The 144,179-nt window shown below is 40.9% G+C and overlaps 2 protein-coding genes across 4 annotated transcripts; one reads left to right on the top strand and one right to left on the bottom strand.

The window, feature by feature from the left end:
* The first annotated feature begins 28,635 nt into the window (after window positions 1–28,635).
* Window positions 28,636–125,571, top strand: slc12a2 (solute carrier family 12 member 2). 3 transcript variants are annotated; one of them, XM_030724039.1, is made up of 28 exons: window positions 28,636–29,596; window positions 65,063–65,182; window positions 69,166–69,241; window positions 70,768–70,863; window positions 73,859–73,998; window positions 74,817–74,927; window positions 77,576–77,684; window positions 77,905–78,029; window positions 78,292–78,376; window positions 78,476–78,633; window positions 78,737–78,844; window positions 80,227–80,350; window positions 80,932–81,033; window positions 83,686–83,841; window positions 84,945–85,044; window positions 87,498–87,609; window positions 92,310–92,450; window positions 93,653–93,759; window positions 99,388–99,467; window positions 104,267–104,410; window positions 106,680–106,727; window positions 107,893–108,015; window positions 112,159–112,270; window positions 114,024–114,110; window positions 117,000–117,135; window positions 117,355–117,422; window positions 121,524–121,659; window positions 121,719–125,571. In XM_030724039.1, the coding sequence occupies exons 1-27, from the start codon at window positions 29,045–29,047 to the stop codon at window positions 121,657–121,659; spliced, it is 3,456 nt and encodes a 1,151-aa protein (XP_030579899.1). In that variant the 5' UTR covers window positions 28,636–29,044; the 3' UTR covers window positions 121,719–125,571. The 3 variants fall into 3 exon arrangements, 2 of the variants coding, with proteins under 2 accessions (XP_030579899.1, XP_030579900.1); XM_030724040.1 differs by lacking the exon at window positions 106,680–106,727 and having other exon boundaries at window positions 121,524–125,571; XR_004019450.1 differs by lacking the exons at window positions 114,024–114,110; window positions 117,000–117,135; window positions 117,355–117,422; window positions 121,524–121,659; window positions 121,719–125,571 and having other exon boundaries at window positions 106,680–106,726; window positions 107,891–108,015.
* Window positions 125,572–127,653: 2,082 nt separating this feature from the next.
* Window positions 127,654–139,588, bottom strand: minar2 (membrane integral NOTCH2 associated receptor 2). The gene is made up of 3 exons (XM_030723891.1): window positions 139,442–139,588; window positions 128,534–128,779; window positions 127,654–127,851 (listed from the first exon to the last, which is right to left on the bottom strand). The coding sequence occupies exons 1-3, from the start codon at window positions 139,586–139,588 to the stop codon at window positions 127,654–127,656; spliced, it is 591 nt and encodes a 196-aa protein (XP_030579751.1).
* Window positions 139,589–144,179: the final 4,591 nt, after the last annotated feature.

Here is a 144,179-nt window from a genome sequence, read left to right as displayed (position 1 = left end):
TGCAAGGAGGAACAGGAGGAGCACTGCCAGAACCCTGCAAAATGACCTCCAAACGGTGCAGACATGTGCATGTGTCTGCATAAACAATTAGAAACTGACTCCATGAGGATGGTATGAGGGCCCGACGTCCACAAATGGGGGTTGTGCTCACAGCCCAACACCATGCAGGACGCTTGGCATTTGCCAGAGAACACCAGGATTGGCAAATTCACCACTGACGCCCTGTGTTCTTCACAGATGAAAGCAGGTTCACACTGAGCACACGTGACAGACGTGACAGAGTCTGGAGACACCTTGGAGAGTGATCTGCTGCCTGCAACATCCTTCAGCATGACCGGTTTGGCAGTGGATCAGTAATGGTGTGGGGTGGCATTTCTTTGGAGGGCCGCACAGCCCTCCATGTGCTCGCCAGAGGTAGCATGACTGCCATTAGGTACCGAGATGAGATCCTCAGACCCCTTGTGAGACCATATGCTGGTGTGGTTGGCCCTGGGTTCCTCCTAATGCAGGACAATGCTAGACCTCATGTGGCTGGAGTGTGTCAGCAGTTCCTGCAAGATGAAGGCATTGAAGCTATGGACTGGCCCGCCCGTTCCCCAGACCGGAATCTGATTGAGCACATCTGGGACATCATGTCTCGCTCCATCCACCAACGTCATGTTGCACCACAGACTGTCCAGGAGTTGGCGGATGCTTTAGTCCAGGTCTGGGAGGAGATCCCTCAGGAGACCATCCGCCACCTCATCAGGAGCATGCCCAGGCATTGTAGGGAGGTCATACAGGCACGTGGAGGCCACACACAATACTGAGCCTCATTTTGACTTGTTTTAAGGACATTACATCAAAGTTGGATCAGCCTGTAGTGTCTTTTTCCACTTTAATTTTGTGTGTGACTCCAAATCCAGGCCTCCATTGGTTAATACATTTGATTTTCATTGATGATTTTTGTGTGATTTTGTTGTCAGCACATTCAACTTTGTAAAGAACAAAGTATTCAGTGAGAATATTTCATTCATTCAGATCTAGGATGTGTTAATTGAGTGTTCCCTTTATTTTTTTGAGCAGTGTATATTGGTATATCTGTTAATTACAGGGTGTACCCTGCATCTCCCCCTATGACAGCTGGGATAGGCTTCATCCCTCCCACGACCCTGAAAAGGATCGTGGAAGAGAATGGATGGATGGATTTTTATTAGTGAAAAAATATAATGATTTAACCGATAGGAAAGATTATATTTGATACCAAGAGCTACAGAATTTTTCAACACCAGGATTTGTTTTTACAGAACCACAAGGGAAATGGAAGAAAAAAAAAAACAGGGAAAAAAGAGAGAGATGTACACACACACGGTTTAAGCTTTTATTTTATCAATATATATGATATCGATGAATAGGTGTGTGTCCTCCATCACTGTGGTTGTTTATGAACTGAGTGGCTAAAAGCAAAAGGGGGCAGGGCAGCGCTGTGTGTGTTTGTGTCAAGTGAAGCAGTGATGGTGTGAGAGCGAGTCAGTCAGGTTCATTCCTTCAAGCCTGTACAGTTTTGGTGTGGTTACGGCCGCAGAATTATAAATTAAACGCAACTTTTGACAGCAATCTTTCGGTGATCCTTTAGACATCCTGACAGACGCTGCCGTATCAAGATTAATGCTGAAGCGCACGGCCTGAAACTAAAAAGTTTTGCGAGATCTCGCAAAAGTACCCCCCTATGTTTTTTTCTCCCATGTCCCTTGTGGGGTTCCATGATTTTTAATACCTCCTATTACATTACATCACCAAAGAACCAGGTGAAATTAAATGTCATTAAAAAAGATCAACATTTTCTTTGTACACTTTTGGTACACAAAACAGTACGCTTTGTATGCTGTGGAAAATGTTAAATAATTGTGAATCATCCTTTAACTGTGTTAGTTATTAAATTTCACACTTGAATGTCACTTGAATACACTTGAATAGTTATTGCTGTGGTTTCTGGGAATGTGAGTTACCCAGCTCCCACAGACCAGCTATGTGTTAATAGTCTAACACTGTTTTGAGAGGTCACACTGACTCTTAAGGCATGGGTGTTTCTCCCTCTCCACCCTGAAACAGAAAACTACTCTTAGTACTGCACTTCACTGTGCCCAAACCTTTGACTGGAACTGTATTTCAGCTATAGGCCTCAGTTACTGGTCATTGAAGTCTCTCCTGTGATTATGCTCTTACCTTGAATGGCAAGGGTTTTTTTTGGGGGGTGGGGGCAGTGGAGGGAGGAGAGGGATCTAAAGGATGAGCAAGAAACTGAAAACAGCTGCTGGAGGCTCTTACAAAGTACAAAAACATAATCCAAGATAGGACTGGAGTTTAGTATACTGAACCTTGTAAACAAGAGGAAATCACACATATATTCATATACCTTTACCAGGATCAAATTCAAGCACTTACAAGGTCCATTTTCAAGATTTTCCAGCACATTAACACTGGGATACATTTTTATACAAACACATACTTACTCAAAATTATTTCACATTTTTTAATCACATTCAAAAGATGATATAAGTCTCTTGACCGAAAACAACTACTGATAGTTAATTCAGAAAACTTTATTCTCCAGATTGTGAGCAAATCCAGTTTCTGCAGCTAATGATGGTTTGGGTGATGATCTGGCATACATAAGTGGAGGACGGCCTACACTCGACGCCAGATTGTTACTTACTTCCTGTAAAATAGGTTTTATCTTGGGCTGGTTGGAGGGGTTGGATCACTGTGGTGAGTCCGGTTAGAACTCCAGAAAAGAGTAGAGTCGCACTCCCGTGGGTTCAGTAACGTGAATTTACTGCTTATTCTTTACGGTACAGGAACTGGATGTGTGTGGTTCTAAAACAGATAACAAATAATGTGACAACAGTGTCTAAATAATGCCAAAATAACTGAAATACTATCACAATGACACTCTTCATGACTGCAACATTAATGTTTCTCAATACACTAGGTTTACAAAGGTACAACACACGGAACTCACGTAGATAGCACTTACTAAATGTGCATGCGAACAGAGCATGATATCAATTAAGGGTGAAACATGTATATTTTGATAAATAAACTAGGTCATTTACTGTTAACATCACTTACTTGTATTTTCACGCACACAACTCAAACTGGGGTGGCTAGCAAACTCTAAACAACAAATAATTCCACCAACTTCAGACTGTAAACTCTGGTTCAGCTCCTCTCCCCTCTCTGCCATTCCTTGTCTGCATGCTGCACACTGGTGGTCTAAGCTCCGCCCCCCCCTTAAAGGGCCAGCATGACAGTTCCTTTTAGGCAGCCTTTTCCACAGCCGCCCCCGTATTCGCCTGTGAATACGAACAACCAAGAAAAGGCTGAGTAAAGGGGAGGGCGATCAATCAGCCTTTGGCAAGGTGGGTAGGCTGACAAGTCGTGCCACGGGTCGCACGTAGGTTCTTCCCTTTACAGTCACTTCAGCTGATCTGATCCGGGTATCTGATCCAGAAAAAACTTGGGAGACTTTCCCCACAGGCCAAAGGGCCCGCGGGAGCTGGTTGTCCACTATCATGACAACATCTCCTATTTGTAGATTGGCTGATTCTGTCTGCCACTTCTGGCGGGCTTGGAGTCCTGGCAGGTAATGCCTCAGGAAAGTTCGCCAGAAATGGTCAGCTAGAATTTGGCTGTGTCTCCATCTTCGCCGCCCAAGAATATCTGGGCCATCATAGATGACTTGCGGCAACGAGGCATCCCGCCGCCCCATGAGGAGATAGTTGGGGGTAACAGGGTCAGGATCTGCTACCTCAGATGAAGTGTAGCCCAGGGGTTTTGAATTGAGTATCCCCTCAATTTCAATCAGAACTGTGCGAAACACCTCCTCAGTGATGGTTTGGGCTCCAATGATGACTTGAAGAGCAGTCTTTAGCGAGCGGATTTCCCGCTCCCAGCAACCTCCGAAGTGTGGGGATCCAGGAGGATTGAAGGCAAACTTGATTTGTTGGCAAGCTAGTTGCTCTTTGAGGTTAGGGTGAAGTTGTTGAAATGCCTCCTGCAGCTCACGTTCTCCTCCTCGGAAGTTTGTCCCCTGGTCACAGAGAATCTCTTTGGGTTTGCCACGCCTGGCTATAAAGCGTCTCAGAGCCATTAAAAATGCGTCTGTGTCCATACTGGGGATCAAGTCAAGGTGGACTGCCCTGGTGGTTAAGCATTTAAACAATATCCCCCACCTTTTCTCGTTACTGCGTCGGATTCTGATGGTATATGGCCCAAAGCAATCCACACCTGTGGAATAGAATGCCGGCTTGAACAGGCGCAGTCTGGCTGGAGGGAGGTCTGCCATCCTGGGTGGATTGGGGTGACCTTTCCACCTCTTGCACTCAACACAGGATCTTTGATGGCGGCGTACTGCTTCACGGCCACGTAACACCCAGTATCTTCTCCTGATCTCAGCAAACACCCTTTCTGGCCCGGGATGCTGGAGCTTCCCATCATGATCCTGTATAATGAGTTGGGTCAGTGCGTGTCGGGGGTCCAGAACAATGGGGTGGACTTCATCTACAGCCAGGTCGGGATTGCGGCGTAAACGGCCTCCTACTCTGATGAGCCCTGTTCTCTCATCAAACTCCGGTGCAAGTAGAAGAAGGCGACTGGATTTGGCAATGGGTTTGCCTGCCTTTAACTGGGTGATTTCCTCTGGGAATGACTCTCTTTGGGCGTGTTGTAGAGCTTCTAGCTCAGCAGCAGCGTAGGAATCAGCAGTAAGAGGGTGGTTGTGGTCAGCAGCCCTGTGAAGCTGATGTGCAGTGGCCTCTAAGAAGCTGTCCCAAGTCTGGTATTGGTGTGGATCCGGAACACTAGAGCTGGACACAGTTAGACAAACAACCTGTCGTTTCAGCTCACCATCAGGATCACTCTGGAGTGGGGGTGGTAGATCAGGCCAGTCACTTGGAGCCAGTTTCAGGAATTCAGGTCCATCCGTCCATCTACTGCCTTTGGTGATGTCTTGGATAGTGAGGCCGCGAGTGATGTCATCTGCTGGGTTATCTCGTGAGGGCACATATCTCCATGTAGCAGCTTCCGTTAGCTCTTGTATTTCCGCCACACGAGTGCCCACGAAGACCTTGTATCTACAGGAATCTGAACCTAACCAGGTTAGGACTGTGGCTGAGTCAGACCATAAGATACAGCTGCGTATGGAAAGGGTCAACTCGGTGCTGATGACCTTGTAGAGCTGAGCACCTGTTAGAGCAGCACACAACTCTAACCGAGGAACAGATTGTTGCTTCTTTGGGGCAACACGAGACCGGGCTGCAAGGAAGGCGACTTCAACTTCTCCCTCTGGACTCTCTGTCCTCAGATAGGCCACTGATCCATATGCCTGTTCGGAGGCATCACAGAATACATGGATATCTCTCTTACAGTTGGGTTGGTCCAGGCTGGGACTGGTGTAGCACCTAGGCAGTGTTATCTTGTGCAGCTGCGCCAACTCTGCTTCCCATGCATGCCACTTCTGCAGCAGCTCTTCAGGGAGCTGCGGGTCATCCCAATCCCTCTTTTTCTCCCACAGGTGGCGCACAATAACCTTGGCTCGGGTGGTATAAGGCACTATGTAGCCAAGAGGGTCATACTGGCTGGCTAAAACTCTGTAGATGTTCCTCATGGTTGCCACTGAGCAATCAATGTGTCTGTGTTTGTAGGTGAGGGTGTCAGACTTACAATTCCAGTGTAGTCCGAGGGCTGGCTCTTGGATGTCGGACTGACCTTGACTGAGCCACAACTCGCAGCTGGATGACCTGAGGTCTGGAGGGAGATGGTGGATGACATCTGGGTTGTTACTTGCCCACTGCCTGAGCTCAAATCCTCCATCAGCCAGAAGGTGGCGCAGTTTGTCAACAAGTGCCCTGGCGGCTGCTGGACATGTGAGACTCTGTAAGCAGTTGTCCACATAGAAGGACTTGTTAATGGCAACATGCACATCTTCTCCTGGTTTGCTGTGGTCCATGATGTGCTTCTGCAACGCGAACGTTGCACAACAAGGGCTGCAGGTAGTTCCAAAGGGAAGTACCTGCCACTCGTAGACATCAGGGGGTTTGTCTCGTCTCATGTCCCGCCATACAAACCGCAACAGGGGGCAGTCTGCAGGTAGGAGCCTCACTTGGTGGAACATGCCACGGATGTCACTGCTGAAGGCTACGGCATGCTCCCTGAAGCGCAGCAGCACCGCCAGCAAGGCAGGGCCGAGGGTGGGACCTGGTAGAAGGAGTTGGTTCAGGTTGTAGCCTTGGTATTGGAATGAGCAGTTGTACACTATTCGGTTCTTCCCATTATGTTGAACCATATGGTGGGGTATGTACCAAGCTTCGGTGCTGGTCTTCCATTGGTGCTCCACCAGTTTCACTACATAGCCAGCTTCTACAAGCTTCTCAATCTCCTTCTGATAGGCAACCGCTTGTTCGGGTGATTTGGCTAGGCGCTTCTCTGTGCCTCTCAGGAGAGGCAACACTGCTTCTGGAGTGGTTTTCAAGAGAGGCATGTTCTTGATTCGAAGAAGGGGTGTGGCATAACGCTCAATGCCTCTGACATTGACTCTCATGGTCTGTTCTTGCAGGAGCCTGATGGCGTCTTGGTCTTGCCGTGACCTAGTGGCCAACTTCTCGCTGCGGTAAGGGAGAACATCCATCTGCCATAACTTCTCCACACATGAGAACAGCTCTGTGGGTGATGGTGCAGATGTGAAGAGACAGTGACTTACATTAGTGATGGACTCAATAGCCTGAGCTGGTCCCTGTAGCGTCCATCCAAGAAGCGTTTTCACAGCTGCTGGCCCACCAGGTGGTCCTAGTCTGACTGGCTCTATGGGTGTGATGAGGTGCGTATAGTCGGCACCAATCAGTAACATGGGACGGACTCTGTTTAGAAGAGGGAGGGGCAATCCTGCGAGATGTTTATACTTCTGCTGGAGTGAGACAACTGGATGGGAATGCTCTGCTAAACTCAGTTGCTCGGCTGTAAAGGCATTCTGGATGGTGTACATCTTGTCAGGATTGGCTGTTGGAGAAATCGTGAAAGACACGGCCGCCCCATGGAGCTGCTCCACTTCTTGTCTGACAGTACGGAGAGCTAATACCTCTTTACATCCTGTAAGGCCCAACTGTTTGGCAGCTGACTGGAGCAGTATTGTTCGTTCCGAACCATCGTCTAGGACAGCATACATCTCGAGTGACTTGTCACCATTCCTCAGGCGTACTTTACTGATCTTCAGGAGCACCTTGCAGTTGTAGACTGGACGATTGACGTACATGACTTTGTTGGCAGTGTTAATGAGGCAACTTTCTGTTGAAGGTGGAGCTGATGCTTGTTCCTCCTCTACCCTTTCATTCACCTCGTGCAGCACTAACAGATGTCTTCTGCCACAGATCTTGCAGGGAGCTTTAAGTGTACACTTTGCAGCTTGGTGATTACGTCCACAACGCCAACACTTATTATTGGCTTTAATCCATGTCACCTTCTGTTCCTTGCTCAGGTTCTTAAAGTTGGAACAGTTGTTCAGAAAGTGCTTGTCATTATCACAATAGGGACAGTAGGCCATTACCTTCTCTGCTCTCTTAGATGTGTTGGGAGGATGCTCAGATGCAGATGGTGATGCTGCACTGCTGGATCCTAAAACCTTCTCCGTGCCCAGGAGGATAGTAGCAGTCTTACTTGGGGGCTTAGGAGTGTGCTTGGTATCAGACTTCTTGTTAAATGTCTCCTCTCTCTTGGGGGGCTTCATGCTGTCTTCCTGAACTTCTAGCTCGTATTCTAGCCAATCCGCAAAGTCTATGAGAGTGGGGATGGCCACTCTCAGGGGGTGGATGAACCTCTTAAAGCTGGTTTTGAGGTCATAGGGGAGTTTACTTAAGAGCCTTGAGACATGAGAGCCGCAGACTAACTCTACATGGCCTCTTTGTCCCAGTTGGTCTAACATGCCTACCAATGACCGCACATTGAGGGCAAACAGACGAAAGCTCTTGGTGTCACCGCTGCGTAGATTTGGACCGTCCATTAACTCTGTGATCCGTTGCACGGCAAGCTTGTGGGGCTGCCCAAACATCTTGGTGAGAGCTGTCATTGTATCTGTATAAGGTTGCCTTGAGTTGCAATAGGAGTCTGCTACAAGTGAAGCTTCTTCGCATTTGAGATGATCTGTGAGGATCTGATACTTGTATCTTTCAGTGGCATCTGCCGGTAATAGATTCTCTAAGGCAATCTTCATGCGGGCAAACTCTCTGGGGTCTGGCGCTGTAAAGGAGGGGATGGTGGGCTTTGGTCCCCGGTATGTGGTCTCTCTCTGTGGCTCATTAAAGCAGGGTGCTTGGAGAAATGAAGAATCTCTGCTTGCATGAGGAAGTGCAGTCTGCTGTGGTGTGGTTGCATAATACGGGTTATAGTGCAGATCTCTGGACGGTTGGGAAACTCTGAATTGAGAGGAATCTTGTGGCAGGCTTCCTTGGGAGCGGAGCGTTGGATATTGTTGCTGCTGGTACATTGGCGTATCAGTTGGGAGTTGGTAGTGTCCATAACCGCCACTGTAACCGCCACTGTATACACTTTGAGGTGGAAGAGGTGGAAATAGAGGCTGGTAGGCTGCTGGTGGTGACTGTAAAGCAACCATCAGGCTCTGGAACTGTTTACGGAGCTCAGCGTTTTCTTGGCGCATCTCTTCGAGAGCAGCCCTAACCCCTGGAACTTGGTCGGTCTGCTGCTCCCCGCTGGCTTGCTCCATAGATTGGCTAAGCTCCTGTTCTTGCTCCTCACCATCCCTCAAGTTCATCGGGTCAAAGCTCTGGCTAATCGGTGGTGATGGAGATCTGGTGGGTGGACGCGCTGATGCCCTATGCTCCCCTAAAACTCCCCCTGTAGCTGTAGCTGCTGTCCGGAATTTACTCTGAGCTCCCGGTCCACTTAGGTCGTAATCTGACAGGTAGGAAGGCACTGACATTCGCCGTCTGGGTGGAGTGTCCATTGCTGTTGACTCTGGGTTTTGCATCCTTAAACAGCAATCCACTCATCCGGCTCGAAGGACCACTGTAAAATAGGTTTTATCTTGGGCTGGTTGGAGGGGTTGGATCACTGTGGTGAGTCCGGTTAGAACTCCAGAAAAGAGTAGAGTCGCACTCCCGTGGGTTCAGTAACGTGAATTTACTGCTTATTCTTTACGGTACAGGAACTGGATGTGTGTGGTTCTAAAACAGATAACAAATAATGTGACAACAGTGTCTAAATAATGCCAAAATAACTGAAATACTATCACAATGACACTCTTCATGACTGCAACATTAATGTTTCTCAATACACTAGGTTTACAAAGGTACAACACACGGAACTCACGTAGATAGCACTTACTAAATGTGCATGCGAACAGAGCATGATATCAATTAAGGGTGAAACATGTATATTTTGATAAATAAACTAGGTCATTTACTGTTAACATCACTTACTTGTATTTTCACGCACACAACTCAAACTGGGGTGGCTAGCAAACTCTAAACAACAAATAATTCCACCAACTTCAGACTGTAAACTCTGGTTCAGCTCCTCTCCCCTCTCTGCCATTCCTTGTCTGCATGCTGCACACTGGTGGTCTAAGCTCCGCCCCCCCCTTAAAGGGCCAGCATGACAGTTCCTTTTAGGCAGCCTTTTCCACACTTCCCAAAACTGGAACCATGGAGTGCAATGCCTGAGAGTGGGGATAAAAGAAGGATAAAAGGAGAGTTCAAGAAACTGGCCCAGGTGTCTAGCAGCTAATGAGGAGGACAGCCTCTACAACACCGGATTGGTTAAAACACATGACTCGAACCGGAGACCCAGAGTGAGAGAGGCAGCGGGGTCTGTGACAGCTTTTAAAGTAGCAGTTTCATTACTGCCACCTTGTAGGCCTGTGTTACATAGCCAACTAATAAAGAGAGATTGATCATATTTAAGATTAAAGCATCAATAATTGGATAGACTTCTTTGAACAGTCTAGTAGGAATGGGATCCAATAATTACATTGATAGTTTGGAGGAAGTAACTATTGAAGTTAACTCCGAAAGATCAACTGGAGCGAGAGACTCTAAACGAGCAGTGCTGAAAGCAGCCAAACATGAAGATAAATCTTTGTGATGGTTATGAATAATTTTTTCTCTAATGTCTAAAATTTTATTTGTGAAGAAATCACTAGTTAAAGTGAAAGGAATACTGGTGTCATGATGGCCGGCAGAAAACGGACCCAGACGCAGAGGCAACAGTGAACAGTACAGAGTCTTTAATAGAAAATAATACTGACAGGGACAAGAGGGGTTAGTGAGGGCTTTCTGGCAAGTACGGAGAATTGGGCTCTCAACCTTAACGGTCAGGTCGGGGATGAGGCTGGCGAGTGAGTCAGGGAGAGGTGGTCCGAGGGGCAGGCAGGCAGGGGAAGACAGGAGGAGCTGGACCGGGTGAAGGGGTTCCGGTGTGGTGGTGAAAACGCCGATCACAGGTAGGAATCCAGAGCCGGGAAGCGAGGGCTGGTTCACTCGGGAGGATCACTAAACGGGAAGAAGGCAAGGCTGGTAAGTACAAGAATACAACTGTAACTAGTTTTATCTTGTGTAGCCGGATTACTACCACGAAGAGTAGAACAACAATCTGGCGATGAGTCAGCGTCTCAGCCCCTCCTATATACTCCTAACCTTGATGAGTAACCGGGAACAGCTGCCTTCCCCAATGAACCACCTGGAAGACAGAAAACACTCCCAACAACATGGCCCGCCCCGACTCATGACAGCACCCCCCCCTCAACGGACGCCACTCGGCGGCCGCCCGGGCCCCCCAGGACGACGCCGGTAGAAGTCAGCGAGGAGAGATGGATCCAGAATGAACGAGCGGGGAATCCAGGACCGCTCCTCCGGGCCATAACCGGCCCAGTCCACCAAATACTGGAAGCCCCGCCCCCGGCGACGCACATCCAGCACCCGCCGGACCGTGAAGACCGGGTCCCCATCCACAAACCGGGCGGGAGGCGGGGGATCGGCAGGAGGGCACAGAGGACTAGAGGACACCGGCCGCACTTGGGACACGTGGAATGTCGGGTGCACCCGCAAGGAGGGGGGCAGCTGGAGGCGAACTGCAGACCGGTTGATGACCCTGTCCACCTTAAAGGGGCCGAGAAATCGGGGTGCCAGTTTCCGAGTAGCGGCCTTTAAAGGAATGTCCCGCGAAGACAGCCAAACCTTCTGACCCACTTGATACCTGGGCGCCGGGGCGCGCCGGCGGTCCGCAATGCGGCGGTTTTGGTCAGCCGTACGGAGGAGGGCCGTTCTAGCCTTCCGCCACACCCGATGACAGCGGCGGAGGTGGAGTTGGACAGAAGGCACACTGAGCTCGCTCTCCTGTGAGGGGAACAGAGGGGGTTGGTAGCCTAATGATGCCTCAAATGGAGAAAATCCCGTGGCAGAGGAGGTGTGGGTGTTGTGTGCGTATTCAATCCAGGGAAGATGAGTGCTCCAGGATGTAGGCTCAGAGGCAGTGACGCAACGAAGCGCTGCCTCCAGCTCCTGATTAACGCGCTCAGTTTGGCCATTTGTCTGTGGGTGATGGCCGGAGGAAAGGCTGGCTGAAGCTCCTAGTGCCTTACAAAATGCCTTCCACACTTGGGAAGAGAACTGTGGCCCTCGGTCTGACACAATATCTACTGGTATGCCGTGTAGACGAAAAACATGGTTGACAACTAACTGCGCTGTCTCCAGTGCTGTAGGTAGTTTAGGCAAGGGAATAAAATGGGCCGCTTTTGAGAACCGGTCAATGACAGTGAGAATCACTGTGTTGCCTGCTGAGGGTGGAAGCCCGGTGACAAAGTCTAGTGCAATATGGGACCAGGGCCGGCCCGGAACGGGGAGAGGATGAAGGTAACCAGACGAGGGTTGAGTTCTCGACTTACTGCTGGCACAGATGGAGCAAGACAACACATATGCCCGAGCATCTCTTTCAAGAGAGGGCCACCAAAACAGTCTCCTAAGCTGAGAGATGGTACGACTTACACCAGGATGGCAAGAAAACCGGGCGGTGTGGACCCAGTGTATTACCTTAGCACGGGCAGACTGTGGCACATAGAGCCGGCCCGGAGGCCCAGTTCCTGGATCCGGTTCCCCTACTTGTGCCTGGTGGATAAGGTTCTCGATCTCCCAGGTGAGTGTCCCGACCACACATGAGGGGGGTAGAATGGGCTCGGGCACCGAAGGGCTGGAGTCTGTGGAAAATTGACGGGAGAGAGCGTCAGGTTTAGCATTGCGAGAACCAGGACGGTATGAGAGCAAGAAATTGAACCTCCCTAAAAACAACTGCCACCGGGCCTGTCTAGCATTCAGTCTTTTTGCAGTTCGGAGGTAAGTTAGATTTTGGTGATCCGTCCAAATTATAAAAGGGTGCACAGCTCCTTCCAATAGGTGTCTCCACTGTTCCAGTGCCAACTTAATAGCCAGTAACTCACGGTTGCCAACGTCGTAGTTTCTCTCAGCTGGAGTTAAGCGTTTGGAGAAAAAGGCACAAGGGTGCAGCTTACCCCCAGGGTCTGCACGTTGAGAGAGGACAGCACCCACTCCTGATTCAGATGCGTCCACCTCAACGATGAACTGTTTGTCGGGGTCAGGGTGAACAAGCACTGGTGCAGAGCAAAATCTCTCCTTCAAACACTGAAAGGCCCGGTCAGCCTCATGAGTCCACACAAAGGGCCTGGAAACAGAGGTGAGAGAAGTTAGAGGCAGCGCAGTCTGGCTGTAATTGCGGATGAACCGTCGATAGAAGTTAGCAAAGCCCAGAAAGCGTTGCAACTCCTTTCTAGAGGTGGGTGTAGGCCACTCTACTACAGCTTTGACCTTGGTTGGATCTGTCTTTATTTGTCCCTCCTCAATGATGTAGCCCAGAAAAGCTATGCTGTTAGTGTCAAACTCACATTTCTCTGCCTTGACGAATAGTTTGTTTTCAAGGAGGCGCTGAAGCACCTGCCGCACATGCCCGCGGTGTTCCTCGAGGTTCCTGGAGAAAATCAGGATGTCATCCAAATAAACAAAAACAAACTTGTTCAAGAAATCCCGCAGCACATCATTAACCAACGCCTGGAACACTGCTGGTGCATTTGTCAGTCCAAAAGGCATTACTAAATATTCGAAGTGTCCTAGTGGAGTGTTAAATGCGGTCTTCCATTCATCCCCCTCCCTAATTCGGACTAAATGGTATGCATTACGCAGGTCCAACTTAGTAAACACTGTAGCATGATGAAGAGGGTCAAAGGCCGAGTTCAATAGTGGGAGAGGATACTTGTTCTTTATGGTGATGAGATTCAGGCCCCTATAATCTATGCAAGGTCTTAGTGTCTTATCCTTCTTGTCCACAAAGAAAAACCCCGCCCCAAGAGGGGACGAGGAGGGACGGATGATACCAGCACTTAGGGAGTCTTTAATGTAACTTTCCATGGCCTGCCGCTCAGGCCCGGAGAGCTGATAAAGCCGACTGGAAGGAAGAGGTGCTCCAGGGAGAAGGTCAATAGCACAGTCGTAAGGACGGTGAGGGGGGAGCGACAGTGCACGGGCCTTGCTAAACACAGGGGCGAGATCGTGATAAACCGGGGGCACTGAGGCTAAATCTGGTACAGTGGTCTCCTGAGTAGGTTGAATGGGAGAGTCGGGGGAAATGGCTGACCCTAAACAACGAGAGGAACAAAAGGGGCTCCAACTCAAGACTCTTCGCTGTTGCCAATCAATATGGGGATTGTGGGAAGCGAACCAGGGGTAACCTAAGATTAGAGGGTTTTGGGGGGAGTCAAAAACAAAAAACTGGATAGATTCTCTGTGGTTGCCAGAAAGCGTGAGAGGAATGGGGACAGTTTGGCGAGCAATGGAGGAGAGCTTAAGACCGTTTAAAGCAATGACCGATACAGGCTGATCGAGGAGAACTGTGGGGATATCTAGCTGCTTAACTACTTGAGAGTCCAACAGATTTTGCTCAGCACCGGTGTCTAACAACGCTAACAAAGGCAGATCCGTATGGTTGAAACTAAGGGTGGCCTTAAGCTGCATGCGGGGGAACGTCGTCATGGACTGCACACCACCCGCCAATATCCCCGTGACTATTGGCGGGCCCTGTCTTTTGGCCGCACAGGACAGGTTGCCACAAAATGACCCGGTGAACCACAATAAATACAGAGCCGCGCTGACAGCCTGCGTTGCCGTTCCTCTGGGGTTAATTTAGCCCGGCCTAGCTGCATGGGTTCCCCAGCCGGTTCCTCCGGGAGGAGTGGCATCCCCTCCACCACGGAACAGGAGGCGGTAACGCGGGGCGAATCCGACAGGGAAACCCGGGAGCGTGGTGATCGTGTCTTGTAGCCGCGTTCCCGCGCGCGTTCCCGCAAGCGGTTGTCTATTCTTATCGCAAGTGCGATTAGCTCCTCTAATGTGGCGGGCTCATCGCGAGTAGCCAATTCATCCTTAATGGGACTAGCCAAGGCTTGGTAAAACGCTCCCTTTAGGGGTCTTGTGTCCCACCCGGACTCAGCGGCCAAAACGCGGAAGTCAATGGAAAACTCCGCCACAGACTTATCTCCCTGGCGGAGTGCAAAAAGCCGACGAGCAATCTCATCCTCCCGAAGAGGATGATCAAAAACTGCCTTAAAGGCACTGATGAAGTTATCAAATGAAATAGATTCAACAGGATTAGCAGAGAGATACGCACGCGCCCAGGTTAAAGCGCGATCACGCAACAAACTCACAAGATGCAAAATCTTACCGTAGTCATTGGCAAACCGCCCCGGAGCGCCTTTAAACAGAAGAGAACATTGCAAAAGGAAATCCTGACAGCGACCTAACTCCCCCCGGAAAGGCTCTGGGTTGGGATAGGAGAAGTCGCGAACCGCCTCAGCCGCCACTGCTACCGAAGACGCGGGAGATGGGGGTGGAGCAACCGGTGGCGCAGCCCCGGCTGCTAAAGGGGTTTCAGATGTGAGTGAAAGCCGTGCCAGGATGTTTTGTAGAGACATATCTAATTGCTGTAGGTGACGAGAAACTTGCCCGGTCTGTTGTACCAAAACTGATAGAGCCTGATCACCTAGGATCGCACCCTGGCGCGTGATCGCTGTGTGGAGGACTGTTACGTCTGCTGGGTCCACGGTTTGGCCAGATTGTTCTGTCATGATGGCCGGCAGAAAACGGACCCAGACGCAGAGGCAACAGTGAACAGTACAGAGTCTTTAATAGAAAATAATACTGACAGGGACAAGAGGGGTTAGTGAGGGCTTTCTGGCAAGTACGGAGAATTGGGCTCTCAACCTTAACGGTCAGGTCGGGGATGAGGCTGGCGAGTGAGTCAGGGCGAGGTGGTCTGAGGGGCAGGCAGGCAGGGGAAGACAGGAGGAGCTGGACCGGGTGAAGGGGTTCCGGTGTGGTGGTGAAAACGCCGATCACAGGTAGGAATCCAGAGCCGGGAAGCGAGGGCTGGTTCACTCGGGAGGATCACTAAACGGGAAGAAGGCAAGGCTGGTAAGTACAAGAATACAACTGTAACTAGTTTTATCTTGTGTAGCCGGATTACTACCACGAAGAGTAGAACAACAATCTGGCGATGAGTCAGCGTCTCAGCCCCTCCTATATACTCCTAACCTTGATGAGTAACCGGGAACAGCTGCCTTCCCCAATGAACCACCTGGAAGACAGAAAACACTCCCAACAACATGGCCCGCCCCGACTCATGACAACTGGGCTCTACAGAGCTCTGACTCTGTGTCAGCCTGGCTACAGTGCTGAAAAAAAAAACCTGGGGTTGTTCTTATTTTCTTCAATTAATGATGAATAGTATGATGTCCTAGCTTTACTGAGGGCTTTTTTATAGAGCAACAAACTCTTTTTCCAGGCTAAATGAGCATCTTCTAAATTAGTGCAACACTATTTACTCTTCAGCTTACAGGTTATCTGCTTTAAGCTGTGCGTTTGTGAATTATACCACGGAGTCAGGCACTTCTGATTTGAGGCTTTCCTTTTCAGAGGAGCCACAGTATCCAAAGTCGTACGCAGTGAGGATGTAAAACTATTGACGAGATAATCGACCTCACTGGGAGCAGAGTTTAGGTAGCTACTGTGTTGGCACATGGAAAATTCATTAAATCAGAACAATTTTAATCATGCTACAAGAGATTGGCATTTAGTGATTATCTTTAACATTTCTACAAATACTTTTTGGTAACCACATCTTAGACCATGCTAAACAAATAACAGAAAGTACATACTGCACTCTTGTAAAAGGGTGTACACTACATAATGTACAGTGTACACACTACACATTATGTATTTATATAATCTATAACAATAAGCCAAATATAATGTATACTTACAAGTTATTCACATCATTTTATACTTGTGTGTACAGGAATATTAATGCCACCCTAATACACCCATACTACATAATCTGCTGCTATCAATGCATTATGTATAATATTATAATCATAAGGCAACCACATACAAAACATAATGCAACCATGTTATTTACATTTGACCAATATTGCTAAGAATCAGCTATGGCTTTAATATTGTTTAATGAGTCATAGTCTGTACTATTTATGATAAGTCATCCTGAACCAACATGATAGACAATGCTCAGCCAATCAGAAACTGGCATCACAGGATAATCAATAAGGCTCCAGCCTAGAACTGATATTACTATAAATAGTCTCCATATACCTAGATATGGGGAATCAACGCTTTCTCCATTTCAGTCTATAATAGTCAAGTAGGTACAGAGGTGGGAAGTAACAAAGTATATTTTGTTACTGTACTTAAGTAGATTTTTCAGGTATCTGTACTTCACAATCATACTGGCGTATCCTCCATCCATGGGGATTATCACATACAAAGAGATTAAAGAGGCAAAACCATATAATTTATGTATTATTTATAGCGCTATAATCAGGGGTTAATTCAGTTCAATTTCATTTATACAGCGCCAAATCACAACAAACAGTTGCCTCAAGGCACTTTGTGGATAAAGACCCTACAATAATACAGAGAAAACCCAACAGTCAAAACGACCCCCTATGAGCAGCACTTGGTGACAGTGGGAAGGAAAAACTCCCTTTTAACAGGAAGAAACCTCCAGCAGAATCAGGCTCAGGGAGGGGCAGTCATCTGCCGCTACTGGTTGGACTGAGGGGAGAGAAAAAAAGACATGCTGTGGAAGAGAGTCAGAGATTAATAACAATTAATAATTAAATGCAGAGTGGAGTATAAACAAAGTAAATAAGGTGAATGAAAAGAAATTGTGCATTATGGGAATCCCCCAGCAGCCTAGGCCCATAGCAGCATAACTAAGGGGTGGTTAAGGGTCACCTGATCCAGCCCTAACTATAAGCTTGATCAAAAAGGAAAGTTTTAAGCCTAATCTTAAAAATAGAGAGGGTGTCTGTCTCCCGAATCCAAGCTGGAAGCTGGTTCCACAGAAGAGGAGCCTGAAAGCCTAAGGCTCTGCCTCCCATTCTACTTTTAAGTACAGTAATCCCTCGCTACTTCACTGTTTCATGGGTTTTCAATCAATATTAGTGTAAAATATTTATTGCGGTATTTTCGCTGTTTCGCGGATTTTTGCGGTACTCGTTATTCACATGTGTAGTACGTGTTGTACAGTAATGTATATATTTGGTGTATAAGTGTGTGGGGAGGGTTTATAAAAATTGAAAATAGTGTATAACTACTAAAATAATGTATAAGTATTCAAATAAATATAGTGTCCCTACTTTGCGGATTTTCACTTATCGCGGGTGGTCCTGGAACGTAACACCCACGATAAGTGAGGGATTACTGTGGAGAAGGATTTTAAATTCTATTCTAGATTTAACAGGGAGCCAATGAAGTGAAGCCAATATGGGAGAAATCTGCTCTCTCTTTCTAGTCCCTGTCAGTACTCTAGCTGCAGCATTTTGAATCAGCTGAATGCTTTTCAGGGAGCTTTTAGGACAGCCTGATAATAATGAATTACAATAGTCCAGCCTAGAAGTAATAAATGCATGAATTAGCTTTTCAGCATCACTCTGAGAAAGGATGTCTCTAATTTTAGAAATATTGCGCAAATGCAAAAAAGCGGTCCTACATATTTGTTTAACATGTGCATTGAAGGACATATCCTGGTCAAAAATGACTCCAAGATTTCTCACCGTGTTACTGGAGGACAAGGTAATGCCATCCAGAGTAAGTATCTGGTTAGACACCATGTTTCTAAGATTTGTGGGGCCGAATACAAGAATTTCAGTTTTATCTGAATTTAGAAGCAGGAAATTAGAGGTCATCCAGGCCTTAATGTCTTTAAGACATTCCTGCAGTTTAATTAATTGATGTGCGTCATCTGGCTTCATTGATAGGTAAAGCTGAGTATCATCTGCATAACAATGAAAATTGATGCAATGCTTTCTAATAATACTGCCGAAGGGAAGCATGTATAATGTAAATAGAATTGGTCCTAGCACAGAACCCTGTGGAACTCCATAATTAACCTCAGTGTGTGAAGAAGACTCCCCATTTATATGAACAAATTGGAGTCTATTAGATAAATATGATTCAAACCACTGCAGTGCAGTACCTTTAATACCTATAGTATGCTCTAATCTCTGCAATAAAATGTTATGGTCAACAGTATCAGAAGCTGCACTGAGGTCCAACAGGACAAGAACAGAGATGAGTCCACTGTCAGAGGCTGTAAGAAGATCATTTGTAACCTTCACTAATGCTGTTTCTGTACTGAGACGAATTCTGAAACCTGACTGAAACTCTTCAAATAAACTGTTCCTCTGCAGATGATCAGTTAGCTGTTTTACAACTACTCTTTCAAGAAGACAGTGGGCCAGACTAAGTGCCAATGTGAGGCATGAGAAAGAGGCTGCATATCATTAGCATATATCTTAGACTTAGCAACCTGAAATGCTCCATGTTGTTTTACTCTCCACTTCAGTCTATAGACTGCTATTTTACTGAGTCATTTCTTAGTTGTTCCCTGTACTCCCTCAATCGGTCTATCCCACTTTTTTGTTTGTTTGTTTGTTTGTTGGCATTTTTATGTTTTCTCTTGCCCTATGAAAATACATGATAAAATAGACACAAGAATTATTTGTATGTTTGAAAAATGAAGGTATTATTATGTATAATTGGCATCCACTTTTGTCACTACCAAAACAGTCAGGTCACAGACATACCTTTGCCATATATTATGGTAGTGGCTGTTTTGGTAGTGACAATTTTAGCTAATTCTTAACATAACTCAGCAACAAACCAAACACTGATGGTACCAAAAACTGCACCACACCAGCATGTGACATAATACTCTGCTGGGAATTTCTAATAATGTTACTCATCCATCAAACTGCGTAGCTGAAGTGAACACTCTTCAAGTATTAAATGACCAGTTTCTTATTGTGATTGTATCCCCTAAAATAATTTTTTTGAACACAGGGCTGTGGTTTCAAAGAAAAAATAACTAGAGACACAAAAACTCTTCAAAGACAATCTAAAAACAAGACAAATTAGAGACACACAATGGTCATAAAAATGCTAAGGGACTATGTAGAAACACAAACTGCCTATAAAGAGAGCTACAGTGATGTCAAATAAATAAAGTGTAACTACAAAGACAGTTGGATTCCATGGTGTCGGACAGTGAGCACAGGGCCCACTAGAGGACGTCAGGCCCTCAGGCCATCCTGATGAAGTCTGTTTATGATTGTTTGATCAGAGACATTCGCACCAGTAGCCTGCTGGAGATCATTTTGTAGGGCTCTGGTAGTACTCAACGATGCAGTGAACCTTCTGGCGCATACTGATGGAGGATCTTGGAGGAGTTCGACTACTGTTGAAGCCTCTGTAGAGTATCGCCTCATACTACCAGTAGTGACATTGACTCTAGCCAAATACAAAACTAGTTAAACAAAACAGTCAGAGAATATAAAGGAAAAAAAATGTCAGTGGCCTCCACCTGCAAAACTGTTCCTGTTTTGGGGGTTGTCTCAGTGTTGCCCCTCTAGTGCACATGTTAATTTCATTAATACCAAACAATCCTCTCTGCAATTTATTGACCAGGTCAATATCCCAGATTTTTTACTGAACTGATGCTATCCTCTGATTAAAAAGTGTTCCTTAAATTTGTTTGAGCAGTATATGATGATTACTATGAAATATTAGCTGCACACATCAAATACTGGACAGCATTTGATTGGTTAGCACTGAGCCTAACAATGGTTAGCACTGTTGCCTTACAGCAAGAAGTTCCTGGCTTTGAATCCATTCACTGGCCAGGGCCTTTCTGTGTGGAGTTTGCATATCCTCCCTGTGTCTGTGTGGGTTTTCTCTGGGTACCCTGGCTTCCTCCCACAGTCTAGAGACACGCAGCCAGTGGAGTTAGTTTAATTGGTAATTATAAATTGCATGTACATGTGAATGGTTGTCTGTCTCTCTGTGTTAACCCTGTGACAGTCTGGCAACCTGTTCAGGGTGTACCCGTGTGATAGCTGGAATAGGCTCCAGCCCCCCCTGAAACTCTGGCTGGGGTAAGCGGAAGGAAAAAAATGTTTAAAGTCCTATACTACTGATTTCATGTCCCTTTGTGGGTTTTGTTTTGTTTTGGGGGTGCACATGAAATCTGAGAGACAATATTTCAACATGAATGTCTCAAAAACTATTAAAGGTAAATGTCTAATTTTCACTGGTCTTTCTTACCATTGGAATGAATCAGTATGTGTAGTTTAGGGCAGATTCATCAAAGAATGGCTGAATATTGGGTAGTTAAAACATGAAAAAACAAGCTGTCCTGTAAAGTCCAATATTTGAGCACATGCTAATAAAATAAATAAATAAACCACACTGGAAAAGACAACTACTGACATTTTATGAGCGGTTTGCAATAATTTTAAATACAGCATGGAGAGAGAACACTCTTCAACAAGAAATTCTTAGTAACAAAAATTAAAATTTTCATTCAACTTTCATGCTGGATTGAGCAAATACAACAAGCTGTACCACAAAACAAAAATATCAGTATAGTCTACTCTAAACATAACTTAGAAAAGAATTTTGTTATGTGTGCATATTAATCGTTTTCGAGGCCTGGGTCATTCCATCTCAAATCATGAAATTTTTAGGAATCTTTGGTAAATGGACTAGTTCTTATATAGCGCATTTCTGCTGTGTATGAGCACTCAAAGCACTTATACAACACGCTTACATTTACCCATTCACACAAGCACTTCCATGAGTATCTAAGCTAAGTGCTTTTATTATCTAACATTCACATACATTCATACTCCAACGCGTGCATTGGAGAGCAACTTGGGGTTCAGTATCTTGCCCAAGGATACTTTGGCATGCAGCCAGGAATTGAACCACTGACCTTCTGATCAGTAGGTGACCTGCTCTACCTCCTGAGCTACAGCCACCTTCTTTCTGTTAAACCAGACCCAATTTGCATTAAAAAAAATGCTATGGTTCAATATATAATGATTACTGTGAAATTTTAACTTTATATATCAAACAACTTTCAAGATATGCTTTTTTAATGAAAAAAGGACAGTCAACCCACTTTCAGGCCACATAACTATTCTTGTTATAACTGAGAATACAATTTTATACAGTATATGCATGTTTTTCATTTTCAGGACCTAATCTACCTACCTTTTTGAGGCCTACAGCCCTGGAGGAATCTGATAATTCAGGTTACGTTTAAAACATACTAAAAGATATTAAAAATGTAACAATGTAGCTTATGCAACCATATACTGTACAGTGGCTTGCATACTGCTCAGGTTTTCATCTATTGTAAAAACTGTAACAAGCAACACTCTTCATCAGACTTGGTATAAATTTAGCATTCATTTCAATATTATCAGGTTCCATTAACATGGCAACTTCTTTGCTGTTTAGCACAGAACTGATTTTGCTAATTGTAATTGTAGTGTAAGTATACTGATTATGAGTAAAACAGGAAAACAAAACAAGCTATTATTTCACGGTCCCTGTAGCAATTTCTTCTAAATGCTGCCATTAACCTGAGCCCCATAGGAGTGGCTAGCAATTCCTTAGACCACTGCTCCAGGAAAAAAAATTAGGAGAAACAGTAAACAACAGACTCTCAGAGAGCTCACGCCCCCTCATTAGTCATGTTTACATGTGCATAATTATTTTCACACACTACAAGAAATTTGCTATAAAGCCGTGTGTGTGTTTGCCTGTTTGAGCGTCAAGTCAAGGTTTTGTGTAAGGTCAAGCATTACTTGACATTACAATGTTTGTTCAGCACAAGATCTTGTGTGGTTGCTGACCAGCTATATGTCATACAGGCAAAGTGATATTGAATGGAATTTCGCAACAGTTCAAACAGTTCACTTCGTGTTGTAATTTTGTATTCACTTCTGTGTTTACATCGTTTTTGGAACATAGCAGTATAAGTGTACTTCTTGCTATACTTTAATTGTGTCTTTTCACCAATGGTGTACCAGGTAAATGGGCTACAAATATTTCTTGGTTTGGCATTTGGGAGTGAAGGGAAATGCAACACTGGAGGAACTTACTTTGAAGGAATCCAAATGTGATGCAGATATTCAGCTTGATAACGTGAAATATTTAAAAGAGGAACAGAGAATGATGATGGGGTGTGTTCACTCTACACAAGGGACAATGTGTGAGGAAAGCTTGGGTCTACTCACTTTTTTGCAAATGTTCTGATAAGTCATGCTGTGCTTCTTCACCAACAAAGTCCATTGTCCAATTTTCTACTTTCTACTTTCACAAGCAAACAGCTAATCAGTTTTTTCCTTAAAAATGTACTCCACTGATATATTCTGTACAAAATACATTATAAATGAATAAATAGCTTAATAGCATAATATATTTTTACTCCAATCAGCAGTTATGAAGCTACTGAAATGTGGAGAGAAATGAACAGCTAGTTTTAGGACTGATGCAGTCCAAAAGGTAGCAGGATGATGGTAGAAAAGGCCTTAATTGGCATGCTATTTATACTCAATAAAATGCTGATAAAATGCCCTAAAATATTTTTTTAAATAAGTTTAAATTATTACATTTGTTAAAAAATGAAAGGAATACCTTGAAAACACATCAGATCTCAATGAGAAAAATATAAATCACACTGGATATCTATATTGAACTGGAGTGGGTAATGTGTTAGGAACAAAAGGATACCACATCTGCGGTGGCCCTGAAGTGCAAACCACATCAAATCACTAGTCACAGCTACAAATTTAAAAACACGACAATGCTGTCGTGTTTTTAAATTAATCCAAAACACTATGACATCTTACAAAAACACAACATTAACTAAGCACAATTACAAATTACAAAAACACAACAACATTAACAAACCAGAAGAGGTAGGTCCCAGTGGAAAACCTGAGAAATTGCTGATTGGACGACGCCACTTTTGGCTTTTGAACTGGAAGTTAGGGCTTTAGCGCGTTTGTTGAAAACACGAATATTACTGGTGACAGCTCAACCAGCTCTTTTCCGCAGCTAGGTCAATACATAGCCCTGTGACTGTCTAACTGCCTATCCAAACACTGAAAGAGCGAATGCCCAAAATTCCGGTTCAAAAGCCAAAAGTGGCATTGTCCAATCAGCGATTTCCCAAGTTTTCCCACTGGGACCTACCTTTTCTGGTTTGTTAATGTCGTTGTGTTTTGTGATTCGTAATTGTGCTCAGTTAAACAATACACAAGTAGATAATGGATAATAGACATTGATTTGTAAATAAATGGACATAACTTCAGCTTAGATAATATTATACTACAGTATATTTCTTACTAACTTAGGCAGCTCATTTTCCTTCTCTTGGCAATACTTTCTTTAAAGATGTAACACATTTTGGGGTTAACTTGAAAGAAAGTCTCCATGGTGCAGGTAATATTTGCAGATCTCACAAACCTATATTTTATTCACAATCATTCATCATTCATTCCATAACCACCATTGCAGTCGCAGGGAGACATGAAAGATGCTAACATAGCTGTCTATGTCATGGCAGATGCTGTCATTACTGTCTTTATCCACTTTGGTCTGTCCTTGACTTTACGCAGTAGGCTGTTCATACCCTGACCAGTCCAGGCCTTGACATCATCTGTCCAGCATTTTTGTGGGTGACCTCGTCGTCTTCCTCCTTTGACTGTTCCCTGGAGGATTGTTTTGGACAAGAAGTCCTGTCTATCAACATGCCCAAACCACTGAAGCTTCCGTCTTTTCACCATTGAGAGAAGATGTTCTTGAAGTCCTGCCAAGGTGGTGACTTTTCCTCTGACATACTTGTTGGTCTTATGTTCCATCCATGAGATGCCAAGAAGCCTGCGGTAGCGCTTCATTTCAAACGCTTGTGTATGCTTCTCTGTCTCGGCTGTCAGAGTCCAGCCTTCACACTCATACAGGAAGATGTATAGAACTAGAGACTTATAGAGCCTGAGTTTGGTCTTGAAGCTTAGCTCTTTAGCTTGCCATATCTTGCTGAGGCCTGACATGGCTGATGTGGCAATTGCGATCCTGTTTTTTATCTCTTCAGTGCATCTACCATCTTTGGTTATAGTTGAACCAAGGTACATGAATCCCTCGACCTCTTCTAGCTATTCACAATAGAACATAGAAAACATATCAAATCTTCAAACTGAGACATTTTACTATTTCATGAAAAATATTAACTCCTGTTGAATCTGATGGCAGCAACATGTCTCAAAAAAGTTGGGACGTGGGAGAACACTTCCTTCTCCACCCCCTTTTCCACCCTTCTCCCATCACTCGTAAACAAGTGATGAGTTGCTCTTTGGGCAGCAACTCATCCCTGAGCCAAAGTGGGTGCTCCACCCTTTACCAGCTGAGGACCATGGCCTCCAACTTAAAGGCGCAAATTCTGATGCCAGCGGCTTCCCCACACTCAGCTGTGAATTGTTCCACTGTGAGCTGGAGGCCACCACCTGATGAAGCCAACAGGACTGCATCATCTGGATAAAACAGAGATGAGATTCTGAGGCCACCAAGGCAAAAGCCTTCCGCCACTTGGCTACACCTAGAAATTCTGTCCAAAAAAATTATGAACAGAATCGGTGACAAAGGGCAGCCCTGACGAAGTCCAAAACCCACAGGAAATGAGTCTGACTTATTGCCGGCAAAAAGGACCAAGTCCAATAAAAAAAGCACCATTCAGGTTCAGATCAGGCAAGTTGTTCCTCCCAATCCCACCCCTCCAGGTCTCACAGAAGTTCACCAATCTGAAAAAACTGCATCCACAAATTGTGGAACAATTTTCCTCAACATAAAATTGTAAAGACTTTGAATATATGTAGTCCAGTGCATAATAGCATCAAAAGATTTTGGGAATTTGGAGGAATCTCTGTGTGTAAGAGACAAGCAAATAATATCACATTTAATCCTCCTTTTTGAAACAGGGTATGACCAAGAATTACAAAATATATTTGATTTTTTATTAAGTATGAAAATGAGAAACTAAGACGATGAACAGAAGGAAAGTGTTTGAGGTCAAGAATGAAATCCTTTTTTCTGTAGATTTCTATAGGATTTTAAGTCATTTTGCAACCACAGCTATCACCAATTATGAAACTATTTTTATGGCCTTTAGATAGAATATAGGTTTAAGGCACTTCCACATTGGCTTCATTTTCCCAACCAAGAAGCTATGCCCATGTTTTATACAATCTTTTGTGTAGGCAGGCAGTTATATGTTGATGAAAACATTTATTTAGCTTTTGTTAGTCCTAATGAGAGACCGTCAACGAGCACACCAACATACCTGTATACAGTCTGAAATGTTTTCATGTTTTACAAAATTACCCAGTTTATATCCAAGACCATTAAGCTGCTCATATCTTACATCTCTTACTTTTATGTTTGATAACATCAAAGAAATACTAATAGAGCTGTTATGTCATCTCATCGAACATATCATAAGATAAGATAAGATAAGATAAGATAAGATAAGATAAAACTTTAATGATCCCATGACGGGGAAATTTGCGCATTACAGCAGCTCAGTACAGAAAACTAAAAATAGAATAGAATAAAATAAAATAGAAAAGCACTATACACATATACATAAGCACTATATACAGAAAATATATAGTCAATACACACATGTACATATACACACATATACACACACATCAAAACACTATATACAGATATCAAAATATTATATACATTTGTAGCCGGTAAGGTACACAGCATACACGGTATGCATTATATGGGTGAGTGTAATAAATAAAATGTATCTGGACTGTAAGGATAAAGTGATGGCAGAGGAGGTAAAGTGTCCAAGTGACTCAAGACATTATGAAGTGTTGTACAGTCTAACTACTGTTGAACCTAATGAACCTAATTTAATCTAATCACATTAAAATACTGCTATTAGTCCTATGCAGTGAAGGTTTTAGAGTTACACTTTCCTAAACATAAAAATGTTTGGACATGTATTAAAACTTTCAGAAAAATACAGCTCAAAACAATTAGATGAACACTTTTAAAACACTTAAGCCCTAAATGGTGAAAAAAAATCATGCTGGATATTGATGGGAATAAACAATTCTAAACCTAAAGAGGGATGAATTCAAAAACACCACAAAAATCAAAGTGAAAAAATTATGGGGCAAGTTATTCCATGTTGCCAAAATTTCATTGCAGTAACTCAAAATGTTACTCAGTAGTTTGTGTGACCCCCATGTGCTTGTATGCACTCCTGATAATGTCATGCTCATAATGAGACAACGGATGGTTTATTTGAAGGTGATTATTTGAATGGTTTTATAGAATTCATCACAGTACAGAAACAGCATTAGTAAAGGTTACAAATGATCTTTGTATGGCTTTCGACAGTGGACTCATCTCTGTGCTTGTCCTACTAAACCTCACTGCAATGATCAATACTGTTGACCATAATACTTTATTACAGGGATTAGAGCATGCTGTAGGTATTAAAGGTACTGTGGTTTGAATCATATCTGTCTAATAGACTCCAGTTTTTTGATATAAATGGGGAGTCTTCTTCACACACTAATAATGGAGTTCCACAGGGTTCAGTACAAGGAGCAATTCTATTTACATTATACACGCTTCCCTTAAGCGGTATTATTAGAAGGAATAGCATACATTTTACTCTGGATGACATTACCATGACATCCAGTAACACTGTGAGAAATCTTGGAGTCATTTTTAACCAGGATATGTCCTTCAATGCATATATTAAGCAAATATGTAGAACTGTTTTATGTTAGCAAAGCTGACATCCATCATGGACAACCCCCATCACCCTCTTCATGAGACCGTGGGTGAGCTGAGCAGCTCCTTTAGTCAGAGACTGAAACATCCTCGCTGCAGGAAGGAGCGCTTTCGCAGGTCATTCATCCCAACAGTAGTTAGACTGTATAACACATCATAATGTCTTGAGTCACTTGGACACTTTACCTCCACTGACATCACTTTATCCATATAGTCAGATACATTTTATTTATTACACTCACCCATATAATGCATACCGTGTATGCTGTGTACCTTACCGGCTACAAATGTATATAATATTTTGATATCTGTATATAGTGTTTTGACGTGTGTGTATATGTGTGTATATGTAAATGTGGGTATTGACACTGATATATATATTTATGTATATAGTGCTTATGTATATGTGTATAGATTTTTGCTATTTTATTTTATTCTATTCTATTTTAGTTTTTAGTTTAGTTACTTGTTCTTACTCATCCTTTTCATTTTTTCTCTGTATTTGGCTGCTGTAATGCACAAATTTCCCCGTCGTGGGATCATTAAAGTTTTATCTTATCTTATCTTATCTTTTCTTGCATTTGTGTAATATTTCTAAAATTCGAAACATCCTGAATCAAAGTGATGCTGAAAAACTAGTTCATACATTTATTACTATATACTATTACTATTTATAATATTGTAATTCATTATTATCAGGTTATCCTAAAAACTCCCTGAAAAGTCTTCAGCTAATCCAAAATGCTGTAACAAGAGTACTGACAAGCAAAATGCATTTAACCAAGAATGAATAGATTGTGGCATGTTTAGAAAAAGGGACTGAAATGTGACAAGCTTTCCATGGACTACAATAGTTTTATCAAATGTGGTATATTAACAGTTCTTTACACCCTACCTCTACAGACTGATCGACTGATACAGTCGGATCAGTTATTTGTTGAAAAAAATATTTGGGCCACTTTGGGTACAATACATTACTACAACAAAAACGTTATCCCATCTGCGTACTACAACACTACTGTGAGACTGTAGTGTTGTAGTATTAGACCCAGCAGTGAGACAGGAAACAACAGACAAAAGCTTTCAAGCAGACGGACAAGCAGCAGTACACACATTAGTGCAGTTTTGCCCTACCCTTCCCTAACTCGCCCATCCCCATCCCTCTCTCCCTTCCCCTCAAGTCTTCGTTCCAGACGTGTCAAATAACGTCACGCCTACTCTTTTGGTATTGCCATGTTATCTCGCGATTTCCTTCCCTCTTAAAAAAAGGAACGCGATCAGCGACATCTCGCGATGTTCTAGTCAGTTGTTACCTACCCTTTACTGAGCTTGTCTGCAGTGTATATAACAGCGAGGGATTCTCTGGGAGTCTAGGAGGAGCCACGGCAAGGTCGATGTGAGCATCTTTTTCAGGACAACAGAAGGACCACGGGTGGTCAGGAGTTAGTTTTGTGGCCCCAAGCGAGCAACAGTAAACCGCCAAATTTTGGATTTACTACTGCGGAAGGAGAAATAGGAAAGTGGCAGAAAGTTTCCATTTTGTAGTCTCTTGTTCCGACCGAGCTAACAAGCTATCTTCCACTACTCCCGCTCTCCTCGCCAGTGTCCTGCGCCTTTTCTGTCCAGTCAGAGCAGCGAGTTCATCTTTTCTGTAAATAGGAAGATCGGACTTTCACGCGCTATCTATTTAGTTGTGCGGCCCAAGGTATTTTGTCCACAGTTTCCACGTTCATCGGTCTTTTTTTTTTTTTTCCATGTCAGCACCACCCTCCGCGCTTTCCGCTCCGGCGCAGAACTCCGCGGCGGAAAATGATTTTCTAGCCCCAGATGCGGGCCAGAGGCCGCCCGGTCCAACGCCCAGTCAGAGCCGGTTCCAGGTTGACCTTGTGGCTGAGGCTGCGGGCGCCGCCGATGATAAAACTTCGAGCTCCGACGCCACCGCCGCTGCTTCAGAGGCTCCGAGTACCGATCCAGCTGTCGGCGGAGAGGAAGCCAAAGGCCGATTTCGGGTGGTGAACTTTGCGGATCCGACCGGAGCCGGCAGCATGGCCTCTCCGGAGGCAGCGCCGACTGAGGGAATGCAAAACGGAGACACGGTGATGAGTGAGACCAGCTTGCATTCATCCACGGGGGGTCAACATCACTATCACTATGACACCCACACCAACACTTACTACCTGAGAACTTTTGGTCACAATACCATCGATGCAGTGCCCAACATCGATTTCTACCGGCAGACAGCAGCGCCGCTGGGCGAAAAACTCATTAGACCCACCCTGTCGGAGCTGCATGATGAGCTGGACAAGGTAAGACAACCCACATGACCGCTAGAATACGGGTTGTGACAGGCAGGCTACACTCTTGATATGGAAACCAGATTTCGACTTTAATATATCTTACAGTAATAGGAATTGATCTCACGACTTTCAAAGGGTTTCACTTCACGTGCTTACGGTCTCAGTTTGTCCTCGTTGGACCAGCACGTGCCATTCTATACTCCAATACTGGCAGACTGAAACCGCTGCTTTCCCTCATATACTCCAGCTAGGACACAGCCATCCTGTCAGACCAAGGTTTTTTTTTTTTTTTTGACAGAAGCTCTGGACGTTATGCTTGGGTTAAAATGACTGAAACCTGATTACAGGTTTACAGCTCATGTCTGTATGGTGCTTTGTCTCACTGTTTACATTATTGGCAGATAATCTGACCAAACAAGAACATGACAGGTGGTTCCCTGTAAATGGAGGTCTTACTGAAAGCCATTTGTGGTACTTTATTATATTATTAATATTAGTAGTAGTAGTAGTAGTAGTAGTAGTAGTAGTAGTAGTATATATTCTTTTTTTTTAGTAAAAAATTATTCTTGACGTGTGTGTGTGTGTGTGTGTGTGTGTGTGTGTGTGTGTGTTTCTTCCTTTCCTCATATGCTCCATTTGTTTGAACTCTTTAACCGGCCTTGAGTAGTCTTTCATTGTCAAGGTTATATTCTGATAAACTTCAAAGTGACTGTTGGCCGCAGTACCCTGACAAACTAAGAGTCTCAGTAACCATAAATTAATTGATCCAGCACTGATCTAAGACACTATGGCAAAGAAGCCCAGTTATGCCCCATTTCTAACAGTTTCTCAGTATTCTCAATTGATTTTTCATAAATGTCCTTTTCAGTTTCTACCATATTGCTCATCTTGTATTGAGTTCATAACTCAACAGGAAATTTGTGTTAGGTTTTCCACACAGATTTTGCATTTATGGGCTGTTCAAGTATGTTAGGGAGTTATTTTAACTAATTTTCTGTTCCCACTTTTACTTTGAAAGTTCAGTCACTGCTAATCAGCTGACTTGGCCAAGTCATATGTTTTTCTCACCGGCTGGGTCGCTGACCAGGTTTGCCATTGTGGCTATTCATGATTTAATTTAGCTGCTTTCCCAGAGAGAATCTCCCCCTGTGGTTGAACAGCCTTGAACTCCACTATCTGGAAGATCCACTGTGGGCCTGAGGACCTTTAGTAGATGGAGAACTGGTTCATGTGCCTGTTTAGCAAAGCTGAACAAGGCTGCAGATCAGAACGAGGATTACTGTGAGCACCTGTAGTCAAAGTCTTTCTGACTAGTGTACACTCATCAAAGACTCATTAGCTTAAACAGTTGATGGAAACAGTTACTTGTCACAAAGTTTTTGGTAAAATATCTGCAGAGGACAACTTACAGGGCGAATTCTCTTAATTGTCTGGATATGGTTAAATTGCTCATTTTTTGTCTGAACTTATAAATAACCCTGTTAATTGTAGGATTATTTTATAAATCTGTGTATAAAAAAAATTCTCAAATATTGCATGTTTATTGAACCCAACTCCTAACTGAATAACAGTGCTCTTTTTTTCATTTCATTTTTGTTCTTTATTTCCCATTTTGTGCCTGGTAAAGCAAAGAAAATTTTCATTATTTAAAAAAAGAGAAAGAGAAAAACATTGTTTGAGGCTTTCAGAACAAACCAATATCATCATATATGCCAAATGGTTGATATACTGTTGCATCCCTGCTCAAATTCGACACAAAAAATAAGAAGTAAAACAAATGAATGCTGTCACAGTGGAGAGCAGTTATTATTACTTTAAGTTTTTGTTATTACTTGGTGTCAAATTATTTGCTCTAATACTGAATTTACACTAGAATAGATTGTCCAGCATATCATTCAAAGTAAGCAGGACGCATTTGTCCATGATCACTGTCTCCAGTCAGCTGTAGGGTATAAGGAACACAACATGAAAAGTAACATCCCTTCTCTGTTTCTTAATCTGCAGAGCAACAGACAATCTGTTTTTGTATCCAAACATCAAGTAGTTTGTGATGAAAAGCTGGTCCTGTTTTTTTTTCTTTTTCAAGGTTATGTGGCTGGAAGAGAGCTTCTATTGTTCCCTGGTCAGACTATATTGGGTCTTTATGGCAAATATTTAGTAGGAAAGCATTAGGGGGCAAGTCTGTTTCAACACCACAAAATTACAACTGCTAGCAGATATGCATGATCAACTGATAGACAACAAGGATTTAATTAGCTGCTGTGGTTGGCTGACATTCATACAAGCTGGACTGCATGCCTCAGTAGATTGGAAATAACCTTTGAACATTGAAATTCATGGGGTTTCTTTTGGTTTGAAGGTCATGTTCATCCTGGTACTTGTACTTTATCATGTCTCTCAGTGAAGTGTTTTCCAGTGTTTGTTTGACACGCCCAGATCAAAATGTGGAATGGAAATTCCACCAATTGATTGTTGCTTCTGGTTGTTTTTCATGGCAATCAATGAATCCTCTTATAAAGCTGTTGAAGAGTCTAAGTGAAAGCTAAACACTTCAAGTTTTTATGTAATTGAATAGGAGAGTAAATGTACATTGGGAGTCTTTAGTGGGATGGTACATTACCAGCAGACAGATAGGTTATTCTTGCTGGCATGTTATGTTAGGCTCCAAAACAGACTGAACCATCTTCAACAGTGCTGTGCTATGGGTCCATATTGATGAGTCGGGAGGGAAACTGTGACAGGGAAGATTTATTTAGTCCAGAGCAGCAGAGCATAAACACACTGTGCTTAAATATTGATGCCACAGTCAGTGTATTTGTAGTTTGGCACTAGCCCGGAATATTGTGCATGAAAGACTGTGTATTCTATACGTTAACCCCCCCCCCCCCCCCCCCCCCCCCCCCCCCCAAAAAAAGAACAAACAAAAAAAACACAAACAAACAAACCAACAAACAAAAACTAACTAAATTCATTCATGTCGCGTCTGCGCTTTAACTCTCTGTACCCCATAGTGGATGCCTTACATTTCCCCATAATGGTCGTGGCCCGCTGGTGTGTTTCCACTACAGTTTGTGCATAAAACGTTTTTTGAATACACTATTTTAGTAATATTGACTAATATTGTCAGTCAGTTTTTAGATTGCGTCACAGCACAGAGATGGCTCTTTTAAGAGTTTTTAACGATCTGCTTTTAACTGTTGACTCTGGTAGCCCCTCAATTTTAGTACTTCTAGATCTGTCAGCTGCGTTTGACACTGAACCACGAGATCCTTCTATCTTGCCTAGAACATGAAATTGGCATTAAAGGCACGGTTCTGACTTGGTTCAGATCATATCTTACTAACAGAAGTTTCTCTGTCCATCTAGGAGACTGTTTTTCTACCGCAGCAAAGCTTTCTTGTGGAGTGCCTCAAGGGTCCATTCTGGGCCCAATTCTTTTCTCATTGTATATGTTGCCTCTAGGGTCGATTTTTAGGAAACACAATATTTCTTTTCACTGTTTTGCTGATGACATCCAGGTGTATATGCCCATCAAACTGAACAGCAGAGATCCATGGGAACCCCTGCTGAGCTGTCTAAGTGACATTAAGTCCTGGATGAGAAACAGCTTCCTAAATCTTAATGAAAACAAAACCGAGGTCATATGCTATGGTAAATTTGACCCCTCAAGCAACTCCTCTGGCACTCCGAGTCATTTGGCTTCTCACTGTCGTGATGCTGTGAAAAATCTGGGTGTCATTTTAGATAGCAGTTTTAAAATGGAGAAGCAAGTAAGTGCTGTTACCAAAATCAGTTTTTACCAACTCAGAGTCATTGCCAAGGTAAAACCTTATCTCCTGCAGCAGGACCTGGAAAAAGGTATTCATGCTTTTATTACTTCCCGCCTGGACTGCTGTAATTCCCTGTATTTTGGCATAGATCAATCATCTGTGCGCCGCCTGCAGGTAGTCCAGAATGCGGCAGCTTGTCTTTTAACTGGTGTAAAAAAGCATGAACACATTACCCCGGTCCTGTCATCCCTTCACTGGCTCCCTGTCCGTTTAAGAATTGATTTTAAGATTTTATTGCTTCCTTTTAAAGCCTTAAACAGACTGGCACCTTTGTATCTGTCTGAGCTGCTTCACAGTCACACCCCTGTAAGAGCTTTGAGGTCATCTAACCTGGTTTTAGGCCTCTGTAAGAGGCCTAAAACCAGACTAAAACAGAGAGGTGATCGAGCTTTTGCAGCAGCAGCACCAAAGCTATGGAATGATCTACCTCTCCATATCCGCACAGCTCAGACGATACACACATTTAAATCTTTATCGAAAACACATTTCTTTTCCTTGGCATTTGGCTGCAGTGCTACCTCCTTTTAGACGATTGCTTTATGGTATTTTTATGGTATTTTTTAAAAATGTTTTTAGTTGTTTTGTTATTTATTGTCTTTTAATGTTTTTATTTATTTATTTTTATTTATTTATGTATTATTTTTTTATTTAGTATAGTCCTTGGGGTTAGAGATCTTGTACAGCACTTTGGTCAACGTTGTTGTTTTAAATGTGCTTTATAAATAAACTTTGACTTGACTTGACTTGACTAGGGCTGCGCACAATTAGTCAACTAGCCAACTAATTGTTGCTGTTGGCACTAATCTGCACCAGATGTACATAGACGGTAAATTATCATTTTCATTGATGTCTAATGCTGGTAAATTGATGCGTCCCAAATGTTATGCAGCCATTTGTCACTAGATGGAACTGCAGTCCAGGAAGCCCCCCCCCCCCCCCCCCCCCCCCCCAAAAAAAAAAAGTTTATCTCTGAGTGTTGTGAGTAAGCAAGTTTGAAAAGAGACGATGGCCTGTTTGGCAGTTTTTTGATCTAGAAAAAGAAAGTAGGGTTGTATGGAGGCTCCGTCAGAATAAACTGGCATAAAACCACTCAACATCAGCAATGCGGAGCCATATTTAGTACAGCCTTGTAGATGTTAATTTACATGGAAAGAAGGCTTTTGATGTTAACATTAACCGCACTCGGCAAACCAGTGTGACATAGTTTATAATGTGCTACAATCCTGCTTGGTTTGAAAAAATAACAGAGCTCATCATGGCTGTGACTGCAGAAGACATGCTTCCACTCAGTTTTGTTGAAGGCAGAGAGTTTCAAAAGATAATGAAATACATTGGGCCCGAAAACACGGTTCCAAGGTGCAAAATGATCACATCAAGACTGGAGCATAACCATAAAAAATTGATGGAGGACTTTAAACTAAATATGGAGAAAGTAGAACATGTGGCTATAACAAAAGACTGTTGGACGTCTATAATAGCTGAGTCATACATGACAATAACTTTCATTTTATCATAGAAGGAAACCTTGTTAGCTAGGTGCTCCAGACATGTAGCCTAGAAATGGCGTACTGTCACTTTGAGTCGAATGTTTCTTGTGATTTGGGGCTATACAAATAAAATTGAATTGAATTGAACCTGGCAGCATACCTGCGAGGTGCTGTTAGCAAGTGGGGACTGGAAAACAATGTCATCGCCTATGTCCATGCCAGTGCAGGAAACATGATAGTGGTGAACAACAAGCTATTGGAGTGGGAATTGGTCTCTTGTTTCACGCATACTCTGCAATTGACGATAAATGATGGATTGAAGGCGAACGCCATGCTGTGGCACCAAAGAAAAAAAAGGAGCACCAAGATCTGTCTGCACATAAACTCATCCAGTCCACGTTCCAGCGCATCCATGAACAGCGATAGACCATGAGTTACCATGAGTTTACTGACAGGGTAATAGCAATATCCTACTAAGAATAATGAAAAACATTTTTAAGATGGGGAAAAAAATAGGTCAGATGCGTATTATTGAAAGTTTTTTTTTTTTTTTTTTTTAAATCCACATAAGGTATTTTTAACTAATTAGCACTTTCCGTATATGCCATTATTTCTACTAGGCATCTCAACTCAGAAGGAGATACCGTCAAGAACACAGTGCCAAGCATGCTGAACTGTCCTGAAAAAGGGTTGTTGTTTCCCCAAAACTCTACTTCACCCATATGAAAATGTGGGATTGTAATTCGAACCACATACAACACTCTGAGTACAAGTTTGTAAACACTAGAGAGGTAGATGTGGTAAAAATGGCTGCTCTTTTCAGGGGATATTGCGAGAGTGGTTTGCACAATGGAACCCTTGTTTAAGTCTTCCAGGTTTTTTTTTCTCCCTTTTAAAGCAAATCCCTCCTGTTTTCCTAGTACCTCACAGCCCCCCATGTGTTGACTGCACAGACTGTACGCATAAACAGGAAGTGAAGGACACCCTGGGTTTCTGGTGTGTCATTTGACAAGCAAAGGAGTCCTTTTGTCTCAGAATCAGTCATAGATGATGGCCTTACAGCTGTAGTAACATACATACACACACTCAAACTCTTCCTCTCCCCCTCTCTCTGTGTCTCTTTCTCACACAACGTTTTGGCACCGTGTGTGTGTCTGTGTGTGAGTGTGCTTTTTGTCTGAACCTGGCTTCCTCCTCCTTCCTTCTTGTGTGCGTCACACAGATCCTGATGTTGGAAATAGCACAGCAACCCCACACTCTTCTGAGACTATTAGAAGTACGGTAATTAAGCAGAGAGTAAAACAATAGTGGTATTAGCAGCAGCTGTACAGTTGAATTATTTTAGCAGGAATGTTATATATGTGATAGTATGCAAGTGTTGTTACTTTAGTTCAGATACAGTACAACAGTCCTTCATGAACAAGCATCGTTTAACCATAGCAGCCTGCTGCCAGCTCCACAATACAGGATACTTCTAGTTTATCATTACTGTCCAACTTTTACCCATCACTCTACTGCTTATTATACGCTCTCAATAATAAATTACCAGTATTATAATTTTATCAGCTTGAAAGAAACCGTTTTTCTGTTCAGCTGCAATGGTCGTACTGGTGGTATTCACTAAACTAGTGTCTATTGGCCTGAGGTCAATGGAACGATACTCTAGGACAGTGGTCCCCAACCTTTTTTGAGCCGCGGACCAGTTTAGTGTTAGAAAATATTTCCACGGACTGGCTTTTAAGGTGTAGCGAATAAATACGTCAAAATAAATGATACGACCATAATCAAGTGTGATATTTTCTACGTATAATAATAAAAAACGTGAATCCACTTTGTATTCGTATACAACTCTATCAGCAGCGTTCTCGTAACATCCCGCCTCAACATGAATAACAGGCTCTCTGCCCACAGCGCTCCCTGGTCAGCTGTTAGAGCCATGGTAACATTTAAACATGCATTCAAAATAAGATACACTGCAAAAACAAATGCAGTAGAAATCGCCTCAGTTGGATTCAAATGGCCCAGTTTGGGGTCTAATATCGAATTTCGCTGCAATGGCTTCTGCTTCATCCCTGGATTTGCTTCTGCAAATTTTATAATCTGAAATTTTGCTCGTAAGTGCAAGTTTGTAGCTTATGCTTGCCATGATTGTCCCCGGTGAAATGAACTGATATAAACACTAAAATGATCTCCAGGCGTTGTTAGTGTGTGTAGTTGTGCATGAATGAGCCGATGCATGGAAGTGGGCGGACAGGAGCTGAGGAGGGTTTTAGCGCTTAACTCATCCAGCTTATGCGATCACATTTAACTGGAAATTTATTACAATGGGACCAGATTTTTCATCCGAGGTAGGTGAATATCCGACGGATTTAGGTGATGATTTTATTGGAATTAATGTCAGGAAAAATCAGGACCTGCAGATGCCATCCAACTAGAGCGAAAACCCAATTTGTGCGACTTCGACTTAGGCGATTTTTACTGTATAAACTGCATGAAAAATACAACTCACCATAACGCTAGTGTGAGCCCTGAGCTTGTTTCTCTGATACTCATTTTTGCTGGCTTGTTGTTTGGCTGGGTTCGGCCGATTTCACATGGAGCGTGGCTGCAGAGCTGCGGTGTCAGGCGCTGGAGAGAGTCAGTTTGATGGCTGGGTCTACCTCACTGCTATCCCCAGTGTTGATAAATAAAAATGGTAAATGGACTAGTTCTTACATAGCACTTTTCTACTCTTGTTGAGCACTCAAAAATTTAAAAAAGCATTATGTAGGTCAACCAACCGATTTCGTTAGACAGGCGTGAAGCTTATGGGTTTAATTTTAGTGGTGACGTCTTATGTGAGCAGAAACGTCTTGGCACATCAAGAGGAAGTCATGGAGGGAAGTAATGGAGAGAATCCGCCCAATTTTTTTAAAAATAAAATATAGTTCAGCCGCAGATAATAAGTAAAACGGAAATAATGTAAGTTATTTATTCTTTATGTGCGGCCCGGTACCAAATGTCCCACGGCCCGGTACCGGTCCGCGGCCCGGGGGTTGGGGACCTCTGCTCTAGGACACAGGTTACCTTTAAAATTGAACCAGTGCTGAAAAACTAGTTGAACTAATGTAAAGACTGTTTTTGCCTATATTTTTTAGCCTTTTTAGCCTGGCTATAGCTTGATGTCATGCTTGTAGAGAAGGTGGCTGATGTCTGCTCCATAGCCAGTCTTAGTCTTAGCCAGTCCTCTGAACGTGCCGGCGTTTTAAACGCTTAGCCTTGCAGTGATGCTGCCGTGGAAGGAAAGCTCTGCTTTGCACAGTTTGCATTCAACTTAATTTTTGCCTTCTGTGAAATGCTCCTACACCTTTGACAGTCTGTCTCCATTTTCTTTTATTTTCTCCACCATCTCTCTGTTCCACCATTGTTATGTTGTTCATGCTATGTTCTTCTTCATTAGTATTGTTGTTGTTGGCAGACAACTGAGGCAATACTGGTCCCATATATTCCTGCAGTTTATTGCAGTTACAAAATCACATGATAAGCGGAAGAAATGGATGGATGGGTTTTAAAATATGACGCATCAATGTTAAAATTCACGTCGATTAATTTTTGTAGTCGACATCAGGGCTGGGTGATATGGACCAAAAGTAATCTCTTGATATTTTTTTTTAGCTGAATGGAGATATGATATATATTTTGATATTTTTTTTCTTCCCAAAAGGTATAAACAAAACGGCACTTCTGAGTCAAAGCTACATGTCCCAAATGTCATACAGGCACTTTTATTAACATTCAGCTGTAGATGTACATGAGAAATTGCTCAAAAATAAACTTTTGGCATATTCAAATAATGCTTCTCAAATAAATTGATGCTTTTTGCCTCAATAAAAAAATGCTCACAGCTGTGCTGTTAAGAAAAAATACAGAGCAAAATAGCAAAAAGGCTGACTAATTCTTTAAAAAGCGAGTCTGGTGAAGTCTACTTTACTGGAAGGTGCTTCCTCCTATATGTACTCCTGTACATCTAGTATTCTGTGCAAATAACAAAACATGTAAACAGACTGACTGAATAAAATTCCATCCTTCAGTCAACAGGGTTGACGTATCACAGCAATGGGCCCACCCGCTCAATGTGGCGTCTGCAAGCACACAAAAAAGACCCACTTCCGCTATTAAGGTCACGTGACTTACAGTACAAACCACCTTCTTCTATTTAGTTTTGGTATGCCCAGAGTCCTGGGGGTCCTGGGGGTCCTGGCGATGCCAGAGCATATGAATGGATGCAGTACGGTTGTATGTATACAAAACATGGCGACAGCGGAGGATTTCAGGTTTCCAAAAGTCACTGGCATCACCGGGAAAAGTCGCTACATTTGTCGCAAGTCGCTTTTAGACACCAGCGGGGTCTGAAAACTAAATCTAGAGACAAAGTTAGCAACACTGCCATGCTTTTGCTTCCTGCATGATTTACAGGAGAAGCTGTGAGGGAGAGAGGCGAGGCAGTGTGAAGTTGTGCAGAGACAAACTGAGAGAAGAGAAAGGTGAACTGGTGGATCTACAAGTATGATTGTAACGTGACTATATCGATATAAACGATATTGTCTCATCTTATATTGCGTATGAAAAGATATCGATATTTCTTAAACTCAATATATCACCCAGCCCTAGTCTAAATCATCGATTACATCAATGAATCATTTCAGCCCTACCCTATGCAAAATAGCACTGAGGACAGAGCATCTACTTGGTAAATCCTATGCATGATGGTGACTTGTGCAATTGATTTGAAGCTGGCATCTAGTGTTGTTCACCGCATCCCTATTCTCTATCACCGTCTATTCACCATCACTGAATTAACAAGCTGACATGGCATTTAGCGTTCAGCATTAATGAGTTACTCATTAGCAAGCTAATGCTAATTGGCCCCCCCAAACACCAGGCTGAATTTTTGTTCTGGCTAGAACCCTTTAGATGTAGCAATACCAAGTGATGGCAACATCAAGAAGAAGGAACAGGAGAAACTTGATAAATACAAAGGGCTGAGAGAAGAGATGGAGGATATGGATATGGTAACATGAAGGTAACAGTAGTCCCCCTGGTAATTGGAACACTTGGGGCAGTGAGTAAAAGATTTTCACACAAGAAACCAACCAATGAACTGAAAATATGACCATTTAGCTGGATCCTCATGTTAAGTGCTTTCTTTAGGTCCTTCCACAACCTTTTTTTTTTTTTTGGGTTAAGGTCAGAACTTTGACGTTAAGTCTGAAGAAGGGCAGCTGTGCCTGAAATTTTACTTTTTCTAGGCTTTTTGTATTAAAATTTCATCCAGAGAGTGGTGAGCCATTTTCACTTTATTTTTGCCAGAACTTTGACTTGGCCATTCAAAAACATTTCTCCTTTTTTAAGCATTCGATAGTAGATTTTGACTTACAGGCTTTGAACATTGTCAAGGTGACTGATATCATAGTCCATCAGCACAACTCGCATTGCATCTCCAGTTACGTCTACTATAAAGCCTCGTCTCTAGCAGGAAATGATTGCTGTCTCCTGTTTTCTTCAATAAGCTTCTAACAAGAGAGTGAAGGTTCACAGCCTTTAATAATTCACCTTGAACTGAGGACACTTAAACAAAGAAAGCTTTTGTTTCTGTAATTGAGTTAACAAAGCTACAGAGCGGACATGTGCATGTTGTTCTGAAGGAAACTATTTGATGAAAAGGTCAAAGATGTTTAGAAGTTATCTTGATTTGCCTATAGCCTCTTCATTTTCTTACTGTTTCACAGGGATGTAGAAAATTAATGTCCCCTGATCGTGGTTGGCATCATAGAAAATTGGTAAAGATCCCTTATATTAGGGCTGCTTGATTATGGGGGGAAAAAAATCATAATCACGATTATTTTGGCACTATTGAAATCACGATTATTTAACTTGAATTTGTAAACACTGCATTTATTGTACTTAAAGATTAGTGAATATATTGAAATCTAATTCACTTATACAATCTCTCAAAAATAAATACTAAATTGAAAATAAAATACAGAATATATAAATAAAATATAAAAGTATATCAGTTACAACATAAATACATTATAAATTAAACGCAAATAATAAATATATAGGAAGGTAATATCAGTTATCATGATTAATAATACTAAGATGAAATAGGACCTAGTTATTTATTTGACATGACATTTATACAACAGGGTTTCCACGGGGTAGTAAAAGGTAGTAAATTAAATGAGCTCCAATTAAGGCTATTAAAAGGTAGTAAAAGGTAACAAACAGAATTTGACTTGGTAGTAAATTTTTCATCACCCCTTCAATATATTTTGACTTTTCCATTGATGCAGACTTTTTGTTTTAAGTTGATTTAACTATAAAATCTGTATAAAAATATAACTACTCAGCAGGACCTGAGCTGATGTTGATAGACTCGATTGGTTCCGCCATCCGATCTGCCGTGCGCATGCGCGGTGTTGCAACCGCGGTGTTGCAACCGCCTAATATGTTGACTAGGGGTGGGTAAAATAATTGAAGAATCGATGCATCGCAATAATTTCACGCAAAATTCATAATCGATTAGGGGGCTCCTCAGAATCGATTCACCTCCTGACACGTTGGGGGCGCTGCGAGTTTGGTTACTGTGCTGAGCACCTGAGCGCATAACAACAGTCATGGCGAGCAGCTGTAGAAAGCTAACTCCGTCAACTTTTAAGTCAGATGTTTGGGCTCATTTTGCTTTCCCGTCTAAATGTGGAACTCAAGAAGTCGACAAAAGCAAGGTGGTATGTAAGCTGTGCCAGAGAGAATTAAAGTACTGCAGTAACACGACAAACCTGCGCAACCACTTAACCAGATACCACGCAGATGCACTACAAAAACCCGAAGCACAACCTGTTGACTCCAAACAGACACAAATCGACAAATCATTCATCTCTAAACTTCCGCCAAGCTCTGCCCGCGCACAAAAAATCAGTCTGTAGCCGTGTTTATTTGCAAGGACCTACGACCGTACAGTGTTGTTGAAAACAAGGGTTTTAACGCTTTGTTGTCATGCCAAGCTAAAAGGTACCTTTGCATCCCAGGCAGTAGTGTACCTGCTGAAAGGATCTTTTCCGCAGCAGGTGACAGTCACAGCCCAGAGAAGTGCATTGAAGCCTGAGCATGTGGATCAGCTGCTTTTTCTGAACAAGAATCTCCACGTGCCCACTTAGTCTGTAACCAGAAATGAAGAACTGTACTGTTACAGTACAATTCTTCATTTCTGGCTACAGTACTATAGTTCAGTTCAAGATATGTTCAAAAATTAGAGGTTAATCACTACATGTTCAAAAGCTAAGAATGTTTACAAGCACTAAACAGCAATAATCGAAATCAAATCGAATCGTGAGGTTCCTAACAATACCCAGCCCTAATGTTGACACTAGTGAGTCATTTTGCGCCTCGTCATGGGAAAATGTAAGTTTTCACAACTTTGGTTCGATGACCCAGCATTCAAAGATTGGCTTAACCCTCTGGAGTCCACAGCCGCACTGGCGCGTCAAAATGACATCACCAATTTAAGATTACGTAGCATCGGGACGCTGCTGCCATGAATCTAAAGTGCAAACTTCAAACTATGTACCAGTTTTTAAATTACGTTGATAGGCCAAGTAAAACCAGAGTTATGGCCACTAATTTATGCCACGCTTTTTCCTGTATATTGTCCTCACCTTCGATGCGCGTTTTGTGCAGAAATAAACAGGAAGTGCTTGCTAATAAAAACAAAACAAAATAATTCCCGACAACCCCTTCCCTATTGGTGGAAAAATGTTGTAAAAATAATTCGTTAAACATGTATTGTTTTTTTATAGTAAAAAAAAATCTAACTTTTTTCTACTCGGATTTTATGTTTTTATGTGGTTATAAGTCCAATGTGTTAATACGGCATTTCAAAATGAAAAAATAACTATACAGTCACACACGAGGTGGTTAGAAAAAAAATGATACCAAACAATGCAAGGTAAACAGTTTCTAAGGTCAACTATAAAGCTAAAAACAAAAGTAGTCAAAAATGCCCGGACTCCAGAGGGTTAAGCCGGTCATGGGGAATGATCAAGAGGCGTTTTGTAAAGTGTGCAGAAAAAATATAAATTTGACCTGGAATGGTGTGATGGCAATCAAATCACACCGAGCATCCACCATTCACCAGGAGCGGATTCGCGTGAAAAAGGAGCAGATATTTATTTCGTTTTTTGGTGCTACACAAACCACTGCAACTGCAACCTCAAGGTCAGCTACGATACACGTATTGCCATCATACCTCAGCAGCAAACCAGTATTCCAATATTGTATTGGAAAATAAATCATCGGCTTGTGAAACTTGAATTTCATTGCATTTTGTTTATATTCTTAGAAAAACAAATTTCCTAAGTCTTCTTGAAATGCATTTGGAATATTAATGTGTATGAGGTCTTAGTCAAGACAAAGTCATGGTTACACCTTCAAATAAGTGTGATAAAGTTTTGTTTTCAGTGAGAGATGGGCTATCATCTTACATGGCTTATTGCTGTGAATCCACCGCTAACCCAAAAAAGGCTGCTGCTCGATTTTTGTGCTGGTAGTGAAAAAATTGTAGAGATAGTAAAAGGTAGTAAATTTGAACGCTAGGATTCCTGTATTAACCCTGTACTATAACAGCAAAGGAACTAAATAATAATATTGTTCAAACATATCTGACTTCAGAGACCCTTAGTGGCTAAGAGTGACTGTGGTTTGGTAGGTAAGAAAAGTCTTCCACTTATCTCAAGTTCAGTTGTTTCCAATTTGGAAATTACACTGTTCTTGAACCAAAAATTGCTCCAAATGAATCATTCAGTATGTGAATGTGTATAGAATATAGAAATTATGTTTAGTATAAATGTTTGTGACACTTTGTTTCAAAAAGAACAAAGGTGCATACAGACCTTTGTTGCTAACATCTGGGTGCCAGGTACAGGGGTCTAATGGAGTTCATGCCTTCACGGCATGAAGCAAAGCCAACACATTAGGCAGGTGGTCATAATGTTATGCTTGATCTGTGTGTAGAGATGTTTTAACTTTTTGGGAAACAACCCAACAAATAGACAAAAAAACAAAAAATACTATAATTTAAAAAAAAAAAAAAAAAAAAATATATATATATATATCCTCAGTCCATATTGAAGAAACCTAAATGTAAACAAAGGCGAACATAAACAAAACTGACATATTTACTCAACTCTGGTTTGCTTATGCTCCAAGGCAAAAATAAATAAATAATTTTGAAAAAGGCGAGGGCAGTACTGTCTCATTGAAGTGGGCAATGAGGCTCACATATGGATTAGATGTGATGTGGAACTTAACCACAAATCTGATGTGGTAGCAAAGTATGACACGGCATTCACTCCATTTTCTGTGTATAGCTGACACAAACATTATAGCCAAGAAGTTGGTAATGAAGGTCAGTTACTTTAATCAGCTGCTTACATCTGACATTTTTAACAGTGCTTACTGGCATCATGCCTTTTTCAATAAAGCAGGCTGTTGTATTTGTGCGCTATCTCTTCATTTTTTGTTGTTGGCATGGTATAGGATAAAATGTCTGGGGTTGTAAAGTCTTGCATTGCATTGTGCAGGTAAACAGCACTATGCAAGGATGGCAGCACTTCATAGAGTAAAAACCTTTCAAGGTAACACTTTTCATGGTGTTACCTTTTATAGAAACATGCTTTTGATTCAGTTTGCAGCGTATGTTACTGCTTCTTTGTTGGACTTTAAACAGCCAAAACATGTCCACACCACTAAATACTTCAGATCCTTCTTTTTAAAAATGTCCTCATCTTTTTAGTATTGGCTATTTTTGTTCAGGTAAATAGACTGGTTCTTATATAGTGCTTTTCTACTCTACTTTGAGCACTCCTAGTGCTTTATTCCTGGCTTTTTGTGTTGTTTTCAAAGTGTGGATGGAATGTGCTCTATCAACTTTATATGGAACATTTGTTTTGTAATAAATATCTTTATTATTTCATTGCCCAACCCTGCACAGGCCTAGAGACTGGTCAGTAACCACTGGCAACTTCTGGTCACTAGGGAAAAATTTGTACTCCATGCCTGATTGCAGAGTGGTTGCTAGTGAAATTGATTGCAAAGAGGTGTGCCAAAAACCTCCTTGAGATTTCTTTGGTTGCTAGCCATTTGCCACGGTTGCCCTTCATTTTTGTGAAACTCTGAAAAAGTATGACACAAACTAAAAGTGGAGACCTTTCACATTGAAGTAAAAGCAGTGCCTTACTGCTGGAAAAAAACACCTTTCAAAAAGTGCACTTTTTACATTGAAGGCAAATGGCAGGGTTTTGGCTTGCACTTGATTCCCTGGCGCTGGACCTTGCTGAGGTACTATCGCATCGGGCTGATAATTTAAGCTGTTAGCTACCGGAACCAATTGCTGCTGACTTAGCTAGTGGGCGCAGCCATTAGCACTGGCAAGTGGTTGTTTGGTACCAAGGGGGAGCCCCTACGCCTACGCTGACCGCTTTTCCACGGGGTGTCAGTATTTGAACCGTTCAGCACTTTTTCCACCGCGAACACACTTGGTGCTCGACTGAAAAACTTGGGCCCCGCAAGCTAGCTGGTCTCGAACCAAGAACACGTGACAGAAGCGGCAGAAGGGCGTAGCTCTGCCATCTCAACGTAAAGTTTTCTACCACTATTTCACTGCACAGTGTGTATTACAGGAGAAAAGCGATGCAATTTTCATGGCTGTGAATTATGATGGGCCCTAAGGCTGAACTTTGTATGAATTCATATCACAGATATAAGGACGTACAGTGCATACTTGTTGTCTTGCTCATAATTGTTGTCTGTGTTTATCTCTGTGCTGCACACAGATGCTGCAGTAGTTTTGTTTGGACCGTAAAATGTGTCCGCAGCACAAGAAAGGGGAGTGTGTTCTCCCACATTTGTGCCCTTTGTCTTCCGTGTCCAGACGAGGACCCGCCCACACTCATACGTAAAGGAGCAGCTCACAGAAATACACTGGAAACACAGGCCCGCTCTTAAGCGTTTCGTCGGTTCATTGGGATCGGCACCGGCACCTCGGCAGTGGAAAAGTACCACCAGTCACCCAATAGTGCCGGCATGTGACATTTTTCTGGCTAACAGTTTTCTGCTAGCAATCACAAGGAGCAGTGGGAGCACTGTATATCTCTTTGTAAATAATTTTACCAAGAGACATCACACCAGGCTTATTAAAGTTTTGGATTTTTCATTATACTTTAGTTTTAGGTTTTCGTACTTTGTCAGGTGCGAGATTCAAGGTGCAAGAGTGACTATTGTGTAATAAAATCTTGACAAAAGATACAATTTAACCCTATAACACCGAAGGTGTCTGCCGTGGCATTAAGTATTTCAAAAGTGCCACTGTTTGCAGACTTCAGGCAACAAATACCATAATACCCCTACATGGCTGTGAAGTGCAATTTCGGAGCTTTCAGGAACTGTTTGAATTTTTCCAATAGGACAAACTGTTGCGGGGTTATGGTAAAAAGTCAGCTGATCAAACCTTGTGATCGTGTGCCAGTGTTTTATATACACTGCCAGCTGGGACTTTTTCCCCTCTTTGGGTTTCCGTAGTTGCCTCGTGTGCGCTTCTTAGGTGGACTTTGAGTATGATAGCAAGACAGATAGACCAACATCAAAGAAACTCCATATGGGACTCTGCTGCTTTCTTGGCAGACTGCTGTCATTCCTTTTCTGACCAGCGCAGTGAGCACATGCACGCGTGCACATGCATGCACATGCATGCACACAGTTGCGGCAACTGTGTGCATTTGACAGCTCCTCCCTGGCCCCCTCCCAGCAACCCTGAAAAGGATGGTTTTACAGTTACTTTTAGCAAAAAGTAGTAGCTTGAAAACATGATACCATCATATGTTGGAAGTCCTCACAAGGTACAGAATCATCAGCTAAATCCCAGTATATAAATAATAAAATGTGACCCTTCCAGTGCCTAACACATACCCATACTTTTATTCTAAACTGCTAAGCAGGCCTATTCAAAGCTTCTCTCTCAGTGAGACTCTACCTCACTCATCTCCTCTTTCATGCTCATACCAGAGTCAAATAGTAATTTGACACAATCTGAAAACAAAAATCTCTGCAGTGTGAGGCCCGGCCATTTTGATTCCATCAACAGGCCTCAGTGGGCAGCAGGGAATCTGACTCTGGGAGAGTTTCAGCACAGTAAAAGAATAATGAACTGAGTTGTGGGAGGTTTTCCCAAATAATGGTCAGATGTCTGACACAGTGGACATCTGATCAGCCCTCTCAGTCACTAATAATTGTGCAAGGAGGATGGAGGATATCAACTTGAGCATTCATCAACCAGGCTCCAAAGATGCTTGGCACTGGATACAGTACCAGTCAAAAGTTTGGAGACAGTGTGTCCAAACTTTTGACTGGTACTATAATACGTATAGCATGTGGAAGATAAGATAAGATAAGATAGTGTTTATTTGTCACATGCACAGTTATACACAGTACAATGCACAGTGAAATGTATTTTGTACCTGCAACCTTATATACACACACATATAAATAAGAAGAATAAAAATAAAAAAAGTAATTCACACTATACACTATACTCTATATACTATACACTATACACACTTTTTAAATTATAATATTTACACTGTGCAATAATGGTCCAGTTAGGGCTCAGAGTTGAGCAGACGGATGGCTTGTGGGTAAAAACTCTTCTTCAACCTTTCAGTCTTAGCCCTCAGGCAGCGGTAACGCCGGCCTGATGGGAGCAGGGAGAAGAGAGAGTGTCCAGGGTGGCTGGGCTGTTTTAGGATCTTCATGGCCCTCAGCCTGCACTGCTTGGTGTAAATGTCCTGCAGGTTGGGGAGGGTGGTTCTGATGGTCCGTTCAGCTGAACGAACCACCCTTTTTAGGGCCATGAAGTCCTGCTTGGTGCAGTTTCCCATCCAGGTGGTGATGCTCCCACGCATGATGCTCTCGATGGTGCAGGTGTAAAAGTTCCTGAGCACCTTGAGTGGGAGCTTGAAGTCTCTCAGCCGCCTGAGGAGGTAGAGACGCTGTCTGGCCTTCTTCACAGTGATGTTTATGTGATGAGTCCAGGACAGGTCCTGTGAGATGGTCACTCCCAGGTATTTGAAGGTGTCCACTCTTTCCACCTCAGCACCACTGATGACAAGTGGATGGTAGTCCCTCTGCTGCTTCCTGCTGAAGTCCACGATCAGTTCCTTCGTTTTGCTGACGTTGAGCAGGAGGTGGTTCTCCTGGCACCAGTTCTCCAGGCGGGAGACCTCTCTCCTGTAGGCTGTCTCCTCATTGTGAGAGATTAGTCCCACAACAGCAGTGTCGTCAGCAAACTTGATGATGACGTTGGACTCTGACGTGGCCTCGCAGTCATGGGTGTACAGTGAGTACAGCAGAGGGCTGAGCACACAGCCTTGGGGGGATCCAGTGTTGAGGGTGAGGGAGGATGAGGTGAGGTGACCCACTCGTACCACCTGTGGTCTGCTGGTCAGGAAGCTGTGAACCCACCTGCACAGGGATGGGCCCAGGCCCAGGTCCAGCAGCTTAGAGACCAGCCTGGAGGGAACTATGGTGTTGAATGCTGAGCTGTAATCTACAAACAGCACTCTCACATAGTTCCCCTTACCAGTGTCTATGTGTGAAAGGGTCTTGTGGAGGAGGAAGGATATGGCGTCGTCTGTGGATCTGTCTGGCCGGTATGCAAACTGTAGTGGGTCGAGGGTGGTGGGCAGTGAGGAGGTGATGAATGTCTTGATGAGTCTCTCAAAACACTTCATCACCACAGAGGTGAGTGCTATGGGCCTGAAGTCATTGGGGCTGCTGGGGTGTGGTTTCTTTGGGACAGGGACTATGATGGACTTTTTAAAGCAGGTGGGAATCACACACAGTTTCAGTGAGAGGTTGAATATCACTGTAAACACAGGTGCCAGCTGGTCAGCGCAGGTCTTAAGGACACGTCCACTAATACCGTCTGGTCCAGCCGCTTTCCTGGTGTTTACACGTCTAAACGCCCCCCCTCACGTCGCGCTCCGTCACAGTGAGTGTCTCCGCCCCTCCGGCCGGGAGCGCAGCGGGCTGTCGGCTTCCCGACTCAAAGCGCGCAAAGAAGATGTTGAGTTCATCAGCCAGAGAAGCGTCGGCACTCACCGGGTGTGTGTGTGGTGCTTTGTAGTCCGTGATGGTGCGTAGTCCCTGCCACAGTCCCCTGGGGTCAGACTGTTGTAGTTGCTGTTCCAGTCTGCGGCCGTAGCGATGTTTTGCCTCTTTCACCGCTCTGCGGACGTTGTATGATGCAACCTTGTAGTCCTCCATGTTCCCAGAGGCGAGGCCGGAGTTGTAGGCAACGGTGCGGGACCTCAGGGCGTCGCGGACAGATTTATCCACCCACGGCTTCTGGTTGGGAAAAGTCCTGATGGTCCTCCTAAGTGAAGTGTCTTCAACAACTTTCCCAATAAATCCCACAACAGTTTCCGTAAACTCCTCGATGTCTCCGCCCGCGCTGCTGCGAAACATGTCCCAGTCGGTTGAATCCAACGCACCCTGCAGAGCGGCCTCTGTTTGATCAGACCACCGTGTCACTTCTCTCACAGCAGGGGGTTCCTGCCTGAGCCGTTGTTTGTATTTCGGCATGAGAAGTACAGAGGTGTGGTCAGACTTCCCAAAAGGCGGAAGAGGCTTTGCTTTGTAGCCATCTTTGAATGGAGAATAGCAGTGGTCTAGGGTCCTCTCTCCTCTGGTGGGGCAGTCGATGTGTTGAATCAATTCCAGTATCAGCTTTTTCAAGTTTGCACTGTTAAAGTCCCCGGCTACGATGAGAGCCGCATCACGCTGGTTAACCTGATAGGTGGAAATAGCCTCATGTAGCTCGGATAGTGCAGTGTTTGTGTCCGCCTGAGGTGGAATATAGACGGCGCTGAAGATGACCGACGTAAACTCGCGGGGCAGGTAGTGGGGACGGCATTTCAGGGTTAGGAGCTCCAGGTTAGGTGAACGTGATTGTTTCAGAAGGACAACATTCCTACTGTCACACCAGTTGTTATTAATCATTAGGCACACACCTCCTCCTCTTGATTTTCCAGACAGTGTACTTACCAGTGTTAATTTCATTGACGAAATATTTTCGTCAACGACCCCTTTTTTTCATGACGATAACGAGACAATAACTAAATAAAAACTACCTAAAAGGATAAAACGATAACGAAATTTAAACTTTCGTCAACGAATGAAAACGAGATGAAAATGCTTGGCGGGGATGAAATCCAGTCAGACCTTATTTAATTTTGTGAAAGGGCGGGACAAGTTAGGAAACCATCCAATCAGAACTGATTTAATTTTGTGACAGGGTGGGGCAAGTTAGGAAAACATCCAATCAAACACACAGTTGCGCAAATTTGCTGTAAACCTGGGAAGGACAAACTAGCCTGTGATTTGTCTTTACTTCCGATTGAACTAAGTCATGTAAACAATGTCAGCAGGGAGAAAGAGAAGAGCCGATGTATGGACACATTTGTCCTTTGATATCGTGACAAACAGAACTATGTGTAAACCATGTGGGGCGACTATCTCGGGTAAAAATACGACAAATCTTAAACGATGTCTGCAAACCAGTCACGTGCAAAGGTAAGCATTTTAATGTCATGCAGGATAAAGTGGTTTTAGCGTTTGTGTTTAGAGAAAATCTCCACACTGCAGTGGATTAGCCTTTCCTAATCTTAGTCCTGAACACTGCCCTGTACCTTTCAGGGTGTGTCCTGCTGTAAAATGCTTGTATTATCTCAGTAAGGTGGTGTTAATGATCAGGTGTGTGGGAAGCAGGTGAAACGCTAATGTTAATATTATTAATAATATTCCTTAACTTTTAATAAATGTTTAATTTTGTGTGTGTATAATGACTAATTCAAGGGAACTGAAGAAAAAGCATTTACATTTTACACTCTTTATATTTTAGTCGACTAAATCGACTGTAGATTTAGTCGACTATATTCTTACTATAATTTCGTCGACTAAAACTAAACTAAAACTATTCAGATGACTAATTTATGACTAAAACTAAATTACATTTTCGTCAAAAGACTATGACTAAAACTAAATCAAAATTTGCTGTCAAAATTAACAGTGGTACTTATGAAGAGAGATCATCCAAATGGCTAACAAATAATGCTAACAGCCTGTAATGAATTAACTCTCAAATCCCAAAATAAACACCCACCCACCCACTTACTTGTCCTTTTTATGGTTGTGGAGGGGCTGGAGCCTATCCCAGCTGCCATAGGGTGAGAGGCACGGTACGCTCTGGGTGGGTTGCCTGCCTGTTGCAGGGCCATCACAGAGAGACACAGCCATTCACATACATATTCATTCACACCTATGGGCAATTTAGAATCACCAGTTAACCTAACTGCATGTCTCTGGGCTGTGAGAGGCATAGATATACATACGTAGACGCCGCATTGAGCAGGTCGGCCCATTGCACTTAGTCCTCACAACACTGGGCAAAGGCAGCAGTTTGATCATTTGGATGAGCTGGGAACAGTTGACTGGCAGGGTCTCTAGAGCCTTCTTTGAGGCTTCTTTCAGGTTGCCACAGCCTACATTTATGGGTAAAATATTGACATTATCTTACAATGTAATACAAAGTTCACCTCTGATTCCTTCACATTCAGAATGTAAATAATATTTTCAGCAGCGTGTGGCACTGACTTATTTAATGTTTGCAGCCTAGTGATAAACCTGCCCTTTGAGGCTGAGTTGGGAAACAAGATTGAGTGAAGAGCGCCATCTCTGATACTGACTGACCTGCTCTGTTAAAGTCCCCAGGTCTGGATGCTCACTGTAGAGCATGGATGATGGCTAGCAGAAATCTTGTGAGAGCTGCTTCCCCCTGCTTTAGACAAGTACTTAACTACAATCAGGGTAGTAATTCGGGGTCATTTTAGTTGAATAAGATTGACTTTGTCATTGTTTGGAGGCTGGTTTTACCTTGTAATTCATAGTACTATGTGTGGGACTTCATAATATTAAGGCATTACTTAAAAACAACACAAAATTCCGAATCTTTCAGATACAAACTTGTTGTGTAACCTACATACACAGTGGACGCGTTGTTTTTGCGAATAACTGGTCCTCATGAAAGGCAATGTAAAAAAAAATCCAGTTGATATCAAGGGATGAAGAAAGAAACAGGGATTCTAGGTTCATCCAACTCTTACGAGAAAGCAGCGGCAGGCAGAGTTTCATGATTTGATCCCGGAGTTGAAGTTTGAGCTCTTGTTGGCAGAGTTGGGACCACATCTGAGGAGGCAGACAAGCAATTTCAGAGAGCTGATTGAACCAGAGCAGCGTGTAGCTGTGTGTCTGAGGTAAAATGATATGATTTTACTGCAGCGCTCTGATTGGTCAGATCAGTAATTTACGTGCCTGGTGTGTAAGGTCAGCAGATTCTGTTTTCAAAATGTTAGAATGGCCAAATATGTTAAAAAAAAATATTAGGTAATTCCTGTGAAAGGTAATCCTATGTCATCTGGTTTCGACTGTAAACTGGTTCAAACTACTACATGCAGCACAAGTTCTTAATTCAGCAGTGCTCTTACATGATCCAGTACAATGGAAGCAAATTTGTGTTTTTTTTTGTTTGTTTGTTTTCCTGAAATGTGGATTGTGATTCAGAAAGCTTTTTGTTCAAGCTGCAGTGACACAAACAGGAACCTTACTGTGTTCTGTTCTCTTTTATTTCATTTTATTTTTTAAAATAAAAAGTGTTGCATCACTCCCCGTAAATGTATGCTTATTATGTAATCAGCTGTACATGCCAGTGTTTTATGGAAATGACAATCTCTCCTGTCTGCCCTCTCAAGTTTCACTCAAGTTGTTTTTGTTTTTTTGTTTTTTTTAACTTTACTGACCTGTTCTTCTCCAGGGTTAGCTTTCTCAAAATTGAATTGCAGAATTATTTATTTATGTATGTATTTATTTATTTATTTTGTAACTACCATCTGTGGCAAATTGTAATACAGTATTCACTGATGTCCAAAGCTCTTGATGCTTTGTCGTTGTTGTGCAGAGCCAGCCTTTGTGTTCCTTCGGCCATGTAGAAAATGTTCACTAACCCATTCTGCGCTGTGTTCCATTCTGTGTTCTCTGTGCTGTTTTGCACAAGTAGAATGGGGAGCTGAATTTAAAAGCAAGGGAATTATTAAATTTGTTCCTAACACAGAGCCAGCATGTAAACTCCACAGCATACTGTCCTAATACACAGCATGTGATCTCACTTTCTAGCTTCTCCTCTAGTTTCCACTGGTATTACTCAGCACACGGACATTAATTTTTCCACTTTAACTCCTCATGTAAGATAGGAAAAACATATTTAAAGAGTAACAATAAATTCTTTTTTGTCTTTTCTTATTTATAGGATTTTTAGAGGTTTTATCAGACTGATAGTGGTACAGATATTTGGTCATTTAAAAATAATATATTTGATTTTCTTCTTTTTTTTTTTTAATATATATTTTTAATTATTTATTTTTCTCTTTCAGACACTTGAAACAGCAGATTTCCTTAACATTAATATCCATTTCCTTGTTCCTTATTTCCTGCATAATAAGAGTCAGGTTGTGGTGGCAGCAGGCTATTCTACATGTCTTTCCCCTAAGTCATACTTTTCAGTTCCTCTTAGGGATTCCTGAGGTGTTCTCACACCAGATGAGATGTACAGTTTTCCACTGCTTCTATTCGTACTCTTTCGGTCATTATCCCCAGTTCATGACCATAGCTGAATGTTGGACTGCACTTTCTGCTCAAATCTTTCTCCAGAACAACAGGCTGGTACAATGCCTGCATTACTGGTGACATGTTGCCACCTTCCCATCACTCGTGAATAAGATCCCAAGATATTTGAACTCCTTGCTTGAGGCAGACTCTCTCCTCCAACCCAGAGGGGCAGTTGCAAGTCTGAGGCGGAGAACCTTGACCTCAGACTTGTTGGTGCTGGTTCTCATCCCAGTTGTTTCACACTTGGGTGCAAAGCTATTGCATGCATCCACAATAATTATAATTTATAACACCTATGTATACATCCAGTGTTAACAGAGCCTCTCCACTGAAGATGTTTTGTGCAAACATTAATAATAAAAAAATAAATCACTGGATGCAGTCATGTCTGGTGCATATGTAAATTAATAATGTCAGAAAGAAAAGTTTAATTTAATTAAAAAAATGTATTGAGCAGATGATAATGGTTCACATAACATATTTGGGATAAAAATTTCATCAGATACCTTCAGGCAATGGCATGTATTGATGTGCCATCCTGGAGGAGTTCAATTCAATTTTATTTAGATAGCGCCAAATCACAACAGTTGCCTTAAGGCGCTTTGTATTGTGGGTAAAGACCCTACAATAATACAGAGAAAACCAGACAGTCAAAACGACCCCCTATGAGCAGCACTTGGCGACAGTGGGAAGGAAAAACTCCCTTTTAACAGGAAGAAACCTCCAGCAGAACCAGGCTCAGGGAGGGGCAGTCATCTGCTGAGACCGGTTTGGGGCTGAGGGGAGAAAGACAGGACAAAAGACATGCTGTGGAAGAGAGCCAGAGATTAATAATAATTAATGATTAAATACAGAGTGTAGTATAAACAAAGTAAATAAGGTGAATGAAAAGAAACTGTGCATTATGGGAACCCAGCAGCCTAGGCCTATAGCAGCATAACTAAGGGGCAGTTCAGGGTCACCTGATCCAGCCCTAACTATAAGCTTGATTAGGTTGAAAACTTTCCATTTTTTAATCTTAAAAATAGAGAGGGTGTCTGTCTCTTGAATCCAAGCTGGGAGCTGGTTCCACAGAAGAGGGGCCTGAAAGCTGAAGGCTCTGCCTCCCATTCTACTCTTAAGTATCCTAGGAACCACAAGTAAGCCAGCAGTCTGAGAGCAAAGTGCTCTATTGGGGTGATTTGGTACTATGAGGTCTTTGAGATAAGATGGGGCCTGATTATTCAAGACCTTGTATGTGAGGAGAAGGATTTTATATTCTGTTCTAGATTTAACAGGGAGCCAATGAAGAGAAGCCAATATGGGAGAAATCTGCTCTCTCTTTCTAGTCCCTGTCAGTACTCTAGCTGCAGCATTTTGGATCAGCTGAAGGCTTTTCAGGGAGCTTTTAGGACAGCCTGATAATAATGAATTACAATAGTTGAGCCTAGAAGTAATAAATGCATAAATTAGCTTTTCAGCATCACTCTGAGAAAGGATGCTTCTAATTTTAGAAATATTGCACAAATGCAAAAAAAAGCAGTCCTACATATTTGTTTAACATGTGCGTTGAAGGACATATCCTGGTCAGAAATGACTCCAATATTTCTCAGTGTTACTGGAGGCCAAAGTAATGCCATCCAGAGTAAGAATCTGGTTTGACACCATGTTTGTAAGATTTGGAGGAGTTGGACTACCTGTGCAACTTCTGTAGGATTCAATATATCAGCTCATGCCACCAGTAGTGACACTGACCATACTCAAATGCAGAACTAGAGACAAGAGAAAAAAAAATGCTAAAGAGGAGGGAAAAATGTCAATGGCCTCATTGTTAGCCCTCTAGTGCACATGTTGTTAATTTCACTAACACCAAAGCAGCTGAAATTGATTAACAGCCTCTCTACTACTTAACTGACCAAGTCAGCATCTGACTTGATGCTATACTCTGATTTGAAAGTGTTCCTTCAGGTTTTTTGTGTGTAGTGTAGTGGCAACACTACCGTCTTTGGAACAGCTTGGGGGTGTGAATCATGGCCAGGGCATGCATCCAGTAAGCACTCCCAGGCTAGGGCCCCATGCTAAGCCCCAAGAACAACTGGCACATTGAATGCCAAAGCAGCTAACCAGTAAGAGAAAATCATGGTTAAGCTGGAAACCTGGACCCTGGGTCTTTATCAAGACTATTTGAAGTACCCTCTGAAAATATATATAACATATGAATGCAGCATTATGGCCAATCCCTACTAGGGCTGTGCAGTTAATCAAAGTTCAATTTCGATTTTGGATTCAAACAATCACAAAAACAGTGTATTTGGCAAAAAAAAATAAATAAATAAAATTATTTTGTCACATTACACTTGAGGCCTGATCTGTGCTTCAGCGCTGAGTCTTTGCAGGGCCTACAACATAACTTATAATGGTGCAAGGTGCATTATGTGTTAATTACTGAGTGGGAAATCTACGCCGTAACCTATGTCATAACTTGATGTACACCTCCCGAGAAAAGTAACTACACATCAGGTCAGCGGAGCCCTCAACAAGTGTGACTGACCTGTTCAGCGCGGTCAATTCCACCCCTGCATTTCTGTCTACTTTCTCACTGCAATTTTTATATCAGTGGGAGAACAACAATCATCATCCTAATATAAGGAATAATAATAATAATAGCATCAATATAAGGACTCATAAATGTCAGCAAATTCCTGGAGGGAGACTGCTGAATCTGAAACAGAATGGACGTGAGGGAATGAACAGAGGAGTGGAAAATCTAGAGAAACAAATATTTTCGCACCTGAAAAAAAGCTGACCACAAAGAGCAAGGACCCAGGAGGAAACAAGGTCCCAGCATTTTATTTGTTGCACCACATGTAAAACACCAGGACATGACCACACTGTAATTGACACCATCTGGTAATTAACCATCTGGAAACATGACCAATCTGTTCAATGTGTTGGACACTGAATTATTATTAACATTCTTTAAGATTTTTTTTTTTAATTTAAAAAAAAATTTTTTTTAGCATGTACACCATGAGCATATCAGTTTTTTTGCATCAAAGCACAGGGAAAACCCCACTTCTGAAAATGTTGATATGCTTGCTTGGTACTCCTTTAAAGGCTTACAGATATACATACTGACTCATTCACTAGAGAAGATAAAACACTGCCATAACTTAAAGATAAGATAAGATAAAACTTTAATGATCCCACGACGGGGAAATTTGCGCATTACAGCAGCTCAGTACAGAAAACTAAAAATAGAATAGAATAAAATAAAATAAAATAGAAAAACACTATACACATATACATAAGCACTATATACAGAAAATATATAGTCAATACGCACATGTACATATACACACATATACACACACATCAAAACACTATATGCAGATATCAAAGTATTATATACATTTGTAGCCGGTAAGGTACACAGCATACACGGTATGCATTATATGGGTGAGTGTAATAAATAAAATGTATCTGGACTGTAAGGTTAAAGTGATGGCAGAGGAGGTAAAGTGTCCAAGTGACTCAAGACATTATGAAGTGTTGTACAGTCTAACTGCTGTTGGGATGAATGACCTGCGAAAGCGCTCCTTCCTGCAGCGAGGATGTTTCAGTCTCTGACTGAAGGAGCTGCTCAGCTCACCCACGGTCTCATGCAGAGGGTGATGGGGGTTGTTCATGATGGATGTCAGCTTTGCTAAGACAGTGAAGACTTTTTTTTAATGCCTTAGTATACCTTATTGTATTTGAATTATTGTACTTGTGATTATTTATTTTTACATTTAACAAATTTTATTTTTATTTGATTTCAATGTGGCACATAGATACATTGAAAGGGTTTAGTTTAGTCTTTTTTTTTTTCTCTTTCTTTTTTTTTTTTTTTTTTAACAGATGTTGTATTCAGTTAAATTATTAAAATACTGCAATTTCTAAAATGGAAACCAGTGAGCAGACCTGTTTTTTTTTTTCCTTTGTATATTTATTTATCAGTAATAAGAAAGTATTTCTTATTTGATTACTCGATAATTTGATAGAATACTTGATTACTAAAATAATCAACAGCCCTACACTCAGTTGTGGTCTGCTTATGCTCCAAGGGGGACTGAGGGTACATGTAGTGCAGTATTGTCTCAATGAAGGGGGCAGTGAGGTTCATATATGAATCAGTTGTGCGACCACCAGTCCTTCAGCATGACTGGTTTGGCAGTGGGTCAGTAATGGTGTGGGGTGGCATTTCTTTGGAGGGCCGCACAGCCCTCCATGTGCTCGCCAGAGGTAGCATGACTGCCATTAGGTACCGAGATGAGATCCTCAGACCCCTTGTGAGACCATATGCTGGTGCGGTTGGCCCTGGGTTCCTCCTAATGCGGGACAATGCTAGACCTCATGTGGCTGGAGTGTGTCAGCAGTTACTGCAAGATGAAGGCATTGAAGCTATGGACTGGTCCGCCTGTTCCCCAGACCTGAATCCGATTGAGCACATCTGGGACATCATGTCTCGCTCCATCTACCAACGTCATGTTGCACCACAGACTGTCCAGGAGTTGGTGGATGCTTTAGTCCAGGTCTGGAAGGAGATTCCTCAGGAGACCATCCGCCACCTCATCAGGAGCATGCCCAGGCGTTGTAGGGAGGTCATACAGGCACGTGGAGGCCACACACAATACTGAGCCTCATTTTGACTTGTTTTAAGGACATTACATCAAAGTTGGATCAGCCTGTTGTGTGTTTTTCCACTTTAATTTTGTGTGTGACACCAAATCCAGGCCTCCGTTGGTTAAAAAATTTGATTTCCATTGATGATTTTTGTGTGATTTTGTTGTCAGCACATTCAGCTTTTTACAGAACAAAGTATTCAATGATAATATTTCATTCATTCATATCTAGGACATGTTATTTGATTGTTCCCTTTATTTTTTTGAGCAGTGTACATGGCTACGGGAAGGTGATTAGCTGAGTCGGATCGAGGTTCACGCTATAAACTAACCATTCTGGATTTTGTTTGGAACCAGACTTAGACTACCTCCTACAATTTATTTTTATTGTTTATTGCTCTGCTTGTAACTCTTCAGGAGCATGTGCAATAGTGTTGTATATTAAGACTGAAAAATATTTTCTACCTGGGATATCGTATCTTGATTAAGACTTTTTTTAACCAGTTGCTTAAGTCCTTGCTTTTTCACCATCTAACTGCATCAGTAATTTCCAATTACTCTTTGCTGTTCATGTCATATGGACTGAATCAGCGAGTCCAGCTAGCAATCCTTGGTTGAATCATTTGATTACATTTAGGTTATACATCACCATCTGCTAGTATTTCCTCCTTCGTAGCCTGGTTGTGCTTGGGTTTTTTCTTTGTTTGTTTGTTTTTTTGACTCAACTGATGAAAGAAGTTTGTTGATCCCACCTTTAGCAGGTTTCACTGTATAATGTATTTAAAAAAAAAAAATATTACTAATGCAGTTTCGCAAAGTTTTCACTATATTGTGGACAGTGATGGCATAGTTACCTTGAAAAGTAATCTGATTACTTCTAAAATTAAGTAATCAGTAAAGTAACAAATTTAGATTACACGTTACTTTATTAGTTGTATTCAACAGTGGCCGGTGTTGTGCCAAAAAAGCCGCATTTCCATTATTATCTACTCAGCGCGGCTCAACTCGACTTGGCGCGGTTTGAAGGTGTTTCCATTAGTACCTGGTACCAGGTACTTTTTTAGTACTCACTCAGCTGGTGTTCCAAGTGATCTGAGGCGATCCGAAAATGTGACGCGGAAGAATAGGAAGCCACAGATTGGCCAGGGAGTGTCGTCACTAGTTAAGTCATGAGAGCAACTCCTTCACCAGAATCAATTGCGCCATTTTTAAAACCCGACAGCAAGAAAATGGAGGCACGCAAAGCACTGATTAAATGCCCAGACCGACAGTTTGCAGGGGTAGATTTGCAGCAAGAGAGCCATCTGAAACACACCCACAGCATACATATTATAACCTATACTGCCCCTAATAGCCCTGAACAGGTGGTTAGCGCTAAGGCGGCTGATCAAAGGAACTTGGAATTACCGTAATTATGCAACCGTTTGTCCTATCCAAAAAATTAAGTTACTGAAAGCTGAGAAACTGCACTTATGGTAATTGTTGCCAGAAGTATGCGAATGGCGGCACTTTTGAAGTACATTGAGACAATTATGACATGTTCGGCAGTATAGTGTAATACCTAACAATGATAACCATCATCCATTAAACATTGTACAGGGGACTTACGCATGATGATGATATTAAACTGGCATTAACTGTTAGCTTTGCCTCTTATCTCATCCATTGTGTGTTGTGTTTTTGAGCCGCATACAGATTACGTGAAGATTACACTACTGCCTGCTCTGCTATATTGACTCCACCCACATTGAGGTGGTCCTCAATTGCAATGGAAACACAACACGACTGTGCTGAGTCAAGTCGACCCGTTGCTGAGTAGATATTAATGGAAATCCGACAAAAGTGCTCGTCTGCCAAAAAAGCAATTTCCTTTATTTGCCAAAAAATGATTGCTTGTATTTTAAACTGCTTTTAAAATGACTTGTTGACCTATAATCTGTGAAATATATGTCAAACATATCTTTCATGAATGATATCAAGTCCTTTTGAGAATGAGAAACATAATTTCTGTCACAAGGTAGAAGCTGCAATCAGTTTTTGGCAACATAACTTTTATATATTCGTTTTTTTTTTTTTATCAAGGTAAAACTGTCATTGACGTTAAAAATCTTTCTCAGAAGGCTGCAGAAATCACAACAAATATAACATTACAATTCTGTAAAGATATTTAAGTGATCAAAAGCACTGGATTAATTATAATGTAGGTACATAACACAGATTCCTAAAGATTCTTGAAAAAACAGGTTATTTATTCATTTTATATATAAGCCCTTTATAAATCATGCTGACTGCACTCCAATATAACAAAGATATTAAACATAAAAGCACATAGAAACATCGGAATCACTTTATGGCACAACACCAGCAACACCCTCCACCCTATCAACATAAAAATGACAACCACGAACGAGGGCGAGTCATCCGTGTTTAAGGGCAGCATTTCCTCTACTGCATACTGCCTGACCAACTTCTTCAGCTCTCCTTCACTTACTGGTTTTGTACCGAAGTCCAGCTTTTGTTGTTTGGGTGTTGGGGGCCTCCTGCATTAGGTGCAGCTCTGCTTTGCACCACCTGCTGGGACTCGCTCTATAAGTGTGACTGCACCGTGCTGGGACTTCAAATGTTTCTTCAAATTTGACGCAGTGTTTTTGAAACTTGATAGCACTTTGTTGCCAGCACAGAGTGCACAACTAACCTTGATATTGTCAACTTTAGCTGACACAAACTGACAATAGTGCCTGTATTTCCAGCTAGAAAATGCACCTCTCTCTCCTCCCTCCATTGTTTACGTTTGTGTGTTGCTGTGTGCTATTATTGTCCTCATGCTGCAAATGGGACTTAATTGTCACATCAGTGAGATGTCACTCCCCGAGATGCAAGAAGAGTCGAACTTCTCCCATCTTTTGAGAAAGCAAAAAATAATCTTTTTGCAGAGGAAATGACAAAAATATTATGCACAGGACTTGGATAGTAAACTTTAACGTGATTACTGGACTGCAAATAGTAATGTGTTAATTACTCGTTACCGAAAAAAGTAGTCGGATTAGAGTAACGTGTTACTAAGTAATGCAATCAGTGATGTCAGTAACACATTAAGTAACGTGTTACTGACATCACTGATTGCAGGATATAGGGTTTTGTGTAACACTCCATCACTGTGTCGGCACTCAGACGAAGATTTAAGTTACGCCTTTAGCGGAAATGGCTACGTAGTTCATCATCTTCATCATTTAGTTGTAGTAAGAGAGTGGGAAAGGTTTTCTAGGAGTATAGGAAGGGATTACCACCTATTGCGTGGGTCTCTGGAACGTAACCCCCCGCAATAGGTGAGGATCACTGTTTACAGTATTTAGCAACACTGTGCTTGTTGAAAGTTGTTGAATCTTCCTTTTTAGGTACTAAACCATCATCCAGAAGTTGACACGGACGATTGCTCTCAGATATGCCTGGGCTTGTGTCATTGTGCGCATAGGGATATTTGGCATGGTGTTGCTATACCAATGATAGTTTTATATCACAGAAATTTTATACTTGCATTATTGGGGGGCCATTTGATATAGCACAGCCCTACACTGGTTGAGTGAGTAGCTTTAGAGTACTGAATTACATAATGTCTTGACATCTGCCAAACAGATCCACGGTTCTTGGAGAAAAAACACAACAAAAACGGAGATTAAATGTATTTTGCTTTCCAGGAGGAACAGTTGACAGGTTTTCATTCGAGCCCTCATAATGTCACAACTTGTCATGGGCATTGCAGTCTCTCAACTATCATGTAGTGATATGCCATGAAAATTATTGCTTTTATTTAACTGTTGTAGAGCTTGACAAAGCTGTCCTGAAGCTATACTATTGCACTTATTTTTGTCTGACACCCCTTTAAGTACTATGATACTGTGAAACTTCAGAATAAGTGCAGAGAGGACTGGCTTGCACATATTGTTTGTTCTAACTTGAGGTCATTACAAAGCAATAAATGCAGTACAAACGAAAACCGCAAAGGCCGGAAGTGAGTGGCTAGCCTTCATATCAGCGTCACCCCTGCCCTCACCTCTGCTCATGTTGCCTACAACCGTGAGTGCAAAGCACAGCTGTGGTTAAAAGCAGCTGTTAAACAGAGAACGAACTTTTCTACTTTTGTGGTTAATTTTAATCTTTAATTCAAAAATAAGCTGTTAAACAAGCTTAACACATTTCAACATCAAAGAATACAGCTGAGCTAATGATTAAATTTTCCAACTATATAAGTGAGACATTAATGTTGAATAAAACTATCCATTATGATGCTTAACTTTAATTCAAGGAGTTGCTTATCACAGGAGCACTTCCACCCTTTGGTCTGTGTAGTAGACTGGTGGGAAAATAAACAAAATTTTGAAGTTTAAGCTAATGTATATTGATTCATTCATCAACTAACTTAAATTAATATTTATCATGTTAAATATTTAAATGTGATTAAAATGTGATTAATTTCGATAAGCTCCTAATTAATTAGATTAATTTTTTTAATTGAGTCCCACCCCTAGTGTGTGTGTATACATAAATAAATAATATTATATATATATATATATATATATATATATATATATAACTGTATATATATATATATATATATATATATATAACTGTATATTAACATCATAACTAACTAACTTGACTGGGCATGAAGAGTATCCCGGAATGGCTGGTTGACACCTGTTGGAACATATGGAACACATCTGGAAGATTATGAAATGAAAATTTACAAAGGAGGTCACAAACTGTTGAGTAGCTATCTTCCTATTACTTCAAGCATGAACATGTAAACATTTCTCTGTCCAAATTATAGCAATTGGTTTGTTTATTTCCTAATTGCTTGCAGAGTGTTGTGCAGTGCAGTGGGAAACACACTGCTGTCCCAGCTTGATTTTATGTGTTCCAAATGATCAGAACTGTAAACAGTTTCTCAGTTTTAATTTTTCAGTGCTTTATTTACTTTTTTTTTACTTAAAAATCACGTTTAAATAATTTGCACATCACTGTATTCTTTTCTACTTATATTGCATCTCACTTTATGTTTCTACACATGTTTTAGCTTTATCTAAATCTAAAAAGTACTTTTAGTGAAGAATGCTAAGCAGAACAGTCTTTAGTCTAAGTTGTGACCCAAACAGGATTAACATTTATTGAACAATCTAAAACTGAAAATGTTTTAATCGGCAATATAAATTTAAATAGCCAGAATACATGAACTTTTTCCTCAACACATTATATCAAATAGAAGATTCTATTTTTCTTCAAAAATAACATCAGGAAAAATTTGAAATATTTCAAGCTTGTGAAAATTTGCAATTTTTCAAATAAAATCAGTGATGTGATATCAGCAAAAGGTCCAGAAACAAAAAAAACCTGTTTTCAAAGTCCACTTTTCGTTTCGTCATTTTTGGGGGTCAGGCTAGCTTAAATGTTACTGTAAAAAGTGCTGATCGATGTTTTTGTCCACTGACCACTGATCAGTGTGTCATTGGCAATGCAGAAAAACTGATTACTGCACAGGTCTTGACCTGCGTGGCAGCTGTAGCAGTGCATAGTGGGATTTGTAGTATAAATCGTGGGTGTGCTATTTATTGGGAAGCCAGTTTTTCAAAAGCAATCACTCAACACAGAAAACTTGACAGAATGGGGGGGGGGGGCTTGTCCAGGGGATCCCCCTACATTATAGCAAAATAAGTCACAGAAACTACACACCATCTGATCAGAAACCCGCTTTTTGGCAGATCGCTTCAGCGTATTATCCGAGGCTCCAAACAGGTGAGCTCTGAGAATGATGCTAGGTATGACTAGATTAATATAGGCTAGGTTAATATCCTTTAACTTAAAGGATATTAACATCCATCCATTATCTTCCTCTTTATCCAACTAGTCGTGGTCGGGGGGGGGGGGGGTGGCTAAAGTTTGCTGAGTGTGTGTTTTGCCAGACACCTTGGCTGATTTAAGTTTGTCTTGGACAGCGAATTCCTGAAACTTTTCATATGCTGACAATGGAACAGGTTAGTTGTTGAGCTATCCGCTTTCTTACAAAGTCTGCAAATTGCAAAAATCCTCCTCCCCTAGAAATTAAGGTGGTAGACTGCGAGGCTGGCAATGTCTTAATTACGATGTCTGAGTTACTTTTATTTATTTATTTTTTATTTTTTTCATTTGAGTATGGTCCTTGGGGTTATAGATCTTGTGCAGCACTTTGGTCAACGTCATCGTTTTAAATGTGCCTTATAAATAAACTTGACTTGAATTACGATATTATCGTAGACTATATATCACACACCCCTAGTGTGGCATTGATTTTTGGAACCCCGCCCCCCCCCTCCCCCCCTCCACACACACACACACACCACACACACACACACACACACACACACACACACACACACACACACAATAAACTAATCCTAATCTCAATGCATTTGAATTGAATCAGAAACAACCTGGTTTCCTCAGTTAGTAGGCAGTGGTTATGCAGTAGTTAGAAGAGCAAGAAGATTCCAGGTTCAAACCCAAGCTGGGGCTTCTGTGTGGAGTTTGGATGTTGTTCCTGTGCCTGTCTGGGTTTCCTCTGGGTATCTACATGCTAGGTTAATTGGTGATGCAGCTCCAGTATTTAGTTTTAGAATATGTTGACTTCTACTTGATTTTGACTTTGATTTTGTTTTTTGTCCTTCTTAGGAACCCTTTGAGGATGGCTTTGCCAATGGTGATGAACTTACACCGGCTGAGGAGGCTGCTGCTAAAGAAGCAGCTGAATCAAAAGGAGTGGTCAAGTTTGGTTGGATCAAGGGGGTGCTGGTGAGTCACCTTTCTATTCCTTTGGAGTCATTATGTTTTTACTTGTGTGTACAACTTGTTTTTCAAGAGTTTTGTTATTCTTTAGCCAAAGTAACTAACAGACTGAGGAATATAAACTTAGTAGTAAGGAAGGAAATTTGTGTTTGCTCAGTTGTTTCTTTGTTGTAATAATATTTCTTGGCAATAAATCTTATACCATTGGAAAGCCTGTTTATTTCCCCTTAAATGGTGCCACATTTGTAAGGAAAATGGATTGGTGGCTTGAGTTGCAGAGTTGAGTAAGAAAAACTGCCAATGCCAAATAGCTAAGGTTTATTTTGACTCTTGCTTGGTATAGTTTATTGGATTGCATGTGTGTGCCCACAAGTACCATTTAAGGGGAAATAAACTGGCTTTCCAACAATTTATTGCCAGTCCAAGTATTGTTACAACAAATAATGAGCCAAACACAAATTTCCTTACCTTTGCTAAGTATTTATATATATAGTTATGTCAGAAAAGCTTTCATAGGACTCTATGCAGTCCTGGGGTGGTATATCTCATGATTCAGTAGTTTCCAGAACCACTTTTTGCAGTAATCATTGTTTGCATGATTACCAGTACCAGTCTCTCACATATAGTACTGTGCAAAAATCTTCAGCCACACCACATTTCTTTACATTTTGCTTCCATGGGGTCAGACTTTGTCGTCATTTTTTTTAAGTGGTCTTGAGTTCTCCATGTTTTCTGAAGGTCTTTCAGATTCCTAAAGAGCTTGTAGCTGAAAACCTATCTATCTAAGCATGCTGCAGTGTGCCCTTAAAATAGTTGAGGAAACTGGAAAAGTATATAGCAAAAAAGAAGTGGAAGGCCTAGAAAACTATCTACAGTAGATGAACAATTTCTGAAAGTGGTGTGTTTAAGAAATAATGGAAAAAAAAAATCCAGAAAGACTTTGACACAGGACCCGAGAGATGCATCTGGCCCTTCAGCTGATCCATTATACAAGAACTGGACTGAAAATCAGTGACAGCAGGTCTTAAGGAGTGATGAATATAAATCTAACATTTTTGGCATGGTTTGGTGGCTTAATTTTTCAACATATTGAAACAAACATAGTGCCAATGCCATGCCATGCCATGCATGGATAGAAAAACACAGAAGCAAACCTGGATAGAAAAAACAGTGGAACACTATGAGTCATGGACAGGCCTCCCCAGAGCCCAGAAAGCAGTAGGGGATCATCTTGACTAAGAATAGACTAAAGGCAGCCAACACCCAAAGAGCTTTGGAATGTCCTTTAAGAAGCCTGGAGAACTATTCCTAAAGACTACCTAAAGAAATGACAAGAAGGTTCAGAATGTGTTAGGGTAATGTTGGTCATATCAAATATTGACTTTCAAGCTTGTTAGAATTGTACAAAGTCTGTTTTTGCCTTACAGATTTACACACATTTCAGTACATTGCTGTAACTATTTCCTTTTTCTTAAAAAAATATAAAGTGAGGGATGGCTCTAGTCTTTCGCATAATGCTGTAGCGATCAATTTTGGCCCCCTCTTTACAATGTTGCTTCAGTTCATTGGGGTTTGCAGACATTAGTTTATGCACAATTCTCTAATCAAGTGCATTTGATTGAAAACTTAATTTTACTGGAGTGCACTAAATTAATTGTTATATCCAAGAAACAAGTTTGAGCTTTGTGACATGACACAGCCTACAGGAAGTGGCCATGAAAAGATGGGAACAGTACTTTCATAAAGGGATGGACACGGTCAGCAACAAAACTTGGGTAGGCTTTTCTATTTAAAGGATGCACAATTGGTACTAACGAGCCCAAAATGTGCCAAGAAAATATTCTCCACCTCTAAAATCACCAGCATGAACACTTGGTACAAGGCAGAATAGACCCATGCTTTTGTTGTTTATGCCAAATGCTGATCCTACCATCTAAATATTGCAGCAGAAATTCGGACTCATCAGATCATGCACCATTTTCCAGTCTTTTGTCTAATTTTGGTGAGCCTATGCAAATTGTAGCCTTAGACCCCATTTACACGAGAGCTTTTTTTAGTGGAAACTGTTGTTGTTTTTGAAACGTAATACATTCAAAGAGAAACATTTCAAAAACTCTGTTTACACGGACACGCAAGATGTTGAAAACGCTGCAGTTCCCATTGCCAGGCCACAAGTTGGCAGTGTGGATATAGGAGTTGCAACCATAGTGCGTACGTGCCAGTACCCCGTTATCAAAAAGTAGCATTTTCGCCTGTTTACATGGAAACAGAGACCGGAACATTTCAAAAATGCTCCATTTTGAAACCTGTTTTCATGCCATTGTCATATAAATGGGAGGCCGAAACTCATCAAAACTTTACTGTTTTAATCTGAAAACGTTCTCGTGTAAACGGGGGGGTTAGTTTGCAGTCCTTAGCTGCAAACTAAGCCCCTGTGTGGTCTTTTGCTACTATAGTCCATCTCTTCAAGGTTTGATGTGTTGTGGATTAAAAAAAAAAGGCTCTTCTGCTGGTTTGCATTGTATTCTACAGAAAAAAAAAATCTGTTTTTGTTTTGGTGCATATTGAACAACATATGTTTATACTTATATATCTTATAGGCCAATAAGGGCATTAGTTTTCTATACTGCATAGTTTCCATTCTGTTCTGTACTTTGTCTGTCACTAGCCCAGATGATTCATGGATGTGTTTGTGCAGTTTTAACCACTGAAGGGAAAATTGAGGTGTCTGGATATTGTCATCCTACTTTTGTTTTAACACGAGGAAGCCTTACTTCCTCTGTAATATAAACCTTGGGTTCTAATGTGATTCTAAGTTGATCCCTGCTGTGGAAGGGCGTTACTTATAGACTCAAGGTGAGAACAGTTAAATGTTTAAAAGGAGATTTTGCTTGAAGGGTAAAAAGTAGGTTAACTTAAAGTGCCAACTCTGTATACAATATGTGAAGTCACACAGCACGCAGCCAGCACACAGGCAGTAATCCCCTGCATAGTGTTCTAGTGTTATATTCACACACAGAAATGAACAAGAACTGTGTTGTTTGTATTTCAATAAATGTAAAATAAAGTCATAAAATATAATTCTATGAGTTCAAAAACTGAGCAGATAACAAACAATATTCAGTTAACAGAAACCTGTGCTTGTTTGATGTGGGACACCCTCTCAACTTTTAAGATTGGGCTTAAAACTTTCTTTTTTTAATAAAGCTTATAGTTAGGGCTGGATAAGGTGACCATGAACCCTCCTTTAGTTATGTTGCAATGGGCCTAGGCTATTTTTTCTTTTTTACTCACCTATTCTCACTCTCTGTGTACTTTGCATTTAATCATTAGTTATTTTTAATCTCTGGCTTTCTTCCACAGTGTGTCTTTTGTCATGTCTCCACTCCCCTCATTCCCAACCTGGTTCTAGAGAAGGTTTCTTCCTGTTAAAAGGGAGTTTTTCCTTCCCACTGTTGCCAAGTGCTTGCTGAAAGAGGTAGTCTGATTGTTGGGGTTTTCTCTTTATTATTGCCTTTCCCTTACAATTTAAAGTGCCTTGAGGCAACTGTTTGTCGTGATTTGGTGCTGTATAAATGTAATTGAATTCTTCTTGTTATTCTGGCCGTGTGTTAAAACAAAAATGAAATCAAACACCAGCTCTCTGCCCTTGGGATTATTGTAATTCAAAGCTCAGCAAGCTTACAAACCAGTGACCTTACACACCACATGCGCATTAGTTCATAATCTAACCTGAAGCCAGTGTTGCCATATGATATTACTTTGTTTTCACATTTTTTTTTTGGTTACTTTAATACCTAATGTTACTATAATAACTAATAATATCTCTAACTAATGTCAAACAACAGCTACTGCAGTGACATTAGTTAGCACCAACCTGAATATGATCTGCTCAGTTTGAAATGCAGTTGTTTGAAGTACACCAAACTCAACATATTGGCATAGAAACCCTACTGCTAACTAGATAAAAACTTCCTTCCTCTCTGTAGGTGCGCTGCATGTTGAACATTTGGGGTGTGATGCTCTTCATCCGTATGAGTTGGATTGTCGGTCAGGCTGGAATTGGTAAGTAGAAAGCCGTGACAAAAACAGTTTTTAACTTGGTGTTTCCCAGCTGTCAAAAGTAAATGTTGGTCTGCTACACAGGAAAGACGGGATGGTGTAGGCTTTCCTATTCCTTTAAAAAAAAACAAAGTTACCTCATTTTTGTTCTAGATTAGTCATCCTGAAGTGCAAGGAGCTGGTTCACGCCATTCTTTTCTGTTATGAGATCATCAAATATCAGTGAACAGCACGCTGCTCCTTTAGACATTGTTTCCTCTCGGGCCTGATGGGACTGCTTGGGCTAGATCAAGGCCATGTCAGTATTAGATCATTTTTAAGACCATTTTTAAAATGGTTTATATGGAATCAGTTTGCATCCATATAAGCATTTTCAGTTGGTTTTCACATTTCATTTACAAGCAGCAGGAAGCACGGAGCACAGCCATTTGGGAATTTGATAGGCACCCCTGATTTGTATCAATGACTTCTTGTTCCTTTGCTTCACCTCTCCACCAGATTTTGCATAATCTGGCTGATAAACACACAGATGACTGGTTTCTTTTCAGGCCATTTTCTGAAGAAAAATAAAACACCTACTGTGGGGTAGGCACTTTGAGAAACCGTGAAAAACACAGGAGAGGGCTTGATCTAAATCTGTTAAGAGCAAAATATCGGTTTGCTAGGCTGTTCTTTTTGAGGAACAGCTTCATTCAATAAAACATCACCAGGGGTGGCTGTAGCTCAGTAGGTAGAGCAGGTCACCTACTGACCGGAAGGTCAGCGGTTCGAATCCTGGCTACTCCAGGCTACATGCCAATGTATCCTTGGGCAAGATACTTAACCCCAAGTTGCTCTCCGACCGTTCTGTCGGAGTATGAATGCGTGTGAATGTTAGTTAATTAAAAAAGCACTTAGCTTCATAAAAATGGAAGTGCTTGTATGAATGGGAGTGCATGGGTGAATGCACAGGTTGTATAAGCGCTTTGAGTGCTCATACTGAGTAGAAAAGCGCTATATAAGAACTAGTCCATTTACCATTTACCATCGATAACATGACCTCATCAAAATCACGACAAAATGCAGTACAGCAACCAGCTGTTAAAGAGTGCTGCATATACTCTGGGATTTCAGTGTTTTAAACTAAGTTCCCTCTGTGGTTCTTATAATTTCAGGTGCTTGGATCTGACTTTTCTGTTGATAATGTCACAAATTACAAAAGAGCTTTTTTGTTATTTGGGTAAATATAACTTTCCAGAAAACTTCACAAGGCATGTGTGTCTCAGGGCCTGTATTTATTGACATTTATCAGTTCACATAGCTAAGTCCCCTGATCCTAACCCTCAGGCACTTGTTGATAGTTTTCCACTTTGATGTGAAATATCACCACAGAGTGACACATGTGGCAGACACGACTGCACAGGCTCGTGCTGTCATTTTTTACAGCGACCTGAGAGTGATTGGAAGGGCTGCTAGAAAACTGTTAAGTGTTACACATTCTTTTGATTATTCAAGTTTTTGTGGAGTTCATGATCTGTTATCTTCTGCAGTTCTTACCTGTGTCATCATCGCCATGGCCACTGTAGTGACAACCATCACCGGCCTCTCCACCTCTGCCATCGCCACCAATGGATTTGTAAGGGGAGGTATGCTTAATTTTCTTCTCCAAAATTATATAAGATTAAGATAGTGTTTATTTGTCACATGCACAGTTATACACAGTACAATGCACAGTGAAATGTATTTTGTACCTGCAACCATATATACACACACATATAAATAAGAAGAATAAAAATAAAAAAAGTAATTCACACTATACACTATACTCTATATACTATACACTATACACACTTTTACGTGGAATTATAGATTATAAATTATAATATTTACATTGTGCAATAATGGTCCAGTTAGGGCTCAGAGTTGAGCAGACGGATGGCTTGTGGGTAAAAACTCTTCTTCAACCTTTCAGTCTTAGCCCTCAGGCAGCGGTAACGCCGGCCTGATGGGAGCCGATTGCTGATTGCTGCTGATTGCTGCTGCTAGGAATTTTATTGTGCAGCCAAATAATTTTGCACAATAAAATTTTTAATTATGGTTTGGGTAACTGTGGCTTAGGAAGTAGAGTGGGTTGTGTATTAATGAAGGTCAGTCATTTGATCTCCAGCGTCTCGAGTCTGTGTCGAAGTATCCTTGGGCAAGTATTGAACCCTGAGTTGCTCTCAAGGCATACATCTGAGTGTGATGTGACTGTAAGGTTAAAAGTGATTAGAATGTGTGCATGAATGGGTAATCATATAGAGTAGAGAAGGGCTATATAAGTACCAGTCCATTTATGGTTGATGTCGTTCTTTTTGATCATTTTTAATGGCTAGGTTAAAGACCACTAGTCACTGTCCCTGTGGACTCCTTGCAGTGGGTCTCTCATTGCCCCCGGCAAACCTGCATTAATGAGCCGTTGACCAGGTGTACCTAATAAAGTAGCCAGTGCAAAGTTAAACTGATTTGCAAATTCTTTTATAATTTGCATAGTGTCTTAGTCTTTTTTTTGGGGGGGGGGGCTTTTATAATACTGGAGGTGTGTCTTATCAATAAAAAGCAGTTTTGCATATTAAATGATATACTAATTACCAAAAGTATTCACTCACCCACCCAAATTATTGAATTCAGCTGTTCCATGTATAAAAACAAGCACCTAGGTGTGCAGACTGCTTCTGCAGACACTTGTGAAAGAATGGATCGCTCTCAAGAGCTCAATGAATTCCAGCGTGGTACTGTGATAGGATGCCACCTGTGCACAAAGTTCAGTCATGAAATTTCCTCCCTACTAAACATTCCACAGTCGACTGTTTGTGGTATTATAACAAAGTGGAAGCAACAGCAGCTCAGTCACAAAATGATAGGCCATGTAAAATGACAGCGGGGTCAGCGGATGCTGAAGTGCATAGTGCACAGAGGTCGGCAACTTTCTGCAGTGAGTTGCTACTGACCTCCCAACTTCATGCAAAGTGTCGGATGCAGTGATGTAAAGCACGCTGCCACGGGATTATAGCTCAATGGAGATGTGTTCTCTGTAGTGATGAATCACACTTCTTCATCTGGGAATCCCATGGATGAGTCTGGGTTTGGTGGTTGCTAGGAGAACATTACTTGTCTGACTGTGCTGTGCCAATTGTAAAGTTTGGTGGAGGGGGGATTATGGTGTGGGGCTGTTTTTTAGGAGTTGGGTTCAGCCCCTTAGTTCTAGTGAAAGTAACTGTTATTGCTTCAGCATACCAAGACATTTTGAACAATTTCATGCTTCCAAATTTGTGGGAACAGTTTGGGGATGGCTCCTTCCTGTTCTAACATGAATGAGGACCAGTGCACAAAGCAGGACTATATAGACATGGATGAGCCAGTTTAGTGGGGAAGAAAGTGACTGGCCTGCTCAGAGTCTTGACCTCAACCCAATAAACACCTTTGGAATTAGAACACAGGTGGACGAGCTAGGCCTTCTCGTCCAACATCAATGTCTGACCTCACAAATGTGCTTCTGGAAGAATGGTCAAAAATTCCCACAAACGCACTCCTAAACCATTGTGGAAAACCTCCTGAGAATAGCTGAAGCTGATGTTGGCCCACCCTTTGCAGCTACATCATGTTAGACCCTATGGATTAAGAATGGGATGTCACTCAAGTTGAATGAATGAATCTGAAGGCAGACAAGCAAATACTTTTGGCAATATATTGTACTTGTCATAATCATAGCTATCAAATTGTCACTCTCATTTCACAAGAGATTTGCATGATGTAGATTTCCATCACCTTAAGCTCACACTGCTGGGTGGGCACAACTTGGATGTTATTTTGACCTCTTTTTCTCACAAAATGGTATCTCTTAGTAGTACAGTTGCCCCTCGCTGTATTGTGGTTCACTTATTATGGCTTCACTGTATTGCAGAATTTATTTATTTATACAACTCAAGTTGTAGTAAGAGAGTGGGAAAGGTTTATAGGAGGTTGGGAACGGTTTATAAAGCCTTAAAATATATAAATAATAAATAAATAAATAATGAAATATATACTAAATGTAACGGCACAATTTCGTGGATTTTCACCTATTGCGGGGGTCTATGGAATGTAACACCTGTGATAGGTGAGGGATCACTGTACCTTTAAAGGGAGATGACAGAAGGATGCCAGTTGCTCTACTAGGATAGTGTACTGGGGAGATTGAATTTCAACATAAATCAAGTCCCATAACAGTTCAACGGTATCTATTCATGTTAGGCTCATATTGATGGGATTTTTTCCCCTGATAATTGGTTGAATTCATAACCATTTTTCAGAATGAGCTATAACTTCAGAAACAGATCCATCCCCAACGTAATGAAGCATGTTGGTGGAAAGGCCACTTTTCCCCCGTGCATTTGTATAGCTTTTCTTTTCTCACAGAGACTGCAGCCATGAACTTTGTAGAATGCAATGTCCAAATCAAGTCAGTTAGGTCTTACTGAGAGTTTGGGTCACTTTGGAAGTGACTGTTCATCTTTGTACATGTACACACTCATTCAGTTAAAGAAATGAGACTCCATGCTGTTGAATTGGTCCAAATTTGCACGACTGTGCACTTTCACTATGATTGCCTTTTATTTTCAGGAGGAGCATATTACCTGATTTCAAGGAGCCTGGGCCCAGAGTTTGGAGGTTCTATTGGTCTCATCTTTGCCTTTGCCAATGCAGTCGCTGTAGCCATGTATGTGGTGGGCTTTGCTGAGACTGTGGTGGAAATTCTAATCGTAAGTCCTCATATTGCATTTAAACAGTTGAGAATTAGTGCTGATCACTGATCAGCAGGAATACGCTATCCTGGCGTCATTGAGCAGGGTTCTAGCCAGCGGTTGATTGCCCAGCACTGTACCATGCTGAGGTGGTCTTTCACTGTCGAAACTGTTCTATCACTATTCTAGCTCTGCAATTAGCAAGCGGACGCGCACCCCGCACACTCCGTGCATACTCCGTGCACACCACACCACCCCGTTGCCAATACCAGACTGATTTATTATTTTTTGTTTTTTTTCCTTTTTTCCTATTGCTAGATCAGGAGTGTCAAACTCCCGACCCCTACTTCCGGTCCGCGAATTGATGTCAGAAATATCATACAGTTAAGTTGATTTTTTTGACATTTCGCTTTCCCCTCCAATTAAGAGGGTGAAGTGTCAGAAGTGGCCCACGGGCTGGGATTTTGACACCCGAGCGCTAGATCACTGCACTATAGTATTATTTCACCACAATTTGCAATCTACCACCGGGCACAGCCAGTTTCGTTCACAGTTTTCGTTGAGTGAAAAAATAGCATTAAAACAAGGGGGAAGCAGAGGAAAAAGGGAGCTCAAAGGACAAATTTATGCTTACTATAAAGCATAAAATCCCAGGAGTTTGTCTTTGTAGACTCATAAGGATAACACACTTCCCCAACACACAGGCACGCCGGGCTGAAATTTATTTATTTATTTTTTTTCTGGCTAGAACCCTGATTGAGAGAGAGAAGTACCTATCAAAGAGCTCCGTTTGCAGATCATTATCGTTCTATTTACCAACTTGTATTTTATCTCAGTATAACGATGCCGTCATGACAGATCAACTCAATGATATCCGAATCATTGGCACCATCACAATAATCATTCTCCTGGGCATCTCTGTAGCAGGAATGGAATGGGAGGCCAAGGTATGTACAGCATCCCAACTCATATAAACTTGTACCTATAAATAAACATACAGAACAAAGACTATATAAAACTATAGATATACCTATAATACACAAACTCAATTTCACAACTACAGATACATTTTTAACAAGTGATGGTAATGTGGAAGTCTTTTGTTTACATTGTTGATGTTCGCAAGTTATACATACCAAACCAATGTATGACCACAATCCAGATTTAGTCCACTAAGAAAGCTGAAAAATATCTGGAATACTGTTGCTCCCTTCTGCAGCATTTTCATACTACTTTCATGCAGCATTTGTTCTAAACAGCTGGTGCATGCTGCAACTGTGCACTTATCTCTGGAAGAATGTTGGTAATTTTGGTTGTTGCTGGACAGTATTTAGAGTGAGCTTTTCAAAGCACAGCAATCAAACATGGGGGTCCTCTCTGGGTATCAGACTGCTTGCTAGTGCTGACAGCTGTGCTAATAGCAAGTTCCATAAAGACATGGATGGGTGAGTTTGGTATAGAATAGTTTGACTGGAGTCCTAACCTCAACCTGCATTTGGGATGAATAGATCCACGCCTTCTCTTCTAATGTCAGTGTCTGACCTCATAAATTGCACTTCTGGAAGAATGGTCAAGAATTCCTATAAAGGCACTTTTAAACCTTGTGGACAATCTTCCCAGAAGAGTTGAACTATCATGGCTGCAAAGGGTGGGCCGACATATTAAACGCTATGGATTAAGAATAGGATGTCACTCAAATTCATATGTTTGTGAAGGCAAACGAGCGAATGCTTTTGGCAATGTAGTGTACACCCCCCCTCCAAGCATAATGGAACAGTGAGGCTGATGCCTTTATTTTTTGGTGTAGACCGAAAACATTTGAGTTTGACATCAAACAAATCAGTGAGACAAAATATCAACACATCAGCTTTTATTTCCTATATTCGTGTACCTATATTTACATCTGGATCTGATACACAGTTCAGAATGTAACACCTTTTTTCTGAACCCACCCATTTGTTTTTTTTTTGTGTGCAGAAGTTTTAGAACTTAAAACAGATTAAAGAGAATATGACCTAATATTTATTTGCAGATCCTTTTTGCTTCCAATAACTTCATGAAGTCTATGACCCATTGTCTCCACTAAATTTATGCATTCTTCTTTATGTGATGTGTTTCCGGCTTTGACTGCAGTCTCTTTTGGTTGTTTTGTTTTGGGGGGGGTTACTCCCTTTACGTATGTAAAAAGCAGTGGTTCCCAAAGTCAAGAGTTCTGCGGCCCACTTAAAAACTAGAAAATCCTGTGGGATTATGTAAATCAACACATTTATGTAAATATGCAACTATGTATATTTGTTAGTTCAAACTGAATTTCTGTTATTACTGCGGCCCCCCTTCTCTGTAGGGTTTAAGTTTGGCTTGACTGGGCTAGTCTAAAACTTCTTGCCCCGATGAACTCCTTTGTAGTTTTAGAAGTGTGCTTTGGGTCTTTCTGTACAGCACTTAGAATGTTTCTGTTATCAACAGTTGTTGTTTTTCTTGGTCTACTGGTTTGACATCTGTTACTTAGTCCACCAGTGACAACTTTCTTCTTCAGGACATTCCAAACAGTTGTTCTGGCTATGGCCAGTGTCTGTGCAGTGGTTTTGATTGATTTTCCTTCTTTCTCATTCTGCACAGGGGAAACCCAAATATGAAACAGAGTGTAGGCATACTATTTATTGATCATTCATGATGATTCAATCATTGTAACAGGACACACCTGGGCAACAAAGCATATTTGTCACATGCTCCAATAATTTTGTTCACAAGAAAAATGGGTGGGTTCAGACAAAAGGTGCTATCTTCTGAACTATGTATCAGATTTAGATGTAAATCCCTGGAAATAAAAGCTGAGTTGTTGATTTTGTTTGTTTGTTTTTTTTTGTTCAAACCAAAATGTTTTCAGTCCACAGCAGAAAAGGATTGGCTTCACTGTTCCAATATTTTTGGAAGGAGTGTATGTTGCAGGTGTAGTCAGTAAAAAGATATATCCCCTCAATTATGTGCTCCTAGTAGTTGTTCATTATTGCCAAATAAGGCTACAACGATTAGTCGGCATTGTCGACAGTCGACAATAAAAATAGTGGATGACAAATTTAATTATTGATAATAGTGTTTTTTTTATTACTGATGGATTTTTTTTTTTTTTTTGAGACGTCTTCCTGTCTGTCTAGATCTGGCGAGCTTCACACATGCATATCAGTGGCATGTTTAGTCATACTGGTGAAACTGTGCCAACTTTGTTTTACAGGGAAGAAAAAGTACTATATATATATTTTTTTATTTTTTATGGTTGGAAAAAAGGACCGTTAAATTTATATCAGCAGCAAACCTGATTAAAATTTTTGAATGAAATATCCATTTTCCACGTGTTTACTACCACATTATAAATAAACTTATGCTAAATGTAAAAGTTGCTAGCTAAATAAGTGCAATTTCATAATTATGTAATTCATAATCTGATTAGTCGACTAATCATTTCAATAGTCGATGACTAATCGACTATCAAAATGGTCATTAGTTGCAGCCCTGTTGCCAAATCGAAATACCTGATCATTTGAGAGTCACTGCCACACAGTCTGATTAATACACCGGTTCTAATTGCTTCCTATAGGCCCAGATCGTCTTGCTCGTTGTCCTAATCTCAGCCATCCTCAACTATTTTATCGGAAGCTTCATTCCTATAAAATCAAAGGAACCTGCGGGCTTCTTTGGCTATGATGGTAGGATGACACATGAAATCTCAATTGAAGGTTATGTATATATGTTTGTTTTTGTGTATTTTGTGCATGCATGCGTGTGTGTGTGTGTGTGTGTGTGTGTCTGTCTGTTTGGGTGGGGGGGCTTCATTAATACCGCTTTGTAACCCTGAGACCTGAATTAACTGTTGCAGTGTTGACTCAAAAAGCCTTGTCAGCTGTCTTTTGGTCTTTTTTGTGTCAGCTTCACTAATGTGGGAGAACATGGGTCCAGACTTCCGAGAAGAGACATTCTTCTCCGTATTTGCCATCTTTTTCCCCGCAGCCACCGGTATTCTGGCTGGAACCAACATTTCAGGAGACCTTGCTGTAAGTCATGTGTAACCATGTGAGGAATGTTGATACAGTTGTCAAATCAAATACATTTTTTTCTTTGTAGATTGTTCTGTGCTGGTGAATATGACAATGCTTCTACTGATTTAGTCTATTGAAACCATGTTCAAAACAGCTTTGATATACAAACTGCCCTCAAACTTTATTTGGATGTCAGATTTTATGTTCTCTTCTAAAAGACCTTTATACAGCTATAGATTGCTTTTAATCTTAATGTTGTTGTGGTTGGTGGTTGCAGGACCCACAGATGGCCATTCCAAAGGGGACCCTTCTAGCCATATTGATCACAGGAATAGTCTACCTGGGTGTTGCTGTTTCAGCAGGTGGTATAGTATTAGACTATTAGACTGCACTTTTGCAAGTTTGTCACATTCTTTTTAAATACCAAGTTTTATACATGCATAATACTTTTCTAAAACCAGGCTCGTGTATTTTGAGAGATGCCAGTGGAAATATGAATGACACAATCAGCTCTCAGTTCATGGAAAACTGTTCCACTGCTGCCTGCAAATTTGGCTATGACTTCTCTACCTGCAAAAGTCAGAATGCCTGCAGCTATGGACTGCATAATGATTTTCAGGTATTAAACTGCTCTATCAGAAGATGAATATTAAGAACCTTTCTGTGAAATAGGGTAATGTACCAGTGCAGTTCTAAAAATTTGCATTTAATCCTTTGTTCAGGTTATGAGCCTGGTTTCTGGTTTTGGGCCCGTCATCACTGCTGGCATCTTCTCTGCCACACTTTCCTCAGCGCTGGCCTCTTTAGTCAGTGCCCCTAAAGTTTTTCAGGTAAGATCCTACCCAAGCTGTAAGGTACTATATCCAATGAATTGCAGTATGGACTAATGGAAACATTTCTTTGTTGGAAATATTTCATTTTGATTAGTTCTGATCCGATACAGAGTCATCTGTCCATCCGTCAACTGTTTTGCTCTGCAAAATAGGAAGGGACGGATTTTCAATTTTGACTTTTCTGAAGTTTAAATTTTTTTAAGAATTTTTGAAATTTCATTAAAAAATTACATTAAAATTACCTTTAATCCCTCCTACTCCTTTATTTCTAGGCCAACTCTTTTGAAACTTGGTGTGAGTATTTAATGTACAAAGCTCTGAAAATAAAAAAACTGTGAGGCATTTTGTAATTTTTTCTTCTCAAAATCTTTAAGATAAACAGTACATTCATGTTAAACTTCAGTGACTACTTCTCCCCTCTTTATTGGCTGAATATTTTGAAATTTGCTCTTTAAGTATTCATTGGGCAAGTCAAAATGCTGCAGATGAACTTCTGATCTTTTTTTTATCTTTCACAAATCTTTGACATTTTCAAGAAATACTCTAGATCAGGGGTTGGCAACCTTCAACACTCAACAAGCCATTTGGACCCGGTTTCCACGGAAAAGAAAAAAACACTGAAAGCCACAAATACTACCGGAAGCTGGTAGCTGCTACCGAGTGACGCATATATTGAGAGATGAAAAATAAAAAAAAAAATAATAAAATTATTGTATTTTAATATTTCAAGGTCACAATAATGTTCCAATTTAGAACTACAGCAAAAAACAAACTAACAAAAATGAAATGCACTTCAATTGGATACTTATAATTTACTTCCCCAAGCTGCACAGAGCCATATGCGGCTCCGGAGCTGCAGGTTGCCGACCCCTGGGCTAGATTGATGTTTAGCTTCAATGGCTGCTCCTCACTTATTTTTGGTCAATTCTTTTGACACTTGGTATGAGTATTCATTATGTGAAGGGCTACAGAATGTTCCAGACAGATTTTCAGTTTTTGACCTTTTTTTTTCTTTTCAAAATTTTCAAGACATACTGTACATTGGTGCTACTCCTCCCTTATTTATTGTCTTATTCTTCTGAAACTTGCCATTAATATTGACTGGACAAAGATACATTTTCATTTTTTTTTTTTTTTTTAAAAAATTTTCTAAATTTTTAAGAAATACTGTACATCGATGTTTAATGTCAGTCACTATTCGTTCCTTATTTATTGGCAAATTCCTCTGAAAATATATCACATATTGTACAAGTAAAACATTCGACAGTGGAGCTGTATAGGCCGATAGGTCTGTTGTCTGAAATTTGTTTTTCTTTTAGCTTTTGATAATAAACAGCTTAAACTCCAGTGAGGCAACACAAAGATTTCTATTTCCACAGGCTTTATGTAAGGACAACATCTATCCCGGTCTGCAAATGTTTGCCAAAGGCTACGGAAAGAACAATGAACCCCTACGAGGCTACATCCTGACCTTTGGTATCGCTCTAGGCTTTATCCTCATTGGTACGGCTCCACTCATTGCTTATCATATCACATTTCAGTGTTAAAAGCATAAAAGCCTGGAGGTTGTGGTTTATATCACATTACACGTCACACACTATGGTTATTTTTTTGAGAACTGGTCTAAAATTTTACAATAATTTCAAAGAAGCTTCCTGAAAAGAACAAGCAATGAAAGTGTTTAATTTAGTGCACAGAATTAATTTGAGTGTATTTGAAATATTAAAGAAACTACTTTTTAAATTGAGTAGTTATTTTGCAGATATTCCTACTCTAGCTATAGTACTAAGTACTAAATTGCATAATTCTCAGAAAAATAATTGTACAGACTTGTGAAATAAGCTGTTATATTGCCATTGTTGAAGAGCTTCCTTTTTTAGATGACTGAATATTTTGTAGAACTTTGTCTACCACTACCTGCAGTAGCAGGGGGGCATTCATATCCACATCAAACTATGTGTCTTTGTAGAATGGAATCATATCAAAAGTTTTTTGGGGGGGGGCACTTGCTTGCATGGCTGGACATGAAATCGCAGGTGACATTTTGACCCTTTCTGATTTGACCAGTGTTTTTCTTCTTGCAGCCAAGCTGAACACTATTGCACCCATTATCTCCAACTTTTTCTTGGCATCCTATGCCTTGATCAACTTCTCTGTGTTCCATGCCTCACTGGCTAACTCACCAGGTAAGATCAATATACAGTAATGGAAGGATTTAAGCAGTACAATGTACCAGATCCACAAGTTAAGCCTATAGAAGTTACAATTATCCATCTAATACTCACAATAAAGGTAGGCATTCGTCAGACTGTAGTGCAATGATCATCGGATGTAGAGTTGCCTTGATGAGGTTTTTTTCAAAACCAGCTCCTTAGGCCAGTGAGACATATCCTATATCGTATATCGAGTGCCTTCAGGAATTTAGAGCCACCTCAGAAGACAGGCCATTCATACTGCCAGCAGACAAGATACCATTAGGTGGTTTAATACACTGCTCTTACTTTCACTATTAAACACAGCCCTGATTGCTACTGTTTTTCTTTGATTTGATTTCACCAAACGTTTAAGTGATCGCCGATCATGATTATTCAGGATTTTTTTCCAGACACATTTCTTCCTTGAAGACGATGGGTCCCCACTATCCTTCCAGTTTTTAATAATGCGTTGGACAGTTCTTAAACCAATTTTAGTAGTTTCTGCAATCTCCTTAGATGTTTTCTCTGCTTGATGCATGCCAATGATTTGACCCTTCTCAAACAGACATCTTTTCCACAACCACGAGATGTGTCTTTCGACATGGTTGTTTACAGTAATTATCCAATAGGAGGCTCGTACCTATTTGCTCAGTTAAATAACTGTGGCAACTTTTTTTTTTTTTTTTTTTTTTTTTTTTTTTGCCCAGGCAGTGTATATTACAGTGAGAGGATAATTTGCATGATTTTTCAACAAGGACATCATAATATTAAAAAAGGCTTAGAAATTAAAATTATAATGTGAAAGCAGTTGACACATTTTGGACTAAAAAAAATTAATTCAGACAACTGATGACAAATCTGTCTGCTAAAGTAAACTAGACTTAGTCACAAATAGCTAGCATATATATATATATATATATATATATATATATATATATATATATATATATATATATATATATATATATATATATATATATATATATATAAATAAATAAAATATAATATAGTTAGCCACATATGCCAGTGCTCAGCTCTGGGAATTCCTTCGAGACTGTTGGAAAACCTTTTCAGGTGATTACCTCATGAAGATGACTGACAGAGTACCAAGAGTGTGCAAAGCTGTAATCACAGCAAAAACGTTCCTACTTTGAAGAATCTGAAACATATTTTGCTTTGTTTAACACTTTTGAGTTTCCTTGTGTGTTCCTTCATAGTCTGCATGACTTCAGTACAATGTAGGAATAAAAGTACAAACACTGATTAAAAACAGGTGTGTCTAAACTTTTGACTGGTACTGTATATCTCAACAACTGGACAAATGGCATGCACTGATAGATACAACAATTGAAAAGTGAAAGATTTTATTTTTTAAGGTGTAGACTGATGAAAATGATATTGATAGCTGATCTTTTATATTAAGTTCTGTGCTTTCTTCCCACCTCACCCCCTTCCCCAAATACCAAAGCCTTAGCAGAACTGCAGGTACAGATTCTTCTTCTGCTCCCAGTTCTTCCAGCAGGTCATAAAATTACTTGGACCTAAATGGTACATGACTCCAATAGTAATAGAAACACTTTAGTGAGGTAACAGATTTTACTGCCTTTGGAACACAAACATTTGTTGCTGTGGCCTGTTCAGTGCCAATTACTTTCCGCTTTCTGGGACCTCTAAAATCCCTGCATAGGCTCAGGAACAAGACCACTGTCAATGTACCCTTTATGTCCTGTTTTTTTTTGTTTTTGTTTGTTTGTTTGTTTTTTTAAAAGGCTGTCACTGTGTAACCAAACACACCCAAACTGTATTCCATCACTAAAATCCCACTATTGTAGTTTATGTAGTATCCAGTAAATGAATAATGGTCCCTAATGTCTCGTATAACCTCTGGTCTTCGGTGTAACAGGCTGTTAACTCCCATTCTTTAACCGAACATAAGCCCAACTCCACCTGTAACATTATCCATGCTCTTTTAACAGCCACATTGACTATTTAATAATACAAAAGTTTCTTTAAATGGAGGGATGGCAATAGCATTTCTTGATCTTTAGTGTTTCACATTGCAGGTCTGACAAGTAGATCTTCTACTGAACCTTAACTGGAAGGATTGTTTATGATAGTTATTAATTTTGCAAATGCTATACTACCCATACTGTTTCAAGTGAGATCAAAAAGTTCTGTGATTGCTCCAATAAAAAGCAAATGCCCATGTCACCTTGTACACTGATAAACTGCAATCAGTGCTCCTGCTATAGTTGGAGTGCTCAGTGGCACCATCTGGATCTCCTTCACTGTGTCTGAATGGCTGCTGACCTGATGAGCCTTCTTCTGTTTTGACTGCAGATTCTTCCACTGAAGACTGCTTTGTGCTCTGTGGATTTCAACACACTGTCTCTTGTTTTGCTCTATGGTGTAAATCATAAAGGCCCTAAAGCAAATAGTCCCAAAAATGCATGCAACGTAAGCTCTTTCATCCAGATTGGTAAAAGTTACAGTAATGAGCTGTTGCATGCACATGGCCACCTTCATATCCAGCTGGAGCAGTCATATAACATTTTGTTTGCACCTTGTAATTGACCAGTACTCATGTTTGATGCTTTAAATGTACTTTTGCTATTTTGTGACTCATTTTCATTGATGTTACAGGCTGGAGACCTAGCTTCAAATACTACAGCATGTGGGTTTCCCTTGCTGGAGCCATTCTGTGCTGTGGAGTGATGTTTGTCATCAACTGGGCAGCTGCCCTCCTTACCAATATCATTGTTATGGCTCTGTATATTTATGTCAGCCACAAGAAGCCAGGTGAGTTAGAGAGCACACAAAATTTGGTCAGAAATTCCTGACTCCATTTCTTTTTTTTTTTTTCTTTCTTTAGAGATTTCAAGAATTTCTGGTGTTCGTACTAGCAAAACCATTACACCTTAAGAATTATATATTGCCTGTCATTTAATTAAACTGAATTTTATTTATAGACAAGGTTTGTATGGGTGCTGGAAATCATTGAAAATGCTTACTTTCAACTGTTTGTTGTGATTTGGCGCTATATAAATAAAATTGAATTGAATTGAAACTGCTTGAAATTGTTACAGCTTCTATTTAAATAAAATAACTATCTGATTGAATGGTTCACTTATGAGATGGAGATAGAAAATGAGTCAATCTAAAATGAAAACTTTTCTGCCTGGCCTGCATGAGACCTGTTATTCTGTTTGTGACCCCCGCTGCTCCCCCAAAGACAGAGTTGCAATTTTAATGAGCATTCACTGGAAAACTGCAAATTCCAATTATGGATAAGATGAGTATGGAATTATTCATTCTTTGCGAGTAAATTCAACAACTCACATGTGTAGAGTTCAGCAGCCATGCACACAAAGTAAAATGGCGCACAGGAGTGTCTGCTGTGCACGCACTGCTGCAGGTTCACGCTCTCGTCAGGAAACCTCAGGCGCCTTGAGCTGAATTCTACGAGAAAGCCAGAGTACCCCGAGTTTCCTCCGGGTACTCCGGCTTCCTCCCACAGTTCAAAGAAGTGTGATAGGAGTTTGTCATGTTAGTTGGCAGTACTAAAATGGCCATAAGTGTGAATGTGAATGATTGTCTGTTGGTAGACTGGCAACCTGTCTAGGGTGTCTGACACTCACCCTATGACAGGTAGGATAGGCTCCAACCTACCTGTGACCCTGAATTGGTTAAGTGGTTAACATATAACATACACTGATCTGTAATTCCACCTCTTTAAACCATACAGTTCTAAACACATGTCTGATGTGCAGCTACTCACAAGTATGAGGTACATGTAGACTTTAACACCACATGGGTCAGGTGGCCTTTAGTTCAGAAAGCTGACCCATAAACACACTTGCTAAATCCACTGTGTTTCTGCCTGCATGTGTCTTCCCCTCCAGATGTGAACTGGGGTTCATCAACCCAGGCTTTGACCTACCACCAGGCCCTGACCCACACTCTGCACCTTAGTGGAGTGGAGGACCACATCAAGAACTTCAGGTACCAAACACTAGCTTGGTTGTAGTTTCTGTCATTAAAGCTGAGCTACGATCCAGCAGTCTTATAACACTGCAAATCCAAATCCAAATTTATTTATAGAGCACATTTACAATAACAGAGTTAACCAAAGTGCTGTACATAGGAAAAATAAAATAAACACACCAAGCACACACACATCTAAAATATACAACAGTACAACAGCTCAGAGATAGCTCTCACTCCGATTTAAAAGCCAAGGAATAAAAATAAGTTTTAAGACGCACTTTAAAAGCATGCAGAGTAGAAGCTGACCTAACATAAAGGGGCAACTCGTTCCATAGTTTAGGGGCTATGGCTGAGAAAACTCTGTCCCCCCTGTTCTTTAGCCTAGTTTTAGGAACACTGAGAAGTAGCTGGTCTGCAGATCTCAGTGACCTAGAGGGAACATAAGGGGTTAGGAGTTCAGTGAGGTATGATGGGGCCAGCCCATTTAGAGATTTAAAAACAAACAATAAAATCTTAAAATCAATCCTAAAACGTCCCGGGAGCCAGTGAAGGGAGGCCAGCACAGGGGAGATGTGCTCAGTTTTAGGAGTTCTAGTAAGAAGGCGAGTGGCTGCATTCTGGACCAACTGAAGGCGTGAAAGAGAGGACTGGTTTATACCAATGTACAGGGTGTTACAGTAGTCAAGCCGAGTAGAAATAAAAGCGTGTATAACTCTTTCAAAGTTACTAAAAGATAAGAAGGGCTTGACCTTAGGAGTCTGAGATGGTAAAAGCCTGATCTCACCACAGAGTTTATCTGTTTCTCCAGCTTTAGATCAGTCTATTTTCACACCAAGGTTATTGTGTAGATATTCTTGAGTCATGGAAGCACAATAATATTACTAACCATGCTTGATAAGCACATATAAAGCAATATTCTTGAGTGTCACATTGCTTGGTAGCTTACAGTTGGATGCTAATGGACATCTGGTTATGTAACCCTCTAATGCATTTCTCCCACTGTCATGTGTTAGTTGATGGTTTAGTTCAATTCTTCTTCAAGTTTTGCCATTATGGGTTAATTCACCTGCTATTGCTACAAGTGACTGACACACTTGTGTCTGACACACTTGTGACAGAGCAGGTCTCTGGTCAAACAGCATTTAAGGGGAATTCATGAAAAAAAAAAACAGCTGCTGTGGTCATAGGTGTGAGCATAAATGCTTGTTGATAGACTGGCAACCTGCCAAGGATGTCCAGGGTCCAGCGAACGAGCGGCAGGATCGCTGTTGCGCTACTTCCATAAACTTTCCTGAAACCAGGTCTCCCTTGTGAAAGAGATCTGATCTCATTTCCACAATCACAACATGCAGCCTTTGTGTATAGAACAAAACTTGACATGGTCATAATGTCAAGTTATGAATGCCCTGTTAGCTGAGTATTGTATCACCCAGTCATAATTGTGTCAATAAATACTCAAACTTTTAATGTAAAATTATACTATGTCCTTCATGAAACAATTGTGGATTTGTGTCATGTGGAACATTTAGAGACGAAGGAAAACAGCTGACCTCTGCTCTGCATGTCGTGCTCTGTGTGTGTGTGTGTGTGGTACGCATGTGTGATGAGTTAAATGCAGAGACTAGATTTCACTGCATGTATGTGTATGTGACAGTAAAAGTTTTGTTCTGTTTATCAATTTTACGGGTATATGCTGATGATTCATGAACTTGAAATTGCCTACAGCATCTAAACATAGAGTGCCATTATTTATATGTCCAGCCTAATGTTGCATGCATGTTTTCATTCTGACAGCTTGTCCATATGGCACATTGGGACAGTGGTGTTTTTGTGGATTTAATGGGATTTTCCCATGGCAGAAAACCAAACAGGAGATTAAAAGGCCGATGGTGTCTTCAGCATGACTCGTTTGTTCCTCAGAACTCATTTTTGTCTGTTCATTTCCTCCAGTAAATCCTGTCAAGCTTAACATATTTGCTTTGATGTGCAAAGCTCTGCTCCTGCTGTATGGCAGTATGTGGGTGTAGGTGTGGTTGTGTGCGTGTGTCTGTGTGTGTATGTCTGTGTTAGGAAGCCTAAAGGCCATTGTGAAGGTCACATGAAAAGATGACTGCATGTATAGTATCATATCATATCAAAATCTTTATTTTGAACATGTAAATGTTAATACACATAAAATCAAGTTCACATGCAATCAGTGACTTTTTTTTTTCGAAAAGGACTAGGCGGAAGCAACTACTAATTAATTCCTAACCCTAACTTGCTCATCCTTTATATCTGTTCTGATTATTCAGTCTGAAATAGAATAGAATAGAATGGCTTTGTCATTATACAGTGAGATTGGAGAAATCTACTCATACATACACAATATGTATGTGCATTATATGTGCATAATACACAGGCTTTATATATGCATTAAAGGTTGATTCTGACATGTTGTGTTTTCTCTCACACGTGTTTTACTGTAGACCCCAGTGTTTGGTAATGACGGGTTACCCCAACTCTCGTCCTGCCCTTCTGGATCTGGTGCACAGTTTCACCAAGAACGTAGGCCTGATGATCTGTGGTCATATTCGCATGGTGAGCAGATGTCATTTGACTTTTTCATGCACTTGAAGTAAAATTATAATTGGATTGTGTTTTATTATCAGATATTATCAGTTAGTCGCAGGGGTGAAAATAAGCCGGTACGGTCCGTTACTGCGTACCACTAAAAGATTCTGCACCGGTATGCAGTACCTGGAAGAGGGGGAGCAGCTGTCTGCTGTAAAGTCTCATTCAGAACCAATCATGGCTGCACTATGGGTCAGAATAGATCTGCTAGCTGTAAGCAGTATTGTGGTGGAGGTTTTTGTGTTGCCACAACTTCTCACTTCTCACGCATCTTGTTTGAGGAAAAAGAGTAACGAGGTTTTTGTGTTGCCACAACTGTGTTGTCAAACACCTCAGAATACACCTGACATTTGGCTCTCCTCCTCAATCTGTGTCATCATGTATGCCTTATATTCAATATTGTGGTGTATTCTGAGGTTTTTAACAAGGTTTTTATGTTGCCACAACTGTGTTGTCACTGTTTTCCCACAAACAGATGTGTGAGAAATTGTGGCAACACAGCAAACCTTGTTAAACACCTCAGAATCCACCACAATACACCTGACATTTGGCTCTCCTCCTCGATCCGCATCATCATGTATGCCTTATATTCAGTATTGTGGTGTATTCTGAGGCGTTTAACAAGGTTTTCCCACAAACAGATGCGTGAGAAGTATTCATATCCCTTGAACTTTTCCATATTTTGTCACATTACAACCACAAACATGAATATATTTCAGTGGAATTTAATGTGAAAGACCAACACAAAGTGGTTACAATTGTGAAGTGGAAAGAAAATTATACGTGATTCAAAAAATTTTTTACAAAAAAAAAAAACTGAAAAGTGCGGTGTGCAAAAATATTCAGCCCCTTTTCTCTGAGTGCAAACAATTGCATTCAGAAGTTGCCTGATGACTGCTAATGACTAAAAAGAGTCCACCTGTGTGTAATCTAATCTCAGTACAAATACAGCTGCTCCCTGATGGCCTCAGAGGTTGGTTAAGAGAATATTGGGGAGTAAACAGCATCATGAAGTCCAAAGAACACAGCAGACAGGTCAGGAATAAGGTTGTAGAGAAGTTTAAAGCAGGCTTAGGCTATAAAAAGATTTCCCAAGCTTTGAACATCTCACGGAGCACTGTTCAATCCATTATCCAGAAATGGAAAGAGTATGGCACAACTGTAAACCTACCAAGACAAGGTCGTCCACCTAAACTTACAGGCTGAACAAGGAGAGCACTGATCAGAGATGCAGCCAAGAGGCCCATGGTGACTCTGGACCAAATGCAGAGATCCACAGCTCAGGTGGGGGAATCTGTCCACAGCACAACTATTAGTCATGCACTGCACAAATGTGGTCTTTATGGAAGAGTGGCAAGAAGAAAGCCATTGTTAAAAGAAAACCATAAAGTCCAGTTTGCAGTTTGCCAGAAGCCATGTTGGGGGCACAGCAAACATGTGGAACAAGGTGCTTTGGTCAGATGAGACCAAAATTGAACTTTTTGGCCAAAATGCAAAACGCTATGTGTGGCGGAGAATTAACACTGCACATCACTCTGAACACACCATCCCCACTGTCAAATATGGTGGTGGCAGCATCATGATCTGGGGCTGCTTCTCTTCAGCAGGGACAGGGGAGTTGGTCAGAGTTGATGGGAAGATGGATGGAGCCAAATACAGGGCAATCTTGGAGGAAAACCTGTTGGAGTCTGCAAAAGACTTGAGACTGGGACGGAGGTTCACCTTCCAGCAGGACAACGACCCTAAACATAAAGCCAGGGCAGCAATGGAATGGTTTCAAACAAAACATATTCATGTGTTAGAACGGCCCAGTCAAAGTCCAGACCTAAACCCAATCGAGAATTTGTGGCAAGATCTGAAAAGTGCTGTTCACAAGCGCTCTCCATCTAATCTGACTGAGCTTGAGCTGTTTTGCAAAGAAGACTGGGCAAAAATTTCAATCACCAGATGTGCAAAGCTGGTGGAGACATACCCTAAAAGACTTGCAGCTGTAATTGCAGCAAAAGCTGGTTCCACAAAGTATTGACTCAGGGGGGCTCAATACTTTTGCACACCGCACTTTTCAGTTTATTTGTAAAAAATGTTTTGAATCATGTATAATTTTCTTTCCACTTCACAATTGTATACCACTGTGTTGGTCTTTCACATTAAATTCCAGTGAAATATATTTATGTTTGTGGTTGTAATGTGGCAAAATATGGAAAAGTTCAAGGGGTATGAATACTTTTGCAAGCCACTGTATAGATGATGACGCAGATCGAGGAGGAGAGCCAAATGTCAGGTGTATTCTGAGGTGTTTAACAAGGTTTGTTGTGTTGCCACAACTTTTCACTTCTCACGTGTCTTTTTTTGAAGAAAAACAGTGACAACACGTTAAACGCCTCAGAGTCCACCACAATACTGAATATGAGGCATGCATGATGACGCGGATCGAGGAGGAGAGCCAAATGTCAGGTGTATTGTGGTGTATTCTGAGGTGTAGGTTTGTTGTGTTGCCACAATTTCTCACACATCTGTTTGTGGGAAAACAGTGACAACACAGTTGTGGCAACACAAAAACCTCCACCACAATACTGAATATGAGACATGCATGATGACGCGGATCGAGGAGGAGAGCCAAATATCAGGTGCTGCTGCTAGGGCAAGACAGACATCTCCGGCGGAGTCCTTTGGTGTTGCAGGCAGGCACTATCCAGGTACAGAGAAAGGAAAAGTCGACCTTTAAGGGGCAATAAGCAGGGTTGCTGCTTGAGTTGGACAGATTAGTTAAGGTAGTATAAGTAACAAAATAAACACATCTTTCAACACACAGCTGCATGATTTCAGCTTGGAGTAATATTTGTATCATGCCTACATGAGATAATGGCACAGAGGTAAAAAAAAACCTGGAATTGTTCAAGTAAACTTTCCTTAAGTGTAAGATAACTGAAAGTGGTTTACAGAAGTATCATTAAATAATAAAGAGCAATTGTGATTAAAAACTCCTATGGTGAAACATAAAAATATATCCTAGAAAAGATGAATAAAAAATATTTTATCAATAAAATATATCTCATATTATTTGTTATCAGTCTACGTTGTGTTATTTGTTAAATGATCATTTTAAAATATAGTTATATTGACAAACATGCAATTATTGTGGCATTTATTTCTTAAAATGTTTTCCTGGCAATTTTAATTTGAGTCACCCAGTGTTAGAACATCAAGCGTTTGTATTGTAGGCTATTTGGAGAGGCTGCATATATACAGTGTATCACAAAAGTGAGTGCACCCCTCACATTTCTGCAGATATTTAAGTATATCTTTTCATGGGACAACACTGACAAAATGACACTTTGACACACTGAAAAGTAGTCTGTGTGCAGCTTATATAACAGTGTAAATTTATTCTTCCCTCAAAATAACTCAATATACAGCCATTAATGTCTAAACCAGCGGCAACAAAAGTGAGTACACCCCTAAGAGACTACACCCGTAAATGTCCAAATTGAGCACTGCTTGTCATTTCCCCTCCAAAATGTCATGTGACACGTTAGTGTTACTAGGTCTCAGGTGTGCATAGGGAGCAGGTGTGTTCAATTTTGTAGTACAGCTCTCACACTCTCTCATACTGGTCACTGAACGTTCCAACATGGCACCTCATGGCAAAGAACTCTCTGAGGATCTTAAAAGACGAATTGTTGCTCTGCATGAAGACTGTTATATAAGCTGCACACAGACTACTTTTCATTGTGTCAAAGTGTCATTTTGTCAGTGTTGTCCCATGAAAAGATGTACTTAAATATATGCAGACATGTGAGGGGTGTACTCACTTTCGTGATACACTGTAAGTTAATCTGAATAGTCCAATCATTTGTTTTGCCCTGTGATTTTTTTATTACTTTATTCAAAAATCTTAAATGTATCAGAGTGGTATCCCTGATACTAGCTTGAATTATACTCAGTCTTGGATCAGAAAGGAAATCCGCTATGCTTAATGTCTGTCTGCTCATTACAAAATATCCAATTAAAAACAAAGAGAGATTAACTAATTGTGTTTCATGTTATTCTCCTTAATTTCAGCAACACAGCACAGCTCAAAAACACTGATCATGACCAAAGATTTCATTTACTCCACATGAGAGCGCATTTACCTGCAAAACACAATTGTTGCCAAGGGGATTGAGGTTTGAGAAAGTTTGGTGATCATTTCTTTCCAGAAGTTTTGTATTGGTGGACAGGGTGAATATGTAGAAGTGCTCGTTAGTTGTGTTAAGTTCCTTAACAACTGAAGAAGAAGAAGAAGAAAAAAAAAAAGCGCTTTTCTACTCTGACTGAGCACTCAAAGTGCGTGTAGTACCGGCAAGAATTTAAAACCACTTTCACCCCTGGTTAGTTGATATCATCTGGTACAGGACCAGTGATGATAGGAGTGACAATTGGGTTAATAGTGGATGTGGGATTGTGTCAGGGACTGGCTCTGAGTCCTTTTCTGTTTGCTACGGTGATGGACAGGCAGACCGATAAGGTCAGGCAGGAGTCACCATGAACTATGATATCTGCAGATGACATTGAGATCTGTAGTGAGAGTTATTCAGTTTAGCATCCTGTGACCTTTGAATTCTAGATTTGTGATCATTTGCTCCAGAATTCCAAGACTGGATTCATTTGGCCTTCTGTCCCCATAGGGCTACCGAAGACCAAACTTCAAAGAGCTTGCCACAGATCAGACACGGTACCAGCGGTGGTTGCTGAAGAACGAGACCAAAGCCTTCTACATGCCAGTGTTAGCTGAAGATCTGAGACAAGGCTGTCAGTACTTGCTCCAGGTAGGGAAACATCAAAAATATATTCAGATTTATGCATTAACTGTTAATTATTTCCACTGCATTTTTCAAAGTACATGTAAACCTCTTTTTTTGTGTTTGTTGGGCCCAGCTGTCTGACAGGGCTGTAGCCCCAGGTAGAGGCCACTGCTAATTGCCTTTGTACAAATGAAACAAAATATGTTTAACTGACTAATCATTGTCTAGTCTAGTAGACTAGCCAGTCACATCCCTAATTGAAAACATGAAGGAATTTTAGTCAAGTGTGCTGGGCCAAACTGTTTGCCCCAAAATAAGTTTAAAAGAATGCACTTTTACTGAGAAGAGCATCTCACACAGAGGCTGTGACATTAACAGCAGTACTACCCTGCAGATACAAAGAATTGTGACTTTAAAAGAGACAGTGACATTTCCTGAAACAAATGTGTCCTGTGAATCAAGTTGAGTCAAGTATAATGTACTGAGAGATGCTTAGAATCAAATACATTAGAAAGCAGTACGTACAGAAGTAAGTGAAAATCTCGATAAAACTAGACAAACACAAGAGCACAGCAATAACTTATTAAGATTTCAGTCAATTTGTAATAATGATTATTTAATTCTAAAGAAAAGCGATGAATCCTTTAATATAGCTTTAAAGGTTTCAAAGCTGTAAATGGTGGCAGGAAGATCTAATTTTAAGTGTCAAATTACTCCATAATTTAGGTCTAACAATGAGTGCTCCATCACTTTTGGATTTCCACTGTCTCTGGACTGGGAGAATAGCTACTGGTCAGATGTAACATGGCACAGATCCATTCAGTGTCCAGAGAATAGAGACCAGTACAGCTGAGAGACGTGGTGTATCAGTAATGAGACATTTAAGTAGCCACAGGTGAGATAGCACTCCTGCATTACTGTAGTAAATCATATTGTGTTCAGCACAGAGGAGTAAGGTGGGGTTAGATAAGTAAAATAGGAATCTCACAAGATTATTATCTTAAATAAGGCACCTTGAGTTTAGACCTACTCTACAACACTGAAACACTTCGTGGTGGCCTGCTGTGGCTTCTGGTGAGTAATAAACAGGGTAGGTAGCTGTGAAAATCAGTTAGTGTTCCTAGTGCTCACAAAAATAAGTCATAGTCTAGTGTCGGTGATTCTTTGGAAATCAGCCACATTTAAGAAATGAGTGATTTGTGATTCCAATTGCTGTTGCTATCAAGGCTGCTGGCCTGGGCCGCCTCAAGCCAAACACCCTGGTTCTGGGCTTCAAGAATGACTGGAGGGATGGGGACATGATGAATGTTGAGACTTACATCAGCATGATCCAGTAAGTAGAACAAACCTGCCAGTAGAATGCTCTTAACCCTACACCGGATTCAATTTAATTTTATTTGTGCCAAATCGCAACAACAATCACCTCAAGTTGTTTATTATTGTAAGGTAAAGACCCTACAATAATACCTCAACACCCCCCTTCCCCTGGCAAGTGAGCACTTGTCAACAGTGGTAAGGAAAACTCCCTTTTACAGTAACACAAAGAAATCTGCAACAGACACGAATCAGGGAAGGGCAGCCATCTACCACAACCAGCTGGGGGTGAGGTGAGGGAAACTGGACAAAAGACATGCTGTGGAAGAGAGTCAGAGATTAATAATAACTGATGATTAAATTTGGAGTGGTGTATAAACACAGATATTGAAAAGGGAGGGTTCGGGGTCACCCGATCCAGCCCTAACTGTTAGCTTTTTTTTAAAAACAAGATGTTTCTAATTTTAGAGATATTGTGCAAATGCAAGAAAGCAGTCCTACATATTTGTTTAATATGCAGATTGAAGGACACATCCTGGTCAAAAGAACTCTATGATTTTTCGCAGAATCTGTAATGCCATCCAGAGCAGGTATCTGGTTAGGCACCATGTTTCTGAGATTTGTGGGGCTGAGTACAATAACCTCATTGCAGCATAACTAAGGGATGGTTCAGGGTCACCTGATCCAGCCCTAACTTTAAGCGTGATTGTGAAAGAGAGCCCCTGTCACTGACTATGGGCAACGTACATGGGTGCGCACACGTACATTAGCATTTACACATTTCCCTATTTGTTTACATCAGCAGCTAAGATTGCCGTTATCGTTGAGGTATGTTAGTGCAGCAAAAGAGGTAGGGATTATCCTTTTTTAGCCTTACAGAAGCTTACACTTCCACTTACTTTTCATTGAAGTATTGCGCACAGTGTGCCTGCTGTCTCTGACCGGGGAGTTGGAAGAGCAAGACGAGGTTCAGAGTTCCTGTGGTTAAATAGTATATTTGTATGCATATTTGGGGTCATGTGAACTGCAGTTTGTTTTTCCTCCCCATATCTACCCTGTTTAAGTTACAGGTATGTTTTTCTATAAACCAGTGGTTCTCAAATCCAGGCCTTGTGGCCCAGTGTCCTGCAGGTTTTAGATGTGTCCCTGATCCAACACGCCTGAGTCAAATGGCTGAATTACCTCCTCAGTATGCGGTCAAGTTCTCCAGAGTCCTGCTAATGACTTCTATATTTGACTCAGGTGTGATGAAGCAGAGACACATCTAAAACCTGCAGGACACTGGGCCACGAGGCCTGGATTTGAGAACCACTGGTTTATAGAAATATGTTTAATTCATGGGTAAAGTATTTTGAATAGTAAGCATAAAGATATACTGTCTAGTGGGAAAAGATGTCTGAGATTTGTAAACATGATGACTAGACTGTCGCAGCTTGAGTGGTCAGTCTTCTGATGGTTACAGTGAGGGTAATATGTGGTCCATTTGTCACCATGGACTCTTAAGACAGCTGAGTCATGGTGGAACATGAAGGAATCATTTTTCAGTTAAAAAATACATGTTTTTTTAATACAGTTGTTTTAATCATTTATAATACACAAAAATTATAGTCCTTATTTGGGGGGTGGACAAAATTTAAAAATTAACTTTATGGGCCAAATTGCTTTATATCTTTGATATCAATTTGCGGCCTGGGGAGTTTGAGACTATTTGGTGTAAATGGAATTGGTCCCAGTAAAAAACCCTGTGGAACTCCATAATTAACCTTGTGTGATGAAGACCCCCCCATTTTTATGAACAAATTGGAGTCTATTAGGTAAATATGCCTCAAACCACTGCAGTGCAGTAACCTTAATGCCTCTGGCATGCTCTAATCTCTGTAATAAAATTTTATGGTCAACAGTAGGGATGGGAATAATTCAATTCAATTCAATTCCTTTGAAACTTAGTCTGCTTGCTTAACGATTCTGCTTATCCTTTACGTGATTACATTACACACGTGCCTTATTTGGTTCAGGATATGTCCAACAGTGTCAAGACAGAAGCGTCAAGATAAAAAGCATAACAAAATTATCTTCACTGTTTCAACAACAGCAGCAGCTTTCTTATGTGTAGTCTGCACACGCAAGTGCAAAAAGGCGGAGCCGTTATTGAGATGGTGAGCTCTGGCAGAGCAAAAGTAAACATTTTTCTAGCGTCCAAAGCACCGCCATTAAAATTTGTACTTTGAAACAGCTGGAGGTCCTTCATCAACCACCTGATCAGTAAGTGCCAATGTGAAGAAAAGAAAACTTTGTAGCTGCTCCATCCACCGCTGTTTGTTTCACAAGCAAAAAGAACTCCAGTATGGAAGTTAAAATATGCAGTTGAATTGTTAATATGAAAAAAGTATTTCTAATCTGATCACTCAATTAATCGATGGAATAATCGATAGTTGCAACCCTATTTTGCTGTACTGCTTTCATTATATTGTATGAATAATCTCCATCTCCTGTAGGGCTGAAAATAATGACTATTTTAATAGTCAATTAGTCATCGACTATTGAAATGATTAGTCGACTAATCGGATTATGAATCGCTTAATTATGAAATGGGACTTATTTAGCTATCAGCTTTTACATTTAGCATAAGGTTATTTAAAAGTGGTAGTAAACAAACGGAAGATGGATACTTCATCCAAAAAGTTGCTGATATATGCTGCTGATATAAATTTAATGGTCCATTTTTCTAACCATAAAAAAAAATAGTACCTTTTCTTCCCTGTAAAACAAAGTTGGCTCAGTTTCACCAGTAGCCCCATGACTAAACATACCGAATGCTATTGCCCATGTGTGAAGCTTGCCAGAGATAGACGGACAGGAAGACATCTCACTCCATTTAAAAAGAAAAAAAATCATCAGTAATTAAAAAAAAAACGACTATTAATGGCAATTAAATTCCTCATCAACTATTTTTTTATTGTCGACTAATCGTTGCAGTCCTAATCTCCTGTAACATTTAGTTGATGAGGACTGCCAGAGTCTGGCTGGCTCAGAGGCTGGTTCTGGCACACCTTGCAGTTGTATTTAATGTTAAAATATTAATAGTCTTAATTTTGAAAGAGGAATTCTTAGTTTAATTTTGTTCTACTATATATTAAAAAAAGTTAATGCAAACCAACCCATTTGTGGTATATTTTATTCAATAACCCAATGAGAATCGGTAAGGAATCGAATCGAGTGATATCCATAATGGAATTGGAATCGCTAAATCCTTACAAGCACAGAGATGAGTCAGAAGCCATAAAAAGATCATTTGTAACCTTTATTAATGTTGTTATGTGGACAAGGGTAACAGTCCAGCTTTCAAGCTGGAGTGGAAGATTGATTGCTGCTGCTACTCCTCCTCGACCTGTGCTTCAAGGATTCTGACATCTTGCTGTAACCAGGTTTCTGTAAGGCAGACTGAATCAGTATGTTGATCAAATTATTTGCTAACAGGGACTTAAAAGTGAGAGACCCAATATTTATTAATCCACATTTAACTTTTTTACCCTTTGGTGTAGTTGAGGATGCTATATTTTTCTTTCTTTGTGAATTTTTATGCTTTAATATTTTTTTTTTTTTGCTGGTTTTGGGTTTCTTGGGTTTTTTGGTGGTCTGGAAGCAGGCGTCATCTCTGTGGGGGTCGAGTTTGGGGTTGGGGTGTCAGGAGAAGAGAAGAAGCTGTAGAGAGGTGTGTAAGACTGCAATTCCGCTTCCTGGTCTCCAACCCTAGATAGTCATATTTTGGGGGGGTTTAATAAATGCAGCCAGATTTCACTCAAATGTTTTCACTCTGTTTATACACCACTCTGCAATTAATCATTAGTTCTTATTAATCTCTGGCTCTCCTCCACAGCATTGCCACAGTCTTTTGTTCTGGATCCCTCCTTACTTTACCTTAAAATATAAAGGGCCTTGTGGTGACTGTTTGTTGTATAAATAAAATGGAACTGAAGATATTCCTGCACTTTTAACTAATTAGTTAGGAATGTGCCATCTGCCTTCATGGATAGATAAAGCTGGCTATCATCTGCAGTATTTACCATGCCTTCTAATTATACTCCCTATGTCATGGTCCAGGGTCACATGCCAGCATTTTTTGGTGTTTTCCTTTTTGTTCTGTTCTCATTATAGTTCTAAGTTTGTTCATGGTTTGGATTCTGGGTTGTCATGAGTTTTTTAAGTTCAGTCATTATTGTTATTATTATTGACCACCAGTTTCCCCTTCTTCCTGTCTTCCCTGCTTCTCTGTTGGTGTTCCCGTGTCTGGTTTTTTTTTTTTGTTTTTTGGTTTGTTTGTTTTTTTTTTTTCGTCTGTTTTGTTTCTTATGTCTTAGTCCCTGGTCTTGTGTTTAATTTCACTTCCTGGTCTTGTGTTTAATTTCACTTCCTGGTCTTGTGTTTAATTTCACTTCCTGGTGTTGTGTTTAATTTCACTTCCTGGTGTTGTGTTTCCATTTAGTCATGTTTAGGTTCCCTTTGTGTGCTTGCCTCCTTATGTGTCTAGTCCGTGTCCTTGTTTCCTCGTCTTGCTTCCTGTTTTATTTTGACAGTCTTCTTCTTGTAGTCTATTAGATATGATTCAAACCACTGCAGCATCATCAGTATGGCATGTTCTAATCTCTATAATAAAATGTTAATGTTAACAGTATTGAATGCTTCACTGAGGTCTAGCAGGACAAGCACATAACCTTCACCAAAATACTGTTTCTTTGCTGTGATGAATTCTGAATTTTGACTGAAAATCTTCAAATATATGATGCCGCTGCAGATGATCTGTGAACTGTTTTACAACTACTGTTTCAAGAATTTTTGAGATAAAAGGAAGGTTGGAGATTGGTGTATAATTAGCTAAAAGAGCTGGGTTCTTAAGTAATGGTTTAATTCCTGTCACCTTAAAGGCCTGTGGATTGTATCACATTATTAGAGATATAGTGATCATATTTATGATCGAAGCATTTATATATTATTAATAAAATATTATTAATATTAATAAAAGGGTCTTCAATAAAGTATTAATCTGTGTGCATTTTTTTCTAACATCACAAAAACCTGACATTTAAACACAGATGTGTCCACTTATATCCTCTGTGTGTGTGTGTGTGTGTGTGTGTGTGTGTGTGTGTGTGTGTGTGTGTGTGTGTGTGTGTGTGTGTGTGTGTGTGTGTGTGTCTCACTCGTTCTTTGTTTCTAGTACAGTAAGAACAAGTCCATATACTTCTGTAAAAGCAGGGGTCCATGAGCTATCTGTTATCTGTTTTTTTTCTACTGAACTCTAAAACAGTCATGTGAGACTGTTAGTGAAGGACTTACGGTGAATGAGTTCCTCATTGTAATGTGAGGATTATGGCATTAGAGCTGAAGGTCAGAGATGGTTCAGTCCCACAATATTAAAATCAAAGCTAATACGCTTAGAAATTTGCCCTTTATTTTCCATTGTGTTTTTGTTCTTTACAATACAAGAGTACAAACTGTGGCGTTGAGAAAATATTTCAGCCACGTTTTTCTTCGTTCTTAAATGCTCCATGTGCTTCTAATTGGAGTCTGTTTAGTTGAGTGCAAAATGTTTCAGTGTGTCCACTGCTGATGAGAACCTTTTCTGTGTGTGTGTTTTTTCCCCTCTAAGTGATGCCTTCGACTTCCAGTTTGGTGCCGTTATTTTGCGACTGAAAGAGGGGCTGGATGTCTCCCATATACAGGGACAAGGTACCAACCATATGCAAAGGAGTTTTGTCTGTAAACACTGTGATATGTGTATCCATCCATCCATCCATCCATCCACTTCCGCTTATCCTGTTCAGGGTCGTGGGGGGGCTGGAGCCTATCCCGGCTGACATAGGGCGAGAAGCAGGGTACACCCTGTACAGGTCGCCAGCCTGTCGCAGGGCCTATACAGAGACAGCCAACATCCACACTCACATTCACACCTATGGGGAATTTAGAGTTTCCAATTAACCTAACCCCAGTAAGTGCAGGTGGAATTGAACCCAGGCCTTCCAGATGGTATTCTAACTGTGAGGCAGCAGTGCTAACCACCGTGCTAGTAGTGGAGGTGAGGCCTAGCAGATACTGATAGGTGCTAGCTGCCTGTGATGTGTCAAAGTGATACACCCATACCTCTAGTATCCTGGTGGATGGGTTGTTAAAAAAATACATTGCACCCACTTGGAGTTTTTGTGAAGGGGATAAGTCACCATGGAGGCAAAACCTATTTTTTATACCAGGCTGTAAACATACATTAAAATTTGACATTTTAACATGAGTGTCTCTGGTGTCATAGTGCAATGGTTTGCCTAACAAGCAAAAGAACCCGGGTTTGATCCTGGTAGGAGATACAGATCCCTTCTGTCCAGCTCAGCATCTGGAATAAAAAATCTGACGAATCTAATTATCCTTCTGTATAAGGGAGCAGCCCAAAGTAGCTGCTGTTTTAACTTGTCTATAAGGATTGGCTTGTTAATGGAACAACTGTTTTTGGCATTTCTGCATATTGATTTAATTTTTCAGCTCCAGTGGTTACCCCTTGGGTGTGATGGTTTATAGCGGAGTCTTGTCCTAGTGAGAAGGGATGATCTTTGAGGTTGCTAATTTTTACATTTTAAATCTAAAGCAGCAGAGGCTAAAGTATGCTTAATGATAGATTTTCAGACAAGTGACACAAAGGAAACAATCATCCTTAATCCAGTATGAACCATTTATCTTCCAGGGTGACAGTGCTTCCATCCAAAGGAAAAAAGTGTTCACTGGAGTATGAAAATGATGTGAATCATATATCATATTCTTCTTGCATGACTGTGTTATCTTAAAATAACTACATTGCTCAATGGAAATTAGAGGAACACTTTTCATCAATGCAGTTAAACTTCCAGAATATTGATCTCATAAGACAACCCCAAAAACAGAAATGGGTTTTACAGGTGAAGGCCACTGACATGTTATCCCCTCCTCATCTTTTCTGACTGTTTTGTTTTGTTTTGTTTCACTAGGTTTGCATTTGGCTAGGGTCAGTGTAACTACTAGTACCATGAGGCGATACCTGGACCCTACAGAGGTTGCTCAGATACTCCAGCTCCTCCAGGTTGGCACATTAATCTGTGCCATTCCCAGAAGGTTTTCTCTGTCATCTAGTACTGTCTCAAGAGAACAGAGGAGAGTCCAGGAGACCAGCAGTTACTCCAGGAGAGCTAGACTGGGCCATAGAAGGTCCTTAAGCCATCAGCAGGACCAGTATCTACTAGGGATATGCGCAACAAGTCAGCTAGACAACTAATCACCCCCATTGTCACTAGGCAGTACCAGACGTATTAGTTGGGTAGCCTAATTGTTAAGATTTTAATTGATGCCCAGTGCCGTAAATGGTTGTTCTAAATGTTAGGTAGCCATCTGCCACCAGATAGAGCTGTAGCCCTGAGACTGATATAGAAAATATACCTCTGTTAATATTGGCCTGACATTTTTATGAGGTTAGTTTATTTTTAAGTTTTACAATGTACCGTATTTTGCGGACCATAAGGTGCACCGCATTATAAGGTGCAATATCAATGAATGGGTCTATTTTCATACATAAGGTGCACTGGGTTATAAGGCGCATGATAAAACATGTAGAACGAAACAAATCGTCAGGTAAGTTGAACTTTAATCAACTCATTCACAATAACTCAGAATATTGTTTGGTTGTAACAAATACAGAAAAATCCACTCTCATTTTAAATCATTCATCTTCCACAAATCCATCAAAATCCTCATCTTCAGTGTCTGAGTTGAACAGTTGGGCGATTTTGGCATCAAGCATGCCGGGTTCCCTCTCGTCATTATCCGAGTCAGTCTCGTTGTTGTTACTGCGGCCCACAGCAACCATTTAATTGTTTAAAAAAAGGGCAACTTATGCTGGCAATCTCTCCCTATCTTCTTCAACATCTTAACAGATGCTGCAATATATTCTTTATTAATGAGGGTAAGAACAAGCCATTTCTTCATTTTATATATAAGCCCTTCATAAATCCTGTACACCTGTCTATTTACCAATATAAACAAAGATGAAACATTTAAAAAAAAAAAAAAAAAAAAAGGAAATCCCTTTTTGACACAAAACCGGAAACCTGAAAACTCCACTGTCACCATGTTTTGTGTACATACTGCGCTCGTACTGCGCCCCTTCATAAGCTGTGGCATCGCCCGGAACTCTCTTTGGCACCGAGGGGGCAGCACAAACACCCCCAGACCTTGATTTGTCCTTCAGCAACTTTTAGCTCAAATTACACAGACGGACCAACATTTTCTAACTATTTGAAGAATTCATACATAAGGCGCACTGCTTATTTTTGAGAAAATTTAAGGATTTTAAGTATGCCTTACAGTGAGAAAAATATGGTAACCTGAAGAAGCACACCTCCTGAGAAACACCATCATTCCTTTCCATGCATTTCCAGCTACTTCCCCCAAGTTTGTACAAAGAAGCGAAAAAAACTGAAGGTATTGTGTTTGCACCTTGTAAAAACTGACCACAGTCAATAGTAGATCCCTGAGGGGAAAAAGTTCCAGAATTTTATTTTTCTGTTGGCCGGCACCACGTGAAATGCTGGGACATGACCGAAAGGTAATTAACACATGCAATGCACCTGAACAAGCAACAGCATCGGCCACTTAGGTCGTAATTCTACAAAGGCCATGCACTGAAGTCTGAATCAGGTATAAGCTAGAGGAGGTGGGTGGGGGGAAAGGGTGGTCTGGGCTTCACTTCTCAGGCTGCATCCCCTAGGACCTGGCCCTGCATAAACGGAAGAAAATGGATGGATGTTTGTATTGTATTGTTTTATTTACATTTTAGATTTTAACTTTCATTGAGATGCGTGTCATGAATAGAAGAACAACGAGCATCGTTCGTAATGCGTGGCACAATGCGCCTCACTTTAAAGTCAAAATTTATTTGTTTTTTGAATGTTAATTTCTCATATTTCAATGATGCGTAAACATTGTTTGCAGTAACACATTATCATGTATTTAACATCAATTTATTTTCATTTTTTTCATCATTTTCTGGAGTATAAATTGCAGTGTTCATAATGTGCGATGTGCGGTGCCACACAGCATTTAAAGTGTGATTCACTATGGAAGAAGTCAATCAAGGGTTTCAAATGCCTTTTGTTTTTGACATTGTCAATTAAACATGTAACTTGATAGCTGAGTCTTTCTTAGTTTTACATTGTAACCTGAAGCGATTAGTCTATTTTTAGTTGATTGGTCTATTTTTTTTGTCCCATTGTTTAGTCAAATAAGAATTTAGTTGCCATGATCATCCCTGGTATCTACTCTTTTGTGCAAGGAGGAACAGGATGAGCACTGCCTACAAAATGAGCTCTAGCAGGCCACTGGTGTGAGTGTGTCTGATCAAACAATCAGAAACAGACTTTGAGGGCCCAACGTCCTCTATTGGGCCCTGTGCTCACTGCTCGGCACTGTGGAGCCCGACTGGCAATTGCCATAGTATACCAGAATTGGCAGGTCCACCACTGTGCTTTTCACACATGAAAGCAGGTTCACATTTGACAGTGATGTGAAAAGGGTCTAGAGAAGCTGTGTAAAATATTATGCTGCATGTAACATTGTTCAGCGTGACCTATTTGGTGGTGAGTCAGCGATTGTTAAGGGAAGCTTATCCATGGAGGGACACACAGACCTCTACAGGTTAGTCAATGGCACCTTGACTGCCATTAGTTATTGGACCCATTGTCAGACCCTACACTGGTGCAGCAGGTCCTGGGTTTCTCCTGGTACACAGCAATGCCTGGCCTCATGTGGTCGGAGGATGCAGGCAGTTGCCCTCACGCTTGCCTGACCAATAGAGCACCTCTGGGACATTATGTTTGGTCTATCCAACACTGCTAGTTTGCATCCCAGACTGTCCAGGAGCTGAGTGATGCAAGGAGATCCCCCAGGACACCATCATCTTATTAGGAGCTTACCCTGGTGTTGTCAGGCATGCATACGCTTGTATGCATGCCTGACAACACCACTACTGAGCACCATTTTGAGTTGCTGCAGTGACATTTGAACAAAATGGATTGCCTCATAAGTTGTTAACTTTGATTTTTGGGGTGTATTTGAATTCACCCCTCTTTAGGTTGAGAAATTAATTTCCATCAAATGATGTGGCATCTGTTCATTTCTAACACATTACCTAGTCCAAATCCAGCATGTTTTCCTCCACTGAGTTCTGATTTGTTTTCAGTGAGTGTTTAATTTTATGTATTTTTTTTTCTTTTTTTTGAGCAGTGTACTGAACATTTCTACACATGGTGGCTTAAGACCTTAGTAGGGCACTTTGTTAGTTTTCTCTCATTTGTGAGCATTGCATGGAAGTTCTCACAGATTTATATGGAAATAAAAACAAGGAAGACAGTGCAAGTATAGATATGTATCTGTCTGATTTCTTTTTTTTCCCCCTCCATACTCCCATGCTGTTCCCGTGTGTCCTCCACCTATCATCTCATTGAATTTCCTGCCAGATGAGTTGCTATCCTCACAGGAGAAGTCATCAGGGATGAAAGATGTGATTGTGTCCATAGACACCAGCAAAGATTCTGATGCAGATTCCTCTAAGCCATCCTCCAAGGCCACCAGCCTCCAGAACAGCCCAGCAATCCAGAAAGGTCAGCCATCCTCAACATGAATAAGTCTATAGTCACACAATTTACTACTTTTTCCCCACTTTATCTACCAGGTGAACTGTTGAGGACAGTTGTTTTCAGTGCACAGATGCAATCATGTTCACATTGATAAGTTACTTTTTTTTTTATTTCATATTCAAGGCTTAAAACACATAAAATGCATGAATGGATAAAATAGCCATAATTTTTTCTACTTTGCTCATATCTCTATTTTAGTTCATGTTGCTTAAACTCAGTTCAGGTCATAACAGATGAAGAATGAAATTTTATTTATTTAGCACCAAATTACAACAAACACTCATCTACAATAATACAGAGAAAACTGAACAATCAGACGACCCCTATGAGCAAGTACTTGGCAACAGTGGGAATGAAATTCTGCCTTTTAACAAGAAGAAACCTCCGGCAATACCAGGCTCAGAAAGAGGCAACTGTCTACCGTAACTGGCTGGGCATGAGGATAAGAAGACAGTACAAAAGAAATGTGGTGGAAGAGAGCCAGAGATTAATAACTAATGATTAAATGCAGAGTGGGGTATAAACACAGAGGAGGGGATTGAAGAAAAAACCTCTCAGGATCAAGGGAACCGCCCAGCAGCCGAGGCCTATTGCATTGTAACTAAGGGATGGTTGAGTTTCACCTGATTGAGCCATAACTATAAATGAACAGAAAGGAAAGTTTTAAGCCTAATCTTAAAAATAGAGAGGGTGTCCTATCTCGTGAATCCAAGCTGGGAGCTGATTCCACAGAAGAGGGGCCTGAAAGCTGAAGGCTCTGCCTCCCATTCTACTTTTAAATAACCTTCTATCAAGCAAATCAGTTTAACACTATTCTGAGATCTTTCAGTGGCATTCCTTATTCTGCCTAAACACACGTGCATATTTACACCCATTGCCCTGACAGGAAGAGACTCCCAGCCCCAGCTTTTCCACTGGGCACATATTGCCGATCACAGGTGTTTTTGACCATCCTTTGTGTTTATGTATGTCTGAAAGAAGGTATCAGTGAAGTGTGCCGCTAACTCGACTAAAGCAAGCAAACAATTGTTCCCAGATTGGAGGAACAAAAGAAAAAAAAGAAGAAGCATAGAGAGATGACAAAAGTCTGTTTTCTCTTTCTCAGCTGGCTAACCCTTCATAAGCCTGTTTCTGCCAGAGGCCTTTTTCTGTTAAGAGTTTTTAACCCACCTCTTCAAATCAACCAAGTGCTCACCCATAGGGGACTGTTGAATTGTTTAGAGCAGGGGTCTCAAACTCTCTACCCGCAGGCCGCATCCAGCCCCACCCCCTACTTTCTGGTCTGCGATTTGATGTCAAAAATATTAGACAGTTTGGCCCTTTAAGTTACTTTTTTGATATTTATCTAACTCCTCTTAATTGGAGGGGAAAGTGAAATGTCTGATTTTGACTGATTCAGAATGGCAGATCATTATAAGGGAGTAGTGAGTTTCACTAATGGGCCCAGTATTAAACAAACCTGTAGGAATTTAAGATAATAGATTTCCTATGTATTATTGCTACATAAACATTATCTTGCACATTTTATCTTGCAAAGGTCAGTTCTAATTTGCAATAAGATTGCAGCATTCATCTATTATGTATTTTCACTATTACCAATCCAGAAGAACCACCTCTTGAAATCTGTATCTGGTGAAGGTACATACAAGAAGTAACAAAGTGAAGCTTGCCTTGGTTAGATTAACCTTCTGAGTTGCAGCTGAAGCACCTGCCTGAACTGTCATTAATACGGTTTTTGCCCAGTTCCCTCCTTTCATTTCTGTCTTGAAATAATCTACTCACTGTAAGAGGTTTTCGTTTTAATTGTCTCAGTGGAGAGTTTGGAGAATGTGAACTGATTCATATGTATTTAATACTCTTGCATGTTTGTGAAGGTTGCTTACCAAAGGCCACTGGAAGTCAGTTTGATTTAATGTGTCCTGCCCACTGCAGAGGGGTTTTATTGTTCATGTTAGGTATGAGAAATTTCTAGAAATCGGGGAGAAAAAGTTGAGCTGTGTGTTAAAACTGGAAAGTTTAAATTTCATTGACCCACTGTGGGAGTCTATAGTTAACTACCTCTCAAACAGCCTGTTTTGTTTGTTTTCTGTTTTGTTTTGTCCTCTGGTATATTTAACTTTAACTTGCTTCCTCACACATACCTCCCTGTTGTAAGCTGATGGCAATATCAAATCAACATTTCACCTCAACTATAATTTCTCGGGTTTTTTTCTCCTTTTGTCTCAATTCCCAGATGATGAAGATGATGGCAAAGCTACAACTCAGCCCCTGTTGAAAAAAGGCAGGAGATGCACTTCATTTAGTTGCCTAAACCTTTCCCTTTCTTTTCCTGCTTTATTTTGATATCTCTGAGCTCCTGTGCTTTTAAGTGCTGTCTTTTTCACACTATATCTTGAATTCTTCTTGTACTAATATACTGTCTGTTCCATGCTGTCTGTCTCATGTCTCTTTCTTTCCCATGTTTCTGGCCTGCTAGGTACATGGCTTAGGAAGATAATATTTTGCCTTCCTCTCCTGCTCTTTTCTCAGTCCATCTCGACAGCTATACTGTATATGATAGTACCTTTAACTCAGTCTGCCTTTCAGTAGGGGTGTGTGTGTGTGTGTGTGTGTGTGTGTGTGTGTGTGTGTGTGTGTGTGTGTGTGTGTGTGTGTGTGTGTGTGTGTGTGTGTGTGTGTGTTCCAGTATTTCAGTTTTCTCCAAGCTGTCTTTCTCATGTGCTTTTCTTGCCACTTTCTGGAGCTGACCATTTGCCTTAAGCTTTCTTCTCAGGATTGAAACTGCTCTCCTATATAGTTACAAGCAATAAAACTCAGTTCTGCTGAATGCTTTAACAGTCATGATTGCTCTGATATGACCAGTAGATTGTGATGTCAGATGTTGGCATATTTCAGAGAAACTATTGCTGTGCATAATATTGTATACGACCACGAGACCAGGAAAAAAAAATGAAGGTTTGTTTTAGTACAAAGAGTGCAAGAAACATTGTCCAGTCGCCACATTAGCTTACAGTTTATGCCCACATTTTGATTAATTTGCTCAAAAATGTGTATATAGAAATAACCAGCATGGCATACTAGCCTTTCTTCCCAAAGCAGAAACTAATTCTCCAATTTCAAAATCCATCAATTCTGAAAACTGCAGGAAAACATTCACTAGAAAAGCACTGATCACAACTGTAGCCCTGGAGTTTGTCAGCTTGTTTTAAGTGCTCACATCTTTTCATCATCACAACAGTGGTACTGTCAGGCAATCAATAGAGAGATACTGACAATTCTGAGTCAAATGCCAACATAACTGACAAATACTTGGATAATGTACTGCTTGAGCTACACTCCTACCAAGCCCAAAAATGTTAGTTACAGTTTTATGTTGCCTTATTAATGATTTGTGCTTCTGTTTTTGTTGTGGTATGTTTGTGTGTATTTGGTAACAATCCCTGCAGACAAGAAGAGCCCAACAGTACCTCTGAATGTGTCTGACCAGAGGCTTCTAGAGGCCAGCCAGCAGTTCCAGAGGAAACAGGGGAAGGGCACAGTGGATGTCTGGTGGCTGTTTGATGACGGAGGTGATTGTTAGAGAAAGACTGTAAATAAATGTGTGTGCTGAGTTGTTTTATCGTGAAACCATTATTAATTTCAAAATTGCGTTTAATTGGTCTGTCACTAGAACAGCACAAGTCCATATGTTTGGACACTGATACAATTCTGGGATTGTTATAACTAACAGTTAAGCTATAACAATGGTTTGATTGAAAACCGTATGCAAATTATAGTAATACAATGAAAATGGACTAAATGTGCAGCCTCCCAGCTTTCATTTTAGGGTATTCATGTCCAGATTGGAAATTACTTTATTTTAATGTAGCTGTCTCTTTTTCTGGAAATATGAAATTTAACAGCTAAAGTTTTAGAGTTGATATATGGAATTTTCTTTGTTACTATTACCTCACAACATGCAGTCAAACACCAGTGATCCAGTGGTACTGGGTCACTGGTCACTAGTACTTGGATGGGAGATCGCCTGAGAGTAACAGGTACTATAAGCTTTGCTTCAGAAACATGGCATATTATTCCCATATTCAGCCATAATCATTCAGGTCATAGCAATCTGGAACTTGAAAAAAGGGCCATTAGACTTCTTGTTTCTTGAAGACGTTTCACCTCTCATCCGAAAGGCTTCTTCAGTTCTCAAACCAAAAGGTGGAGAGACCCAGGTATTTAAACCCCAGTGGGCGTAGTCCCCTGAAGGTAGTTGTGACGCTGTATTGTTCATGTGCATAATCACATGCATCAAGATATGAAAGGAGGGTCGGGTCATTACAGTCAGTGGTTTCATATGAAACTAATTTGGGACTTCGCTGCATTGTATCAAGTGACAGTCACCGTGGTAACGTTTAAACATGCCTGCAAAATAAGATACACAGTCAAATCGCCTCAGTCGGATTCAAATGGCCCATGGCATTTCATCCGACTTGTAAAAAATCCGTCTTAAGTGTATTTCTTCAAAATATCTGACAGTTTGGAGTCTAATGTGGATGCACTTGCTTCTTCTTAATCTCTGGATTTGCTTCTGCAAATTTTATAATCTCATATGTTTGCTCACAAGTGCGAGTTTGTAGCTTACACTTGCTTCCTGCGCTTGCCATGATTGTTTCCAGTGAGATGAACTGATATAGACACTAAAGTGATATCCAGGTGTTAGTGTGTGTAGTTGTGCATGAACGAGCCAATCCATGGAAGTGGGCGGACGGGAGCTGAGGAGGGCTTTAGCGCTAAACTCATCCGACTTATGTGATCATATTTAATTGGAAATGTATTACAATAGGACTGGAGTTCTCATCCGGAGGTAGAAAATCCGACTGATTTAGAAGATATTGGAATTAACGTCAGGAAAAGTCGGGATCTGCAGAAACCATCCAACTAGAGTGAAAATCCGATTTGTGCGACTTTTACTATGTAAATTGCATGAAAAATACAACTCACCATAATGCTGAATCAGTGTGAGCCTTGAGCTAGTTTCTCTGCTGCTCATTTTGCTAGCTTGTGGGTTGGCTGGGTTCAGCCGGAAAACACCAATACAAGCATTGATTTCACATGGAGAGTGACTGCAGAGCTACGGTGTCGAGCACCGGAGAGAGTCAGCTTGATGGCTGGGTCCGCTTCACTGCTATCCCCGGTGTTGCTAAATTAAAATGGTAAACGGACTACTCTTGTTGAGCACTCAAATATTTAAACAAACGTTATGTAGGTCAACCAACCAATTTCGTTAGACAGGCACAAAGCTTCTGGGTTTAATTTTAGCGGTGACGTATCACGTGACCAGAAGTGGCTTAACACGTCAAGAGGAAGTCATAGATGGATGTAACGGAGAGAATCTGCCCATTTTTCAAAATAAAACACATTCAGACTCAGATAATAAGTAAAACAGAGGTAATGCAAGTTATTTATTCTTTCTTTTATTCCACAGATAGGTATTGGTTTTGTTGCCCAGGGGTTGGGGACCTCTGATCTATGGTGTTCTCCCTGGTAAACCTTATGTATAAAATAAATATAAAATATATATAATATATATATGGGGTTTTATTTTATAAAATATATAAAATAAAACCCCAAAAAGTAGAAGCCTTCACTAGTGAAGGCTTCTACTTTCCTGCACTTTTTGGGGTTTTATTTTCACCCAGGTGCCATCCACATATCTGTACCAGTGGCTAGGTGCTATCCCTTTGAAAGAGCCAAGACTTTTACTTTCCACTTGTAAAGGTTGGCCTCAATGGGTGACACTGGGGAGCCCATGGCACATTGTCTGTAGAAACCATCATTGTATTTGAAATATGTTGTGGTAAGGCAGAGGTCTAAAAGTGTACAAATCTGATGTGGGGAAAAGCTGGTCCTGTTTTGTAAGGAGTTGTCTTCCTGTAGTCGTTTTCTGACAGTCTCCACTGCCTCAGTTGTGGGTATGCAAGTGAAAAGGGAAACCACATCAAAGGACATGATGGTTTCATCTGGATTCAGTGCAAGATTATGGACCTTGTTGGTAAAATCAGAGTTTTCAGTGTGTTGCGGTGTGTTGCCTACAAGCGGAGATAAGATGGTGGTGAGGTGCTTGGAAATGTTGTAGGTTCTTTTCTTGAATGGTGAGTTTGGATGGAGGAATTCTTGCACTGAAGAGGGAGCTGAAAGTTTTCATCATGATTTCCTCCGCTTCTGGTTGTGTTAGAACTGAAGAAGCCTTTTGATGAGAGGTGAAACGTCTTCAAGAAACAAAAAAAAAAAAGAAGTCCAGTTGCCCTTTTTCTTTTTTTCAAGCTCCAGAGAAGATTAGTCTTAAAACTTTCCTTTTTGAATCAAACTTACAGATGACCCTGAACCCCCTTCCCCCCTTAGTTACGCTGCAACAGACCTAGGCTAGTGTTTCTTCTTTACTCACCTATTATCACTCGGTGTTTATACACCACTCATTTAATCATTAGTGTTATTAATCTCTGGCTTTCTTCCACAGTGTGTGCTTTGTCCTGTCTCACTCCCCTCATCCCCAACCATCATGGCAGATGGCTGCCCCTCCCTGAGCCTGATTCTGCCATAAGTTTATTCCTGTTAAAAGGAAGTTTTTCTTTTCCAATGTCACCAAGTGTTTGCTCATAGGGTGACGTTTGATTATTGGGGTGTTCCACCTGGTGACTCCCATTATCCTACTGGGAGACTTCAACACTCAGGTCGCCAATGATAGTGAGACTTGGAGGGGCGTGATTGGGAGGAACGGCCAGCCTGATCCAATCCGAATGGTGTTTTGTTATTGGACTTATGTGCAAACCACATTTTGTCCATAACATACACCGTGTTCGAACATAAGGATGTCCACAAGTACACCAGGACGCCCTAGGTGACAGGTCGCAGGTCGATGATCGATTTTCTAATTGTATCATTAGATCTGTGGCCATATGTTCTGGACAATCAGGTGAAAAGAGGAGCTGAACTGTCAACTGATCACCACCTGATGGTAAGTTGGATCAGGTGGTGGTGGTGGTGGTGGTGGGGTGCTGGACAGACCCGGAATACCTATACGTATTGTGAGGGTGTGCTAGGCTTGCAGAGGTCCCAGTCCACGAGATCTACAGAACTTTGACAGCATTCCGAGGGAGGCTGAGGACATTGAATCTGAATGGACCATGTTCTGCACCTCCATTGTTGAGGCTGCTGCTCAGAGCTGCAGCTGAAGGTGGTTGGTGCCTGTCGTGGTGGTAACCCCCGAACCAGATGGTTGTCACCGGAGTTGAAGGGGAGCCATCAAGCTGAAGAAGGAGTCCTATTGGGTTTGGTTAGTCTGTGGGACTCCGGAAGCAGCTGACAGGTATCGGCAGGCCAAGCGGAACGCGGCTCGAACCAGTGGCCGAAGAAGTGGGAGGAGTTTGGTCAGGCCATGGAAAAAGATTTTCGGACAAATTCAAAGTGATTCCCTCAGGTTGTCCAGGATGTCCACCTGGACAACCTGGAAGAGGTGGCTGGGGAGAGAGAAATCTGTGCTTCTCTCCTTAGGCTTCTTACCCCACAACTTAGTTCTGGATAAGCGGAAGAAAATGGATGAATGAATGTATGGATGTTTAAAGCAAAAGGATCATGAATTTGTTGCTGCAGCAGGGACTGCTACTATAGATGCTTAATGTTTGTGTCACAAAAGTTGTGTATTGAGCTGCTGTTTGTTTCCCATCCAGGTCTGACCCTCTTGATCCCCTACCTGCTCACCAATAAGATGCGGTGGAAGGAGTGTAAGATTCGTGTTTTCATTGGAGGCAAGATCAACAGGATTGATCATGATCGCAGAGCGTAAGTACTTCAGTCTTTCTGTCAGTTTTGTCAAGTTTCAAGACTGCTGTACATGACATGACTGTCCAAAGGAATGAGTATTTGCCCACTCTTCCAAATTTTGGTCATAGCATGCATGTAGTTTATTGGCAGCAAACACAGTGCAGCTGTTGACAGCATGGTACACTATGTATATTCTGTTAATGCCGTGTTTCCACACATTTAAACACATTTATCCATCCTTTTATATAATATATTTGAATACTAGATAGCTAATATGCATTAAATACGCACAAAGTACTAATCCTAACTTTCTTAGACTGTACATTAAATGAACAGTGACATTTTTATTGAAAACTGGCAGCACTCCAGTTTGTAAGCTCATACAGCATAAATGTAGGTGTAAATGAGTCACATTTTTAAAGTTGGATGTTCTAGTGTAACTGTTGGGGTTGTTTTTATTTATTTGCTGCATGTTTTTATTTTAGTGGCCATAAATGAAAAATTAAATTATATAAGGCTCTTATTAATAATTATTTAAACATTATTTGTAATAATAAAAAATAGACTAAGAGGGTGACCTGCTACATAAATGCTAAAGTCGCCAAGTGTTTTCTGCCAGCTTAAATTGTGTTTATCTGAGGACAGGGGACTGTGTCTTTGCGTGTGTATATGCAAATGTATACATGGTAATAGTGTAGTAAATGTATCTAAATGTACCTTAGTAAATACGGTAAATGTAATATATGTGCTTAAAAAAATGCTCATCCTGTAGACAGACTTCAGTTGAGCCTAGTGGCAGGAGAGCTGGCCAGTAGGGAAAATATGAGAAGAAAAAGGCCGGGGCTGGTAGGTTAGCAGTCACTGAACTTTTGAAATAAGCACTAAGGGGTTACATTCAGTCAAATACAGTCAGTCATATTATTCTCTGAAAATTCTCTTAAACTGATTTGCCCGGTGGACATAAACATATTGTTTAGGTCCCTGCTGAAGAAGTCAACAAAACCAAAAAAACCCAATATTATGGTGGCCCCAGAATGATTCTCATTGTCTCTAACAGCTGCTTTTGTTGGATAAAATTAGCTGGGAGGAGAGCCTTTTATCTACCTCTGTGTGCACTTTGAAAACGTCTTTGTACTTATTGACTGCAAAACTACCAGCTGTCTATTTTCAGTTCATCATATTCCAGTATTTCTTAACAATAGACAGAAAGTAAATATTTCTTAGATTGCTTTTATTTGTGAATGTGCCTGCTTCCAGCCCATGCTAAATTTTAACTGCTGTTTGCTGCTTCCTTTTAAATGTTTATTTTTTTCTCATAAAGGATCAGTGAAACCTCACTGATCACTGACAATTACAGTGAAACCTCATCCATTATTTTACAGACTTTTTCTACAGAACTTTTTTAAGAGTATTCATGGGGAATGTTTCTGTAAGTACGGGTGGACATTTATCAGATTTATTTTGCTGTTAGCAGCTATCTGTTCCTCCTGCTGCTGGAAGGCAGCACAGCACAGATGATCCTCTCAGGCACCCAATGTTTGAAGTTAAAGTTATAGGAAATTGTTCTCATAGACAGAATGCCACAGTTTAAACCCTGCACTACTGGTCTCCACCAGCTCGTGTTCAGAATTATTTAAAGCAGCTTCTCCAGGCTTTCAGGATGACTCAGTACTCATATTGCCATCCAGAGCTTTCTAGACTGAAAATATCTTGCATAACAGCTGATTGACAGTATTGATCCTCCTTCTCTGTTGTTGACATTTGTGTGCAGGATGGCTACTCTGCTGAGCAAGTTTAGAATAGACTTCTCGGACATCACTGTCCTTGGGGACATCAACACCAAGCCTAAGAAGGAGCAGTAAGTCCACTTGGTTAAACCTTTGAACACTCTCCCCAACTGTCAAAATGACTTGCCACACTTCAGGATGTAGAGCTGTGGTTCTCAAACTTTTCACAATGAGTGCCACCTCAGAAATTATTTAACTATTCAAGTTTAAGTTAGGGATTTGTGCAACTAATTGTCGCTAATTGTCGATGCCATAAATGGTTGTCCTAAATGTTACACAGCGATCTGCCACCAGATAGAGCTGCAGCCCTGACATCATTATAGAAAAATGCCATAGCTCTGTTATTCTTGGCCTGATATATTTGTTAGGTGTAGTTTTGTTGATCATTTTTGAAGTTTTACACTGTAACCTGAAGTGCACCTCCCGGGAAACACTGTCATTTCCTTTTATGCATTTCCAGCTGTTTCCCCCAAGTCTGTACAAGAAGCGAAAAAACTAGAGGGACCAATGTATTTGCACCTTTAAAAAACTGACCCACAGTAGTTATCCATAAGGGCTAAAAGTTCCAGAATTTTATGTTTCTTATGTCCTGATATAAAATGCCAGAACATGGCCAAAACATGCAACATACCTGCTGAAGTATAAACGCCGGCAACATCAGCCATTTACATAGGTTACATCGGGTAAGCTGGAGAGGGAGGTCTGGGCTCCACTGCTCAGGCTGCCACCCCTGCAATCTGGCAAACTGGATGGATGGATGTTTGTATTGTATTGTTTTATTATCATTTTAGATTTTAACTATTGAGATACATGTCATGAATTATAGAACAAGCATTGTTCATAATGCGCGACACTTCTAAGTTGCAATTTATTCATTTTAAAGATGTTATTTTCTCATATTTTAATGATCCATAAACATAAAGCATAAACGCATTTTCATATAGTTAACATCGGTTTCTTTTACGTTTTTTTTCTTTGTCTGTTTGGAGTACAACGTGCAGTGTTCATAATGCATGATGTGCAGTGCCACACATTTAAGCAGTATTTAAAGTGTGATTCATTACTGAAGAACATGATCAATGGTTTCAAACACCTTTGTTTAGACAGTTTTTTGCATTGTCTATTAAACAGTCCTAAAAGTAAAATTGATAACTAGCCGGTTAGTCTAATTTTTTTTTCCTTGTTTAGTCGACTAAGAAATTAGTTGCCATGAACATCCCTAATTCAAGTACAACTGTTATAATCAGTTTTATGCCAAAAAATGATCTTCTGCCAATAAGTGATTTCCGGTATTTGCCAGAAAATGACTGCCTGTTGTAAATGAATTGACCTATAATCTGTGAAATGTGTCAAAAATATCTCATGAATTATGTCAGTCATTTTGAGCGTGAAATAACATTTCTGGCACAAGGTAGAAGCTTTTCAAAAAAATCTGGCCGAGAGGGCAGCAGAAATCACAATAAATTTTACATTACTGTTGTATAAAGATATTTTAAGTGGCCAAAAAGGGCTGGATTGATTATAATGTAGGTACAATAACAGAGAGTCATAAAGATACTTGCAAAACAGGTCATGTCTTCATTTTATGTAGAAGTCATTCATAAATCCTGTTGAATGCACTCTTTTTACCAATATAAGCAAAGATTTTACACATAAAAGCACATAGAAACATGGCAGATGATCACTTTTTGGCACTTGTTGTGCCTCACAACATGTGGTTATTAGGGTAATTTCACTCAGTGCTGTTGCAGGAAGTCCGCAAATTTGCTCCGTTGCCCCTGCACACAGACACACACGTGGCTTAGAGGGCAGTGGAGGCTTTAGAAAATGCCGACACACACTTAAAACCTGTCAGCGGTTATATGCTTGTGTTAAAAGGATTAAGCTAGCAGGCTAGTCTGGTATACTTTTAGCCTAGTAAATGATATAAAAAAATTAATATACTGTTTTCAAGAATGATAAAACTTAGTTTAAACTAAATTTCAGTGATCTTGTTGTTCAGGATTTTTTTAGATATATATTTTTAAATAATTAATCTTCTAAAAACAAAAAAAACAACTTCATGGAAACTTCCAAAAAAGGGAGTCCGCATACTACCAGTTGTATACATACCACAGTAACCACTGATCTAGAGGACATGGAACACTTGATGGAAATTCTCTAATAAAATCTGGTCTGTGAGGGCAGGGAAATGCCCTCCTGAGTCACATCATATTGTCCTGAGAATAGTTACCCGTCCCTTCTGTTTTCACTTATTAAACTTATTGCCACCCACTGGTTCTGCTTTTGCTTTATGTCACAATTAATAGCTGGGATTATTTAACTACACATCATACATTTTAGTATGCTTTTAATGAGTTTCATACATTGAGCGACTGGAAGTCTTTTGAACTGAAACTGAATGGAACCTTAAAAAAAAACTTTTATTCCTAGATACGTTTTTGGCAAAATAATGGCAAAAGAGGATGGAAGTCATCCACAAAACAATACTGGTTCTTAAAACAGCTAAAATACAGATTTTAGTGTGTCATATAAAATGAAGGAAGAAATTAGAAACTATTTTATTCATATGAACATTTGAAATGCAAATGTGTGTTTTGAGGAAATTAAGATGAGCTGAAGAGCCAATCACAGCTGCCCTTATGATGTCTGCATATCTAAAAGCCAGACCACTGAAAAGACAAATGGGATTTGAGACCATGTTAATTTGATCTGAACAGATGGTGTGTGTTTTGTTTTTTTTTAAATATTAGTGAATGAATGAAGTCATCTCAAGAAAATATTTCACACTAGCCTGGATCCAAGGACTCAGTTCATTCATGCATACATCTTGTTTTTACTCTCCATTCTATATTTGTAATTCACTTTTTAGTAAAAACCTTGCATTTGTGTTAATTTCATTGGCTTTCTATAGTTGTCTGTCTGGCATTAGGTTTAACCATGAAACTGTTGTCATGTAGCATGGCAGCCTTTGAGGAGATGATTGAGCCATATCGGCTGAAAGAAGATGACATGGAGCAGGAGGCAGCTGAGCGGCTGAAGAACAGTGAACCATGGAGGATCACTGACAATGAACTGGAGCTGTACCGTGCCAAGGTCACAAGAATTCATTGCACATTTGTATTTATCTCTATATTATGTATAATCCTTGAGTCAGTGTTCAGCAAAGTTCCGTATGACTAAATCTTCAATGTCTTTCCATGACAACAAAAATTCAGGGTTCAGAGGGAATCATTCTTTGACCCTTTGATCCTTTTCCTTGTGAAAATGATCTTGTAAGTTGATACCTGATTGAGTCTGTTTCTTTTTCCTCAGACCTATCGTCAGCTCAGACTCAATGAGCTTTTGAAGGAGCACTCAAGCACAGCCAACCTCATTGTCATGTAAGCGTGTGTGTGTGTGTGTTAGTTTCAGGAGCACTAAGTGAAAACCTAGGGCGATGACGAGAACCCAAAAAAGAACAGTTTAAAAAAAGACCTAAGAATATAAAATTGTCTTGAAAATCTGTTTGGCTGTGCCACCAGCACACAGTGCCTAGATTTCCCACTACTCTATTCATCTAGATCAGAGGTCTCAAACTCGCGGCCCGTGGACCTCATCCGGCCCCGCCCCCTACTTCCGGTCCGCGATTTGATGTCAAAAATATAAGACAACTTGGCCCTTTAAGTTACTTTTTTGACATTACACTAACTCCTCTTAATTGGAGGGGAAAGCGAAATGTCAAAAAAGTAACTTAAAGGGCCAAGTTGTCTTATATTTTTGACATCAAATCGCGGACCGGAAGTAGGGGGCAGGGCCGGATGAGGCCCACGGGCCACGAGTATGAGACCCCTGATCTAGATCATGCAAATGCAGCTGCTGCAATATTCATTATTTACATAGTGCCAAATCACAACAGTCACCTCAAGGCACTTCATGTTGTAAGGGAAAGACAATAATAAAGAGAAAACCCCAACAATCAGACTACCTCCTATGAGGAAACACTTGGTGACAGTAGCCTCTTTCCCACCAACAGGGTTCCGGAGCCGGTGCCTTTATTTGAACCATTAGGCGGGTTTTCCACCACAGAAGCACTTGGTGTTTGGCCGAAAAATGGGTTCAACTCCAGCCCCGCAAGTTAGCTGGTTTTGAACTGAGAATGGGTGACGAAAGCTTCAGAAAGGCGTGACTCTGCCATCTCAACATCAAGTTTTCTACCATATTACATGTGTATTACATGAGAAAAGTGAAGCGATTTTCACGGCTGTGAATTAGGCTGGGCTCTAAGGCTGAACTTGCTGCTTTGTATCAGTTCATATCACAGATAAAAGGACGCAAAGTGCGTACTTGTCGTCTTGCTCTAATCGCTGTCTGTGTTTACCTCTGTGCTGCACACAGAAACTGCACTAGTTTGGTTTGGACCGTAAAACATATTTGCAGCACAAGAAAGGGGAGCGTGTTTTCCCACGTTTGTGTGCTTCGACTTCCGTGTCCAGACGAGGACCTGCCCACACTCGTATGTAAAGGAGCAGTTCACAGAAATGCAGTGGAAACGCGGGCCCATTCTTAAGCGTTTTGCCAGTTCATTGAAGTCAGCATTGGCACAAGCACCGGCTCCTCGGCGGTGGGAAAGTAGCAAGTGAGAAGAAAAAACTCTTTTAACTGGTAAAACTAGGTTCAGGGAGGGGCAGCCAGACTTAATCTTAAAAAACAGAGAGGGTGTCTGTCTCCTGAATCTAAACTGTGAACTGGTTAAACAAAAGAGGGGCCTGAAAGCTGAAGGCTCTGCCTCCCATTCTACTCTTAAGTATCCTAGGAACCACAAGTAAGCCAGCAGTCTGAAACCAAGTGCTCTATCGGGGTGATATGGTACACTGAGGACTTAACATGGGGCCTGCTTATTCAAGGCCTTGTATGTAACCAGGACTTTAAATTTAATTCTGGATTTAACAGGGAGCTAATGAAGAGAAGCCAATATGGGAGAAAGGCCCTTGTCAATATGCAATTGTGGGTTGAGCAGCAGAGTTGAGTATTTGCTTTGTGCCCATGAAAAACTTCCCAGATCTTCTCTGCCAATGCCAAATAGATGGACAAGGTAGTAACTAGTAAAGGACAAATTTTTTTTACAGAGCATAATTAAAGAGAATGTGTTTGTCATCAAAGCCTGCTGAGCCTGCAGAAAGAATAACAACTCAAGAACACATGGTGTAACTAAGTTGATCTAATTCAGGAAGCTGTTATCCAAGTCGGGGCACTGAGCAAAAGGAGAGCCTGCAGAAAGGAAGGAGCTTTTATAACCAAGCACACTGGGCCCAGCACAGCACAAACCACACACAAAAACCAAAACAGAGACACCTATAATGTTTAGGGTTCATCACACCCTCCCTTTTAAGAGGACACCAGGTAAATCATTAACTTTTCTCATTTACATTAATCAATACAAAATATTACAAAATTTACTCAGTTACGCCTTTCAACCATGCTCTATGATAACTCACCAAATTTACAGTAATGACCCACCCCCAAACTTAATCAGTCCATCCAACCCCAGCACCTGGAAAAAGACTGTAAGAGTAGAGCAGAAAAGATGGAGGACCAGGAGAGCTACCAGAAAACTGATTGTAGGGTCTCAACACTTTCTGATCCCCTGATGTGACTGATGTCCAGTCAGTTTGATTGCAAAAACGAAAACCAGCGCATTAACCTGTGCTTTGGACAACCAATGAATCAAGGAAAACTAATGAATTGTGATCTGTATAGAAAAACCAGGGGAGTACTTCTAAAATTGTCTGAAGTTTATTGACATAGTAATACCACGCATACTCTACCTTAGCCTTCAAAAGTACAGTAGACCAAACACTGATGAAACATTGTTAGAAAATCCATGATGGCAGTATCCCACCAAGCCCAGGAGAATCTTCTTGGTTGGCATAAATGAATACTGTTCAGTGCCAGAGCTCTTAACATAGGCCCACAGAATGTCAACTGTTGGAACATAATAAAGAAGCAGACAATCAAATAAGAGACTTTCTGCAGTTTCTCCCATCAGTACAGTAGGAACATGCAGTTGCACCCTGTTTCAAATAACTGAAACGCTGCGTAAAAGGGTTTAAGCAGCCTGAAATCCAAAATGGGCAGCAACACTTGCACCCTTAGATGTAAATGGACTAGTTCTTATATAGCGCTTTTCTACTCAGTATGAGCACTCAAAGCGCTTTTACAACATGTTTACATTCACCCATGCACTCCCATTCATACAAGCACTTCCATGTTTACTAAGCTAAGTGCTTTTTAATTAGCTAACACTCACACACATTCTTACTCTGACGGGACGGTCGGAGAACAACTTGGGATGTGATGTCCCCCCAAGACAATTGCTTCAGCCACTAACAACAACAACAAAAAAAAAAAAAACAAGCAGTGAATCTGCTCTCAGGCCTACCAGAGACAGAACAGCAGCAACCTGATACAAAACAAGTACTGGTTCAACCAACCTCACCACCAGACAAAGCAAAAGACCGTTACGGTGACCGTAACTTTCAACAAGACACTACTAAATTTCTCACTACATCTACACAAATCAACTCATAACTCTTTGCTTGCCACCTGTCAGTTTCCCAAAATCTTTTGTGCCAAAGACAGAAAATGCTAAACAAGAAGTCAGCTTTTGTCTATCAAGCAAATTACAGTGCCTTGCGAAAGTATTCGGCCCCCTTGAACTTTTCAACCTTTTGCCACATTTCAGGCTTCAAACATAAAGATATAAAATATTAATTTTTTGTGAAGAATCAACAACAAGTGGGACACAATCGTGAAGTGGAATGAAATTTATTGGATGTGTCAAACTTTTTTAACAAATAAAAAACTGAAAAGTGGGGCGTGCAATATTATTCGGCCCCTTTACTTTCAGTGCCGCAAACTCACTCCAGAAGTTCAGTGAGGATCTCTGAATGATCCAATGTTGTCCCAGATGACTGATGATGATAAATAGAATCCACCTGTGTGTAATCAAGTCTTCGTATAAATAACCCCCATTGTTATTTCCCCTGTGAACCACGCTGCATTGAATCTTAAACTTGTGCACTGGAACAGGTAACCCTGTTGAACCCGTTCCCCACACTAGTACGTAATCTCCAGTGTCTGTACTTTCAGAGAAAGAAAGCACGTAATGTGCACAATAAATGAGTCAAAAGCTCCAGTGTCCCTCAAGATCTTTACAGGCACCTTAATATAGCTTCCCACCAGTGACACATAGCTTTTGGTGAGGATAATACACAGGAAGAGTAGCGCAAGTGCTTCTACCCATTAGGTAAATGGGTAGGACTGATGAGCTCTCATTAATTTGCTTTGAATTTAGACAAACTTTTTGAACACATACATGTGTTGAGACAGCAGTGCCTTATTTTAGAAGTTCTCTGCCCCTTTTTTAAAATTTTGGTGTCAGAAATAATTTATTATGGCTGCTTTTTGATTACAATTATTCTTTTCTTTCTTCCTTTGTGCAGGAGCTTGCCATTAGCAAGGAAAGGTGCTGTGTCCAGTGCTCTCTACATGGCCTGGCTGGAGGCATTGTCCAAGGACCTGCCTCCCATCCTTCTGGTGCGTGGCAACCACCAGAGCGTCCTCACCTTCTACTCTTAAATGAAGAGCACCTGGGGGGAATTCAAATTATCACTTCCCCTTCTGCCTTCTACTCTTAAACGAAGAACACCAAGGGGTGGGGGTTGGGGAGACAATGATTTAAATTCTCACTTCTACTTCTGCCTGTGGAAGCAGGCACACATTAACATCCAAATTACAGTTAAAACCTAAAGGTCCACCACATATATTCCTGAGATGATAAAATTCAAGCCAGTAATGGAAACAATGCTAGTAATATGAATCTGATGAAAGTGCTATTGTTTGTTTGTGTAAAAGTGCTACATGTGATCTGGTGGTGGAATTTTACAGTTGGGGTGGATGCTTGGTTGTAAAGTTGCCCACTCTGCTCATTTCTTTCTTATTATTCCAAGATGTCTGGGTTTTGTAGCTCTGGTTTCTTCTAATGTTCTCATTAAAAAGTATTGTCTTTGTTCAAGTTGATTTCTCTCAGGCTTTAAAGCAGGCATGCATAATGATGGTCATGATATGGAATATCTTGATGTCATACTTGTTAAGTTTATCAGACCAGTTGTTTTCTACAGCAATAATCACCCTGTTGTTTTCTTTATAAGTTGGGAAAATGCTTTGCAACACCTTTTAAAGCCTTATGGATGTGCCTTCCAGTTGAAACAGAAGAATCAGAATTAGAATCTCTTTTCAGATTGACAATTTTAACTCATGAGTTTTGAGTTTCCTTCTTAATTGTGCAGGTGGATTTAAAGTCAGATTTTATTAAGGGTATCTACTTGAGCACTCTTACTGTTTTCACCCTAATCAGCATGTTTCTTTGGGGCCATAGGTTTTTTTTTTTTGCCCTCCTCCACTCTTGAGTCTTCCTTTGTAAAGTTGTTGAATACTCAACGCAAGACCCGATTCATCTTTTATGGAAGGAAGTGCATGTGGTCATAGACTTAAATCTTTATTTGTCAGAAAAGATGTGAGGCTAGGTTTTTCATTAGCCCTTTCAGGTGGAAAACATCTCTCCCAAGTAGCTGCTGATTATCAGCTTTTTGTGGTTCTGTAGCCACAAGTACTGTCCTTCTCCTGTAAAGAAACTCCTCTACCCAGCAAGAAGCTAGTTTAAACCTTGCCTTAATGCTAGAACAAATGATTGTCATAAGTTCCTGTTCTCTCTTAAGCCATATCGGCTGGAGAAATTGTGTGTAAATGCAGATAGCGATCAGTTGTTAAAGTCTCAGCACATCTTCTGCATATGCATCTTAACCTGCATTAGCTGTTTTGCAGAGCTTGCTGTAAGTGGGCAGTCCGCAGATGGTAACATATTTTGCCAGTGTTGCCAGCATCATCCAAGCCTAAAGCCTAAAGCCTACAGCTTGGCTTGGATGTTGCCGGCCTGTCTCACATTTGCACAAGGCCAGGCTGGGCAGAGTGAATGAAGAACTTACAAGCTTCACACTGAAGACTTTCTTGCCCGAAGTACAGGCTCAGTTTAGACATGCATATGCACTTCTGTTGCATAAGTACTTGTAATTAAAATACACTGCTCCTTCATGTAGGATTTAATTCCTCTAGAACTGTCTTTAGTGTGATTATTCCTGTTGCTTTTTAGGGGTACAGTAATGCAACAAAAAGCCATACATAGACAATTTCCTGTCTGGTACTGAAGAGGTCACTTGTATTCTCTGTTCTACTGTGGCTATAGAGAATATCGACATATTTGTACTGCATTAAAACTAGCTTCTGCTGTTACAAAGCAATAGTACAATAGTTAGGAGAGTGGTAAAGTGTCTTTGGTATGAATGCAGTCTGCTGGATGCAGATATAATCTCAAATCATGAGGAAAAAAACCCAGAAAAAAATAACCTATCCCCAAATCAGCTTTTAGGGAAAATGAACAATAAAGTAAAAGTAACTGTTTAGTTTTCTTAAAGAGTTGCACTCCAGCTTGTAGCAGATATTATTAATGAAACAGTTCAGCATGAGGGGAAGAGTTCAGGTTGGCTTAAGTGGCACTAACATGGATCTTTGTGAGTGCATTGCCCTAAAAATATTATTTCCATCTGAATAACATATAACGTGAGCAGCTATGTTATCAGAAGGATAATATTTTGAAGCCTGTGCATTGTCATAAAATACCTGCACACTTTATTTTGGATGGTCTTCTGATTTTAATTTAAACAATATGGGCTTGAACTGTGGCTGCTGTGGATTACAGTTATGGATACTACCATAACACAAATGAAATAAAACAGGGTAGTTTTTATTTTTAACACACTTGTCTGATTTTTCCCAGCAATGAGCAGTTTTAGCATTTACGTTCTTACTTCAATATATTCTGTTCTTTACTATATGCAATTTACAAGAAGAATGTGTGACACCGTGCTTAGATTAGTTGAATGTACACTTCTTAAGCATACTTAAATTCCTTTTGATCCTTTCTTGTGTATACAAAGGTTTCCTGCACAGACTGTAGTTAGCACAGTAAGCACAGCCTGGCAGCTTCAATGTTCTGTTAGCATTCATGCAGCACCATTACAAATGGATTTTAGCATACATCAGTGTGTGTGTTGTTGCGAGGGTTGTCTATGATAATTCAGTACAAACATTAAATACATCTATACTCTTGCTCACCAGAGTGCTAAATGTATCCTGAATATATTTCAATTATGTAAAAGTGTGTACTAGGAAAACACTGTAGGCAGTCCCACATTGTGTAACAGCTCACAACAGCAGCCCTCAAATACCAAAATACCACAGTTGATGTATATAGAGGTCTTCATTCTTATCAAAATTAAAGACTAAAATTTGATATTAGTCATGTTGACAATCAACCTGGAGGCTTCCTGTAGCTGAGTGGATCCCTGTGCATTGAAATCCAAAAATGAGAGCTGTGAAAATGAGAACACAAATTGTACTCGAGTCAAACTATATAGTGCAATTCGAGATTTCTTAGAGCAAATGTGAATTGTTTTCTTGAGTACTAACTGCTAAAGAATATAATTAAACAAACTGCAGTTTTCTCGCATTTGCTGTGGACAATATAAAGCTGAGATCATCAGTGTGGGCTGAGTGTGGGATTTGATATTTGGGGGCAATGTTGTGTACTATAACAAAAGTCAAAGAGTTTATCTTTGATCTCTGTTCATTGTTCTATTGTGAGGCACTCTCTTATTGTACAGCAACAACATTGCAAACAAGAACACGGGTTACATTATATTTGTATATTAAATTTTATATATATATATATACACACACACACACACACACACACACACACACACACACACACACGTACGTATCAGTCCAGCTTGGAGGGGATCTTTGTCATGTTATGTTAATTGAAGAAAAAATACCTCCTGTCAACAGTAGTATTTGTGTTTTCATTTGTTCTCCTTATCACTTTATGTATTCTTTACCAAAGCCCCCTTTCCTCTTCATAACAGCCATGTGTTGAGCCATGATTTTTAAAATTCTAATTTTTTTTTTTTTTTTTTTTTTGATGATAAACTGGTCCTAAAATTTATTGGTTGTTGTCCAAACTAACCTGTAAATAAACTTCATAGTCTAATGGCATAAATTAAGAGAGTGGAGTAATTATGTTGGAAAGGTATTTATTTTAGTTCAGAATTTGCTAAGCCTTTTTTCTGATATTTTGATTCTAATTTGATTTGCATGTTTTTTTTTCCTTTTGGTTTTAGCAAATTGTCTTTTTTCCTTATGAGTCTGCATTTCTATTCTTTCAAAGAAGAAAAAGACATGAGAAGCACTTCAAACCAGTTTTCTCCTTTCACACAAACATGGATGGAATTGACCCAGCTGGTTGAAGCAGTAATGTTTTGATACTGTACTGTTAACAGTTAAGGATATGCTTTTTCTAACATTTTAACATTTATGGTTACCAGTACTTTGTACATCTTTATTGCAATAAATAATTCAGATGAAATCATTTAACATTTGCAGTGTATTTGTCCTTTGTAAGGCAGGGGTGCTTCTCTTTACAGTAATTTGGTTTTATTTATAGGTTACTGAAACCATGCTATAGTGTTAGCTCCTATAGTGAACCCCAGTGATCAGATGTATGTAAGCAATTGGTGAGGAGGAAGGAATGATATGATTTTAAAAAATGCCTTATCCCCTGAAGTTGGGAAATGGTTACAAAATGTAAAAACAATTTAGTTGAATCAATATAATATATATAAAAAAAAATCAAATCAAAATGGCAAAAAATTACACCAATAAAAACACAAAGCGTTCAATAAATCCAAACCGAAATAAACTGCTATAAGAAAAGCAAAGGAACACTTTGAGACTTTATAACCTTACTGTGTGCCTGATTGTAAAGGGAAAATAGAAATTTACAAATTTATTAGACCAGTGGTCCCCAAAGTTAAGAGTGCTGCGGCCCACTTACACTCGATGCCCACCCCCCAGTACTGGCAATTACCAAAATAATTTTTTTATGTCTTTGTAATTGTTATTCCACCAGCATGTACAAGGTCTTTAATTGAAAAAATATTCTTAATGCTAAAATATAAATTTTACTATCCATTAATTTTCCCATTTACTGTTTTACATTAATGCAGAAAAAATACATTCCTGAATAGAGAAATTTGTTTTAGTGCTTGAATGTTATGCTTGATTAATTTCTGACTGTCCACTGCGCTGTCTCAGATTTGAGCATAAAATCATGAATTCAGTTCAGTAATTTCAGTAACTTTAAGTTTTAAAGATATTTTTGACAGATTTCTAAAATATTTGTGTTTTCTAGTTTTTATTACAGATATTTTAAGCACTGTGTATTTTAAATTTAAGCTGATTTAACTCCCTTTAAGCCAGGTTCAATTTACTTTTATCAAATTGAATTAAATTTCATTTCTATAGCAACACAGTATCACAACAGTATAAAGTAAGAAAATGGACTGGACTGGTAATAATAGGCCCTCGCCGGCCACCACCTGGTGCTGAAGTTAAATTCTGTTGGCCATACTGCAGCTGGAGCACTTTAAGTAACTGGAAACTGAAATACTGCAATGACATTATAACCATAGGTATAATTGTATTGCATAACTGGTAAATTGTGGTCATCTGCAACAGTGTGTAAAATATGACACAGGTGTAATTTACTTTTTGATCAAGGTCGCCCACTGAATGTTGCACATTTCTGAAAAACTAAATTATTGAAGGTCTATTAAATAAATGTCTATTTTCCCCATTGAAATAATGGGGCATTTGGGTTATTGCCATTTAAAAAATATTAAATGACATTTTTGAGTATGATAATGTACAGAATGCTTGTACAAAATTTTGGGTATTTATGAAAAACTAAAAAAACAAATTTATTTTTTTGGGGGGGGGGGGGTCCCCATGATACACTTAGGATTTCTTTTTGATTCACCTCTTTTTACACTATTTATACTCCACTCTGTAGTATTAGTATTATCGTTATTATTAATCTTTGGCTTTTCCACAGCATGTCTTTTGTCCTGTCTCCCTCGCCTTAGCCCTTACCCAGTTGCAGCAGATGACTGCGACAGAGGATTTTTTCAATGCACATGCAGTGGGGAAAGCAGTTTCTCCTTCCCACTGTTGCAAAATACTTGCTCATAGGGGGCTGTTTTGATTGTTGTTTTTCTGTAATTCTTGTAGTCTTTACCTTACAGTGTAAAGCACCTTGAGGTAATTGTTGTTGATTTGGACCAATAAAAATAAAAACTGAATTTAATTAATTTAAAAAAATAATATTAATTTTATTGTGTGTGTGTGTGTCATTTCATAGCTGTAGCTAATTAAAAATCAAATTTCCAGATTTTTGAAGCCAGATATTTCAGCAAATTCTTGCCATTATTAGGAAACGTGCTGTGGATTCGTGGCCCTTACACAGTGTATCAAAAACATGTATGATTACCCAAATCCAGTTTTCCACCTGTGGTTCTTTGTCAAAGTAAGATCACACCACACAACCACCACAGCTGCTGTGGGCCACAGAGAAGTCCAAAAAAAATTGTACAATCCATTAAAAAATGTACTCAAAAGTCAGGTGTTCTTTTGTAGAACTATAACTAGTACAATAATAATAATAATAAGTGCAAAAACAGACACGGTGATTGAAGAGAGAATCTTGCAAATTCTTCTTCTTTCTTCTGCTTCTTTCCGCTTTAATAAAGAATCAAATCCTGGTGTGTAGAGCTCCTCAAGCCAGAAATCCAGATCTTTAGGAGTCTTGTCCTCCTCCTGAAAAGGAAGATGTGAAACATTACATGAGAAACTGCACCAAGATACTTGTGTTTGTAATCTATCTGTTCCCTTTAACAGACTCATGCTGTCTGGGAGCAGGGGCAAAAAATAAATAAGAAAAAGGGCATCTATTAGCAGCGATTGATGATGCATGTTTGAAAAAATAAAAGACTACCTTGAGATGCAAGATTATTTAATATTTTCCTTAATGTTATTAATAGTCCTATCAATCTTGCTCTCTTACAAGTGCAACTTCATCCAAGCTAACCCCTGTTAGCTTAGATGATGTTGCAATCAAACTTTATTGGTATACCAATACACCAATAAAGAACTTCACCGCAAGGTTGGTTTACAATTTATACCAGACACATATTCACCTTAGCTGGCTACTATGCCAAAAATATTTTCAAGGGGGTGCTAGTATCCTAAATATCAGTCTACATGTAAAGATATATGAACTTATACCCAAAAAAGGCCATTATAGCCTTGGACTATGATGGCTGCCTTCAGTCTTCATGATCAAGATCTGAGTATGTGAAAAGCTTTCACATACTAAGCTTTCACCAACTCAGAGTAGACATTGGAAGTGAATATGTGCATACCCTCAAAAACAAGTGAATATGTGCATACCCTCAAAAACAATTATTTATTCAGCCAGTCTTCCTTCTCCACAAATTACCTGTAAATAGTCTGAAAGGTTGCCATGGTTTGTGTGAGTATAGTCCTTGACAGTCCAGGAAGGGTGTGATGTTTCATTGTCTCCTGCATCCACTGATTTTACCTCGATGTACAGAGGGTTCCGTTTAATATTTGACTTCAGAGTGGCTGGAGTGATGTGCTTCTCCAGGTATCTGTCTACAAACATTGCAGGACTGTCCTCTGGGTATGGGGCAGACCTGCTTTCAGTCTTTACCCTTGGCTCCCTCTGTGGAGACAGAGTAGAATTCTCAAAACATCCAGTTTTAACATTTTCTCTGGAGAAAAGAGCTTGTATTTTCAGTTTTCTCTGCCCTTGTGGCCAAAACTGAAAGCATGGGTTGTACATTTATACTACCCAAAATGGACTGCCATTTACAGCACTTTCTACTACAAGCCATGTTCACCCATTCATACCACACTTTATTCAATGCCTTCAAGCACTTTCTGGGTCATTCCAGAATTGGAGGACATTTTACGTTCCAGCCATGAAATCTCACATAATCCATGTACAAAATGAATGGTGAATGTAGCTTGTAGTTTTGTAGATAACAGAATGTGTCTGTTCCATTATCTGGGATAACCTTAAGAATTAATTAATTCTGTACTTTTGTACTGTAAGAATTAATTCTTTCAGTACAAAGAACTTAAGTGTTTGTTCATGTTTTTGGTGTCTTGAAAACCAATAGGCCCTTATTGACATACTAATGTGCTCTCCTGCTCTTCTGGTTCAAACCACTATTTTCCCATTGCTCTTTCTCAGTGATGATGACGTCTGCTGGGGGATGTGTTCAGGCTAAATGAATGATGAATTTGGCGGTAACCAGGGCTGGACTGGCAATCGGGTGTACCGGGCATTTACCTGGTAGGCCGACAGTCCTCAAGGGCCGATGCCGTTGGATTTTTTTTTTTCTAAGAGACCGGCCCACAATTTAGAGGGGGCGGCCCATTGGCCCATCTTCAATATAGACAGTGGACAGAACCAATCAGGATACAGGATAAAAGCGGCCCCACCCTTTCTCTGCGTGGTGCAGAACACCGAAACTACTCCCGCTAGTAGTTTCAGTGTTGAGCGCGTGTGTTAAAGGAGAGGCAATATGGAGAAAGGGGGTGCGGAGAAGTTACGTGCGAAGAAATTGAAGAGTGTCGCTGTAGATGCTACAAAATGTGTAAAGATCACAGACATGTTCGCTGCTGTAGCCTCCACGTCCTCTGTAACAGTAATGCTGCAGCAAAAGCAGGCCGGCCAGAGGCATAGGCGACATATGCGGCTGCATAGGGCCCCCTGACCACCAGGGACCCCCCAAGCTTGCCCACATTTGTCATGAAACTTTTTTGGTTTGTTTTAATTTTTTACAAATGCCAATTTCCTAAAAGAAAGAAGAGACTATTCTGTGCAGATTTGTACACTTGTAACAACACTAATTTAATGAGTAGGCTACACTCTAATATTTCTGTCTCAGACTGAGGCCAAAAATCTAATTCATGCATCTGTTACTTCTAGGATGGACTATTGTAATTCATTATTATCAGGCTGTCTTAAAAGCTCCTTGAAAAGCCTTCAGCTGATCCAAAATGCTGCAGCTAGAGTACTGACAGGGAATAGAAAGAGAGAGCAGATTTCTCCCATATTGGCTTCTTTTCATTGGCTCATAATACCGTATCACCCCAATAGAGCACTTTGCTCTCAGACTGCTGGCTTACTTGTGGTTCAGAATCAGAATCAGAATCAGAAGGTTTTTATTGCCATATGGGTGAACAGGTTCACAGCATTAGGAAATTGCTGCGGTACTTCGTGCTTACAGAAAAAAACAAATAAGTATAAAAACTATAAGACAATATACAAGTATACAAATTGCAAATATACAGAGATATTAGAGCTATAACTATAGCACAATATTACAAAATTACAAAATATACAGTGCAGAGACTAATTAAAAGATAAAAGAATGTAGACTATATTCCACTAATATGTACATCAGTGCAGTCAGACAGGTGCATAGACATAGGGTCATCAGCGTTTGTGGAGGGTGGTGGTAACAGTCTTAGGGTAATTGTTCATGAGTCCAACAGCAGAGGGGAAGAAACTGTTCTTATGGCGGGAGGTTCTGGTCCGTGTGGACCGTAGCCTCTTGCCTGAGGGGAGAGGGTCAAAAAGTCTGTGCCCAGGGTGAGAGTGGTCGGCTGTGATCCGACCTGCACGCCCCAGTGTCCTGGAGGTGTACAGGTCCTGGAGAGATGGGAGGTTACAGCCAATCACCTTCTCAGCAGAGTGCACAACGCGCTGTAGTCTCTGTTTGTCCCTAGTGGTGGCTCCAGCGTACCACACAGTGATGGAGGAGGTGAGGATGGACTCAATGATGGCAGTATAGAACTGCACCATGGTCCTTGCTGGCAAGTTGAATTTCTTCAACTGCCGCAGGAAGTACATCCTCTGCTGGGCCTTTTTGATGACAGAGGTGATGGTGGGCTCCCACTTGAGGTCCTGGGTGATGGTAGTTCCCAGGAAGCGAGAAGAGTCCACTGTGGTGATGGGGGTGTCAGTCAGGATGATGGAGGGTAGAGGGGCTGTGTGCTTCCTAAAGTCCACTATAATCTCCACTGTCTTCTGGGCGTTCAGTACCAGGTTATTGTGGCTGCACCAGGACGCCAGACGTTTGACCTCCATCCTGTAGGCCGACTCGTCCCCGTCTGAGATGAGTCCGATGAGAGTCATGTCGTCTGCAAACTTAATAAGCTTGACAGACTGGTGGTCAGAGGTGCAGCAGTTGGTATACAGGGAGAAGAGCAGAGGAGAGAGGACACAGCCCTGAGGAGTGCCAGTGCTGATGGTCCGGGAGTCCGAGACATTCTTCCCCAGCCTCACGTGCTGCTTCCTGTTCGTCAGGAAGTCAGTGATCCACCTGCAGATGGGATCAGGCACGTTCATCTGGGACAGCTTGTCTTGGAGGAGATCAGGGATGATGGTGTTGAAGGCAGAGCTGAAGTCCAAAAACAGGATCCTGGCATAGGTTCCCTGGGAGTCCAGATGCTGTAGGATGAAGTGCAGAGTCAGGTTGATGGCGTCGTCCACAGACCTGTTGGCTCTGTAGGCAAACTGCAGGGGGTCCAGAAGGGGGGCTGTGAGGGACTTGAGGTGGGACAGCACCAGACGCTCAAATGACTTCATGACCACAGAAGTCAGTGCCACAGGTCTGTAGTCATTTAGTCCAGTGATCCTTGGCTTCTTGGGGACAGGAACAATGGTAGCGGTTTTAAAGCAGACAGGCACGTGGCAAGCCTCCAGTGAGGAGTTGAAGATGTTCGTGAACAATGGGGCAAGCTCGTTAGCACAGTGTCTCAGTGTGGCAGGTGAGACACCATCTGGACCTGGAGCTTTGCGAGCTTTGACACTCCTGAACTGCTTTAGCACCTGGTCCTCCTGAATACAAAAGACTGTGGGGGTGGGGGAGGAGGGGGACTCTGGGGTGGGAGTCCTTGATGATGTGGGCTTCTCTGAGGTGTGGGGAGTGGGGGAGGTTGGGGGGTGAATATTTGTGTTGGCTGTATTGTAGTTGGGACTGGTGGAGGTGTGAAGGCTGCTGAACTGACCATCAAAACAACAATAGAACTCGTTCAGTCTATTTGCAGTTTGTAGGTCGTCTGTGGAGTGGGGGGTTTTAGGCTTGTAGTTGGTAATCTGCCTAAAGCTTTTCCATACAGAGGCCGCGTCGTTCTCTGAGATCTGCTGCTGTATATTCTCAGAGTGATGTGATCTAGCAGTGGCCACTTCCTTGCTAAACCTGTACTTGGCCTCTTTGTAGCAGTCTTTGTCCCCACTTTTAAAAGCCTCCCTCTTCTCTATCCACAGCTGCTTCAGTTTGGGAGTAAACCAGGGTTTGTCACTGTTATAACACACCCTGGTGCGTGATGGCACAATGCTGTCCTCGCAGAAGTGGATATACGAGGTTACAGTGTCTAAGTAATCATCCAGACTGTCACAGGCAGCCCTCATTGAGTCCCAGTCTGTAGTTTCAAAGCATGTGTGCAGCTCCTCCACAGCCTCACGGGTCCACTGCTTTGTTGTCCTCACCACAGGTTTTGAGAGCTTCAGCCTCTGTCTGTACGCGGGGATCAGGTGGATCATGTCGTGGTCAGAGAGGCCGAGTGCAGCGCGGGGCACTGCGTGATAAGCCCCGCTTATCGTGCTGTAGCAGTGGTCTAATGTCTTCTCCTCTCTGGTCGGACATGTGATATATTGTTTATATTTGGGAAGTTCCTGTCTCAGGCTGGCTTTATTAAAGTCCCCAAGTACGATGATAAGAGAGTCCGGGTATGTCCGCTCCATGCACAGAATCTGCTCTGTGAGCGCGCACTGGGCCTCGTGCACGTCCGCGTCCGGCGGGATGTAAACAGCAGCCAGTATGAATGAAGCGAACTCCCGCAGAGAGTAAAACGGTTTACAGTGAATGAAAAGATATTCCAGTGAGGGAGAGCAGTGCTTAGCAATCACTGTCACATCCGTACACCAGCCACTGTTTATGTAGAAGCAGACTCCTCCACCTGTAGCCTTGCCGGAAAGCGCAGCTTGCCGGTCTGCGCGGAGGAGATGAAATCCCTCCAACTGGAGCGCGCAGTCCGGTATCTCCTCACACAGCCATGACTCCGTGAAGCATAACACACAGGATTTGGAAAAGTCTCTATTCATGCTCCTCATCAGTATCAGTTCGTCCATTTTGTTCCTAAGTGAACGCACGTTGGAGAGGAAAATCCCAGGTAAGGCTGTGCGTAATCCACGTCTCCTTAGCCTCACAAGCACGCCAGCGCGCTTCCCTCTCTTTCGGCGTCTCACTTTCTGGGCCAGAGTGTGTAATAAATCCGCCGCAGATGCGACAAAAACAGGAAATAAATCCGAAGGTGTTGTGGACCTAATGTTGAAAAGCTCTTCTCTGGTGTAAGAATACCCAGAAGAGTGTCCAGACACAGAAATAACGCACAAAAACAAACAAAACAGAGCGCACCGAAGTACCAGGGCATCCATTCGCGGCGCCATCTTGGATCAAGATTCCTCGGATACTTAAGAGTAGAATGGGAGGCAGAGACTTCAGCTTTCAGGCCCCTCTTCTGTGGAACCAGCTCCTAGTTTGGATTCATGAGACAGACACCCTCTCTATTTTTAAGATTAGGATGAACGATGGGTTTTCTCTGTAATTATTGTGGGGTCTTTACCTTACACTATAAAGTGCCTTGAGATGTCTGTTTGTTGTGAGTTGGCACTGTATAAATAAAATGTAATTGAATTGAAAAATTGAATTGAAAAGGCTGAAACTGTAATATATCCTAAAAAAAAAAAAAATCAACTTTAACCCTCCACCATTAATAACAATTAAGTTCAGGGGACAATGAAGTGGTATGAAGGGGGGCCCAAATCAAATATTGCTTAGGTCCCCTTCAAGGCTTGGGCAGACTCTGCTGTAGGTGAAGACAGCAGCAGTGATGATGAGTTGGCGATTGATTAATATGAATATTTATTTACATTTGCATACTTCCTCAAATCTGGCAGCCATGGCACCTTAATCTGATAAAATAGCAAACGGTCAAGGCTGAGAAGTGTTGGATGAGCAGCAAGTGTCCATTTTAGGCTGCATCATAGCATTTTAGATATTTAGGTTAAAGGTGTGTTGAAAGGCTGCACAGTAGTTTGAATTTGTAGCCTCTGTGATTCTCTCTAAAAAGCCCTCAAGCAGGTGAAATAACAGATTTTTAAAAACTAAATGATACGTCAAAGCTTTGCAATTTAAGCATTACTAAAGTAAGTTTAAAAAAAAAAAAAAGTGTAAAAGTATTATTAGCAAAAGGTATGCCCACACTGAATAAGAGTAAAACAGTGTCAAATGCTTCTAAGACATAGTTGCGGGCGGTCTAAGCCAAAAATGCCAGGGCCCATTTTTTGTCCCAGTCCATCCCTGGCGGTAACTGTAATGTAGAATAACAAGAAAACAAACAAAATTATTCCTTTTAAAGGCAAGACACAAAGATTCATATACAGAAAGATGGCTGTTACATGGTTGTGCTGACAGTGTTGTTGCAGATGTATCCTTAGCACAACAACACAGTAGGTGGTTTTGTGAATAGTTTGGCACCACAGGAAGTTGAAAAAGGCAGGAAGTTAACGGAGGTTTACACACGGCTTTGATGACTGGCACTAATCCTCATGCATCAGCCTTCCAGCCTTCGTGTTTGTGGCACTGTCTGTATGTATACTGTTTAGTTGATACTTACCTCTAGTTCTGTGCTCATATTTTGTAACATTAGTGGAGTTTGGTTTGTAACTTTGATAAACTAGTGAACCACATATTCAGAGTTTAGTTATGCTTACTTTTGCAATCAATGTGTTGCATAATGTTGATTTAGTTTATCCTATGTTGTGGATACAGTCTATAGAAGATGTAATTTAAAACTTATACTTTACAATTGTAATTTATAATCTTCTTCTGAACCATGTAAAGAAGTAAAGACAGTACAGTGAAAAGACACCAACTAACAGACAAGGTAATACGGTGCATGTGACTACGGCAATCGTCATCATGCTACGTAGCCCTTGCTTATCTACGATATGGATTCAAAGTCATCTTCAATGACAAAAAGGTCTTATGTCTCCACGTCAGCCACACGTTCAAGTGGATGAGCAAGTGCTGCAGCTGCAAAAGCCAGGGCTGATGCCGAAGTGGCAAAAGCACATTTGTTGTTCGCAGAGAGGGTGATGAAGTTAAAAATGGAAAAGGCTCACCTAGAAGCTTCAATAGAAATGCTGACTATAGAAAAAGAAACTGCTGCAGCCGTAGCAAAGGCAGAGGCTTTAGAAGCTGTGGTTAAAGCTAGTGAAGGAAGACACAGTTGTCAACTTCCCCTCAATTCGACATTACTTGACCCAACTGAGCACACAAAAGAGTATGTGGAGAAAGAGGCTAAAGTATCAGAAGGCATAGAGATAGCACCACAGGAGGATTCATGCTTGCAGGACAAGACACGACAGCCACCTCCTGAGCTAACTTTGCATAGTTCGGTGTACACGCCATGTCTCAATGCAGTGAGAGATAGCCCCCTAATGTTGCTAATACTAACGTCTACGATACCCACGTATATCCTGTGTGTAAGCATAAAGGTCTTAATCCATTAGTCACACCAGATGTGGATTACACCTCAGATTAACAGAGAGAGCACCAGCACACAGCAATTAAAGAAAATGATTATAAAGACCTTTTGATGCCTTCAGGCAGCTTATCTGCACATCAGCCACCCTGTAATACTACCAATACCATGGACATTCTTCCCTCTCTCCCATGTGGCAACTCTCAGTGGCCCAGTTGCTCCGCTGATCCACACATGAAAGACTTTGTTCGATATCTAGCATGACGTGAGCTAGTTATAACCTGTCTATTACAGTTTAATAATGACAGACCTAAAAACTATAGGGCCTGGCGTCGCTCATTCCAGAATGCAATAAGAGACCTAAACCTAACAAATGATGAAGAAATGGATCTTCTCGTCAATGGCTGGGAAGGGAATCAACTGAGCATGCAAAACGCATTAGGTCCATCCACATAAACCAACCAGCTAAGGGGTTGAACATGATCTGGAGTAGACTGGATGCTTGTTATGGTTCATCTGAAGCTATTGAGAAGGCTTTGTTCCAAAAAGTTGATAGTTTTCCAAAAATTGGCAATAAAGACCACTCCAAACTGCAGGATCTTAGTGACTTACTGATGGAAATAGATGCTGCTAAGGCAGAGGGAGATCTGCCTGGTCTTGCTTATCTTGACACTCCCAGAGGTGTGAATGCAATAGTGTAGAAGCTATTATACAGTATACAAGAGAAGTGGCTCTCTCATGGATCCACTTACAAATGGTTACATCATGTCGCATTTCCCCCATTCTCAGTTTTTGTCGCCTTCATCTATCAACAGGCACAGATGAGAAATGATCCAAGTTTCAACTTTGTTTGTCAAACTGACATGGTCAAAGCTGAAAAGCTGAACAGAAGTGTCTGCTGCAGCTCACTCAGGCCAAGACAGACACAAGAATAATGTGGAGGATCCAGATAAGAGAAACCCCACACATTACAGAAGTGCCGTGCATTTCGAGAGAAATCCTTGGAGGAATTCAGGGAGAATGGCATTTGTTTTAAGTGTTGCAACTCCTCAGCACATACTGCATGAGAGTGCCAAAGCATTGTGAAGTGTACAGACTGCAACAGTGATAAACTCTTCTGCTCTACACCCAGGTCAAGCACCGTGGGTTAAGGACTCAAACCCAACTTTGAAAGAGCATGGCGGGGAGCTAGAACCCACACAAACTGTAGAAGTCATTACCCAGTGCACTCAGATTTGTGGAGGAGACCGCATTACCAAGAACTGCTCCAAGATCTGTCTGGCCAAAGTCTACCCTAAGGGAGAACGCAACAAAGCCATGAAAGCCTATGTGATTATGGATGAGCAGAGCAACAGATCTTTGGCTCACTCTGACTTCTTTGAAATGTTTAAAATTCAAGGCCCTACTGCGTCTTACTCTCTGAAAACCTGCTCTGGCATGACTGAGAACATGGGCAGAATGGCTGCAGGCTTTTGTGCAGAATCACTGGATGGTAAGACAGTTCAGCTACTACCAAGCCTACTGGAGTGTAATGACATACCAGACAACAGCGGCAATTCCAATGCCAAGTGCTGCACTTCACCACAATCATCTGAAACCAGTTGCCCACCTTATTCCCGAGCTTGAACCTGATGTGCCCGTTATGCTCTTACTTAGCCGTGATGTCATTAGACTTCATAAGGTTCACAAATGCATCAGTGGACCCCCTGAAGCTCCCTATGCTCAGAAACTAGATTTGGGATGGGTGATTGTGGGCAATGTCTGTCTGGGACGTGTTCATAAGCCACACAGTGTGATGACTTTCTTTACCAATACCCTTGAACAGGACCACCCAACCATTTTTGAACCACGTCCAAGTGTAAGGGAGAAATACAGTTCCAAGCAGTCAAATCATGCCCATGATGTGGAGGATACTGAGTCAGGCTACACAGTGTTCCAATTGACCAAAGAGGATAATAGACAAGCTCCATCCTTTAAAGATCTTGCCTTCATGTCAATAATGAAACGAGAACTCAAGAAGGATACCAGTAATAGCTGAGTAGCCCCTCTGGCACCCCTCATTTCACGAAGGGTGCCATCCGTGCGGCAGGCTACTGGATTGTAGGTATGAAAAGACTGGTTAGCACCCTCCTGCACCGCTGTGTCACTTGTCAAAAGCTCCGTGGTCTCCCTGAACAACAAAAGATGGCTGACCTGCCAGCAGATCGTCTCTCTATGGAACCTCCATTTACCTATGTTGGACTGTTTGGCCCGTGGAGTGTTGTTGCACAGCACACAAGAGGTGGTCTCGCACATAGCAAGAGATGGGCTGTGATTTTTACCTGTATGGCTGTTCGAGCAGTCAATATAGAGGTTATAGGGTCTATGGACACTTCTTGCTTTATCAGTACCCTCAGGAGATTTCAAGCCATTCGAGGCCCCATGAAACAAATACGTTCCGACAGGGGCACAAACTTTGTGGGAGCATCAACTGAACTAAAGATCCTTTCCAATATTGACTCTATGGCAATTGAGAAGTACTTAGCAGAAAAGGGCTGTTTGTGGGTCTTCAACCCTCCCCATGCATCTCACATGGGTGGCTCATGGAGAGGATGATAGGAATAGCCAAAAGGATCCTCGATTCAATGTTTCTACAACTCGGGACATCAAGCGTGACACATGAAGTGCTTACTACACTGATGGCAGAAGTAGCAGCAATCATCAACGCTAGACCTCTCATACCGGTATCTGTTGATCCAAGTGACCTTGTTCTGCTCACCCCAGCAACCCTCCTGACTCAGAAGGCAGGTATTCCATCGGCCCCACCTGAAGACTCTAACATCAGCAAGCAGCAATGGCGTCAAGTCCAGCATCTGGCCCAGACTTTCTGGAGTAAATGGAGAGGACAGTATCTTTCAACATTGCAGCCAAGAAGTGGCAGAACAATCAACCCAATCTGGAGCCTGGAAGCATTGTGCTCCTTTGAGATCAGCAGCTTAAAAGAAATGAATGGCCTTTGGGAATTATCACCCAAGTTTTCCCCAGCCAGGACAACAAGGTCCTCAAAGCAGAGATCAAGGTGTCTAGACAGGATGGACCTAAAGTGTTTCTAAGATCTGTGTCAGAGCTCATTCTTCTGTTACATTCAAAGTAGGATTAAGATGTTATATAAATATTTGTTTTATGTTGATAGTGGCGTTCAATTACCCCAGACGGGGAGTGTGCTGACAGTGTTGTTGCAGCACAACAACACAGTAGGTGGTTTTGTGAATAGTTTGGCACCACAGGAAGTTGAAAAAGGCAGGAAGTTAATGGAGGTTTACACACGGCCTCGATGACTGGCACTAATCCTCATGCATCAGCCTTTCAGCCTTCGTCTTTGTGGCATTATCTGTATGTATACTGTTTATTTGATACTTATCTCTAGTCCTGTGCTCATATTTTGTAACATTAGTGGAGTTTGGTTTGTAACTTTGATAAACTAGTGAACCACATATTCAGAGTTTAGTTATGCTTACTTTTGCAATCAATGTGTTGCATAATGTTGATTTAGTTTATCCTATGTTGTGGATACAGTCTATAGAAGATGTAATTTAAAGATTATACTTTACAGTTGTAATTGTGTTACATTTTTGTTTCAGTTTCACACTTTCTACATTATTAAACCTGTGGACAGAGAGAAAATGTCTCCAGAGTCTTACTGGAAGAAAGGTGTTGAACCTGGCTGCCAGTTGTTCTTCTGAACCATGTAAAGAAGGAAAGACAGTACAATGGTGCATACCTGAGAGTAAATCCTGTTCTGCCATTGTTTCTGACTGGACATTACTGCCCCAACCTGGAACACACTGTGTGCAGCTGGCAGCATTCTAATATCCAGCTGGAGGAATTTCTCTGGGTGGTTGTTGTTAGGCAAAACAGAAATGTCCATCCTGGCTCTGCTGCTCGATCCACACTGGCCTCTTTACTTGCCAGCTCCCTGCCTAAATGCGCATGCTCATTAGAGTTTGCAGGTTCTTTAATAATAATTTATGAAGTGCAAGATATATGAGGCCGTATCATTTACAAGTGTGTGTAACCCAACCTGACCATTAAGTAGCCAGCATTGAGAGCTAACAGTGTCAAAGGGTATTGTGGGGGCATGGGGTTGAGAGAGAGAGAGACCTATTGTCTTTTACAGAGACATGTTATGTAAAGCTTGTTGTTATCTAAAGAAGAGTTACACATCTTTGCTGTGTGATGTATGACCTTTATGTCATACATCACACAGCAATCTCTGAAATAGTGAAGCCCAAGGATGCTACTGATCAGCTACTCTGGTAGCTATCAGCTGTCAGCTACCAGAGATAGTACTGCACTACACCAGAGTGAATGTCCAGATGCCTCTTGACCCCTGTGGTCAAACCATGCTTAACAGAATCAGGATGGCAATAAGGTTCCTGGTTCAGATCTTTTTATCAGTAGTTAGATGTTGTTGTTTTTATGTACAATAGAAGTCTAGTCTTTTTTAAACAACTAATTTATATAGTAACCCCCTAACCCTAACGTAGTTGTGAACTGAGGGTCTCACAATATCTTCTCCACATATAGCATTTTTTTTTTAAAGAAAATAATACTTTTAAGCTATTTTACATTTTGTAAATAGAGTTCTGTCTCATTTGTTTGCATATTGAATTTAATGTGTTGTTACAAATCTGTCTTTTCTGTCCCTAGTGTCAGCACCATAAACCAGGGATGGGATAGACTGGGGCAGGTTGAATCCCTTTCTTTTCCTTCTTTGGAGTAGGAGTCAGTATGGGGAAAAAAGGTGAATTCAAAAGGGTAAGATCTTGAGTTTGAATCACCATTGAACTGTTCTTTGTCTTTCCATTTTTTCAGGTCTGTTTTAATTTCATTTTATTGTAATTAATAAAGAGACAGTAGAAAAAAAATCTTGAACACAAACCTTGTCTTGCTCAAAAGTACAACAAAAACATCTAGGCAACATTGAAGATGTACCTCAAACTAATGTTGTGTTAATGGTTGCTAAATCAGATTTAATTTGTTACATGGTGAACTTAATGTGTACGATTCTTACAATTATACCCCCTCTGTCTGCAAGGTATCATAAACACAGGAAAGCTGCTACCTGCACATAAAATGAATTAGCTCAGCAGGACATGTGATGGACCCAGAAATGTGAGGTTGAATCACCACTGAGATGTGTATTTTTTTTCTCTATTTCTTAATTTTTTTTCTATTTTATTTCAAATTTTATTTTTCTTTTTGTTTTATTATAACTAAAACAACATGGATATGCACAATAGAATTGATAGTAGAATTTTTTTCTACAAAGCAACAAACACATGGTGGGAGAGAGAGGCAGAGTTTAGTAATTAGATTAGATTTATTGTCATTGCTCAGGTAACAAGGTAACAAAATGCAGTTAGCATCTACCAGAAGTGCAAATAGCAGCGTTCTGCAAAGTCACAGGAGTGCAAATATGAAAACTGTACAATTGCAGAGTGCAAAAAATCTCATTTTACATCCTGTATAATGACAATAAAAGGCATTCTATTCTATTCTAAAAATATCAGGCAATTATGGATAAAGTGCAAGTGCAATTATGACAGCGTGTGATACAAATACCTTTATTAGTCCCACAATGGGGAAATTACAGTTAACAGAACACCCTGTTGATAAATATAAAATAGATAAATAAGAATATATGGATGTATATAAATTCAGAATAAATGTGTGGAATGGTTAAATAAGTTATAATATTTACAGTGTCCAGTGAACAGAGTATGAGGTTAGTCCAGTGTGTGCAATGTGGGCAGTGGATGTACTGATGTAGTGTGGTGTAGTGGTTGGTTATAAGTGAATTGAGGAGTTCAGTAATGTAACAGATAATGGGGAAAAAGCTATTCCTGAGCTGAGTGGTTCTGGCACGGGTGCTTCTGTATCTCCTCCCAGAGGGCAGAAGGGTATACAGTATGTGACTTGGGTGAGAAGAGTCCCTGATGATGCTTTGTGTGCTCTGCAAACAGCGCTGGTGGTGAAGGTTGCTGATGGCAGGTAATTGTGCACTGAGCTTTTTGTAGGGCCTTCCTTTCAGCCACAGTGGAGCTTCCAAACTGCTGGATGCTGTCATGGACTGCACTAAGGGATGTAGGGGAAAGCAGTGTGTGACTGCATCAATGAAAGCTGATTGTTGTTTTAAATTTATATATAGTAGTTTTTGGTATTAAAAAAAAATCCATTTAATTAATAATCCGACCTGTATTTCTCACTTTGTAAGAGACTGTCTGACCCAGCCTAGAAGCAAACAATGTAAATATTTGTCTGTTTTTCTCAGTGAATGTACTGAGAAAAACAGAATAAGCTAACATTTTAAGATTTAAGCTTCTATCTGTAAAACATGATGGTACAGTGAAAGTTAATTTAAGTATTTTCCATTAAACCAGCAACTCCTAAAAATCACACAGGGTCCTCCAATTTAGAATGGAGATATAAAATGTAATGTAGGCAACTGTTTCACATTAACAATTGTTTTGCTTTCGCCCATTAAATTTTGCCTTAAAATGCCTTGAGGTGACTGTTTGTTGTGATTTGGTGCAACAAACAGAAAAGGATTCAAATTGAATTTGAATTAAAACAGCTATTCTTTTCCACAAAGCCCTAATTGAAGATACTAGAAACTATAACAATACTATAACCAACAAAGAGATGTAGTTGGTATGAAAAGTGGTCACTGGAAACATAGTCAGGAAGTACAAGCTTCAAAGGTATGCCTCAGGTGTTGTTGGATACTCTAAGACAGGGATGTCTGCTCTCTGAAAAGAGCCGGAATTCCCATCACTACTTTAAGGACCAGCGCTGTGAGTTTTGTAAACTCACAATTCAGTTTTAGATAGTTATCGTTTTTTCTTTTAAAGTTTTTATTTATTTATTTAATTAATTTTATTTTTACTGTAATAAACCCTGTGTTGGATATTAAATGCCATTTCAGAAACTGTTTGAATTGTTCCGATAGAACAAACGGTCGCGGAATTACGGTAATTCAAACTTCCTTTGATCAGCCGGGTCAGTGTTGTCTCAGCTGTTCACGCCAGGTAAGCGCAAGTAACGAGTGCATCAGTGTTACGGTGCTAATGATGCGTTGTGTCTTCAGGATTTTGCTGCGCAGCGTTTCCTGGTGTGTGAACAGTGATGCACTGTCAGCTCACCTGTGCAGGTCTCCCTCTGCATCTTCTCCCATAACTGTCCCACCAAACCGCTCTTTTGCCCGCACATCGCAGGCGGGGAAAAGAGCCACACGGTTTACCTCCGATGTCAGCGAGCAGGTCCTCTGCCTCCCATCTGTTTTCCACTTTTCATTTGGCCATTTTTGGCGGTCAGGCTAGCTTAAATGTCACTGTAAAAAGTGCTGTCTGCTGATCACTGATCAATGGGTCATTGGCAACACAAATGGGTTAGCGCAGAGGTCCCCAACCCCCGGGCCGTGGACCGGTACCGGGCCGTGGGACATTTGGTACCGGGCCGCACATAAAGAATAAATAACTTAAATTATTTCCGTTTTACTTATTATCTGCGCCTAAACTATATTTTATTTTGAAAAATGGGCGGATTCGCTCCGTTACTTCCCTCCATGACTTCCTCTTGACGTGTCAAGACGTTTCTGCTCACATGATACGTCACCGCTAAAATTAAACCCAGAAGCTTCAGGCCTGTCTAACGAAATCGGTTGGTTGACCTACATAACGCTTTTTTAAATTTTTGAGTGCTCAACAAGAGTAGAAAAGCGCTATGTAAGAACTAGTCCATTTACCATTTTTATTTATCAACACCGGGGATAGCAGTGAGGTAGACCCAGCCATCAAACTGACTCTCCAGCGCTTGACACCGCGGCTCTGCAGCCACGCACCATGTGAAATCGGCCGACCCCAGTCAAACCAGAAGCCAGCAAAAATGAGTATCAGAGAAACAAGCTCAGGGGGCTTACACTGATTCAGTGTTATGGTGAGTTGTATTTTTCATGCGCTTTATACAGTAAAAATCACCTAAGTCGAAGTCGCACAAATCGGGTTTTCGCTCTAGTTGGATGGCATCTGCAGGTCCTGATTTTTCCTAACATTAATTCAAATAAAATCATCACATAAATCCGTCGGATATTCACCTACCTCGGATGAAAAATCTGGTCCCATTGTAATAAATTTCCAGTTAAATGTGATCGCATAAGCTGGATGAGTTTAGCGCAAAAACCCTCCTCAGCTCCTGTCCGCCCACTTCCATGCATCGGCTCGTTCGTGCACAACTACACACACACTAACAACGCCTGGAAATTGTTTTAGTGTTTATATCAGTTCATTTCACCGGGGATAATCGTGGCAAGTGTAAGCTACAAACTTGCACTTACGAGTAAAATTTCAGATTATAAAATTTGCAGAAGCAAATTCATAGATGAAGCAGAAGCCATTGCAGCGAAATTCGATAATAGACCCCAAACTGGGCCATTTGAATCCGACTGAGGTGATTTCTAC

Source organism: Archocentrus centrarchus, unplaced genomic scaffold (assembly GCF_007364275.1).
Source record: "Archocentrus centrarchus isolate MPI-CPG fArcCen1 unplaced genomic scaffold, fArcCen1 scaffold_30_ctg1, whole genome shotgun sequence".
NCBI classification, from domain to species: Eukaryota; Metazoa; Chordata; class Actinopteri; order Cichliformes; family Cichlidae; genus Archocentrus; species Archocentrus centrarchus.
Note: the sequence above shows the minus strand (reverse complement) of the source record. Positions and strands in the feature narration are given on the sequence as shown.

What these genes read in the sequence shown, in the direction of transcription:
- minar2 (XM_030723891.1), bottom strand. Translation starts at nt 139,588, where the DNA reads ATGGACATTTCTGTTTTGCCTAACAACAACCACCCAGAGAAATTCCTC. An exon ending in AGAACAGGATTTACTCTCAG is followed by an intron (nt 128,780 to 139,441) that starts GTATGCACCATT and finishes CTGTCTCCACAG; the next exon opens with AGGGAGCCAAGGGTAAAGAC. An exon ending in ACCTTTCAGACTATTTACAG is followed by an intron (nt 127,852 to 128,533) that starts GTAATTTGTGGA and finishes CTTCCTTTTCAG; the next exon opens with GAGGAGGACAAGACTCCTAA.
- slc12a2 (XM_030724039.1), top strand. Translation starts at nt 29,045, where the DNA reads ATGTCAGCACCACCCTCCGCGCTTTCCGCTCCGGCGCAGAACTCCGCG. An exon ending in TCTAGGCTTTATCCTCATTG is followed by an intron (nt 80,351 to 80,931) that starts GTACGGCTCCAC and finishes TTCTTCTTGCAG; the next exon opens with CCAAGCTGAACACTATTGCA. An exon ending in CAGCCCAGCAATCCAGAAAG is followed by an intron (nt 104,411 to 106,679) that starts GTCAGCCATCCT and finishes CTCAATTCCCAG; the next exon opens with ATGATGAAGATGATGGCAAA.